This window comes from Lygodium microphyllum, chromosome 12, assembly GCF_053477565.2.
Source record: "Lygodium microphyllum isolate KBCC chromosome 12, Lygodium_microphyllum_v1.1.10, whole genome shotgun sequence".
NCBI classification, from domain to species: Eukaryota; Viridiplantae; Streptophyta; class Polypodiopsida; order Schizaeales; family Lygodiaceae; genus Lygodium; species Lygodium microphyllum.
In genome coordinates, this window is record NC_141146.1 from 83,168,235 (window position 1) to 83,312,413 (window position 144,179).

Genomic DNA, 144,179 nt, shown 5'->3' on the forward strand with positions numbered 1-144,179 from the left:
ATATCAATTCAAAGTGGCTAGAATTTGAACAAGAGCTACGACACATTAAGATGGGTGTTGGATTGGATGGTGTGAATCCTTTCTCCATACGTTCAAGTAACTTGTCCACTTGGCTAGTAGTTCTTGTAAACTACACCTTGCCACCAGCTATTTCTTTTAAGAAACAATACCTAATTTTGTCCCTCGTAATTCCAGGAGAACGTCAAGTCAAAGACCTTAACATTTATTTCGCTCCTCTTATTGATGATCTCCTAGAGTTATGGAGAGGCAAAGACGTGCTTGACATGTCAAAACAAGACGACAAAAGAAGGTTTCAAGTCCGTGGAATTCTAATATGGACTAAACACAACTTTCTTGGCTATGGATTTTATTCAGGTATTCGATTGTGATTAAAGTAGCACAGGCAGGAGTATTTTCATTTCAATTTAATCTTTCTTGCTTATGCTAAATGTTTTACTATGGATGCAGCATGTGCCAAAGTTTTATGGATCTGCATTGTCAGAAGAAGTGTCCTCTGCCATGTCAATGTCTTCATCTTCTACCTCTTTTCCCATATTCTCATGTTCATGCTCAGCAAACTCTTGAATGTCTTCATACATTTGTAAAGTGTTAAAATAAATAACCTTTTTTTTTGCCCTGTTTTCAGCATTAAATTCTGTAGAAATTTCAACCACTATATCAACATCAACCAGCCTTGAAAATATCCCTGAAATACCTTCATTTGTATCCATCAAACCATATGTCTTTAGCTCTTTTGAGCCCATCCTACATCTTTCTTTTGAGCCCTACACATGGCTGAAATATTCTTAAACCTGCCAAGACTGCATGCTCTCCATTCCTGCAATCCAAACACAAACACAGTTTCCTCCTTTCTTAGAGGCATAATTATCGTCCTAGAGGAACTACCATAGCCTCCACTTATAGCAGTGCTATCTAAAAACCCTTAAACTCTCATGCATTAGGTGACATAGGATTATCCTGTAGTTTATCTCAATTGCGGGGATGAATCATGGTGAGAGGGCACATTGTTTTGATGTGAAGCAAGCACATACCTCTTCTAAACTTGTTATTTCAATATATGTTATTAGCTTCGTGTGGAGCTATCAAGAAATAGCTTTGGATATTGACCATTCTTTATCAGGCAGTCTTGAATTACCAGAGTTTCCATGATGGCAAGGAACAAGAAGAAGGAGCAGGTATTGGAGCACATTAATGAGTGTTTAGAAGATTACCATGCTATTGGAGCCACAAATCAAGGACAAGAATTTATGGGCAATAGTACAACAAATGAAGAGGCCCATTGGCCAAGGGTTCCCTATGATAATGAGCCTAGAACTGAAAGCAAATATTACCCATGATTCCAATGACTTCCTACAGTTATCAAAGAAAATTGGTAACATGAATGAAAGTTTAATCCAACTCACACATTCAATGGATGACAAATTGGGTAAGATGATCACACATATGGAACAACAAAACAATAGGATGGATGCCAAATTTGAACAGCTAGTCACAATATTCAGCAACTTGGGTAACAAATTGCAAAGACATTCACCTTCCCATGCTGAAGATGTACCTATTGTTCATGGCAATGTGAGGTTCACAACAGCCCATCAGCATATACCATCCACTTTTGAATATGGAGGACCTTCAAAGGTGAATCAAACAATTCAACCTCATACCAATTCTTGGAATAGGAATAGACCCAACTTTACTAGTTCAAGAAATAAAGGACAACAAGATTAATCCCTGCATGATGACATATATGAGTTTGTACATGGATGTCATACCTTTTACAAAGAGTTTGGTTCTCAACATGCTCAAGTTCATCATGCAAGAGATGATCAAGGGCAGTATGCACATGATAAAGCAAGGAAAGGAGACAGTTTCCAACATGTTGAAGATCGTAAAGATAAGTTGCCACATGGAATATCTGCTCATAACAAACATTCGCATGGAAACTCATTGTTTGGTTGTCAATCTTTTGGAAATAATAGAAATGGGCAGCATTCATCTACCCCTAATCATGGACAGCAAGCAAAGTGATCATTTTAATAGGCAACAATCTTTTGGATATACCAACCATAATGGGTAGCACTATCATTATGATAACGAATACAAGGACAAGATCAATATATCCAATTTCAAAGGAAATAACACTTCACCGATCGAACTGAAAGAATGGCTCAAAAAGTTGAAAATGTATTTCACTCTCTAGCCACGCAATGATCAAGCAAAGATTTGTTATGCATCCCTACACTAGAGGGTTATGCGCATACGTGGTGGAGATATATGAGCAAGATTGGAGAGAATTTTCAGTCTTAGGAGGACTTCAAATCAGCCATGACTCAAGTGTTCATGTCACCAAAGGTGAAGGAAAGGCTTGAAAGGAAATGGTATGATCTTAGGCAAAGGGGTTCTACCATGAGGGAGTATTCCAGCCAATTCTTAAACCTTTCCATGTATGTGCAAGGCATTTTCGATTTCGCAAAATTGAACAAATATATTTTTGGTCTTGATCCAAACCTTTCAGCTGAAGTAGGGGCAACTAAGCCTACAAATGTTCATGCAGCCATTCAATATGCTGAGAGGTACAACCAAAAGTATAGAAAATATTTGACTTCATTTCAGCCCATCGTAAATCCTCCCTTACATTAACCGAATCATGAGCTCCTATCAAGTGATCCCATAATGTAGATACAACATTTTTGAATATGTGCATGGGGTCCAACAGGTGATTAATCTTGAGTTCAGTCCAGTACGGAAGACAAAAAAATATAGAGAATCTAACAAACAAACAATATATTATGTAAACAATTCATCATGCTAAATACTTTAAAGTCAATCGAGAGAAATGCACTTCTTACCGACTCATGCCGAGTGGAGGGTGGCTGTCGGCATTAATCCATCTCTCCTTCCAATCTCGAATGGTTAGAGATTGTGGAGTCATTCCATTAGTAGGGAGAACATATTTGGGATGGTCAATAGGAAGAAATCAGTGATGATTGTCATAGATAACCTTCTTTAAACGTGCCAGCCTAGAGGAAACTAAAGAGGGATCGCAAATAGGACATGCATGATATCCTTATGTGGTTAAACGTGAAAAAACAAGTGAATTAATAAAATGCAATTGATTCAAGTCTTGAATTTCAAATATAGAGTTATATACATGTGCTTGAACACTCTTCGTATCCTGGAAAGTCATGCATGGTCCACAACAACATGGCCTTCAATGTGAAATCTCTAGAGGATGCAGATGCACTTGTATCTTACACCTCAATACCTTCCCATAACATTTCTAACTCTTCAATCAAAGGCTCTAAGTAAATGTCCATGTTTTTTACCTTGTTCTTTCCAGGAATCAGAAGGGACACCATTACATGTCCCTTTTTAATTGCCATGGATGGAGGAATATTATAGTTCACCAATACCACTGGCCATACACTGTATGATGTGCTTTTGATGCCAAATGGATTAATTCCATCCATACCTAAACCAAATCTCAAATTTATTGGCTCTTCTTTAAAAATGGGCCACAAATTATCTATATGTTGCCATGCCGGTGTGTCTGCAGAGGATCCTCCATTTTCCATCACTTGAATGATGACTAGCATGCCATGACATGAGCTTTCCAATAGACTTACACTTGAACATAAGTTTTATACGTGGAACAATCGAAAAATGTCGCAAAACCTTTCGAGGCATATCCATTGACTTCATCTCCACTTCGTATCTTGATTCGCCACAAACATGACACTCTCGTGCGAACTCATGAATCCCACGAAATAAGACACAATCATTGACACATGCATGGATCTTGACATAATCGAGGCCTCCCAGAGATGTCAAGTAATGTCTTGCTTGCTCTCTCTTAGTTGGCAATTTGTTTTCTTTTGGAAGCATTTGTGATAATAACCTACATATATTTTTAAAAGTGAGTTAAAAAACCACCAACATATATTTGTGTTTGATTTCAAAATAGAACAATTAATATTATGATTCATAAGCCAAACTAAATTGATACCTACTTCAATAACGCATCCAAATTGACATTACTCCATCCATAAATTTTTTGCAAGTTAAGTATCTCGAGGGACGCACGAAGAACGGAGTAAGTACAACCTTCATACAACGGAGTAGATGATGCTACATATAGTGGATCATCTGGCTTCGTAGAGTGACCTTCTCCCTGAACCGGTTTCGAAAATAGATGGTGTACCATGTTGTCCAAAATCTCATCCTGTGTGACTTGATGGGGCATTTCATGAGGGCTACTATCATGGTCGTTAGTCTCTACTCTTCTTGAAGACTCTGCCTCCTCGCATTGATGTTTTGCAGCCTCTCAACGCCCGGAAGGGAGCATCTGAGGATGTGGCACCGCATCCTACTCAACCACAAAAGGGAGTTTCATGTACGTTGATATATAATTCCTGTAACATAGACTAGCAATCTTAGTGGTAAAAAAAAACAATCAATACCGGTGATTTTTCTCGGTCCCATTCTCCATACAAGCTGAGGTGTGACATTGAAATTCAACGTGCTCAAAAAATACACCCTCGACAATAACGATCACACATGCATTTAATTTTTCGTTATAGCCATGCATCTCGATTATGAAGACACAATGTTTCATCCTCACTTGAGGATGTGCTCATTGACTCATCAGCATGCACTGCACTAGGTGATGACGATGACATGATTAAACCTAATTCATGATAACATCAAAATATTTGTAATTCATATATTTACATAAAAACCTAAAGCTAGCGTATTAATTATTCTAAGATCGCAATTTTAAATACACAAAAATAATCATACATACATTAAAACTTATGATAAGAATTCACTATCAAAACTTATCTTAAAAACAAAAAATTATGATAAAGCCTAAATGCGTGTCTATATCCGCATTTACGTACGCGTCTATATTAGCGTCTATTTCCGCGTCTATGTTCGTGTCTATACTCTCGTCTACCTGAACAATAGACGCGCATATACATGCAAAAATAGACGCACATGTCAAAATTCAAACCATACTTAAATCATTTATTTTCAAATTGTGTCTTTCCTTTCCTGCGTTTTCTGCGGTTTTGAAGCTTGATTTTAGTCGACATGCAGTCTCTTCATGCCTCACCTAGTCTCTTCATGCCTCACCTCCTCATGACTCACCTCTTCTTTCATTTCAAACACACAAGAAGGGAAAAAGGAAAGCCAAGGAGAGGAAGAAAGAGAGAACAAGAGAGAGGAGAACAAAAAGAGAAAGGAAGCAAGTAAGCAAGCATCAAGGGAGGGTAACTTACCAAGGAGAGGAAGAAGGAGAAGGAAGAAGCGCCACCACCCACCACATCAAACACCCAAGGTGAGTCTCTCTCTCTCTCTCTCTCTCTCTCTCTCTCTCTCTCTCTCTCTCTCTCTCTCTCTATTTGTTTCTCTCTTTCTCTCTCTGCTCTGTCTATGTATTTAGGATTTCTGATTCCATTATATATTGCATTTTGTAAATCATCAATGGCGGTCGTTGGGCTAAAATTAGCCGACCGAGCGCGTCTGATAGCGCGTCTACATTTCAATGTAGACGTAGGTATAGACGCGAAAAAATATTTCCACTCATTGTGTCTGAGGGCACGTCTTAGAGCGCGTGTGCTGGCGCGTGTGTAGGTCAATCTACACGTGATGATACACTCAAGCGCAGATTGACCTGGAATTTGCATTTGACAGCGCATATGTACTGCATCTTAGATGCGAATATAGACGCGCTGAACAGAAGGTTGACTTTAGGATCGCGCCTGAGGGCGTGTCTAACCTGCAATTTAGATGTGGTTATACACGCGCCAACTCTCCCAGCTCTGATAAAAAAAATATATTTTTGCAATGATGAATGTGACCAATCCCATGTTTGTGTTTATTAGTTTTCTTGTTTATGAGAAGCATTAGCACTTAAGTTTTATGCTCAATGTCTAAAGAAAGCTATTTGAAAATGTAGGTAATATATGATTTTCTGTATGCAAACAAATTTATCTTTTTCCTGTGTTTTTTTTTGTAGATGTCGTATCCTTGTTCATCTAGCAATGACCCGGATTTGGATCGCATGAATGATACATTGGCCTCGTTTGGCAGGGGATCAATGAATTTTTTGGAGGTTTTCCTAGTAGGGAAGACTTTATGGGAGAGATGACCAGACACCTTGGCCGCTCTCCCACAGCAGACGAGGTGTTCAGTGTCATGTCTGGAATGCCTCTAACGTCTTTGCCTAGGACTACTTCCCAAACTCCAATTGTAGGTACTCCACATGCAGGTACTCCATATGCAGGTACTCCACGTGCAGCAACTGTACATGCATCAGTTGAAGCACAAGCATTTGCAGAAGCACGTGCATCTGCAGAAGCCCGTGCATCCAGCGAGGCAGAGGGTAGTCAACAGAGAGGGAGGCGGGAGAGTCGAGGGAGAGGACGAGGCTTGTGTGGGGGTTGCCTAGGAGGTGGCGAGCAATCACCCTCACTAGTCGATCACGTAGAGGAGGTTGTTTTCCAGTACTATAGAGTTACAGATGCTGGTGGCATCTTCCATGATGATGAAGGAAGGGATGTAATGGCATACATGAGGAGCATTGTCGTATTGCTGCGCATTCGAGGTGTGAAAACCACCCAAAAATTGTGTGTGTGATTTGATACTTTGTATATACTCTGCTGTTGTGTTTACATTTATTTTCTGCGTATGAGTGAACATGATGAGATGCTTTCAGCCTATGTTGATACATGTTGCTGCAAAAAGGTTTGGAATCATTGCTTGCCAAAATCCATCAGCACTATTGCTCGTAGACTCAGCAAAGGGGAGCCATTGACTGTAGGACGGATTCACGGTTTGAGCTTAATGACTGAGGCTGCTTCATCATGTGGTTTTGGGTTTTCTACAGAGCGAAAGAGGATGGCCCTGTCCTTCTGGGTTTGTGGCATCCATGGGAGCACGGTGGCCATGGCCATGGGCACACACAGGTGCATGCACATGTGACTACACACGCATAGGAGGAGAAGGAAGAAGCTAAGGCTTATCATTGAATTTGAAGAACAGATGAGATGCGGACCATTGAAGGTGAAGAACTGATGAGTTGTGGTTTAATGCTGATCCTTGAATGTGAAGAATAGGTGATTTTCAAACTACAATTGTTGGAGATATGCAGTATAGTCAAGAGCTTTTGTATAAGCTAAAACTTCTACAAGCTCTAGAATAGATAATTTGAATTTGAACCAAAAATAATGACATGTGAGCTATCGTGGGCAAAGGAGGGATTTTTTTAGAAGAGCTAAAGAGGGAGGGAAAAAGAAATAAGCGGATGTGACAGAAAAAGAGGGGGGAGCTACGAGAAGGGGAGAGAGAGGATTGGAGAAAAAACAGTTTTTGGAGGGAGAAACGGGCATTCGAAAGGCAATGACTCTGCAGCTGATGGAAAGACAGAGAGGATACTCTGTAATTAATGGGAGGAACAAGATGAAGAGGCAGACGAGGAAAAAAAAAACTCTGAAACGAGAAGATGAAGGATATGAAGAGACGACAGACTAGGAGAGGCAAACTGGGAAGACAAAGGCTAAGGACAAAATGATGCAGGAAGGGTGGTGGACGAAGTTGTAGTGGCGAAGATGATGAATACAAGGACGCACTACAAGACACATATGATGACGAGCTCAGACAATGTCAACGGTTAAAACAAAAACGATGTGTGGAGACAGGTCATGAGATGCCAGCTGCTGACAAACTCTGGTACAGCAGCAGCAAGAAAAGCCGCCGTGCCCTATTCGATTTGTGCCTCCGCCAGTGAAAGCCTCCTCTTAATGTGTTCGAGAAGAGTCCTACTTTCAAGGACAAGGTAATATGCAAACTGACTGGAGATCTATTGAACAAGTCAGAAGAGGCTCTGTGGAAGCATATGAATGGCAAGAAGTTTCAACGGAAGCTTGCTCAGAAAGAAGTAGAGAAAGTGGAGACTCAGCAGAGAGCAGAATGTGCCATGGATGTTACTCTCCAAGTTGATGACAGGCCAGAGCAGCGACCTGTGCAATGGGGGGGGAAAATGGCATGTCGAAAGAAGACGAAGGCGAGACAGTTGTTCTGACATCTAGCGAAAGGTGAAGGAATCAGTAGTATCGTCACACTTTGATGGCAGATTGAATTGTAGCTATGACGAAGAAGGAGATCATGATTGAATGCTGGAGAGAGAAGTCACAGGCAAAAATCGAGCAAGTGTTGAAGCAGAATAATTTTCAAGAGTAGAGAACGACATTGTAAATGGACTCTCAGAGCAGGGTTTGTTATACACTTGTGATGAAGATGACGATGACATAGCCGCTCCTGAGTATGGTGAGTGTGAATCACTAACAGAGCAGAGGATGGTGCAGAGCAGTGATAAAGACACTCCTTTCAGCACAGAAATTTCGACCATATAAAGAGTGTGCCTTCTTCCATTACAACTAAAGACATAAGAAAAGCTTTTGCAGATTGTGGGGAAATCGAAGAGACTCAGCCTAGGCTCAACCACAGCGACAGCCTGTCGCAACCACTGCTGCCTTAACAACATCAAACTCAGCCCCCCCCCTCAATACCTTCATATCGTGGCCTTTCCAACTCCAATAAATCTAACGACTTTTAGGACGGCGTGCCCATCATGAGCGTGTGACAGATGCTTCTGCCAATGGTTCAGCTAATGGTTTAAACTTGAGCTCCTTCCTAAATAGTAAAACTCCTGGCTGTGGAAAATTCTTCCACCTTCAGTTGTCACAGAAATTTTGATCATTCACAATGGCAGAAGACATCTTTGTCTGTGGAAAGTGAAAGAAAGTTATTTAAAGCCCAAAACAAAACAGTCGCTGTACTGTATAACTTCTGATTCTTCAGAATTCATAGCTTAGGAAAAGCTACAAACCAGAGACACTTGTTGCAGATTTTCAAACATTCATGTTGATGAAGTATACACAGTATTCGATGATTCTGATGAACAGTATGTGACAGAGAAGAAAATATTAAAGAAACCAACATTACTGAATGCCTTTGAACTTATTTCACTAAATTGAGGTCTCACTGGCTACCTACCTTTCAACAATAATAATCTGTTAAACCTGTATAAGAAGATATACAAAGATGACTGCTGCCACAACTTGGATAATAGATGCAGTGTTGGTTTGAGAGTGTTACAGTCATTGATAACCATCAACTTCTTTTCCCTGCTGTGTGCATTTCTTCCTCGTTTATGGAGATTTGCTGGTTCATTCAATACAAAAGGTTGTGCATGACCATGAATACTATTGATCTTTCCAACTGATCAACATCACAGGAGGCAATTGCAGTCATATCAGGCCCGGAACTGAAATTAAGTGTTGCTAGGCATGATTGATAAAAATATTCTTTTGCTCAATGCACATTATGTCAGAGTTGCTGTTGCAGATTTGTATTCACTCACTTGATTGATCTTCCATCTTGAAATTAATTAAGGTCCTCTGTGGATGTGACATTGCTTTTACAAACCCTTCGACATCTTTGGTGAACCTGACGTGAAAGCGTCGCAGAAATTTCAGGATGGGAGACACTTCAGCCTCTATTTCAGCTTCCTCTACAACTCCAGCTACCTCTACTTCAGCTCCATCAATGACTGCTGCGTCAAGTACTTCAACAGAGGATCTAAAATAGATTTTGCAGAATATATGCATGTATATGCAGCTCCAAAATCAGCAAACACAAATGTATATGCAGCAGCAACAACAATTGCATCAACAGCAGTTATGTCAGCAAAGGCAACTCTATTCGGAGCAGGAGAATGCAAACAGCGCGACTAAGGCTATTGAAGCAGTTGAGAGTGAGAAGAAGCTATTTGACGGGCGTAATGTTTCAGCATATTTGAAGACATATGAGATCAAGATGGGGTTTTTTGGAGTTCCTGATGGACTTATGAGTAAGTACCTCCTTCGTCTTGTCACACCTGCTTTGAGGACAAAGGTGACTGATCTTTTTATTCAAAATACACATTGGCAAGATTTTAAGAAGGCTCTAAAAGAAGAATATTTCCTTGAGGACTTTGGTATGGCTACTTGGCGGTCATTCCGAGAGTGGGTCTACATGCCAAACAAAGATCTTGCTGCTTCGGAGTTGATTCGAGAATTTGAAGAGAGGTATAGTCAGCTTGATGCCATTGAACAAAGAGCATTGGATGTTGAAAAAGTTGAGCTTTTCTTGCAAGCTGCAGATCCTGCTCTTCAAGAAGAATTGGGTGAGCTTCTTGAAGATCGCACGAAGCCTATGGGTCTTAAAACTGATTGGCAGGATGCTCAGGATGCAGTCTCGACTTTGACCAAGAGGAGGATATGGAAGACTCGCCTACAGAATGGTTCATGACACCTACACCATCATCTGCTCCTATGCCTACATCTATCCCTGTTATTTCTTCTCCTCCTCAGCTAGTTTCTTGGCCTATGCCAGTGCCTAATGTTTCTACTCCACCTATTCCTCCTGTTCCACGACCGATGCCTACACCTTCTGCTCCAAAACCATCCGCTCCATCGGTGCCTACTTCTCTTGATGACATAATCAAAGGTATCACAGATTTGACACTTGAGTCATTCAAAGCGGAGTTGGTGGGTAAGTTGAAGGAGCAGTTTACTTCGACTGTGCCTACTACTTCTTCTAGTGCTCCTACTGCACCTAGGAGTGCTCCTAGTGCTCCTAGGAGAGATCGGAGATGTATTTGGTGTGATAGTACGGAGCATCAACATTGTAGGGATTGTGACTCTTTCCAAGATGCAAGGAGGCAAAATTTGGTATATTGGGGGCAAGATGGTAAGATTTGGTTGACTGAGACAGGAGCTCCACTTGCTACCAACTTTGGTAAAGGTGGAATGAAGAAGTTAGTGGAGGACATGGCTGCGCGTACTTCTTATGTGATGGCTAGAGGTGATGCTTCTGCATGTGGAGTACAGATTGACAAGGGATCAGAGACTCAGTCCGCACTATGGACTTATGCTATGGAGACTGCAAACAAGGGGAAAATTCAGCAAACTGTTTTGACTAGCGCAGGCTCTAGCATCAGATCAGACACAGGTTGGGACTCGCCTGTTGACAGGTATTCTATTTATGCTTATTTGGCTAAATCTCATGGTGCAGATGTATTTGTTGAGGAGAAGCGTAAGAGGGATGAAGAAAATCCAAGTGCAGCTAAGAAGACTAGAGGGGGTGAGTTTGTTACTCCACCTACTGCAGGACCGTCTTCAAGGCCAGGGCCAGATCGACAGATGGAGGATGCTCAAAAGAGAGAAAAGAGGCAAGAGCCTAGAGAGAGAAAGCAGCCAGGATTCAGATTGATGTCCGATATTGAGACATCTACAGACATGAAGAAAATCTTTAATGATAAGATACTTGGCAGTGAGGTGACTTTTACTATTTCTGAGATATTGGGCATCTCAAAAAGAGAGTTTCAGGATCAGTTTCAGGAGGTCCTGAAGAGGAAAAGACATGCATTGGCTACCACTGATACACAGGGAGTTTTGATTGGAGAGTTGGATGATGATGATGATGAGGTTATGGTTGATAATGCTTCTGTTTTGCCGCAGGTAGAGAAGAGGGTTCAGCCTATGCATTATGCTGAAATTGATGAGCCTATTTTGATACCGCGTAGTCACTTTTCGCGGAGCCATTGGGCTAGGGCAACTACAGAGACGATGGTAAAGATTGGAGAGAAACAGGTGCCTTATGTTGCATTGGTTGATCATGGTTCAGAGATTAATCTCATTGTTCGTGGAGTTTATGAGAGTAATAGATGGCCTATGGATGTAGAGCATGGGTGGCGTATGAGAGCCGCCAATAATACTGCAGGTGATTTATATGCTGCTTGCCCTAGTGTCAGGGTTTCTATTGGTGATGTAGAGGAGGATTTTCATTTCTTTGTGCACGATTCATGCTCTTATCCTATAATTCTTGGACAACCATTCATTACAGAGATGCGCATGGAGACAAAGGTCATGGATGATGGATCTGCTTATGCACGGATTCGCAGTAAAGATGGTATGAGAGCAGTTCAGTTTATGACTGTATGTGTGAACCATGTTAGAAATAGAGATACTCTGAGAGATGCACCCTTGCCCACTGTGAGGGATTCGGGTTTTCATTAGGTACCGCCGTTTCACGAGACGACGGTGGTACAGAGGAGAGGAAATTGGAGTTCTCGCCTCCTGGAAGCAGCAGTGTTTTCTCCTCCGGTTATGTTGGGATTTTAGCAAACAGTTCAATGAGTTATCAGAAGACTTCTAGGTTGCCTAGAGCTGCCAGGCAGTATATATGCAGGAAGGAGAAAATTTTGAAAAATGCAGGAATTTTGGAGGATGATGAGCACATAGATGGTATGTATGACAGTGTGATTTGTGCAGATACGATGACAGAGATGGGAGATATGCTGAAAACTGATATGCTGAATTGTCATGGTAATGTATTAGTGCAATCCCTGGACATGTTTCATGAAATTGCAGATTTTATGTCACAGATTGAGTCAGAGGCTGAGGTAACTCAGCAAAGAGTGTTGAGTGCTGAAGAAAATCAGCAAAAAGAGTTTCCAGCTGGTTATGATCAGCTTTCAGAGAGACAGAGGGCTGAAAATTTTCAGCCAACAGAGTTTACTGCTGAAATATTTCAGCATTCAGAGTTTGGGGCTATTTTTATGCAGTCCATAGAGCAGAGGGCTGAGAATATTCAGCCATTGGAGTGCAGAATTGCTGATTTACAGCAAGGTTTATGTAATGCAGAAGAGCATAATGAACCCAGGGTTGACACGAAATATAAAACTGTGGATAAGAAGGTGAAGCCGGTTGCTGTACCGCTTCCACATGACAGTGATCAGCAAATAGAGAGGGCTGCTAAACAGCAAATTTTGAGGAATCCGGAGCATATTGGTCATAAATTTTCAGCAGAGACACTTGCTGAATTGAAAATTGGAAATTGTGATTTCTTGTTATCCATGGAGAAGCAATGCTTTCAGGAGATGCTTGAGCGTCATGGAAGGGGATTTGCTTTTGTCCCACATGAGATTGGATGTGTGAATCCTGATATTGTTGCTCCTATGGTTATTTTTACTATTCCTCATATTCCATGGAATCTCCGACCTATTCCAGTGCCTAAAGCACACTTGCCAAAGCTGATTGATTTATTGAATGAGAAAATCAGGATGGGAATCCTTGAGCCTTCATCTGCACCATACTCAAACAGGTGGTTTACAGTTCCAAAGAAGAATGGTACTCTTCGATTTATTCAGGACATGCAGCCAGTGAATAGAGTTACTATCAGGAATGTTGGTATAGGTCCAGTTGTGGATGAGTTTGCAGAGGCATTTGCTGGACGTGCCATCTATTCTTTGGGTGATTTGTATTCAGGTTATGATCAGTTTCAGCTGGCTTTGGAAAGCAGGGACATAACCACCATGAGAACTCCTATTGGGCTTGTCAGGATGTGTACCTTGCCTCAAGGTGCCACTAATTCTGTTGCGCATATGATGAATGCCATGCATAAGGTCCTTCGTGATTACATACCTCAGCTTACTATGCCTTTCTTGGATGATGTGCCCATTAAGGGGTGTGCAGAAGAAGAGAAGAATGAGAGCCTAAATGAGCAGGGATGCAGATACTTTGTGGCTGATCATATTTCAGCATATGAGAAGATTTTGGCCAGGTTAGAAGAAGTGAACTTGACACTTTCAGGGCAAAAATCTGTTTTTGGAGTGAATGAGGTTGTCATTGTTGGGCATATGTGTGGATATTATGGCAGGAAACCCTCACCTGATAAGGTGAATGCTATAGGCAAGATTGCAGAGTATTGTTCTACCACTTCTGAGGTACGGAGATTCATTGGTGCTTGTGTGTTTTATATGATTTGGATACCTCATTTTGCACACATTGCAGATTGTTTGTATCAGCTGCTTCGAAAGGGGCAGAAATTTTATTGGGATGAGAGTCACACTGGAGCCATGCGGAAATTGAAGAAGTTATTGCAGAATGCTCCTACTCTCAGGAAAGTGGATTATAATTGTGATAGGCCTATTGTATTGACAGTTGACACTAGTCCAATTGGCATAGGTTGGGCTGTGGGTCAAGATGATGCAGATGGAAATAGGTATGCTATTCGGTTTGGGGCGAAAGTCCTTAACGAGAGACAGAGGAGATATCCGCAAATCAAGAGGGAGTTATTGGGGATTGTCACGGCCCTCAAATGTGACAAGAAGTACTTTATTGGAGCTTCAGTTGTGGTAGAGACAAATTGCTTGCCATTGATTGGTATGATTACGAGTTGCTCTACTCCGGATATAGCTATGTTGAGATGGATTGCATACATCAAGTCATTAAATCCGGAATTTAAACACATAGCAGGGAAGGATAATCCAGTGGCAGATATGTTATCTAGAGCCAGGTATGATGATGAGAAGACTCTACTTGCAGAAGAGGATGATGCAGAAATTTCAGCCACTATGGTTGATCATGTTTGTCATGTCTATGATATTGTGGCTTTCACAGAAGAGCTCTATGTTGGAGATTGGTTGCAGATTGGCAGGTACCTTAGTACACTAAGCAAAAGAGATGAATGGACAGATGAAGAGTTCAAGAAGATCAGAAGGAAAGCCTATGGTTATTTTCTCAAGGACAGATTTCTTTGGAAGCATCTGAAGAAAAGAGGCGGATTACCTTTGCGGGTTGTTTGCGATAGAGAGACACAGATACAGGTGATGAGGGAGTTTCATGAGAGTCCTTGGGCTGGTCATAGAGGAGTATGGGCTACTTATGAGAAAATTAAGGAGAAATATTGGTGGAAAGGCATGTATAGAATTGTTTCTCACTTTGTTGAGACTTGCAGAGACTGCCAGATGTATTCAGTAGTGCGTCATAGAGATGATCTTCATCCGACCTATCCGCTATGCATTCATTATAAGTGGGTAGTTGATTTGGTTACCATGCCTATGGGTCTATGGCAGATGAGATATATTGTTTTGGCTAGAGAGGATCTTACTAATCATGTTGAGGGCAGATCTTTGAGAACGAAGACCACTAGTGCAGTGTGTAAGTTCTTATTGGAGGAAATTTTTTGCAGGTATGGTTGTGTGGGTAAAATCACTGCGGATCGTGGTGAATTGGATGCAGATGAAGCTAGGGAGTTTTTCTCTCAGCTAGGAATCAAATTGGCTCTAACCACAGCATACAATCCAGAGGGAAATGGAAAGAGTGAAAGAGGGCATCCGCCAATAGTGAAAGCATTAGCCAAAGCATGCAGAGGACGGATTGGAGAATGGCCAAGACTTCTACCATTTGCTTTATGGGCTGATCGTACGACTCATAGTGTTACCACAGGATATATGCCTGCAGAGTTGATGTATGGTCAGAAACCTGTTATGCCGATTGAGACTTGTGCTTTGACTTGGTCAGTTTTACCTTGGCAAGAGGATTTGACGAGAGAGGAGCTCTTAGCTCTTCGGATTCGACAGTTGGAGAGGAGACCTGAGGATATTCAGCTAGCTATTGACAGGTTGAAAGTTTCTAGACTAAGGAACAAGGACAGGTTTGATAGCAGGCATCGCTTGCGGCCTAGAGCAATAGAAGAGGGAGATTGGGTATTGGTCTTTGATAGCAGCCTTGAAAATCAGCATACTGCACTTCGGAAGATGGTGAAAAGATGGTTTGGGCCATACATAGTCAGACATGTCTTTGATAATGCAACATATGAGCTGACAGAATTGGATGGAACAGTGCTTAGAGTGCCTATTGCTGGAAAAAGAATCAAGATTTTCAAGAAAAGAGATGATGAGGATTATGCATTGGAAGAATTTTCAAGAGAAGAGCAACGACAAGAAACTCCAATGGAAGAGACAGATGATATGGCTGATAATCTTGTTGATCTACCGGAAATGCATAACGAAGAGATTGATTTGTTTGTGGATCTTGATGATAATGATCATGGGTAGTTGGCCCATTCGGAGGATGCGCAGGATTAGAGGGGGTGGATGTCGTATTGCTGCGCATTCGAGGTGTGAAAACCACCCAAAAATTGTGTGTGTGATTTGATACTTTATATATACTCAGTTGTTGTGTTTACATTTATTTTCTGCGTATGAGTGAACATGATGAGATGCTTTCAGCCTATGTTGATACATGTTGCTGCAAAAAGGTTTGGAATCATTGCTTGCCAAAATCCATCAGCACTATTGCTCGTAGACTCAGCAAAGGGGAGCCATTGACTGTAGGACGGATTCACGGTTTGAGCTTAATGACTGAGGCTGCTTCATCATGTGGTTTTGGGTTTTCTACAGAGCGAAAGAGGATGGCCCTGTCCTTCTGGGTTTGTGGCATCCATGGGAGCACGGTGGCCATGGCCATGGGCACACACAGGTGCATGCACATGTGACTACACACGCATCGGAGGAGAAGGAAGAAGCTAAGGCTTATCATTGAATTTGAAGAACAGATGGGATGCGGACCATTGAAGGTGAAGAACTGATGAGTTGTGGTTTAATGCTGATCCTTGAATGTGAAGAATAGGTGATTTTCAAACTACAATTGTTGGAGATATGCAGTATAGTCAAGAGCTTTTGTATAAGCTAAAACTTCTACAAGCTCTAGAATAGATAATTTGAATTTGAACCAAAAATAATGACATGTGAGCTATCGTGGGCAAAGGAGGGATTTTTTTAGAAGAGCAAAAGAGGGAGGGAAAAAGAAATAAGCGGATGTGACAGAAAAAGAGGGGGGAGCTACGAGAAGGGGAGAGAGAGGATTGGAGAAAAAGCAGTTTTTGGAGGGAGAAACGGGCATTCGAAAGGCAATGACTCTGCAGCTGATGGAAAGACAGAGAGGATACTTTGTAATAAATGGGAGGAACAAGATGAAGAGGCAGACGAGGAAAAAAAAAAACTCTGAAACGAGAAGATGAAGGATATGAAGAGACGACGGACTAGGAGAGGCAAACTGGGAAGACAAAGGCTAAGGACAAAATGATGCAGGAAGGGTGGTGGACGAAGTTGTAGTGGCGAAGATGATGAATACAAGGACGCACTACAAGACACATATGATGACGAGCTCAGACAACGTCGACGGTTAAAACAAAAACGATGTGTGGAGACAGGTCATGAGATGCCAGCTGCTGACAAACTCTGGTACAGCAGCAGCAAGAAAAGCCGCCGTGCCCTATTCGATTTGTGCCTCCGCCAGTGAAAGCCTCCTCTTAATGTGTTCGAGAAGAGTCCTACTTTCAAGGACAAGGTAATATGCAAACTGACTGGAGATCTATTGAACAAGTCAGAAGAGGCTCTGTGGAAGCATATGAATGGCAAGAAGTTTCAACGGAAGCTTGCTCAGAAAGAAGTAGAGAAAGTGGAGACTCAGTAGAGAGCAGAATGTGCCATGGATGTTACTCTCCAAGTTGATGACAGGCCAGAGCAGCGACCTGTGCAATGGGGGGGGAAAATGGCATGTCGAAAGAAGACGAAGGCGAGACAGTTGTTCTGACATCTAGCGAAAGGTGAAGGAATCAGTAGTATCGTCACACTTTGATGGCAGATTGAATTGTAGCTATGACGAAGAAGGAGATCATGATTGAATGCTGGAGAGAGAAGTCACAGGCAAAAATCGAGCAAGTGTTGAAGCAGAATAATTTTCAAGAGTAGAGAACGACATTGTAAATGGACTCTCAGAGCAGGGTTTGTTATACACTTGTGATGAAGATGACGATGACATAGCCGCTCCTGAGTATGGTGAGTGTGAATCACTAACAGAGCAGAGGATGGTGCAGAGCAGTGATAAAGACACTCCTTTCAGCACAGAAATTTCGACCATATAAAGAGTGTGCCTTCTTCCATTACAACTAAAGACATAAGAAAAGCTTTTGCAGATTGTGGGGAAATCGAAGAGACTCAGCCTAGGCTCAACCACAGCGACAGCCTGTCGCAACCACTGCTGCCTTAACAACATCAAACTCAGCCCCCCCCCTCAATACCTTCATATCGTGGCCTTTCCAACTCCAATAAATCTAACGACTTTTAGGACGGCGTGCCCATCATGAGCGTGTGACAGATGCTTCTGCCAATGGTTCAGCTAATGGTTTAAACTTGAGCTCCTTCCTAAATAGTAAAACTCCTGGCTGTGGAAAATTCTTCCACCTTCAGTTGTCACAGAAATTTTGATCATTCACAATGGCAGAAGACATCTTTGTCTGTGGAAAGTGAAAGAAAGTTATTTAAAGCCCAAAACAAAACAGTCGCTGTACTGTATAACTTCTGATTCTTCAGAATTCATAGCTTAGGAAAAGCTACAAACCAGAGACACTTGTTGCAGATTTTCAAACATTCATGTTGATGAAGTATACACAGTATTCGATGATTCTGATGAACAGTATGTGACAGAGAAGAAAATATTAAAGAAACCAACATTACTGAATGCCTTTGAACTTATTTCACTAAATTGAGGTCTCACTGGCTACCTACCTTTCAACAATAATAATCTGTTAAACCTGTATAAGAAGATATACAAAGATGACTGCTGCCACAACTTGGATAATAGATGCAGTGTTGGTTTGAGAGTGTTACAGTCATTGATAACCATCAACTTCTTTTCCCTGCTGTGTGCATTTCTTCCTCGTTTATGGAGATTTGCTGGTTCATTCAATACAAAAGGTTGTGCATGACCATGAATACTATTGATCTTTCCAACTAATCAACATCACAGGAGGCAATTGCAGTCATATTAGGCCTGGAACTGAAATTAAGTGTTGCTAGGCATGATTGATAAAAATATTCTTTTGCTCAATGCACATTATGTCAGAGTTGCTGTTGCAGATTTGTATTCACTCACTTGATTGATCTTCCATCTTGAAATTAATTAAGGTCCTCTGTGGATGTGACATTGCTTTTACAAACCCTTCGACAACGTCGTGCATGCGACGTATAAAGATTGTTTCATTGCCTTCAAAAATCAGAAAAGTGGCTTGTGGCAGGAGGTGTTGAGGGCAGTCCATAGGAGGTACCCAAATCCTGAGATTCAACGATTTTCGGATGATTGGGGATGCACAAAAGTGAGGGATATGCTTCACAACAAAAGATCCCACCTCATGATACGTGCCAGGGACTCACTACGGAGGCATAAGGAGGGGCGTGGAGCCTATAGCCAACCACCTATGTGCCACCGCATAGAGTGGAAGAAAGCCAAGAAGAAAGCAGCAAAGAAAGTGAAGAGTCACTAGCACGCAGAGGCGCGACGGATCCAAATGGAAACAATGGGATCGTCGCATTACGGATCAGGCGGCAGAGAGTCGTGGGAGGCAAAGTTTATAAGTATATTTTGATTTTTAATTTTTTAAAATTTATATTTTTTAAAAATTCTTTATATAATTTATTCTAATATATTGTGTCTTATAATTGTTTGTATATATCAAAATTGTTTTGTAGACTACTATCGTTGGTAGGATACCTACTCCTAGAGAGGTAGGTTGCCATCGAGGCCATAACCGCGTAGCCACATGGCTTCACTTCTATGAGGAGGGTCTCATCATTGAGGACCAATAGAACCGGGCTATGAGGATTCGACAGCCAGAGGAGGTATGTTTTTCTTACTTTCCTATTAAAAATATAGCTAATTATAACTTTTTCTCCACCATGTCTATGTAAGCAACCTTGATCTTTTGTGCGTGTAGGCGAACTTAGATGTGGAGCATAGCGAGGAGGGGGATAGCGACGCTTGTAGCCATGGTGGTACTAGCGAAGATGTTTCTTCTTTAGATTCGTAGAGGAGCACCATACCTTCTCATGAGGCCTTGTTTTCTTATATATGTATGATCCATCTTTGAGCCTACTGCTTGCGGCCATGCTTTAGGTCGCAAGCACTTAAACTTCCCATGTAAATGCTTTTGATCTATAATGAATACATGGACTTTTATTTCTCGTGCCCGTAAGATACATTGTCTTTTTTCCAATTGTTTTTTTTTCCAGTTCTATTTTGCACGTCTATCCGTGCGTCTAAATTACAGAAAATGTGTGTTTATATGCGCGTCTACACTGCAAAGTACACCCGCTTATACATACGCTAGATAATTCAAATTTAAAAAATAAATTAAATATATTTTTTAAAAATAGAGATTTTTTATTTTCCATTCGTGTCTACCGGTGCTTGTAAAAGCGCGTCTATTGCTATGTCTGTCCAAGAGGATCCAATATCGTATATGGAAACTATCAATTCATCTCAAAGGGATCAATGGCATGAAGCTATGCAAGCTGAGTACGATTCTTTAATCTCCAAAGGTACATGGATTCTTACTAAACTCCCCCCAAATCATATTCCTATCAAATGTAAATGGGTTTATAAAACCAAGACCAAAGCTGATGGCTCGTTTGATAAGTTCAAAGCACGACTTGTTGCAAAAGGTTACTCACAGATTGCAGGAGTACATTATCAAGAAACATTTTCTCCCATTGTGCGCTCCACAACTGTTCGTATGATTTTGGCTTTTGCAACACTATTTGATCTAGAAATTCACCAAATGGATGTTAAAACGGCTTTTCTCAATGGAGATCTTGAAGAAGAAATCTATATGGAGCAACCTGAAGGTTTTATGATTGCAGGAAAGGAGCATCTTGTATGCCAGCTTCATCGTACATTATATGGATTGAAGCAAGCCTCTCGTGCTTGGTATATTAAGATTGATCAGTTCCTCTCATCTAGAGGTTTTGTTGCATGTTTTGCTGACCCAAATCTTTACATCAAAAGGGAGGACAAATATTTTATTATTCTTGCTCTATATGTTGATGATACTATTCTTGTGTCAAATAATATTGCTTTCTTGGATGCCATGAAGAAGCTTTTATCAACTGCATTTGAAATGGTGGATCTTGGTGAGATACATTCTTGTTTGGGTATTCAAGTTCAACGACACCGACAACAAGGCATTCTTCTTCTTCGCCAGACAAAGTTTATTAATGATATTTTTAAGAAGTTTGGGTTGACAAATGCGCACTCTGCCAACACTCCCATTCTTTCAAGCTCTACCAAGGATATTTTATTTGCAGCTAACTTTTTGGGACAGTATCTTTCTTCCCCTTCCACTATTCATTGGAGTGCTGCAAAACGTATTCTTAAGTACCTCAAGGGTACTAAGGAATTTGGTCTTTTATCATCGTCGAGAGGATTCTTCTTTATCTTCTTCAACTTCTCTTGACCTTATTGGATATACAGATGCTGATTGGGCAAGTTCACACTTATCCATGCGATCTACAAGTGGGAATTGTTTCTTTGTAAATGGATGTTTGGTTTCTTGGTCCAGCAAGAAACAACGATGTGTTGCGGTTTCTACAACTAAAGCCGAATATGTTGCTGCATCATTAGCAGCTCGCGAGCTAGTTTGGCTTCGACAACTACTTGCAGATTTGGGACATCCTTCATCATCTAGTACACCTCTTCGATGCGATAACCAAAGTGCTATTAGTCTTACCAAAGACTATATACAGCATAGTAAATCAAAGCATATTGCTATTCATTATCATTATGTTTGACATGAAGTCAAGAAAGGTTCCATTATGGTGGAGCATTGTCCCAGTGATCAAATGGTTGCAGATATCTTCACAAAAGCTCTTAGTGAAGCTCGCTTTAGCTCATTAAGACATGCACTTGGTATTGTTCCAAGTTCTTGTCTCACTGATTGAGGCCTGTATCATTGTATTCAAGAAAACTTTATAGTAAATCATTTTTTGTATCATAGGTATGTGTAGGGGCTCGGGTTTTACCCTTGTTCTCCCCAAGGGTTTTTTCACTCGCAGCAAGAGACCTTTGTTTGAGTGGGGATGTTACAACTATATATATCATCTCTCACTTGACTTGGGTCTCACCTATATATACTAACTCTACATCAATATGATTCATTCTTTGGGAGCATGTCTTATGTATCTCTCTCGTACTCTCTCTCTCTCTCAACATTTGGTACCTCCTATGGCACTACAACAAAAAGGCCTCTTAGATGCACTTTTAGACGCGATTTTTGATTTAGAAGAAAATCTTACGGACACGTTTATAAGCCCTTATATTCATGCATCTACCATTTTTCGTCTATAGTCGCATATATAAGAAAATCCACAGACACCAATAGACGCACTCTAGACGCGCATATACACGCATTGATACATGCATCTAGGAAAATCAAAATTGTTATTTATTTAATTTCTTTTGTGCGTCTACAAGCGCGTCTACATGGAAAACTAGACAGGCACATAGACACATGCATAGACGTGTGTTTACATGCGCTAGTAGACACGCGTTTTATTAATTTGAATTATATAGCACACGTATGAGCACATGTACTTTGCATTTTAGACGCACTTGTAGACACGCGTTTTCCGCAATTTAGACGCGCAAATAGATACAAAGCACATAATTGGAAAAAAAAGACCAAAGAGCAGCTCTCTAGTTTTTTTCCCCTCCCATGAATCAAATTGTGCATTTGGAAAAAACACAATGGATCTGAAAGCACGAGAATTGAAAACAAAAATCCATGTATTCATTATATATAAAACAGATTTACATGTGGAGTTTAGGTGCTTGCGACCTAAAGCGTGGCCACAAGCAGTAGGCCATAGAGAAGGTATGGTGCTCCTCTAGGAATCTGAAGAAGAAACATTTTTGCGAGCACCACCATTGCTACTGGCGTCACTATCCCCCTCCTCGCTATACTCCACATAGGGGTTCGCCTACACACACAAAAGATCAAGGTTCCTTACGTACAATTGCAAAGAAAAAGTTATAATTAATAGGAAAGTAAGAATAACATACCTCCTCTAGCTGTCGAATCCTCATAGCCCAATTGTATTGCAGCTCCTCAGTGATGAGACCCTCCTCATAGAAGTGGAGCCATGTGGCTGTGCGGTTATGGCCTCGATGGTAACCTACCTCTCTAGGAGTAGATATCCTATCAACAATAGTAGTCTGCAAAACAATTATGATATACAAACAATTATGAGACACAATGTATTAGAACAAATTATATAAAGAATTTTAAAAAATATAAAATTTAGAAAAATAGAAATAAAAATATTCTTACAAACTCTGCCTCCCATGACTCTTTGCCGCCCGATCCGTAATGCGACGATCCCATAGTTTCCATTTGGGTGCGTCGCGTCTCTGCATGTTGGCGACTCTTAACTTTCTCTATTGCTTTCTTCTTTGCTTTCTTCCACTCTATGATGTGGCACATAGGTGATTGGCTATAGGCTCCACACCCCTCCTCTTGTCTCCGCAGTGACTCCCTGGCGCACATCATGAAGTGGGATCTTTTGTTGTGAAGCAAATCCCTCACTTTTGTGCATCCCCAATCATCCGAGAACTCGCTGACCCTCAATATTTGGGTACCTCCTATGGCACTACAACAAAAAGGCCTCTTAGACGCACTTTTGGACGAGATTTTTGAATTGAGAGAAAATCTTACGGGCACATCAATAAGCCTGTCTATTGATGCGTCTATCATTTCGCGTCTATAGTCGCATATATAAGGAAATCCACACGCACCAATAGTCGCACTCTAGACGCGCATATACATGCATCTACGAAAACCAAAATTGTTATTTATTTAATTTCTTTTGTGCATCTACAAGCGCATCTACAACGAAAACTAGACGGGCACATAGAGACGTGCATAGACGTGCGTCTACATGCGCCAGTAGACACGAATGCAAAAAGAAAAATCTCATTTTTTAAAAAAGACATGTAATTTATTTTTATTAATTTGAATTATATAGCGCATGTATGAGCGCGTGTACTTTGCATTTTAGATGCGATTGTACATGCACGTTTTCTGCAATTTAGATGCGGAAATAGATGCGAAGCACTAAATTGGAAAAAAAAACCAGAGAGCAGCTCTCTGGTTTTTTTTTCCTCCCTCCCATACATCAAATTGTACATTTGGGAAAAACACAATGGATCTGAAGGCACGAGAATTGAAAACAAAAATCCATGTATTCATTATATATAAAACGCATTTACATGGGGAGTTTAGGTACTTGCGACCTAAAGCGTGGCCGCAAGCAGTAGGCCATAGAGGAGGTATGGTGCTCCTCTACGAATCTGAAGAAGAAACATTTTTGCTAGCACCACCATCGCTACTGGCGTCACTATCCCCCTCCTCGCTGTGCTCCAGATCGGGGTTCGCCTACACACACAAAAGATCAAGGTTGCTTACGTACAATTGCAAAGAAAAAGTTATAATTAATAGAAAAGTAAGAAAAATATACCTCCTCTGACTGTCGAATCCTCATAGCTCAGTTGTATTGCAGCTTCTCAATGATGACACCCTCCTCATAGAAGTGAAGCCATGTGGCTGTGTGCCTATCAACGATAGTAGTCTCCAAAACAATTATGATATACAATCAATTATGAGACACAATGTATTAGAATAATTTATATAAAGAATTTCAAAAAACATAAATTTTAGAAAACTAGAAATAAAAATATACTTACAAACTCTGCCTCCCACGACTCTCTGCTGCTCGATCCGTAATGCGAGGATCTCATAGTTTCCATTTGGATGCGTCGCGCCTCTGCGTGTTGGCGACTCTTCACTTTCTTTGTTGCTTTCTTCTTGGCTTTCTTCCACTCTATGCAATGGCACATAGGTGGTTGGCTATAGGCTCCACGTCCTCCTCTTGTCTCCACAGTGACTCCTTGACGTACGTCATGAGGCTGGATCTTTTGTTGTGAAGTAAATCCCTCACTTCTGTGCATCCCCAATCATCGGAGAATCGCAGACCCTCAGGATTTGGATACCTCCTATGGCACTACAACAAAAAGGCCTCTTAAACGCACTTTTGGACGCGATTTCTAAATTGAGAGAAAATCTTACGGGCGCTTCTATAAGCCCCTCTATTTATGCATCTACCATTTCATGTCTATAGTCGCATATATAAGGAAATCCACACGCACCAATAGAAGCGCTCTAGATGCGCATATACACACATTGATACATGCATCTACTAAAATCACAATTGTTATTTATTTGATTTCTTTTGTGCGTCTACAAGCGCATCTACAAGGAAAACTAGATGGGCACATAGACAGGTGCATAGACGTGCATTTACATGCGCCAGTAGACGCGAACACAAAACCAAATATCTCATTCTAAAAAAAAAGATTATTAATTTATTTTTATTAATTTGAACTATATAGTGCATGTATGAGCGCGTGTACTTTGCATTTTAGATGCAATTGTAGACGCACGGTTTCTGCAATTTTGATGCCAAGAGGCATATTTCACTGTGGATTCCGTGCCACGGTGGATTCCATGAGGTTTTACGGTGGATTCCGTAAACTTTGATGACCAGGGCTCATACACAAAGTGGATTATTTGTGCGAGAAGTTGATGGGGACGCCTGTCCTTTTTGAGCGTTTCATTAATTTAGTGTGTACATGGGTGATTCCATAGCGGGTGATTCTGCAAAACGCATATTAAATTAATAAACGTTTATGAGATTTGAGTGCACACTCGTAATAAATTAAGGTTAGTATTTATTTCTAACCAGTTGATTTATTTATGTAGCTGAAGACTGCTAGGTATTCACTTTTGTCGGTTTAATTGTATTATTTTACTAACGATTGTGAATGGTTCAGTTGATGTGTAGAGATAGCAGCAGTGGCGAAGGAAAGCATTGGAGGATAGCAAGTATTCGATTTATGGATTATATTTTGATTGGCGCCACGCCTATATTTTGTCATGCCTATTTATTGAGGCATCGATTATTTTTTATTATTTTGTATGCGCATGGGCGCACGGTTATGTTATTTCTATTTGGACATTGTATTGGGCATGCCAGACTCTTTGGGCACCGTCCATTAGCTTTATTCCTATTTTTGTGTAAAAGAAAACTCAAAAGCTAAAAGCTTGCTATTTTGTAATTTGGGCTATTATTTGAGCATGAAGATGAATAATACATAAAATACATGCTTTGTGGAGCACTCACACAATACATGGGGGGAGATTGCACCCAATTGGTCTCTTGCTCTTGTCGTTCATACTTTTTTACCTTGTAATTTGTGCAAAAAGTAGAGTTCATTATTCTTGGGGACCTTCCGGCATTCACTATGCAAGCATACAGTATCCGATCTGCGCACCAGTGGTATCATAGCAAAGCTGATATCAAGAGCTTCCAATCGCTACCCATCTCGTGCGAAGGCGGAGCTCCTGGAACGATCGGGCTCTACGGTCAATCTTGTCATGAACCGTCGATACAGACAGACTTCTGGTGATCAAGAACCCCTGTTTCCGTCATTGGATCGCGAAGGACCGGTCTACAGAGGCGGAGGACCACTCCTACATCTCCCTTTCAACCAGTTATGAGATTTTTCACAAAAAAGAAAGTTGGACGAAATCGCATGTGTCATGATCGTCGTAAACAGGCTGCATACTGCAGTTTGAACTAGAAGAAGAAGGAGTGATCTGGGAGATCCGTGACTAGGTGTTTTTTCCTAGAGTTTTACCCCCCTTTTAAAGCCAACGGAGCCATCAGATTTGGGTTCCGAGTAGCCGAGCAAGAGCTGTTATTTCTAATCCATGTTTTTATTCTATGAAGAAGCTCCAAGAGATCTAATGCTTGGAGAGTGCTTATGAGTAGTGCCACACAAAGGATTTCAGATTTTGTCAATACATATTGATTTGATTCATTGTGTTATTGTGTTTACCTATTGTGTATTTTTTTTCTTCTCTTCCATATTTTATCTCTACTTCCTTCTACCTCTGATCCCTGGGGGATTTGACCTTTCGACAAAAACCACTACGACACCATTGATGTATCTATTGGAAAGAAATTTATCCTAACCAAAGTCTATTTATTCCCAAATAATTGTACTTGAAGCTTATGCTTCTTTATCTAAATAAGAATTTTGTGTTTATTTGATTTGTCGCACAGTCGTAATGAAAAATAATTTGCACATTGATTCAAGATATATAGAGATATGTAAATGTTATCTTAACACAAAGGTTTTAATCCGAAACCAGATACAACCCCAAGTGCAAAACTAGAGTCTTTTTTTGCACTAAGCCTAGTGGAGGCACAAGAGAAGAAGTTTCTTCTCAAACAAATTAAACCACCAGAATTCGACGAAAAAGGGAAGGCTATTGAAGCTTATGCCAAAGTATGGATTGAATTGATGGAGGATCACTTCAGTGCAGCGGGAACAACACTTGTAAACCAGGATATGATTGCCAAGCTCAAGCTTATCGGTTCGGCTAGACTTTGGTGGAAGCAATGGTGTAAAGACCAAGCAATCACGGAGAGCACAATAACTTGGGATAAGCTAAAGGAAGCCGTGCAAGGAAGGTACATGCCACTTGCATACAGAACTCAAAAGATGAATGAGTTCTTCAAATTGAAATAGTTGGGCCTGTCTCTGGAGGCGTATTACTCAAGATTTTCCTCCTTGTTAAATACGCTCCAACCATGAGCATTTCCCAACAAGTTTCAAAGTTCTGTGATGGGTTGAACCCACCAATGAACACTCGGTTGGAATCAATGCGTCCTTTGGATTTTCAAGATGCAATGATAAGATCAGGACCTATTGTCCAAGAAGTCCAATTGAAGCCAAGAAATAATAGAACTTGGTCTCACAAAGAGCAGAATCCAGGAATATTGAAAGCTCAATTCAAAAGGGCACAAGGATAAAATCAAGGTCAACAAAAGAAGCCGAGGGCAAATGCAATCAATGACTTTGTCCCTACTCAATGAAGTGATCAAAGAATGCATTGTTTCCACTGTAATGAACCTAGACACTTCAAAAGGGAATGTCCCAAACTTTGCGGAGAGCATCGCCAAGGAAATTTGAGTGGCCAAGCCAGAGCTACTTGTGGCCGCGGATGTGCAGCAATAGGAAAGGCAAAAACTTCCAATATCTCCTCTAAGGGAATCAACGAAGAAAAAAACCCATCCATGGAAGCTAAGATTGAGAGGGCATATGTTCATGCTCTTCTTCAAAAAAAGGGGCCAAACCATCAATTCGCGGTGATCCAAATACCATCGCATTACCAAGGTAAGAAATTCAAAACCCTGATTGATTGTGACAATACTCATTCTTTCATTTCACCAGCTTGTGCAAGAAGGTTAGGGATAGCCACTGTAGCTACACCTGCATTACTTGTCGAACTAGCAGATGGGTGAGAAATCACTTGCATTAGACAAACTGCTAAGATGGAATTCCTACTCAAAAACGAGCCCACATCTGTTAAGTTCAGGGTAATGAGTCTAGGAGTCCATGAGTTCCTACTTGGGATGGATTGGCTAATCCCCAATGATGCTCACATTCATTGTGGGAAAGGACAAGTATCCTTTCGTAATCCTAAAGCTAATCAGGTAGTAACAACATAAGAAGAAGCAAGTAAACCAAATATCCAATTAGCTAAAGCAACGCGAATAGCTCAACGGATAAGAAAAGCATTACCTATCTATCTGATCAAGCTAAACAAGTTGGATTAGGTAGAGGACTCCATTGAGGAACCATCATGATTAAAAGAGTATGCAAATGTGTTCTGAGAAGAACTGATTGAATTACCACCACCTAGGGAAGTGGATCATGAGATCAAGCTAATACCAGGAGCTACATCAGTCGCAAAAAGGTCGTAGAAGATGTCCATTTGTGAAGCTATTGAGTTAAAGAAAAAACTCAAATAGCTATTGGACCAAGGGTACATACGCCCCAGCAGTTCTCCTTGGGGGGCTCCAGTCTTGTTCCAAAAGAAGAAGGATGTTACACTTCACCTTTGCATCGATTATAGAGGCCTAAACCAAGTAACTATCAAGAATAAATATCCTATCCCAAGGATAGACGAGTTACTTGACCGATTGCAGGGAGGAGCAAAGATCTTCTCCAAGATTGACTTAAGATCAGGATACTACCACATCCACATTAATGAAGAGGACATTCCCAAGATGGTGTTCAATACCAGATATGGTCATTTTGAATTCACAGTGATATCCTTTGGATTGACTAACGGCCCTGCCATCTTTAATAGGTTAATGCAATACATTTTTAGACCATATCTTGATGATTTCATTGTTGTCTTCTTTGATGATACCTTGGTTTATTCCAAGGAAGAGGAGGATCATGAATCCCAAGTTCATATTATCCTTGAGACCATGAGAACTCATAAGTTCTATGCTAAGAAGAAAAAGTGTGCCTTCCTCAAGAGGTAGATTGAATACCTTGGATTTATTGTATCAAATGAAGGAATCTCTATAGATCCTACAAAGGTCAAGGATGTCCAAGAGTGGCCTCCACCAACTACTCCTAAAGATGTACATAGCTTTCTTGGATTAATAGGCTGGTATAGGATCTTCATTAAGGATTATGCCTTAATCGCAACACCCCTCACCAATTTGCTGAAAAAAGCAGATTGCCATAGTATGGATGCCCATTGAACAATCAAGTTTTGATCAACTCAAGCATAGCTTAGTGACAATGCAAATTCTAAAACTCTCTGACTTGAGTAAGGAATTTGAAGTTGTCATGGATGCTAGTTCACTTGTATTAGGCTGTGTACTAATGCAAGAAGGTCATCCTATAGCATATTCTTCGAGGAAGCTAAAAGCCCATGAAAGGAATTATGCTACCCATGACACCTGGGGCTATTAGTAGTTATTCATGCTCTCAAACTTTGGCGACACTATTTTCTTGGTAACAAGTTCTCTTTGGTCACAAACCATAAGAGCCTGAAATGGGTATTCACCCAGACGGACCTCAATATGAGGCAACGTCGTTGGATTGAGGTTCTGCAAGAATATGACTTTGAGAAGTATCGGCCTGGCAAAGAGAATGTAGTCACCGATGCCTTAAGGTGCAAAGCATTCCCCAACTCTCTTATTATGTAGGAACCCTCGATGGCAGAATCATTGGCAACCATGGTGTCAATGCCTAGCAACCCTATCCTTGAATTAGTAAAGGAAGAAGTTAGCCATGACCCAGAATACTTGAAGATGATGAAGGGGATTCTAGAAAAGGACCAAGACCATAAACTCAAAGTCAAGTATCAAGAATTTTTTGTGAATGAGGGACTTGTTTATTTTAGGACAAGATTTTGCATACCCTCAAGTAAGAAACTTAGGTAGAGATTACTCTAGGGAGCACATGACTCCCCCTTTTCAGGCCACCCCAAATATGTCAAGACCCTCAACACGGTCAGGAAGAGCTACCATTGGGAAAGGCTTAAGGGAGACGTGCTCAAATATGTCATGGAATGTTTGTCTTGCCAGCGCATTAAGGCGGAACATGTCAAGATGCCTCGGAAGCTGCAATCTCTTGACATCCCACAAATGAAGTGGGAATTTATCTGCATGGACTTTGTTGTTGGATTACCTTTTGTTCAAGGAGGGTACAATTCAATTATGGTTATAGTAGACATGCTCACCAAAGTAGCACACCTCACTCCAGCCAAGACAAACTATAGAGCTTCAGATATTGCCAGGTTGTTCATCAAGGAGTTATTCAGACTCCATGAGTTGCCTAGAAGGATCGTTAGTGACCACAATTCCCTCTTCACATCTCATTTTTGGCAACGCATATTCGAGGCCATTGGGACTCAACTCAGTTTCAATATAGCCTATCACCCTCAAACTGATGGCCAAACAGAGAGAGTCAACCAAGTCATTGAAGAAATTCTTAGGGCATATTGTTGTCGCGAACCCAAGAAATGGATCCAATATCTACCATTGGTAGAGTTCACCTATAATGCTTCCTACCAGCAAAGCATTCAAATGACACCCTTTCAAGAATTGTATGGGCATCATTGCCATACTCCACTGAACTTTTCAGATCCTACCATGAGGGTAGAAGCTTCCATGAAAATGCTTGAGGAGATGGATGAGCAGGTCAAGTTCATCAAAGAAGACACTAGGGCCACCAAGGTCAGGCAGAAAGCCTATGCAGATCTAAATAGACAAGAGCGACTCTTCAAAGAAGGAGATATGGTTTTTATTCGTGTATGACCCAAGAAGAGTTCCTTATCACTGGGAGAATTGAAGAAACTGAGTCCAAGGTATTGTGGATCCTACAAGATCCTCAAATGCCTAGGGCCTAGTGCCTACAAACTCCAACTCCCTAAAAACGTAAAGGTTCACAATGTATTCCATGTTAGCCTACTAAAGAAATATGTATCCAATCCTAACCATGTACTCAATGATCAACAAGTTGTAATGCCAAGCCAAGGAGTCCTTGAGCTCTGGCCCCAGATAGAATCCTAGACAACCAGGAAAAGAGATTGACGAGTAGAACCCTCAAAGAGTATCTCATCTCGTGGAAGGACAATCCAGAAGAGGATGCCACATGGATTGACGAGAGTACTCTCAACCAAAAATACCCCCAATTCCTTTCGAGATGAAAACATCTCGATTCCTTAAGGGGGGAAGGATGTAATATTCCACCGTCATCCGCCATCGTCCACTGTCGCCAAAGATTCCCCCCTCCTTTTTTTAACCTTTTTTTTAAATAAATTTTTTTAATTATTATATCCCCCCTACCAACGTCATCGGTTGGCAAAGGGAGGGGAGTTGAACTGCACGTCGATGAGGGAGGGGTAGCTAAACTTGCAGTAGACAAGGGTGCGGGAGGAGACGTCTATGAGATGACAGAGAGCTAGAGATAGCGGTAGAAATGATGAAGACAACAGAAAAAAAATGAACGATCACAGACGATAATGACAATGGGGAAGGAGGGGGCCCCGTCTCAATACCACCCCCCCATAATACCCTTCTTTCCTTCCCCTATAAACACCCCTCCTCCTTAGGAAGGGAGAATAATCCTCTTTTTCTCTTTCCCCTTAATCATCACCATCTTTCCTTATAAATCATTCCCCCCCCTTCCTTTCAAGAGACCTGTTATTCTCCCCCCCCCCCCCCCCCCCCTTGTTGTTGCCAAAATTGTGAGAAAGAGAAGGAGAGGGAGAGGTAGTGAAGGAGAGGAAGAGAGAGAGAGGAGAGGGAAGGGAAATATAGAATAAGAGAGGAGAGAGAGAGAGAGAGAGAGAGAGAGGGAGGCCCAAGGGCAATTCCTTCCTTGGGCGAAGGCTCGAGTATTGTCTCTCCCCATCGACACTTCTCGAGACCTCTCCATTGACTACCTCAAATTGACAAGGAGACCGTGAAAGTCAAGACAAGGTGTAGGGAAATCCAGCACACCTAGGAGTCCTTTGAGAGACGTGAAGGTCACTTTCCAGTTCGGAAATGGCCCCAAAAGCATAAACTCTCCCAAGTAACTAGAAAAGGTGCGAGTACGGGCAAGGTATCGGGCAAAGACGTCCCCATCAACACGAACAGGTTATCAGGCACGAACACTAACTTGACACTCCAAAACGAGGTACCGCTACCGTGTCTAGAAATTGAAATCAAATATTAAGCATGAGTATCATTAGGAAGAAGTCATACCTCGTATCTAGTAACTTGCATATTTTGAAAGGTGGTTGAAAATGGCTTAATAATCATGAGTTGTCGAGAATAGATTAAGCATCTATGGATTATTGCAGAAATTAAGTCAAGTATTAGGTTCGAACTTTTGTAGATGCATCATAGATTTTCGGGGTACATAAATATTTCATATAGGTTAATTGCATCCCATAGACCATCGTAGTGAATTAACTCACATTTACAATGAATGCACATACACTCGCATTTGAACAATTAGGTCATGCCTTTTGAGTGGCATAAATGGAATAGAAGGGATTTTTATGAATAGGGATCTCTCATCGCATTGACAACTCAGGGAAGGCGTGCATCTAGATTTGCAGGGCATCATGAATAGCCTCAATTGCAGCACGTCAACATGCTCTTTGGTCCCTACCCCAATAGCCAACAATGATGGACCCAAAACACTCTTGGGTATATGATTTTCAAAATGTGATACATCTTGAAGTGTAACATGTCCACTAGTATCATCCAGGACACGTCTTTAGCAGCCCATCGGAAAGGGTATCTAGAAAGCTCCGCCCGGCACTCCCATGGAATGCTATGGGGTTTGCGACCTAGGGATTTCCGCGTCTGCCACATAGCGGAAGTATTCCGGCCATTCCCACTTAGGATCGACCTGAACTAGGGTTTTTCCTGATTGGTCATTTCCCAATAGCCACTAGCGTCGGATCCAAGCGAACTACTTTACGTAGAAACGCTAGGTCCGAAGCGGATTCACGCTGCACTTAGTTCAAGGAGAATGGGAAACGAGAGGGATGCAAAGCTCAACCTCTCTGCCATAAGGCATAGTCCCATTCCATTCCCCTAAAACAACGTAAATCGGGTTAAATCATAACTCTAGGTCAACGCCTTTGTTGTTCGTGTCCTTTGATGATCATCCTGCTGTTCCTCGTGATTTGAGAAAAGTTCTCGGCCAACCGGGACCACCCATCCATAGGACGGACCTATGGCCCATCCTCTGCACTTTTCTTGGGTTGTTTTAGTTATTTACTTATCTAACACATGAGTTGGACAAGTAACAACCAACTTCTTTAATTAACCCGTTAGGCACTGGTTCCTTCACGTAATCTTATCACTTGACATAGAAAAACAATATCAAACAAGTTTTTTATTAACAGGTCATTATATTTATCCTTGAAATACAAAGAGTCCCGCCCGTAGGCTTATCCAACAATCCACAGGGATTACTATTCCAAGTTTCCGCCCATAGATTAGTATGCGGGCCTCGGGATCCAATCCCGAGTCACGTTAGCCTCTTGTGCAGGTCCCACAAGGTGAGGGATTTACGGCCAGAACCCCCCCAGCACCCAAGCGTCCTCCTGCTCCAAGTAACGCTCAACGGAGAGACCTCTCGCGGCAGGTTCGGTCCATGTTCCCGGCGCGGTCAACAACCCCTTTGGTTAGGATCAGGCAGATAGTCGGGGGTAACTGAAGCTGCCTCTCCCTTCAGGACTTCAACCTGAAGTATAGATATCCATTTATCTTTTAATTTATTGATCAAATAAAGCCAAACAGTGCTCTAAAATCTATAGCAAGCACAAACATTTCCATTGATTGTTTTTGTTGTTAGCAAACTGCTAAGGAATGAATCCTTCCTTTCGAATGCATCCAGCACTCGATCCCGGATGACTTGCAACTTGGCAAGATTCCCTGTATCCTAGGTTAGGGCGTACCCTATTAACCTAACTTGGTCAAAACTTAAGTTCTTCAGTTTCTGGTCTTTAATTTCAAATTAATCCTCATTACTCAAGAAGGATACCAAAGTATTCATCCTCTTGCAAGATAACTTGCATAAGGATCCGCCATCCTCGTTGCGAGAATTTTTCCTTTTTCTTGTGATCCAATCACAAGACCGTATGACTCCGTACTTACTGTGCAAGTGTTGCATCGTACTATGCGACAATGGAGTCACGAAACAATCTGTTTCAGGTTCTTTAGACTGACGTTGTTAGACCTAGGGTTTCCAAGTTTCATATTTGTAAGATTCCTAGGGACTAATGCTAGTTCATTTTATGATTACAATTCTTTGTCCCTACATTCAGGGAATGTGGGCAAGTATTTAAGGTTTAGGCGTTTCTTGGAATTTAAATTATTCCCAATGAATATTTTGCACCATAAGTATTTTTAAGTTTACATCAATTTGGTTAACTCTAGAAGATAATTTCGAGATTACTTCCACATGATTTGTTATCTATGTGTAAATTGATTTTTCAATCCTAAACTTTATTGATTTGAGGTTAGGTTAATTCCAAATAATCTTCCTACACTTTTGCGAACAACATTCATGCTAAACATGCAACCTTTTTCTTGATAATCTATGCTGTTGATAAATGATATTTTCCTAGAGTTTATGCATCGTAATAATCATTTCATGCTTGCACCTTCCATGATGATTCATTGCAAAGAGGATATGGATTAATAATACGAGATGCAGTTTATACTTCTAGGTTTAATCGAAGTATGCTATTTCAATGGGTAATAATCTAGCTTATAATTCATTTCAATGCATAAAGCTATTTGCTAGGAATGTGTTTATACTTTCTTTAATTGGCATGTTCCATTAAAAGTATTCATGACTAAGTTTCTTCGACGTGAAAAACTAGGACGAAAAATATATCCTATTTCTAACATTTAACCTTGCAAGATTGAATTACAACAATATTGAATAATAATTTAGAAAGGAAAAACTGGGTTTGGGGTGAGATATCCACATGGATACCGGGAGATGACCCTCCCGCAGCTGTGCCTTGGACTTTCTTAGGAGGCATCGCAATTGTAGTCCTTCGAACGTAGAAGCAACTTTACACTCCTTTTCAGAATTCCACCGTTGCTCCCTTGCACCTCAATACTTTTCTTCTCTTTTTCGAGTAGGGGAAAAATTCAAAGTCCCAAGGGTATTTTGAAAAGGGTAAGGAATGGCTAAGGGTTTTAACCACGGGAGAAATGGGGAGTAATCCCTAAGTCCAAGAGAAAGGCTTAAGGAATTTTATAAAGCACGTTGTTTTTAAAACCCACGGGAAACATGGGAAGGCTAAGGAAAAAAAAAGAAACCTTATGAGCTTTAAACATGAGGGGGTCTTCAATATGTCACAAGGAAAGGGAGATAAGGGATTTTACACACGAGGGTTTTCAATATGCCACCGGAAGGGTTTAAAGGTTAAGTCACGGGAGGTATGGAAGGGTTTTTTTGAAAAGGCATGAGAAGGGGGGGTGAAAGGGCGCTCAAGGGGGAAAATTTTAGGATAGGGGGTGGTTTAAAAAAAAGGTTTCATAAAGGCCAAGGGGAATGGGGGCTAAGATGGCCCCCCTTTTTGGAAGCTTCCAAGCTTCAGGGGAAGGACACGTGGGGGAGAAATAACTCCCCAGTCGTGATGTGACGGCCAGGTGGTGGCCGCGACTGATTTCAGTAGTAGATCAAGGTGGCCACTGGCATGTCTGTTGGCAGCAGGGCTAGCTCCTCCCTCTCCACGACCACCCTCTCCCTATAGCTTGGTGCAACAGGGTGACAGCACCCCTCTCCTTTCGGACCACTGCAGTCTCAGGATTCCCTCTCCCTCTTGTTTAGTGGCAGCGACGCCTCCGCACTATACCCTTAGCCTGCCCTTTTTCTTATGGCAGCAGCCCCTTTCCTATCGTCTCATTGTCCCCTTCTTAAATAGTTGGGGGGGGAAATCCTCCCTCTCGACGTGGCGAGAGGCATGGCCTCCTACACCAGTGAGCTCCCCAGCGAGGAGCTTCCACTTCCTTGCTATTCCCCTCCCCTTCCAGCACATCAGTCAACTTTGGAGGGGAATATAAAAAAATTTATATTATCCTTTTAAAAAAATGTGTTTACGCGAACGTTAGATGAAGTTAACACAAGAAAGCTCGAATGTCATACGCACACAAAGAATGACTATTCACCAAAGTTACATTCGATGCTCGCAACTATTTGGAATGGTAAATAGACTTAGTTTTCCCTTGACTTGCAAGAGGAGTAAACATAAGTTCATGCTATCTTGAGGGAAGTAAACCATAGGGTAAACTTAAAACCCCGATAAAATTCTAAGATGGGAAAATGGTTACCAACAAACCCATTAAAATCCTTGACTAGGATCTTAAGATGAAAACCAAAGGTTAGTAACTTAGGAAAGCTGTCATCCGAAACTATAGTGAAATTGTTTACCCCTATTACATAGGAGAGAGGTCCAAAAGAGGGTATTCTCTATCCCTTAGAAGATAATGAAAAATGACGCCAAGGTAAGAAAGACCTAAGAAGGGCAATGCTAAGCATTCAAATATGAGGACTCCACCTTAGCAAATGTCCTGAGCACTCACCTTCATTGTTGTTTGTGCTTGTAAATCTAGATTCAATGTCTATGAAAGGAATGTATGACCCAATCTCACAAAAGAAATTTGAATAATGAATCAGGTTGAATTCATGGAGGGCGCACCAAGCTACCCCCAGCCAGCAGCCAATCTTAGCCAAGGGGATTCCAAATAACTGTGATGGGAGTGTGGACCAAACCCACTACAAGAGGTCTATCCAATGGTTAGTTTGAATGTAGGAGGACATTTGGATGCTAGGGGGAGCTCTAGCTTTAAATTCCCTGCCTCCCGGTCCTACTCAAACGATCTACGTGACTTGAGATATATTCTTAAGGTCCTGCTACTAGTACAAGGGGGGAAACTTAGAAGGAATAAGATGCATCCTCATGGGTTGCAGAATCCATCATTTTTTTACTAGACTTGTATTTCAGTTAAGATACTAATATAAAGTTTACTTCCAAGGAACTTGTCTAAACTCTTTTTGTGTCAGTTCCATAAGTTACGCAACTGGACCATGTTCCCTAAAAGGCTTACTTAAGAAAGCTGATTTTAAATGTTACACATAAATGTGATAAGACCTAATTAGATAACTAAAGAACTTCCATTGAGGGAAGCAGGTGGGCGAAATCCCTGATGGGGCTACACCCATTTTCATATTTCCTCTTTCTTCTAGCAATGGTAGTATCGGCACTTTCTCTCTTTCTAGAGGTGCTTCTGTATTATCTATCTCCTACACCTCGGGTCCTGCCTCTGCAACTGTCTCTGTAGCTCTCTATGGCTCTGTAGTGTTCTGTACTCCACTGTTTTGTCCTGTACTGCTGTGTCCCTCTATTGGTGGTAGGTTGAACTTCACAGTCTTGGCAGGGAAGTTGTTCTCTTTCTGGACAACTTCTTCCTTCTTGGTGTGCATGATAGCAGTAATTTCCAACTCTACCAAATTGGAGGCAAGCTCTTGTGCCTTCTGCTGGCTATCATTGGCATTGGCTGGACTTGGACACTCCTCTGTAGTATAGCCTTCTCCTTTGCATCGGCTACATAAGGGCTTGTAATCCACAGATCTTCCACGGTTTGGACAAGTCGGTGAGATATGATCCTTTTCTCCACATCTGTAACATTCCACCTCGGATCTCTGACCACCGCCAGACTGTTGTCCTCTATAGCTTTGAGAGGGAAACCTCCTTGGATGAAAATTAGGACCTAACTCCCTAGGCTTTGGTCCAATGTCATGTGTTGTTATTTTGGATTCTAGCAAGTTGAATCTTGTGTTTTCATCTTTTTGTCTTCATTCATGCATCTCTTTCCGAGAGCAGATATTCTTTGTATGGTTCTTTCTCAAACAGTAGAAACAAAAGGCTCCAAGAATGGTTGGTTTTTGGGTACATTCAGTGGATAAATGTCCCGATGATGGCACTTTCTACACCATGTATTAGAACACATCGCATCTCTCCCACCTCCCGCAAGAGTGGATACATTGGCGGTATTGATGCCAGAGGAATATTCGATGGTGGATTCCGTGAGTTTATTTATTTTCCACGGTGGATTCCGTGAGATTTTGCAGTGGATTCTGTAAAACTATATTTATTGTTGAGGCTCGTATACAAGGTGGATTCCTAGTGCAAGAAGTTGATAGGGACGCCTATCCTTTTCGGGCATCATGTTAATTTAATGTGCATGTGGGTGATTTTGCAAAATACATATTTAAATTAATAGATGTTTATGAGTTAGAGTACGCACTCGTATGTAATAAAGGTTAGGACAGAGTTCCAACCTATTTATTTATTTTGTAGTTGAAGATTGCTAGGTATTCACTTTTGTCGGTTTAATTTTATTATTTTCTAATAATTTTGAATGCTTCAGTTTATGTGTAGAGCAGGTAGCGGTGGCGTTGGGAAACACTTGGGCAGTTGCGTGTATTCAAATTACTTAGAAGAAAATATCATTTTTTATGGATGCGCGTCTTATCATTAAAGACATGGCGCTAGTATTTATTTAGGTGTGCTTATTTATTGAAGCGCTCGATAAATATTTATTATTTTGTATGCACATGGACGCATCATTTAGTTATTTCATTATTGGACATTGTATTTGGGCACAACCTGACTCTTGGGCCGCCCAACCACTTTATTCTTTATTTGGACAAAAGCTCAGCACAAAAGCTAAAGCATGCTTATTGTAAAATTAGGCTATTTTTGAGCTTGGAGATTAATAGATTTATAAATACATACCTTGTGGAGCGCTCACACAAGGCATGGGGGGAGATTGTACCCAATTGATCTCTTTTCTTCATGTCATGCAAATCTTCTCTCTTGTTTTTTGTGCAAAAGTAGAGTTCTTTTATTCTTGGGGATCGTTCGGCGCTCGCTATGTACGCATACAACATTCGATCTGTGCACGAGTGGTATCAGAGCGAAGCTAATCGAGGGCTTCCAATCGCTTACCATCTCGCGCAAAGGCGAATCTTCTAGAATGATCGAGCTCTACAGTCAGTCTCGTGATAATCAAACAATACCAGTGCATTCCTGGCGGTGAAGAACCCCCTGCTACGCAGTCAGATTGCAAGGGACCACTCTCAGGAAGCGGAGGACCACCCAAGAAGCTCCTTCATCAAGACGTTTTTCTCAGACAAGCAGATAAGTCGTTTTCTTTTTGTTTGGAAATTATAAATCTTAATAAGCTTTATAAGAAGCTTAAGCCCCAAAGTTGAATCGTCTGCGGCAAAAGGACATTCTGAACAGCGGCAAATTAGTCAACGACATTCTCTTGTACTGCGCAATGCCAATGATTCCTTAAAATTATTAATTACTAATGCCTAAAGCTTCCAAGCTTTATACAAAGGATTTAATTCAATTTTCAACCTTCCCATAGTGGTTGTTCATACTGAACCAACTCCGAACCCACTTTGTAACCTCCCTGCAAGCCCATGTTCGCACCTGTGCTCTGACAGAGCCAAATTTCAGCAAACAAATTGTTATACGCAATCTACACGGATGAAGTTATATATGCTTGGAAGAAGGCCGACATCAATTTTCGTAGTCGTGAAGAAGAAAGATCATAAAAAGCCACTTCTAACAAAAAAACAAGCCTTGTAAACCCAACTTTGAGCTATGCTCATCTGGCTAACAAGATTTCGAGTGTGTGAGGTTGTTTGAAATTTTTCAGGATGACCGATCAAAATATGGAAGATTTTATGGCTGAAGGTGATTTACCAGAACCAACGATGGAACAAAAACTAGACCTAATTATGATGCAGCTTCAAAAGGAACGAAGATCAAGATGGACCGTAACCCAAAGATTTTATACGATGCATGATCGATGCGACACTTGAAGCACAATTTATTCCGAAAGAAGCAAAGATAAGTAAAATAAACTTTAAATTCTATACTTTTAATGGGTTACGCGATGGAAAGATTGTTCTCACTTTTATCAGCCAATTTGATGATTATTTCCATGAAGAACAGTATGCCAAAAAAGACAAACTCAAGTGTGTCACTAATCATTTAGTGGATAGAGCATCACTATGGTGGATTGTTGCCGAAAAAATTATTGATTATCCTACTACTTGGAAGGATTTCCAAAAGAAAATTTTGCAGAATTTTCTTCCACCTCAATTCCACAAAAAAGCAATCAAACAGTGGGATCTTCTGCAACAAAGAGATGGCGAGCCTATTTCACAATATATCGAGCATTTTTGAAATGCTTTATTGCAACTTTGAATGCTCGAAGATGTACTTGAGGCAACCCACAAGCGCAAGTTTATGTCTGGTTTGCTTGGTCACTTTTATGCAAAGGTGAACATGTTCAAGCCAATGACTCTCGAGGGTGTGATTTCCTTGGTCCATGATCCTGAAGACAAAATTCAAGGATGAGAGAAGCGATTAAAACAATTCTCAAATAACAGTAACTTCAGAATAAAGCAATTTAATTCTAATTTTAAGAGATTCAATCAAAACTGCCTTGTTCCATCTTCATTCTGTAAATCTTAGACACGACCCCCTGCTTTACCATCAAACAAAAATCTAAATCCTAAGACATCTTTCCATCCAAATCCCAACATTCCTAAACTTTCCACTATTACCAATAATGTTTCTAAAGTCAAACCCATAGTCTGTTACAAGTGCCATAAACCTAGACATCTAACCGTAAATTGTCAATCCAAAAATCCAACTGTTCACATCAACTACTTGGGATCAACTGAAGATGAAGACCATGAAGAAATGCCAGATTTCATAGAAGATGATGACGATATTGATACTACTTTAGATACTTTACCAGGTAGGCCAAATCCCCATTCTTTATTAACGATGAAATGTCTTGTGCATGGTAGAGAAAAGATTCTTTTATATGATGGGGAGCACACACAATTTTATTTATGTAAACTTGGTCAAAGAATTGAATTTACATACTGTTTCTACTCATTATCACATCAAGGTTGCATTCTTAGGCACTAAGTACAATGGAACACAAGAAGTTCATGACTTAGAAATTAAAATTGGCATTTTGAACATAGAAATTTCTTAGTTGTGCCTTTGCAATCTAGTGACATTATCTTAGGAATGCCTTGGTGTTATCAATATAATCCCGATATAGATTATTCCACACATTTAATGAAGATTCATTCTAATGGGAAACAAATCACATTGCATGGTATGCACACTTTTGATAATTTTCCATTGCTTAGTCATACACAGGCTAAACGTGCATTAAGAAAAGGTAGCAAATCTTACTTAATATGGGTGAATGAAATTGAAGTTAAAGAAAATCAGATACATCCTAGGCACGCACAATATCTTTCACAATTTAAAGATTGTTTTGCTCCTGACTTACCACCTTGATTACCACCTACACGTCCTGAAGATCACAAAATAGACTTAATTACTGGATCATAACCACCATGTAAAGCACCTTATAGACATAACCAAATTGAACAAAAAGAAATTCAAGCCCAAGTTGAAGAATTGTTAACTCGAGGACTTATTAGGCCTAGTAGTTGACCTTTTGGTGCACTTGTCCTATTAGTAAAGAAGAAAAATAATACCTATAGGATGTACATTGATTGTATGACCTAAATAAGATAATTGTCAAGAATAGATATCCGATCCCTAGGGTAGACAATCTCATGGATAAACTACAAGGGGCTACAATATTTAGCAAGATAGATCTTAAATCTGGATACCATCAAGTACGACTGGGCACATTTGACATTTTTAAAACTACATTTAGAACTCAATTTGGACACTATGAATTCCTTGTTATGCCATTTGGTTTATCTAATGTACTAGCCACATTGAGTCATATGATGAATCACATATTTTTGAAGCATCAACATTATGTCATTGTTTTCTTTTGATGACATATTGGTTTTTAGTAAAAATGAGAACAAGCATTATATCAATTATGTGCTAATCTTGAAAAGAGCAATTTTTTTCAAACCCACATTGAATACTTAGGACATATTGTTTCATCTGAAGGTATTAAAGTTTACCCTAAAAAGATAGAAGCAATTTTGAATTGGCCGATACCTAAAAATGTGCATGAATTACGTTCTTTCTTAGGTCTTGCTAGCTTTTACAGAAAATTTGTGAGAAATTTTTTATTGCTTGCATTACCTTTGAAATTTTTATTAAAGAAAGATATTGTGTATCATTGGTCTAAAAATCAACAAAAGTCTTTTGATTTACTAAAACATGCCTTAACACATGCTCCTGTATTAGAACTCCCTGACTTTAATAGACCATTTTTCCTAGTAGTCACTAATGTTAGTGGATCTGGAATAGGAGCTATCATTATATAAGATTCACATCCCATAGCCTACTCTAGCTGTAAGCTTAAACCATCTGAACTCAAGTATTCTACCTATGACAAGGAATTGCTAGCTTTAGTACAAGCTTTACATCAATGGAAACACTGTTTAATGGGATCTCAATTCATGATCAAAACTAACCAACAAAGTATCAAACATCTCCTTAGTCAACCACAAATCTCTTACCAACATATTAAATGGACAACTTTTATTCAAATTTTCCACCGACTTATCCATTATCAACCCGGAAAAGAAAATGTTGTTACCCATGCCTTAAGTAGAAGACCGACTATCCATGATATCTCTATTATATCTTTTGATTTCCTTATCTCTATGGAAGATACCTATGATCAAGACCCTAGTTTTCAAGCTAATTGGAAAAAATTAATTGCAAATAACTTGATTCCAATAAATTCTTTGTCTTATTCTGATGGATTTATATTTTATGAGAAAAGGTTATGTGTAACTATTCCATTTCAATCATTTGTGTTGCACGAAATTCATTGTCCCCCATATCAAGGCCATAGAGATATTATTTCCACTTTACGTGCTTTGCTTGAAGATTTTTACTAGCCACAGATGGAATTTGATGTTTCTAACTTTGTATCTGAGTGTTTAATTTGTCAAAGAGTTAAGCGACACCATGGTAAGCAACATGGTTTGTTAATGCCTTTACCAATTCCATAACAACCATGGAAACATATTTCAATGGATTTTATTACTGGTTTGCCTAGCACTCAAGCTAATCATGATATGATTTGGACTATTGTAGATAGGTTTAGCAAACAAGCATATTTCATTCCATGCAAGAAAACATTAACTGCATCTCAAGTTGCTCAATTATTTTTGAAAACTGTTTTTACTAACCATGGTTTACCAAAAGTTATTATTTCTGACCGTGATTCTAGATTTTGCAATAATTTTTAGACTAATTTGTTTGCTAAATTAGGAACAAAGATTGATTTTTCATCTACATTTCATCCTAAAACAAATGGACAAATAGAAGCTACAAACAATATAATCTTGGATCTTTTACGTGCATACAGAATTTCAAAACCACATTTACTTCAGTTTGCATACAATAATACACCACATACAACTACACAGAAAGCACCTTTTGAAATCATTTATGGACATAGATTACCTACACCTGTTACATCATTGTCAAACAAAGTTCAAGTTGTTGATGATATTGTTAACATGCATGCTACTATTTTTTATGAAGTCAAAGATATGATTGTGAAAGCCCAGTAACCATACACAAAACAAGCTAACAAGAAAAGAAAAGCTATGAGTTTCAAAGTTGATGATTATGTTTGGTTACGCATTGAAAATAGAAGATTGCAAAGTGTTGAGAAACCCCTTGTTGTAACGTTAGCTCCTAGATTTTATGGAACTTTTAAGATCATTCACAAAATCAATGACAATGCATTTAAATTAGAATTACTCCAACACTAGAAAATCCACAACACTTTTCATATTAGTTTGTTACAACCTTTTAGAGTCCAATTACCTGTTCACCCTGTCTATGAAAACCCTTCTTTGTTAAAAGAAGAAACCAAAATCCTTGAACCTGAAACTATTCTAGACACTGACTTTATTACCACTAGAACTGGTCATAGATACTCTAGATATTTGGTTAAGTTTAAAAACCATCCTGTTGAAGAGGCCCCATGGATGCACGCTCGCGACCTAGGGTTTTTACCCCTCACTGTTGGCTCCACATTGAGCTAATAGCAATTGAGGACAATTGCTATCCCACCCCGGGGGTATGATGCCAGGAGACATATTTCACAGTGGATTCCGTGAGACTACGGTGGATTCCGTAAAACTATACTTATTGCCGGGGCTCGTATACAAGGTAGATTCCTTGTGCTAGAAGTTGACGGCGACACCTATTCTTTTCGGGTGTCATGTTAATTTAATGTGCACGTGGGTGATTCCTCAAAATACATATTTAAATTAATGAAAGTTTATGAGTTAGAGTGCACACTCGTATTAAATAAAGGTTAGGATAGAGTTCCAACCTATTTATTTATTTTGTAGCTGAAGACTGCTAGGTATTCACTTTTGTCGATTTAATTTTATTATTTTCTAACATTTGTGAATGCTTCAGTTGATGTGTAGAGTAGGTAGTGGTGGCGTTGGGAAGCACTGGGCGGTTGCGTGTATTCAAATTACTTAGAAGAAATTATCATTTTTTATGGACGCGCGTCTTATTATTAAAGGCATGGCGCTAGTATTTATTTAGACATGCTTATTTATTGAAGTGCTCGATAGATATTTCTTATTTTGTATGCGCATGGGCATACGGTTTAGTTATTTCATTATTGGACATTGTATTTGGGCACATCCCGACTCTTGGGCCACCCAATCGCTTTATTCTTTATTTGGACAAAAGCTAGCACAAAAGATAAAGCATAGTTATTGTAAAATCGGGCTATTTTTAAGCTTGGAGATTAATAGATTTATAAATACATGCCTTGTGGAGCGCTCACAAAAGGCATGGGGGGAGATTGTACCCAATTGGTCTCTTTTCTTCATGTCATGCAAATCTTCTCTCTTGTTTTTTGTAGAGTTCTTTTGTTCTTGGGGATCTTCCAGCACTCGCTACGTATGCATACAACATTCGATATGTGTACTAGGTATTCACCTTCAGCGTCTGTAGTTGCTCTATAATCACATCCATAAGCTCTTTCTTGATACTTGCGACTGAGTTAGATAAGTAGTTCTTCAAATTTTCACTTCCTAGAGTATTTGTAGTAGGGTTTTGGGAAGGTTCTGTTATTTTTGCATATACTAGTTGGGTTGATCGAGAGGGTCTTCTGTTCTAGTTCTGATTCAGAGCTCCTATTGAGACTTGGGGTTGTTGATTCCAGTGGGTAGGGTTCCACTATTGTTGAGTCACCATTGGAGGAACTGTTTGAGACCACTATTGTTGTGGTTGAACCATCGTTTGAGGCATTGTTGTTTGTGGCCACTGTGGATTAGGTGCATTATACTATGGTACTATTTGCATCTAGGGGTAGGGGTAGGGAACTATCCCTGGGACTGCATTTGGTGGGTATACCATTTCTAGCATGGGAGGAGGTAAGATTCCTCTTCCTGGAGTCATTGAAAACCTTGCTTCAACTTTGTCATACAGTCTTGCACCTTCCACTGGAGCTTGTAGATTGACTGGCCTTCTCAATTTCACAAACTTGCGAACTTCTAGTTGTAGGCCTTTCAGGAACACTCCTTTCTGGATACCTTCATCCAAATGATGGTTAGTCCATCTCTTCAGGATGGATTCCATTCACGAGACATAAGCTTCTACTCTTTCTCCAGAGGATTGACTTAGGTTCATGAACTCCTCTCGCATCCGCTCTTCAAAACCTTCACGCCTGAATTTAGTGATGAGGAAGGCCAACTTCAAGTCGTCCCATGTACCAAAAGTTCATGCTGCCTGTCTCTCATACCATTGAAATGCCGCGCCCTTGAAAGTGGCGGGGAATATTGCTAACCAATGCTCAGGGGTTCTAGCATTGTTAGCCATACATGCTACCATAAATTCTGCTATATGAAGATCGGGGTCTTCATTGTACTCTCCCTTAAAAATTGGCAATGGGACTACATTTGTTGGCCTCTCATCAATATTACCAGGAGGAATCCGACTAGGAAGGGGACCTTGAGTCGCCATGGGGACTTCTGTAAAGAGAGTGCTTTTTAGGGCGTCAAAGGAGGCTTTTGATGCAAGCTTGTTCTCAGTCTTAATTCTTGCATTCTCTCTTCTCATGTACTTCTGGACTCGTTCTAGCGCTTGCCTCTTGATTGTGTCATTCATTAGAAGGTTGGCTCCAGTCAATTGGTCTATGCTCAATAGAATAGAATGAGAGGGGCTTCAGTCTCTAGAAGACTCTCTAGCCAACATCTCTTCTACTTCCTTCTTTTCAAGATCTCTAAATTCAACTTTCAAACCACTACAGAGGAGGAGATATTCCATTCTGAAAGTATCATAACTCATTCTTCTTAGGATCATTGTTGTGCCATCGTTATAATAATGCCAGCTTTTGAGGGTTTCAATAGTGTATGTTGTGAAAAACACTCTGTCTACCAACTTCCAGTGGGTTGCTAATTGGACAAACAGAAGAATGTTAGAACACTAAGCATCCCACGTATCTTACTGTTGAGCATCCACAAACAAATTCCAACTCTAATCTTTCTTGTTTTCCTGAACCTCCACTAAGTTCGACTCCTAAAACTTCTTCACGATCTCCTAGTTGATGATGTTTGAAAACTTCTCAATGAATGTCAAATCTTCCATGGATGGTCATTCTTACTGTTTCTGCTCTTCAGTTTGTTTCCAAACAATTTGCCACCAAGATGCATGTCTCTACTGCTTCAATACGAAGAGGAAATAGTTCACCACATAGAGCTTGCATCATGATGGTAATATGTTTCTGCCATTGTGGGATAAAATTCTTGTAGAAAGTGGCTTTGGAAATAAGAATCTCCAACTCTTCAATGTAAGAACTTTGCAACATCCATTGAAATTTTCTCTTCTTAGCAATGCCATTTCCTTCATTTTTAGCCTCTTTCGATGCTTGTTGATGGCAAATTTCCCTCGCTGCGCACCAAAAACATGGAGCCTCAAGAGAGACACCAAGGAAAAGGGGATTCTACTACAAGAAAATCTATCTTGTAACATCAACAAGCTTTTATTTCATTCTTTTGATTATCAAAACAAGGAAAACAACAAATCTTCACGTAAAAACATAGTAGATATATCCCACGGATTTGATAGAATCAATCATAATCTTCAACATCTTCATAGAATCCATCAATAAAACAAGGAACATAAAAGAATAGAACATTTTTGAATGGAAACCAATCACATAGTATTCATCTTCATTGTCTTCATAGTTCTCTCTCTATCTCTCATAGTAGATACATTGTTTTGATAGAATTGGCTATATTTCACTCAATCTCTCTCTCTCTCTCTCTCTCTCTCTCTCTCTCTCTCTCTCTCAATAGTACATCATCTCCTAACTACAATGCTCAATAATGGCTCTCAATAATCCTTCTTAGGTCGTGGATGCACCTTGCAAGAGGTATGGGAGGTATGAAAGGGCACCAAAGCCACTACATTGTCTCTTCATAGCTCACTATTGTCATCGTCCCTTGAGTCTTCTCTTCAGTCTTCAGTAGCTGCTTCTTTCATTTGTTTTAGCTCTTTTGAACTTAGATTCATCCTTTCCAAAAGTTAGAAAACTTTCCCAAAGTCACACATAGATTCTACAGAACACTTATAGAAGATCTACAAAATAGAACAAAACAGGAATAGAGTAGAGAGAGAGGCTCTAGAGAAGAAGAAGGTCTACAGAGGGTTATAGAAGGTCATCAGAGAACAAAAGATCCTCATAACTCATACTAAAACCATTCCAAACTATCAAAAACTATTCAATAAGTGTTCAAAAGATTTCAACCTTCATTAATCATCAAGCCATGCTGTATACAGAAGAAAATTAGAACAAAATAGAAGCTAAACAGAAGGTATCAGAACCAATCGGAACCTCAACAGAACCTATCAAAACATCATAGAACCTCATATTTCCACTAAGAATCATCATGATCTTCCAAAACATAATAAATATCATCCAAAACACTCTCAAACACATTAAAAAACAATCAAAAATCACTCAAAATCCATCAAAATCAACCATTCAAACCTCAAAAACAACAAAAATTAGTCAAAATTTCAATATTTTTCCACGCTCAACACCCTTATACCTGGTACCTACATATAAAAAATTTTCATCTTTAGAGGTGCTTGGTTCTTCTTTGGATTTTACCTTTTTTTCTTCTTCTAGAAGGGAGGCCTTAATGTCAACCATTTTGGGGTAGCAGTCTGATCTTTTGGAGCAACCGAATAGAAGTAGTGAGAGTAGAGACGGACACCTAGAAGACAATGCCAGTCGACCTAAATTCCATCTCCGTTATGCTGAAGGGTGATGCTCAAGCTAGAAAGTCTTACGGGTTGCTAACAAAATATATCCCTAGCCCTGAGGGTGAGTGAGATTGGATGCATGTGCTAGCCACTATCGATCTGTCATTCTCGGACAATAACGATGAATACGAGCAAGCTATCAAGATAGTTGGTGAGCCCATGAAGGAGGCCTCAATACCATTATGCATGATGTCCAGAAGCTCTTGTAGAGATGACCTACTCATACCATGTCCCATGTCTCTTACAACAAGCTAGAGCTCGACGAGATCTTGGAGAACTTGATGAACAAGCTAGCTAGCAACCCAACTAGCCTTAGACCCCTCAAAGATCTCATGACCTAAGTGAAAGTGAACCAACGTGCATGATATGAACTTGACGTGCAATTGTGCCTTAGTCACCAGACTAGAAAGAAGGCATGGAAACCTAGGAGATGACAAGTAGTTCAAAGGAGGAAAATTTGGATGATGAGTATGAAAACTGATGCTCCCTCAGTGAAGAGAGTGAGAAGGAGAGATTAACATAATAGAGTATGACACTCATGAATACATGATACAAGCACATTCCAACCTGTAAAAAGGAGATATCTTTAAATTTGAGAGAGGAATCATGCAAACAGAAAGCGATCGCATGTGGTTGGAACACTTAGGGGAAATCGATTATGAATGAGCAGGGCTCACCCAACCAAGTGCCACATTGATTTTTAGAACGGAATTGCCTTCAGAGCTATGACCACCAAGAGAAACTCCCTCTTCTAGCAAAGATGGAGAGTTCAATTCCAAGTCGAAAGTAAGCTCAGATAGTGATCCTGAAATACTCCAACCACTTGAGACCAAACACACCAAGGGGGACCTACCAATCCACCTAGGGCACAGAAGGCTCAGGGAGGAGAGAAAGAGACAACCTAGGGGGTCAAAAGATGAGGAGTAGAAAAAACCACAAGATCTACCAAAGCAATTCACGAAGTTCAAGAAGAGTGATAGGGTAGTGATCTTGTTGGGTGCCAAGAGGCAAGGACAAGAAAACAAACCCATAGAAGGGTATGCTAATGTCAAGCAGGTAGACTTGGCTAGGGAAGGGGAGAAGCCTTGACCTATCTTCATAGCTGATGACTTGACTGAGCAGGAAGAAGTAAATCTCATTGCACTCCTACGATAGTACATAGACATATTCACTTGGTCCCTCGACGAGTTGCAGGGAGTAGATTCCAGCGTGGTGACTCGTAATATTCCCATGACACTAAATGCAACATCGGTTAAGTAGCAGCCCTATCCAATGAGTCCCAAGCATGCTTATGTAGTCAAGGAGGAGATAGATAAGTTGGTAAGAGCTGGATTCATCTATGAAATTGAGCACACGGATTGAAGAAGAATAACGAAAAAATCAGAGTGTGCATCAATTATAAGAAAGTCAATAGTGCTACGAAGAGAGACAACTATCCACTACCGTATACGTAGCATATGCTCGACAGAGTGGGTGGCAAAGAGGCCTACAATTTCTTGGGGGGATGGCTTCTGAGGTTACAATCAGGTACAAGTGCATCTAGATGATAGGTATAAAACTGCATTTGCTACTAAGTGGGGCATCTTTGCCTACATAGTCATGCCCTTCGGATTGATGAATGCAGCCACTATGCTCCAACTGCTCATGTGTGCTATCTTCAAGGACATGCTTAGGCACGAGCTAAAAGTGTTTGTTGACAATCTGTGTGTTCACTCAAGTTGGAGGGAGCACTTAGAAAAACTCCACACAGTCTTTGACCAATGCAGATTGTATCGTCTCTCATTGAACGTGATTAAGTGCTAGTTCTAGGTAAAACATGGATGCATCCTAGGACATGTGGTATCCGAGAATGGCAGTGCTACCGACTTCTCAAAAGTGAAGGTTATTGTTGACCTTCCACCACCAACCAACTATAGGGGAGCTCAGTGCTTCCTAGAACATACATGGTAATATATCAGCGATTTGTGTTGAACTATCATGCACTAATCGCTAGACCACTCACAAATTGCTGATAGTATTCGAATGGACCAAGGAATGCCAATGCGTATATGAAGAGCTGAAGAAGGCTATGACAACTGTGCCAACCCTCAAAGCCCCAGACTAGACCATAAACTTCCACGTACATATTAACGCCTTGAAGTTTGCCATGGGAGCTCTTTTGTGCCAGCTTGGTAAACACAATCTAGATTATCCAATGAGCTTCACTAGTAAACAACTCATGGACACTTAGATGAACTATTCCACCAATGACAGGGAAGTTATGGCCATGGTGTTTACTATGAAGAAATTCCCACATTATATTTTAGCTATGCCTTTCACTTTCTCCATAGGCCATCAGGCTCGGTTGTATCTTGTAAACAAACCTTTCGCTACTAGACACATAGCTATGTGGCTGCTACTTCTATTAGAATTGGACTTCTCTGTGGTTGTACGTAAAGGGAAGCAACACTACATGGCCGATCACATATCCCACATACCATGGGAGAAGCTGTTGGATAGGGTATTGCATACAATTTGTTGCCAAATGCCTTGGGTAAGTTAGTCATGAATATATGTGTGCATCACGTGGGTTCAAAATAAGGTATTTTTAAAATACCATTTTTATAAAAATTTTACATATAGAAGGGTGTAATATAAAGGGGTTATTTATAGATTGAATAGAAATTGGCTATGTTTTATTTAGAAAAAAATCACAAATAATGATATTTATAAATAGGCCTTGAATGCACCTAATGTAGACGATATACATATAGTAACTTGCCTGTGCCAGATGCACTATCATTTTAACTTTTCTAGCAAGAAGGAATTCATTTAGAGCCGACTTGATGCCATACTAGTGGGGGTAGACGACATAGCCCAGGTGTTAGAGCATGGACTACTTGGAAGACCTATCGAGAAGGCCCAACTTAGGTGACTTATCCTCAAAATACAAACTTACCAATTAATAGCTGGTTAGCTCTATAGATTATGATAAGACAGCTTACTAGGACAATGCAATGCATGACATACTTGTGGAGACACATGGCACAATTGCTAGAGGACACTTCAGCAAAGACACGACAATGCATAAGGTACTGCACTCTCAACTATGGTGGCCCATGCTTTTCCGTGATGTAGCATGATTTCTGAAGCATTGTGATGAGTGCCAACAGACCAAGGTCACCATTTGCAAGGACAAGATGGAGCTAACCCCAATCATCACTAGGCAACCATTCAAAAAATGGGGGATTGACTTCAATGGGCCTATTAGTCCTTCAGCACAATATTCCTAGGCCAAGTATATCATAGTCGCCACCACAGACTACCTCAAAAAGTGGACAGAAGCACGAGCCACTAGGAAAAATGACACTAGGACCACGGCCAAGTTCTTTTGGAAGTAGGTGATCTCATAATTCGGCTACCCCATTGAACTAGTTAGTGACCAAGGCACGCACTTCATCAATGAAGTGATTGCCCACCTCTTGTCTACCTTTTTGATCATCCATAGAAAATCTTCACCCTACTACCCTCAAGCAAAGGACAAGCCGAATCCACAAATAAGATCTTAGTGAATGTCCTAATCAAGGTAGTCTCTACTTCGTGCAGTGACTAGGAAAATAAGCTAATGGCAGCCTTATGGGCCTATTGAACAACCTATAAAATGGCTATGGGGCAGAACTCCTTTAAGTTGACCTACGGCACTTAAGCCATTCTACCAGTGAAATTCTTTGTCCCTAACTTGAGGGTAGCCATCCAAGAGATATAGAATGGGAAGGAGGCATGGAAAGAATGCCTAGTTGAGATAGAACACCCATTAAAGACTCGACTTCTAGCTACCCATGCACTAATCTAGTGCAAAAATACACGATGCAAGAGGAGCTAGTTTGACAAGCATGTCAAGCAGCGGGACTTTAGCCAGGGTGACCTAGTATTGTTGTACTAAGTGAAAGGCCATAAACAAAAGATGAAGTTTACGGGATTAGGACCTTTTAGGATCGGCACGATCAGCCAAACCAACAACGTAGAGCTCGAAACCCTAGACGGAGGGGGCATAGGCTTCTTCAACGGTAGCTACATAAAGAAGTACTATTCTCCCACAGATCCACTACACAAGCTTCCAATGCTAGAGTCCCCTGTGAATGTATGAGTTGCCACAATTATCGCTTACCTATGCATAACAATCACCACCCAACAATCACATACTTTCAATGTGTTCTTTGATGAGGAGGCCAACTTTAATATATTGACTTGCAATCATTGGACTCTTGCTGATCCATCACAACTACAACCCATGAATGCTAAACTTAGCTCATTTGGGGGTCAATCGTACGCACTTTTGGAAAAGTGCAAAGTTGCAGTCTCTTGAGTCTAAGAGCATACCCATGGTCTTTTATGTGTCACCAAACACAAAGGATGCAGGTAAGGAAGCTCTATTAAGATGCACATTTAAGAAGTAGACACATTGCAACGTCAATTATGAGTCACAACACATTCGCCTTACCCTCTTCAACGTATGCATCCTGATAGCTTTCAGCAAGGGCAACACGGCTCCATTAGAGCCTGATAAGCCAACGATAGAGGGACCAATAACTCGGTCTAAGGAGGGGACTCATGATGCAGCGTCACGACTATATAAGCCTCAACGCCAAACAACCCGTCGAGAGTGCATTCAAGGAAAATGAACCCAAATTCAAGTGGATGCCTAAGCACCAAGGACTACCACATAGAGATATGTAGACACAACCTCGCGCTGCTAGAAACTCATACTAAAGGCATAGGTGGTAAGGACGACATTATACGCAAAGACGAACAGTAAGCCATGATGGGTCCCTAAAACCCTATTACAAGCACAAGGATAAAATGAGGGCAATACCTGGATATGGGTATTGAAAGCCACGATGGCTAAGGGCACCGCTCAAGCACCACTCTCAAACTTACCTACACAAGGTCGCGCAACAATTAAGGAACCAAAACCACAGGAGACTCAGGCTACAAAGCCTATAGAGGCCAAAACCACTAAGCTTGTAGAGGCTCAACATGTCTACCAATAGAAACCGCAGCTTACTGCTTTCAACTCGCCTCAACCTACCGCTCCTAGTGTCCACCATGTCCAGAATTGAGTGGTGGGGGGACTTACTTGAGCTGTTGTACCAAGCACACACTGTCTACACAAGAGAAAGCTCACTCAATAACATAAGAAGAAAGATGGAGGCCAAAACTGTTGGGATAAAGGGCAGTGCCCAATGCAGTGCCCGTGCCTACCCTAAGGGATGGGCTTGTACATGACTTATATACCTATCTGAAAAATTTATTGGGTACTCTTGAGGACCACAAAACTACTATCATTCTCTCTCTCTCTCTCTTACTTGCATCTACAGCTTCACCCATTTGATCTCTACATTCAACAAAGTGGTATCAGAGATCAGGGATCCGTCTTGCCACTCAGTAACTTGATACCCTTTGCTCCACTAGATCACTCAACCTTGGTGGTAATGTTTCTCAAGATATGGATTCTCCAGATAGGGAATGATGTGTCCCATCCACTAATCTTGGTATCTACTGCACGTTAAAGCTTAAACTTGAAGGACTTGCAAATGCACCAAGCCCAATTTTGTGCTTTATTATCTACGTCATGGACATATAATGTGAGAATTTGGGATACAAGAAGCTCCTTTCTATGCACAAAAGTACCTCTACAATGACATAAAGAATGATTTCTTAAATTCCATGTGGTGCAATTTTTTCTTTCTCTTGTGTGGCGCCCCTTGATCCAATAGATTCTTTCTAGCTTCTATAAATTCCAATCTTGATCCATAAAGTTGACTATCATGAATATCAAGTTAAAGATATGGTTTTAACTTCTAGCCTATCATGGATCAAAGCCTAAAACCTTTCTATCCTATGCCACCCTAAGGGTTTTTCTAGTTTCACTTTTCAACATATCCCTCATCATAGACAATTAAGGAGTGCACACTTGAGCTCTTGGATGCTGGGTATTGTCCTGGCATTGACATGTTGGTCCAGACATCAGCTTGGAGTACCTACCTTCACATTTGGGATTGTGGTTTACACACTTTATGAGCTGGAAACAGGGAAGCACATATCTTTGTGTGTCTTGTGCATCTAGATCATGCTCATTTGATGGCGGATGTCAGTGGATGTTGGATGTCTTAGGGATCATGTGGCATTGTCTTGAGGTCATTTGGAGCTAATCTTGGCAATCATTTTGCTCAGTTTACAGACTTTCTTGGGGCTAGATACACAGTCCACGGCCTACAATTTATAGGCAACTCTCTATCCTTTAATGACATTGGTCCTTGGATATGCATGTTGATGCATATACATGCTCAAGTGATGTCAAGACACTGAGGAATGATATGCCTATGTATTAAAGTGCATTTGGGCTGATTTTGACTAAGATTTCACTCAGTTTTGACAGGGATTTGTTGGATAGAACATATAGGGATGAATGCTATTTTGACAGTACATGTCTCATGCATTGCTTCGAGGATTGATCTCAGGGGTTCAGAATGATGTATTGATGCTTGACTTTGATGCCATGTATGTGGAAACGATCTTGGGAAGATCTTATGCTGTTTTGGAGGATTGAACTCTGCATGTGACATTGCAGGTATTGGCAATATGCAGCTGTGATTTCAGCGTGGATCTGTCTTCACTGTTTAGCATGTCAGGCATGTACCTTAGCTCAAGAAGAGCTTGATTAGTATTGGTAAGCTAGATGATGATGGTTTTCATAGCACCTTTGGTGATGGGAAATGGAAGATCTGTAAGGGATCTAGGGTTATTGCGAGAGGTCTCATTCTCGCACCCACTTGCTGCTTGGCCTCATCCAATTGGCTCTTGCAATTGACTTGACTACTCTCCAAGCCTTTGTGGTGTTGCACTTGACACATTCTTGGAGGGTTTGTGGTGTTGTTTTTGATCATTTCGAGTGTTGTTGCTCTCACACTAATAACAAAGATGAGAGCTCATCCATGGATACACATCTATGTGGTTTTGGCTACCTTGCATGTTGCTTCTATGTGCATGTTGTGAGCAGGGCTCTCCATTGCCCATTGCGAGCTGCACATGCGCTATTCGAAGTCTATTGGAGACCTACTATTGATGAGCTAGAATGCCTTGCCTTGGGTCGACTATGCATACTTTCTAAAAATTGAGTTTTGATTCTCAAAGTCCTCTTTCCTGTTCTCCCAAACAAAGAGTTCCAACATAGTATCCTTCACATAGCATTGTGGGGTACACATTACGATGGACATAACAGATAAAGGGTCTTTCTTATTCCTATGCTGAGATTGCTTGGTTTTACAACATTTGCACAGCCTCAATAGCATTAGGTTGCACTAGAATAACTCGCGTAGCTCGAACATGCAAAAGAGATTAGCGTACTTGGGCATTGAACCTAATGTACACATACACCGATACACCGTTTAGCTCTGGAGCGGCGGGTTTCGTGTTTAGGGTTTCGGTCCGGTAATAAGGGTTAATACTCGATCGATAACGAGGCGTGCATTTGAGGATTTGTGAGATGTTCAATGGGTCTGGATGGTCTAACGCCAAGGGATTGGGTAGCCTTCGGATACATGCAATTAGGCATGCAATGCAATTAACTTGATTCCTACTCGTGCATACGTAGATAGCTGGTGAGATTACTTTTTTTAAATCTTTTAGTTCGAAATTACTGACGCCACGCGCAGCCATGCTCACTAGCTGCTAATGCTTTTGCATCGAACTTGCGGACATACGTACCGACAAGTTGTGTGGGTTAGCTCATTGCCGTCGCCCCTCCCCCACACCCCACAAAAGCGTGGCAAGAACGACAAAGCACAGCACATTAATCCTCATGTCCGCAGGCACTACGGTTTCGTTCGCGGTAGACCAACGGACAAATGAAACATGGACGGGGCATAATGGGCGGTTGCAAGCTAAGAGTCGACACCTTGTGTAACCATGTGAAGCGCGGTTAGCATTAGACCACTGCATTAGCTGTTGTGTAGATTTTTTATAGAGGGGCCGGCGAAATCCTCATGGGATGTTGCCAGCCAGAATACACTTAAGGAAATTATCATGGGATGTTGTCAGGGCATAAATGTTTAAGGCGAAACTATACGTCATGGGGACCTTGCCGGCCAGAATACACTGAAGGTTAAATTATCATGGGATGTTGTCATGGCAAAAATGTTTAAGGAGAAACTATACGTCATGGGGACCTTGCCGGCCAGCAGTTTGATCTGCAGCTAGGAGCAACGCACGTATATATGCATATGGTGAGCCCATTGGGGTGTGAGAAACTAACTGTAAGGGTTTGGAAACATGAGGACCATCAAACGTTTCGTTTTAAGCACCAGCACGTTATTGTGCGGCCTGCTGGCGATGTTCCATTGCACATCCGCCCAGCAAGTGAGTGCCACGATTGTCAATACCATGGTGACTTACGAGTGTGATGTGTCCATTCTCGACAGGGGAGCCGGGACGGCCCACAAAGTCCTGGGGACTGACGGAGACTCCATATCCCAAGTGTTGGGAAACACCCCACAGGAGGTTTATCAGAGCCATGACTCGAGAGCTACAATTCAACGAGACTACAACGACCACAGAGCCCAACCCGCTTCGAAATTTGCTCACCACAACACAAAACACATTAGTTGCCTATCATCTATATACCAGGCGTGATGCAATAAGTGCTACCACCACATCGACACATAATAAGTTACTATCATGTGGCAAATAGATAAAGAAAATCCACAAAAATAAATAACCACCATTTTTTGTAACAAAAATTACAAGACGAAGGGTTAATGAGGGAATCAAGGAGAGAAATTGAGACAAAAAGAGTACATGTCATAATCATTGGATACAATCCCCCCCCATGCATGCATTTATGGATTTATATTAAGCTTTCTCTGCCCAAAAGTCATTAAAAGCATTCACTACAAGGGAATGGGGTGATAGTGATAGTCGGTTCTGACGAAAAATATCGCCATCGCTAATAGCAATACTACGCTAATAGTGACTTCGCTCTGAGAAAAATAGAGTGTTCAAAATCCGAGTGCGGCATTTTTTGAAAGCATTTGCAAAAGAGAATGAAAGAGAGAGAGAGAGAGTTCAAAGCTTTGAGAGAGAGAGGGAGAGAGGGAGAGTGCATCACCATTGTTACCGCTACATCCATTTCCGAATACGAAGAAGAATGAGGAGGGTGAAAAGGAGAAGGTAGGGAAGCCGTGAAAGGGAGGAACAAAGGGTTTCATCTTCGAGCCTTTGAGGTAGGTACACTGTCTCTTCTTGCTTTGTTTTTTTTGTTTTCTTATATGCTTTCTTTTTTTTTGTGAAGAGATGCATTGAGAGAGAGGGAGAGAGGGAGGAGAAGAAGGGGAGGAGAGGATGAGAGAAAGAGGGAGAGAAAGAAAACAAAGAAGGAGAGGGAGAGAGAAATAGAGAGATGAAGGGAGAGAGAGAGAGGGTGAGTAGGAGAAACAATGAGGGAGAGAGGGGAGGGGGAAGGGAGAAGTAAAGAGAGGAAACAAAAAAAGAAAAGAGAGAGAGAAAGAGGATGAGGAAAGAAGTAGAGAGGGAGGAGAGAAAAATAGAGAGGGGGAGAGAAAAGAAAGGGAGGTACAAAAGAAGGGCAAGGTAAAGAGAGGGAGGAGAGTGAAAAGAAGAGAGAGAGAGAGAGAGAGAGAGAGACAAATAAAGACATGGAGGGAAAGAAAAAAATAGAGAGGGAGAAAGAGAGATAGAGAAAAAAATGAAAATAGAGAGCGAGAGAAATGAAGAGAGAAATAGAGAAACAATCACTACAAGATATAGGCCTTATACCGATGTTAAAAACGACGAAAATATTCATAAAGAAATTTGTCCTCTTCATCGCAAAAAACGTCGTTATTGGCGATGCCATAGAATAGTTGGTATTAGTGTCATTATCATTGTCCCTATTTACATTGGTATCAACATCGCAAATAATGATGCAAATAGCAACGTTGATAACGACACTTTGCGACACATTTTGCAATGCTAATAGCGAGACGTGCAATAATAGCGACAGTAACATGGAAAAAAAATTATTTGTAGCAGGGCAGCCACATATAGCTCTACGTGCTTTATTTGGGCCATACAAAATAGTTTCAGTAATGTGTACAATGCTCGTGTAAATAAAGACAAAGTATACTTAAATCATAATGCTGATACATGAAATAAATACATGATTGCGTAATGAAAGTGACCGGTATAATCATGGCAAGATACTACTACTACATGGAAAATGTCTACACAGATCACATGACAAAAAATAAAGAGTATGTGAGCTCCAAGGATCCAAGGGCAAGCTATAGATCCTTGCCATCCGAAACCTTGTCCCACTGCAAAGGAGCATCGAACGAACTTTGCAAAAAAAAAACAACTACACATTAGTCCACCATACAATAATGCATTTTAATTAAACTTAGTAACTATGGACAAGAAAGATGAGTGACTTACAAGGCCGCCGCTTCCATACAATCGTTCGATCAATGCAGTGAGATCATGCCTCTGCATATCGAGTCTCAAGGCCGGTGGGACCACAATTTGTAATGGAGTTCTATAAAGAAAACAAAATACAACTGTTAGAAATACGATTGTTAGTACAAAGGATATTGCAAAAAAAAAAGCAAGAAGAACAAAATAAAAACTTACAAAGTCCTCCAAATATGTCCTCTGGCCGCCACTCCCAAGATGATGGACCACTCCTGCCTCAAGTCGTACCCTCGCCGCCTTGTGCTGCTGTCTCCAATGTCATGGAGAATCTGTAGTGTTCTCCCTGAGATGGCACCAGTCGTTTGTGTCTAGCCACTCGGGATTTGAAGCCCCACTCTTGCCTTGCATGCGTTCGATCGTCTGTGTGACATGTATACATGCATACACTCCATTATCCAACCCGTAGAAAACCTATCTGCTATAGCTGGTACCAGAAACTCCTCATGCAAGGATGCTACTATGTAGTCCTTGCTCCCCTCCAGTATGTTCTTCCAATGATCCAAGACATTGTGCCGAAAAACTTGTTCGCACAACTCTCTCATACGAGACATCACCCTCCTCCCCTCATCATTCATGATGATGGCTCTTGTTCTATCATCTACAAGGTAGGCATACCCCTCTAAGATATGCCTAAGATAGGTTCTCTCCCACCTGCAACCACGCTTTTGGGCATATCTAGGAGACCCCTGTACATCTGGTGGTGTACCTATGGGGATAGTATCTCTTGGAGTAGCACCCATAGGGGTGCCATCTGCAGACGACTAAGCAAAAGCTGGAGTGACTGGAGTAGAAGTTCCCACAAGTGTTACAAATCCCATAGGTGACACAACTCTAGCAGAATGATGAGATGGAGACATTGCATCGGTACCTCCACAACAACCACGTAAGCCACCCTCTCTTGAACGTGCACGAGAGCGAGGAGTAGCACCTGTATATCTCAAGATGACCGCGGGCTCACTGCATCCATGTCTCTGCAATATCCCCTAAAACCACTCTCTCCATCTGGCCCAAGTCTGGAGCGTTAACCTTATTTGGTGGAAACTGAAGCATCAGAGCGCGCCGAAGTAGATCTAATAGAATGGCCTAATGGTGTCCGAGACAGCTCCTGGTCCGCCATATATCTGAATCTTACTATCTGATCTAGAGACATACGCGTGAAGACCTCCTATAGCTCCTCGTTGCCTATCCCTCGACTCATCGTGATGATCTAAATATCCACAAAGGTCACCTGCACAGATGAAAATTGATGTTAGTATAATCAATATAAATCATACAAAGCACGATAATATAAATCTTGAAAAAATGATCTTACTTAAAATGCATATCTTATGTACCCTTATAAGTGATTCATCAATGAATTAAGTAGGTGGATGCTCTAAGTATGAAGTACCCTATGGTCCCATGTCAATCTCCTGACACAACTCTGCATGCACTGGAAGGTCGATAGATATGTCACCACAAAAGGATGAGTCCACCTCGTTCTCAAAGAATTCTTGGACTCTTGTATTTCCATGATTATTACCCAATGATGGCTGCTCTACATGCTTCAAGCTTTCAGTGGCCTCCACCCCTTGCAATATCGACCCCTCTATTTACATACTGTCCTCATCTATGCTCGAAACATCGCTTTGATCGTGTACTCTTACACTTTGGGGAGCTGAATGTATAACATACCACCATCGACATTGTCGGGGGTTTGGATAGAAAATTACCTATTTACAATCACGTACAAGAGAGATTTAACTATTGTGACATGTACCATGTCGTAATACAATCAAAAAACACATGAGTTTATGCATATGCTCACAATGGGCCAGCAACACAAATGTGTCGTGCAAATCCGTTCACTTTTTTTCGAAATCTATTTCGAGAAATCCAGATGGACCTCGTCGAACTGTTGGTCTAGCTCCTTCAAGTACCACTTTGAACCACTGCACATCGAATAGGATCATGGAGAAGCTACAGTATTAATCCACCATGACAATACTTTGCAAGTTTCCAAAATATTCCATCTCATCTATAACTGTGTTTGGATCCGTTGCTCATTGTCGGCTCTCTTGCTCAAACCTTGCCATGATACCACAATCTGTTGTGGAGCACATTTTGTCAATACGCTCCATGCGGAATTGCCGTCCGCAAGACCACACCACACTATATGTTTGTATTGTATATTGAAACACTCAATTAGTTGTTGCATATAAAATATAGATATGACAAACCCTAAACACGTCATCACCTTTGGACTACATCCTTTCGAGAATTCCCACTCCTTAGTTGAGATCTCCTCCCCTTCGTGAGACACTGCGGTCAAAGCTCCATGCAACCATCGCGTTGATATAAACCGTGCATCTCCTCCATGCCCTTGGGATATCGAATCAGTCGATGACGCGCACTATGTCGAAATTCAGATCGCGCTGTCGTATTGCTGCGCATTCGAAGTGTTTAAACCACCCAAAAGTTGTGCATGGAATTTGGTACTTTGTACATACTTAGTTGTTGTGATAACATTTATTTTATGCGTATAAGTATAGTGGGGAGGAGTTGGAGACAATGTGCTGTTTACATGGGCGCCAAAGATATGGAACAACAGGCTTCTGTCTTTAATCCAGTGCTGGATATGGATCCGAGGCTAGTTGTTGGTCTCTTTGACCTTCTGAGAGACGTAGATATTAGTATATTTGTTCTCCGTTTTTGCGGGGAGTATGAACTCGTAAGGTTGACTGACAAGAATGCCTTAGCTGTATTGCTCCGAGTTTTCAGATATTGTAAGAGCCGCAACTGCAATGCGACGAGTGGATCATGCTTCTGCATACAGTGGTGCTGTATGAGTATTTCTGTCCACCTCGGGATCAACCGCCCATGGATGGGGTTCAGCTGAAACTTGGGTAACCATAAAAGGCTCGGCACGTAGGAGACTTGATTCGAGCTGGTGTGAAGATGCTACTAGGGGAAGTTCTAAGGAAAGAGAAAAAGAAAACTAAGAAAAGAGGGAGAGGGATATTTTTGAAAAAGGGAAGAATGGCGGGCTGTGTGGCGAAAGGAGGGGGAATAATGCGAAAGGGGAGGAGGAGAGCTCTAAATGAGGAAACGAGGCTGGAAGGATGAGGGGAATATCTTCGAATGCATCAGGATAGAAAGGAGGAGCCTTATCTTCATCAATGAGGGGGGCCATGAAGATCTCTCTCCCCGGGACGATTGCCTCTTGCCTTTCGACTCAAAGACGATTCGGGTACACCATAGTCGCTGCTTCAACGGTCGTAAAAGTTCCCCAGATCTATCTAATCCTGAAGAATCGCAGCGTGAAGGGCCTCGTTTAATTCCACAGCAGAATATCTCTTCTTATATCCAGAAGTTTCAATAACCTCAAAGGATGAAGCTTTCCTGTCGCAAAAGGATAAATCGCACGCTGTCGCTCAGCAAGAGCCTCATGAAAGTAAATCAGCTGAATTACGGCACTATTGCAGACGGTGAATCCGGAAACAAGTGAACAATCTTGTCAAGGAAACAGAACTGGTAAAGGCACGAAACGAAGGACCTTCTACTTTACCAGAGGATGCGAGACTCAGGGCAATCTGGAAAGTTTGCCAGAAAGCAAGGGATGTGTCTCAAGAATGGTAGAGAAAGTTGAAACCCCGTCAATAATTTCAACTCCTTCATCGATAGCAGAATCTGATCTTGAACCGCCATGTATAGAGCTAAAACGCATTGAACACTTGTCTGAGGCAGCGGCTGCAGCCGGAGTAGAGTACAACATCAACAGGAGCAGGAGCAGAAATCGACAGGTCTGGGTCGGAGAAATGCTGCGAGCAGGACAAGCATGGAATAGGCATAGAGTACGAGCAGCAGGGTAGGTAGAGAACAAGAAGGCAAGGTGATTGAGTCCTCCGTATGAGCGTAAAGGGATGAACGAATGGTCTAACGACCTTAAAAGGGCAGGGAACCACGCTTGGATTTTTATGTCACATGACAAGATATGGAGCTTGCTATCAGTGCAACTTCAATTTTCAGTAGGTTTTAGAAGCGAGGACCTTATCGGCACTCTGATTCGGAACTTCCCGGATAGGGAAAGCCCTTGCATGGTGATGCCGTCGAAGTTCTGAGAACAGACACAATTTGTGTGCAGCTTCTGTAAGGCATCTGGGGCAGTTCAATCTCAAATTAGATGCAAAGGACTCTGAAACTATAAATAAGGAAGACGAGTCTTCAGAAGTGGGTAGTGTACTCCTTAAACTCACAAAAAGTAAATTTACTCTAGAGCAGATACAAGAACTATAACAGTTACAAGGAAGTCAAAACAAAAATTATCTGAGGAATTCCAGATACGATCAGCTCCTTATTGTGGGGTGCTCACGTTGTCGTCATCATCTTCACTGAATTTCTGTTGATCTAGCTGTAAAAGCTTTACAAATTGCAGTGAATGCTCTATCTTGAAAGAGCGTCAGACGTTGACTTATTTTGATTGGTTTTGAGGAGTTTTCAAACATGGCAGTGACTTTGCATTTACAGTTCATAAAGCATGTGTCATTACATGAGCATGTGGTAATAACAGAATTGTTGCTAAGGATTATAGGTATCACTTTCAGCATTTCAAGGTCACGCAAAAGATATCAGAGTTGGCTGATTCTTCCATTAGTCGATCTAGTTGGATTTATAAACTTTGCTGAAATCTGAATGCTGAAAATAAACTTGAACTGATGCTGAATGTTGGGATGATTTATGGGTTGATTGCTCAATGATTAAAGCGAGAAAAAGTTCAGTTTTGCTGCCCAGCAGAACTCTTCGAATCTCCTCAAGCCTATGTATTAAAGACAAAACTGTCTTCAAAAACCTGAATGTAAACAGTTTATGAGGAACTTCTGATTTTTCTGAACATAAACTTCATGTAACTCACTTGTCAAGGAATATAGTGATCTTTAGCCTCTTCTCTTGCTGTACCTTGAACCCCGTGTTCTGCAGCTCTTGCACGATCTCTTTGACATTTCTGGTGAACCCGACGTGAAAGTGCTGCGTCATCAGCAAGATGGGAGACTCGCAAGAAGAGATGACAGATGATAATGTCATGAAGAACCTATTTCAGTCATTTACCATGTATATGCAGCAGCAAGTTCATGCAAAACGAGACAGTGATGCTATGGATGCTTTGAAAGCTGTCCAACAGGAGATGAAGCAGTTTAATGGCCAGCAAGTGTCAACTTACCTGCATTTGTATGAAGAAAAGATGAAGTTTTTTGGGGTTTCTCAAGATGTTTGGAGCCGCTACTTCTTGCGGATCGTGGTGCGCGCTCTTGAAGGGCGAATTGCAGAAATTCAAGAGGCACATGCAGGTTGGGCTGAATTTAAAAAGGCATTAAAAGATGAATATTTCCTGGAGGATACAGGTCTTATGAATCGCAGGAATTTTTTAGCATGGGTTTCTATGCCCAACAAGGGACTTTCTGTTACCGCTCTTCTGCGAGAGTTTGAAAGCCGATATGATCAGTTGGATGGGACTGAACAGCAAGCTTTGGAGATGCAGAAAGTGGAGTTATTTTTGCAAGCTGCAGATGCTGATTTACAGGAAAAGTTGGATGATCTTTTGGAAGATCAAGCTACTGATTCAGGTTTAAAAACTGAGTGGAGACATGTCATTGATGCTGTGAATGCTCTTGTCAAGAAGCAGCGCAGGAGAGTCAGATTGCATCGAAATACAGGATCAGTTCCTGAAAAATCCTTGGAGACTTCTTCTTCTACCCCTGCTACTTCTTTGCCTAAGCCTACTCTTCCTGTTGTGAATCCACCAGTTCCTGCTGCTCCAGTGCCCTTATCTGTAGATGATGTTATAAAAGGCTTGGCGGATTTGACGATTGAAGCAGTCAAAGCTGAAGTTGGTAAGTTAAAGGAACAACTTATGTCAGTACCTGCTGTAGCACCTGCTCCAGTGACTGCTTTTCCAGTTGGTCAAAGGAAAGGGCGACGATGTATTTGGTGTGATAGTACAGAGCACCAACACTGCAGAGATTGTGATGCTTTTCAGGAAGCACGTAGGAAGAATGTAGTGTTCTGGGGACAAGATGGGAAGATATGGCTGACAGAGACTGGCGCTCCTCTTGACACGAACTTTGGTAAGGGAGGTATGAAGAAGCTTATTGATGATATGGCTGCGCGATCAGCTTATGTGAGTGTTAGAGGAGATGCTTCAGCTTTTGGAGTCCAGCTTGAGCAGAAATCTGATGGAGATTCTGCTTTATGGTCTTCTGCCTTGGAGATAGCAAGAAGAGGGAAGGTTCAAACTTCTACTATGACTTGTGTGGGCTCTAGCATCCGAGGAGAAACAGGATGGGATTCTCCTGTTGACAGGTATTCTATTTTTGCTTATATTGCTAAAACGCAGGGATTAGATGCCATGGTTGAGGAAAAGAGAAGAAGAGATGAGGAGGGTCCTAGCTCCTCCAAAAAGACTAGAGGGGGTGACTTTGTTTCACCACCTATTTCAGCCCCACCTATGTCAAATTCCCCAACCCAAACAGGTTCCGATCAGCCAATGGAAGACAAGCAGAAGGAAAAGAGGCAACCAAGAAAAGAGCCAGGATTCAAGCTCTTGTCAGACCTTGATATGCAAACGGATATGAGTAAGATTTTTCATGAAAGAATTTTGAATAGTGAAGTCACTTTTACTGTTGGAGAGGCTCTTGGGATTGCTAGAAGAGAAATACAGGATCAGATGCAGGATCTTTTGCGGAGGAAACGACATGCGATGGAAGGACCTGCTTTACAGGGATTGTGGCATGGAGCTCTTGAGAAAGAGCATGATGATGATGCAGTGATGGTTGAGAATGCTTCTGTTAATCCGCAATTGGAGAAAATAGTGCAGCCTATGCAGTATGAAGATGATGAGAACCCTATTCTCATTCCTCGCAGCCATTTTTTACGAAGTCATTGGGCTAGAGCAACCACTGAGACAGTGGTAAGGATTGGAGAGAAACAAATTCCCTTGATCGCTTTAGTTGATCATGGTTCTGAAATTAATCTTATTTCTCGAGGTGTTTATGAGAGTGGCAAGTGGCCTATGGATGCAGAGCATGGCTGGCGCATGAGAGCCGCCAATAATACTTCTGGTGATATGTATGCTGCTTGTCCGAGTATCAGAATTTCTATTGGTAATGTTGAAGAGGATTATCATTGCTTTGTTCAGGATTCATGCTCCTATCCGATTATTCTTGGACAACCTTTCATTACAGAAGCAAGAATGGAAACAAAAGTGATGGATGACGGATCAGCTTATGCGCGGATACGCAGTAAAGATGGTATGCGAGCTGTTCAGTTTATGACTGTTGGGGTAAATCATCCGAGAAACAGGGACTCCTTGCGTGAGGCACCACTACCTGCGAAGGAGTTGGATTTTCATTAGGTACCGCTGTCTTGCGAGACGCCAGTGGTATGGAGCGGAGAAAAGAGGAGATCTCGCCTCCTGGCAGTCAGTCTTTCTCCAATAACTTTGTTGGATTTACTTCAGATAGTTCGGTAAGTTATCAGAAAATTTCAGATTTGCCTAGAGCTGCCAGGCAGTACATTGGTCGTAAGGAGAAAGAGTTGAAGAATGCAGGTATTTTGCAAGCAGAAGAGCATGTGGATGGATTGTATGAAGGGATGTCTTATGCAGATACATTGTTTGAGATGAGTGCAATGCTGAAAACTGATGTATGTAAGGGTTCAAAGATTATACCTGTGCAAACCTTGGATATGTTTCAGGAAATTTCTGGTTTTATGCTGCAAACAGAGTTAGAGGCTGAGAAAACTCAGCAAACTGAATTTATGGCTGATCTTGATCAGCTAACAGAATTGCAGAAGGCTGAAATTTTTCAGCCAACAGAGTTGAATGCAGAAAAATTTCTGCATACAGAGTTTCAGGCTGCACCCATGCAGTCCATAGAGCTAAAGGCTGAAATTTTTCAGCCAACAGAGTTGAATGCAGAAAAATTTCTGCATACAGAGTTTCAGACTGCACCCATGCATTCCATAGAGCTAAGGCTGAAATTTTTCAGCCAACAGAGTTGAAAGATGCTGAAAATTTGCAGAAATTGCAGCAAAGGAAAGAATGCTTGAATGATGCCAAGGTTGACACGAAGTATAAAACAGTTGATAAGAAGGTTAAACCGGTTGCAGGCCCGCTTCCTTCTGATAGTGATGAGCGGATTGAAAAAGCTATGAAGCAGCCTATGTTGAGGGATCCTGCAAATATTGGACATAAGTTTACAGCTGAAACACTTGCAGAATTGAAGATTGGAAATGAGGATTTTTTGCTTCCAGTGGAAAAAGAATGTTTTAGAGAGATGCTTGGACGTCATGGTAAGACATTTGCTTTCTTTCCACATGAAATTGGCTGCATTAGTCCCGAATTGGTTGCACCTATGGTCATCTTCACTGTTCCTCATGTACCATGGAATATTCGTCCTATACCTGTGCCTAAAGCACACTTGCCAAAGCTGATAGAGTTGCTGAATGAGAAGATTAAAATGGGGATTTTGGAGCCCTCTTCTGCACCCTATTCTAACAGGTGGTTTACTGTACCAAAGAAGAATGGTACTTTGAGATTTATTCAGGATATGCAGCCCGTGAACAAAGTGACAATCAGGAATGTGGGAACAGGTCCAGTTGTGGATGAATTTGCTGAGGCTTTTGCAGGACGAGCCATCTATTCACTAGGTGACTTGTATTCAGGTTATGATCAGTTTCAGCTTGCCTTGGAAAGCAGGGATATTACTACTATGCGGACACCTATTGGTCTTGTGAGGATGTGTACCTTGCCACAAGGTGCTACAAACTCAGTTGCTCATATGATGAATGCTATGCATATTGTTCTTCGAGACTATATTCCGCAGTATACCATGCCTTTTCTTGATGATGTGCCTATTAAGGGTTGTGCAGAAGAAGAAAAGAATGAAAGTCTTGATTTGCGTGGATGTAGACAGTTTGTGGCTGATCACTTGAATGCTTGTGAGCAAATTTTGACACGATTAGAGGAGGTGAATTTGACACTTTCAGGGCTGAAATCTGTCTTTGCTGTTAATGAAGTCATCATAGTTGGGCATATGGTTGGATATTATGGCAGAAAGCCTTCTCCTGCAAAGGTGGATGCCATAAACAGGATTGCAGAGTATTGCTCAACTACTTCAGAGGTGCGAAGATTTGTGGGAGCTTGTGTATTTTACATGATTTGGATTCCTCATTTTGCTCATATTGCAGATGTTCTCTATCAGCTGCTTCGAAAGGGGCAGAAATTTCATTGGGATGAGAAGCATTCAAAAGCCATGCGTAAGCTCAAGAAGCTGTTGCAATCAGCACCTACTCTTCGCAAGGCGGATTATCAGTGTGGACGGCCGATCATGTTGACAGTTGATACTAGCCCTATTGGCATAGGTTGGGCTGTGGGACAGGATGATGCTAATGGAAATAGGTATGCTATCCGCTTTGGAGCTAGAGTTCTTAATGAGCGACAAAGGAGATATCCGCAGATCAAAAGAGAGTTGTGGGGAGTAGTCACTGCATTGAAGTGTGATAAAGGGTATTTCATTGGAGCTTCAGTTATTGTGGAAACAGATTGCTTACCTTTGCTTGGGATGATTACTAGTTGCTCGACTCCAGATATAGCAATGCTTCGATGGATTGCTTATATCAAATCATTGAATCCAGAATTTCGACACATAGCAGGGAAAGATAATCCAGTTGCTGACATGCTTTCTAGAGCGAGATATGAGGATGAGGAGTCAATGCTTGCAGAAGATGATGAGACAGAGTTTGCTACTTCTGTCCTTACTCATGATTGTCATGTATCTACTGTTGAAGCTTTTATTGAAGAACTTTATGTTGATGAGTGGCTGCAAATTGGACAATATCTAAGTTCATTGACTCGAAGAGCTGATTGGACAGATGATGAGTTCAAGAAAATCAGAAGAAAGGCTTATGGGTATTTCTTGAAAGATGGTTTTCTTTGGAAGCATCCAAGGAAAAGAGGAGGATTGCCCTTGAGAGTAGTTTGTGATGAAGCCATGCAAATACAGATTATGCGAGAGTTTCATGAGAGCTCATGGGCAGGACATAGAGGTGTGTGGGCTACCTATGAGAAAATCAAAGAAAGGTACTGGTGGAAAGGGATGTATAAAGATGTTTCTCACTTTGTGGAGACTTGCAAGGATTGCCAGCTTTACTCTTTAGTGCGACATCGTGATGAGTTGCATCCGACTTATCCACTATGTATGCATTACAAGTGGGTGGTAGACTTGGTTACTTTGCCAGTGGGACTTTGGCAGATGAGATATCTTGTCTTGGCTAGGGAGGATCTTACAAACTATGTTGAAGGGAGACCATTGCGGACGAAGACCACCACTACAGTATGTAAATTCTTGTTGGAAGAAATATTTTGCAGGTATGGATGTATAGGCAAGATTACAGCTGATCGTGGAGAGCTAGATGCTGATGAAGCTAGAGAATTCTTCTCACGGCTTGGGATTAAATTGGCTCTTACTACTGCCTATAATCCAGAGGGAAATGGCAAAAGTGAAAGAGGACATCCGCCTATAGTTAAAGCATTGGCAAAATCTTGTAGAGGTCGGATTGGAGATTGGCCAAGATTGCTACCTTTTGCATTGTGGGCTGATCGCTCTACACATAGTGTGACTACTGGATACATGCCTGCGGAGTTGATGTATGGGCAAAAACCTGTCATGCCTACTGAAATTTGTGCTCTCACTTGGAGTGTTCTTCCTTGGCATGAGAATTTATCAAGGGAAGAGTTGTTAGCCCTTCGGATTCGTCAACTAGAGAGAAGGACGGAAGATGTGCAGCTAGCTGTTGACCGTTTGAAGGCAGCCCGTCTCAGAAATAAGGACAGGTTTGATTTAAGGCATCGCTTGAGGCCTAGAGCCATAAAAGAAGGGGATTGGGTTCTAGTCTACGACAGTAGTCTAGAAAATCAGCATAGTAGCATGAGAAAAATGGTTCAAAGATGGTTTGGACCGTATGAAGTGAAAAAGGTTTTTGATAATGGTACCTATGAGCTGGCTGAATTAGATGGAACATTATTGAGGGTGCCTATTGCTGGAAAACGAGTCAAGATTTTCAAGAGAAGAGAGGATGAAGAATATGCACTTGAAGCATTGACAGAAGAAGAGCAGGTAGGAGAAAGACATGCTGAAGAAACAGAAGACATAGAAGATGGAGCCAATGGAGAAACAGGTCCGCTAGAATCAGAAGATGAACTTGACCTGTTTGTGGACTTGAATGATCCTGGATAGATGGCACATCCGGAGGATGCGCAGGTTTAGAGGGGGTGGATGTCGTATTGCTGCTCTTTCGAAGTGTTTAAACCACCCAAAAGTTGTGCATGGAATTTGGTACTTTGTACATACTTAGTTGTTGTGATAACATTTATTTTATGCGTATAAGTATAGTGGGGAGGAGTTGGAGACAATGTGCTGTTTACATGGGCGCCAAAGATATGGAACAACAGGCTTCTGTCTTTAATCCAGTGCTGGATATGGATCCGAGGCTAGTTGTTGGTCTCTTTGACCTTCTGAGAGACGTAGATATTAGTATATTTGTTCTCCGTTTTTGCGGGGAGTATGAACTCGTAAGGTTGACTGACAAGAATGCCTTAGCTGTATTGCTCCGAGTTTTCAGATATTGTAAGAGCCGCAACTGCAATGCGACGAGTGGATCATGCTTCTGCATACAGTGGTGCTGTATGAGTATTTCTGTCCACCTCGGGATCAACCGCCCATGGATGGGGTTCAGCTGAAACTTGGGTAACCATAAAAGGCTCGGCACGTAGGAGACTTGATTCGAGCTGGTGTGAAGATGCTACTAGGGGAAGTTCTAAGGAAAGAGAAAAAGAAAACTAAGAAAAGAGGGAGAGGGATATTTTTGAAAAAGGGAAGAATGGTGGGCTGTGTGGCGAAAGGAGGGGGAATAATGCGAAAGGGGAGGAGGAGAGCTCTAAATGAGGAAACGAGGCTGGAAGGATGAGGGGAATATCTTCGAATGCATCAGGGTAGAAAGGAGGAGCCTTATCTTCATCAATGAGGGGGGCCATGAAGATCTCTCTCCCCGGGACGATTGCCTCTTGCCTTTCGACTCAAAGACGATTCGCGTACACCATAGTCGCTGCTTCAACGGTCGTAAAAGTTCCCCAGATCTATCTAATCCTGAAGAATCGCAGCGTGAAGGGCCTCGTTTAATTCCACAGCAGAATATCTCTTCTTATATCCAGAAGTTTCAATAACCTCAAAGGATGAAGCTTTCCTGTCGCAAAAGGATAAATCGCACGCTGTCGCTCAGCAAGAGCCTCATGAAAGTAAATCAGCTGAATTACGGCACTATTGCAGACGGTGAATCCGGAAACAAGTGAACAATCTTGTCAAGGAAACAGAACTGGTAAAGGCACGAAACGAAGGACCTTCTACTTTACCAGAGGATGCGAGACTCAGGGCAATCTGGAAAGTTTGCCAGAAAGCAAGGGATGTGTCTCAAGAATGGTAGAGAAAGTTGAAACCCCGTCAATAATTTCAACTCCTTCATCGATAGCAGAATCTGATCTTGAACCGCCATGTATAGAGCTAAAACGCATTGAACACTTGTCTGAGGCAGCGGCTGCAGCCGGGGTAGAGTACAACATCAACAGGAGCAGGAGCAGAAATCGACAGGTCTGGGTCGGAGAAATGCTGCGAGCAGGACAAGCATGGAATAGGCATAGAGTACGAGCAGTAGGGTAGGTAGAGAACAAGAAGGCAAGGTGATTGAGTCCTCCGTATGAGCGTAAAGGGATGAACGAATGGTCTAACGACCTTAAAAGGGCAGGGAACCACGCTTGGATTTTTATGTCACATGACAAGATATGGAGCTTGCTATCAGTGCAACTTCAATTTTCAGTAGGTTTTAGAAGCGAGGACCTTATCGGCACTCTGATTCGGAACTTCCCGGATAGGGAAAGCCCTTGCATGGTGATGCCGTCGAAGTTCTGAGAACAGACACAATTTGTGTGCAGCTTCTGTAAGGCATCTGGGGCAGTTCAATCTCAAATTAGATGCAAAGGACTCTGAAACTATAAATAAGGAAGTCGAGTCTTCAGAAGTGGGTAGTGTACTCCTTAAACTCACAAAAAGTAAATTTACTCTAGAGCAGATACAAGAACTATAACAGTTACAAGGAAGTCAAAACAAAAATTGTCTGAGGAATTCCAGATACGATCAGCTCCTTATTGCGGGGTGCTCACGTTGTCGTCATCATCTTCACTGAATTTCTGTTGATCTACCTGTAAAAGCTTTACAAATTGCAGTGAATGCTCTATCTTGAAAGAGCGTCAGACGTTGACTTATTTTGATTGGTTTTGAGGAGTTTTCAAACACGGCAGTGACTTTGCATTTACAGTTCATAAAGCATGTGTCATTACATGAGCATGTGGTAATAACAAAATTGTTGCTAAGGATTATAGGTATCACTTTCAGCATTTCAAGGTCACGCAAAAGATATCAGAGTTGGCTGATTCTTCCATTAGTCGATCTAGTTGGATTTATAAACTTTGCTGAAATCTGAATGCTGAAAATAAACTTGAACTGATGCTGAATGTTGGGATGATTTATGGGTTGATTGCTCAATGATTAAAGCGAGAAAAAGTTCAGTTTTGCTGCCCAGCAGAACTCTTCGAATCTCCTCAAGTCTATGTATTAAAGACAAAACTGTCTTCAAAAACCTGAATGTAAACAGTTTATGAGGAACTTCTGATTTTTCTGAACATAAACTTCATGTAACTCACTTGTCAAGGAATATAGTGATCTTTAGCCTCTTCTCTTGCTGTACCTTGAACCCCGTGTTCTGCAGCTCTTGCACGATCTCTTTGACAGCGCTTCATGTCAATCTTTTCTAGCTTGTTGGTACCTAGCGAGCCACGTCTCCATAGAGGCATGGTGCAACATACAAAAGCGATTCACTTTCTCCTCCATTGCAGCATCCATTCTTTTTTCTACCCCATTCCAACCACCACATCTCTGGTCACTCTATCATCATCCTTTAGCGACCATAGCATACTGTTGTCTAAATCCACCGTTGGTAGCCATTGTGAAATATGCACTAACGCCTCAAATACCAACCAACCTTCAGCCATGCTACCTTCTGGCCGAGCTCGTTGTCACACAAAGCCTTTCAAGGTTTTCATGAAACATTGCAAGAAGAACATCCATCGCGTATGGACAAGCCCAGCAATCTCCACTTCATGTACAAGATGCACAAGAAGGTGGATTTATATCGTGAGCATGCTGGTAGGCAGGTATTTCTCAAAGAGACAGACCGTCTCCATTGCTCCACGCCTTGTGGATTCAATAGAGGAGGTATTAATCTCCTTTTGTGAGATCCGTTCACTACAACAAAAAGGCCTCTTAAACGCGCTCTTAGACGCAATTTTTGAATTAAGAAAAAATCTTACGGGCACATCTTTCAGCCCGTCTAAATGCGCATGTACCATTTCGCATCTATAGTCGCGTGTATAAGAAAATCCACACGCGCCAATAGACACACTTTAGACGGGCATATACACGCATAAATAAACGTGCATAAGAAAATCAGAATTATTATTTATTTAATTTCTTTTGTGCATCTACAAGCGTGTCTACTTGGAAGATTACACGAGCACATAGGCATGTGCATAGACACGCTTTTACGTGCGCCAGTAGACGCGATCGCAAAACCAAAAATCTCTTCTTCTTTTTTAGATATTTATTTATTTTTTACTAATTTGCATTATATAACGCATCTATGGACACGTGTAGTCTGCATTTTAGACGCGAGTCTATACACACATTTTTTGCAATTTAGATGCACAAATAGATGCGAAGCACACAATTGAAAAAAAAAACCAGAGAGATGTGGTTGCTGATACCAAGTGTCAAGGTCCGGCCCCCAGAGACCCGCGCGAGACCCCTTTCGGACCCCTCTAGGCCCCGAAGTAGCTCTAGACTGATCCCTAAACTCTGCCATCTTGACTCCTCAACACATCACAGGGCACCCCAACACGTCACGGAATGCAACACAGAACATAACACGGCATGAGATTTACCTAAGGGCCCATCTTGAGGACATCACGTCATATTCATAGATAGAAAGCATTTATAAGATCGCCGGAGCTCAGCAAGAGACTATGTCACGGTGGATGGGTGGAGCTATCAACGCGCTACAACAGGATGCCAACACCGTGGGAGAGGGAGCTAGCATGCTCTTTGGTTTCTTTTCCCCCTCCCATACATCAAATTGTGCATTTGGGAAAAACACAATGGATCTGAAGGCACGAGAATTGAAAACAAAAATCCATGTACTCATTATATATAAAGCGCATTTACATGGGGAGTTTAACTGCTTGTGACCTAAAGCGTGGCCGTAAGCAGTGGGCTATAGAGGAGGTATGGTGCTCCTCTACGAATCTCAAGAAGAAATATTTTTCCTAGCACCACCAAAGCTACTGACGTCACTATCCCCCTCCTCGCTATGCTCCACATCAGGGTTCGTCTACACACACAAAAGATCAAGGTTGCTTATGTACAATTGCAAAGAAAAAGTTAAAATTATTAGGAAAGTAAGAAAAACATACCTCCTCTCGCTGTGGAATCCTCATAGCCCAGTTGTATTACTCCTCAGTGATGAGCCCCTCCTCATAGAAGTGAAGCCATGTGGCTACGTGGTTATGGCCTCAATGGTAACCTATCTCTCTAGAAGTAGGTATCCCACCAACGATAGTAGTCTCCAAAACAATTATGATATACAAACAATTATGAGACACAATGTATTAGAACAAATTATATAAAGAATTTTATAAAATTTAAAATTTAAAAAACTAATAATCAAAGTATACTTACAAACTCTGCCTCCCACGACTCTTTGCCGCCCGATCCGTAATGCGACGATCCCATAGTTTCCATTTGGATGCGTCGCGCCTTTGCCTGTTGGGGACTCTTCACTCTCTATGTTGCTTTCTTCTTTGCTTTCTTCCACTCTATGCGGTGGCACATAGGTGCTTGGCTATAGGCTCCATACCCATCCTCTTATCTCCGTAGTGACTCCCTGGCGCACGTCATGAGATGGGATCTTTTGTTGTGAAGCAAATCCCTCACTTTTGTGCGTCCCCAATCATCCGAGAATCGTTGACCCTCAGGATTTGGGTACCTCCTATGGCACTACAACAAAAAGGCCTCTTAGATGCAATTTTTGAATTGAGAGAAAATCTTACGGGCGCGTCTATAAGCCCTCTATTTGTGCTTCTACCATTTCGTGTCTATAGTCGCATATATAAGGAAATCCACACGCACCAATGGGCATGCTCTAGACGCGCATATACATGCATGGATACATGCATCTACGAAAACCAAAATTATTATTTATTTAATTTCTTTTGTGAGTCTACAAGCACATCTACATGGAAAAGTAGACTGACACATAGACACGTGCAGAGACGTGCGTTTACATGTGCCAATAGATACGAACGCAAAAATAAAAATCTCATTTTTTTAAAAATATATTTAATTTATTTTTATTAATTTGAATTATATAGCGCATGTATGAGCATGTGTGCTTTGCATTTTAGATGTGATTGTAGACGCGCATTTTCTGCAACTTAGATGCGCAAATAGATGCGAAGCACTGAATTGGAAAAACCCTTCTATACATCAAATTGTGCATTTGGGAAAAACACAATGGATCTGAAGGCACGAGAATTGAAAACAAAAATCCATGTATTCATTATATATAAAACACATTTACATGGGGAGTTTAAGTACTTGCGACCTAAAGCGTGGCTGTAAGCAGTAGGCCATAGAGGAGGTATGGTGCTCCTCTACGAATCTGAAGAAGAAACATTTTTGCTAGCACCACCATCGCTACTGGCATCACTATCCCCCTCCTCGCTATGCTCCACATCGGGGTTCGCCTACACACACAAAGATCAAGGTTGCTTACGTACAATTGCAAAGAAAAAGTTATAATTAATAGAAAAGTAAGAAAAACATACCTCCTCTGACTGTCAAATCCTCATAGCCCAATTGTATTGCAACTCCTCAGTGATGAGATCCTCCTCATAGAAGTAAAGCCTTGTCATTGTGCGGTTATGGCCGCGATGGTAACCTACCTCTCTAGGAGTAGGTATCCTACCAACGATAGTAGTCTCCAAAACAATTATGATATACAAACAATTATGAGACACAATGTATTAGAACAAATTATATAAAGAATTTTAAAAAATTAGAAATTTAAAAAGCTAGAAATCAAAATATACTTACAAACTTTGCCTCCCAGGACTCTCTGCTGCACGATCCGTAATGCGATGATCCCATAGTTTCCATTTGAATGCGTCGCGCCTCTGCGTGCTAGTGACTCTTCAGTTTCTATGTCGCTTTCTTCTTGGCTTTCTTCCACTCTATGCGTGGGCACATAGGTGGCTGGCTATAGGCTCCACGTCCCTCCTCTTGTCTCCGTAGTGACTCCCTGGCGCACGTCATGAGGTGGGATATTTTGTTATGAAGCAAATCCCTCACTTTTGTGCGTCCACAATCATCCTAGAATTGCTGACCCTGAAGATTTGGGTACCTCCTATGGCACTACAACAAAAAGGCCTCTTAGATGCACTATTAGACGCGGTTTTTGAATTGAGAGAAAATCTTACGAGCGCGTCTATAAGCACATTTATTTTTGCGTCTACCACTTCGCGTCTATAGTCGCATATATAAGGAAATCCACATGCACCAATAGACGCGCTCTAGACGCACATATACACGCATTGATATATGCATCTTCGAAAACCAAATTTGTTATTTATTTAATTTCTTTTGTGCGTCTACTAGATGGGCATATAGACACATGCATAGACGTACGTTTACATGCACGAGTAAACACGAACGCAAAAAATAAAAATCTCATTTTTTAAAAAAGATATTTAATTTATTTGTATTAATTTGAATTATATAGCGCACGTATGAGCGCGTGTACTTTGCATTTTAGACGCGATTATAGACGCGCGTTTTCTGCAATTTAGACGCGCAAATAGATACGAAGCACTGAATTGGAAAAAAAAACCAAAGAGCAGCTCTCTGGTTTTTTTTCCCCCTTCCCATACATCAAATTGTGCATTTGGGAAAAACACAATGGATTTGAAGGCACGATAATTGAAAACAAAAATCCATGTATTCATTATATAGAAAACGCATTTACATGGGGAGTTTAAGTGCTTGCGACCTAAAGCGTGGCCGTAAGCAGTAGGCCATAGAGGAGGTATGGTGCTCCTCTACGAATCTGAAGAAGAAACATTTTTTCTAGCACCACCATCGCTACTGGCATCACTATCCCCCTCCTAGCTATGCTCTACATCGGGGTTCGACTACACACACAAAAGATCAAGGTTCCTTACGTACAATTGCAAATAAAAAGTTATAAATAATAGGAAAGTAAGAATAACATACCTCCTCTCGATGTCGAATCCTTATAGTTCAATTGTATTGCAGCTCCTCAATGATGAGATCCTCCTCATAGAAGTGAAGCCATGTGGTTATGCGGTTATGGTCTCGATGGTAACCTACCTCTCTAGGAGTAGGTATCCTACCAACGATAATAGTCTCCCAAACATTTATGATATATACACAATTATGAGACACAATGTATTAGAACAAATTATATAAATAGTTTTAAAAATATAAAATTTTAAAAACTAGAAATCAAAATATACTTACAAACTCTGCCTCCCATGACTCTCTGCCACCCAATCCGTAATGCAACGATCCCATAGTTTCCATTTAGATGTGTCGCGCCTCTGCGTGCTGACGACTCTTCACTTTCTCTGTTGCTTTCTTTTTGTCTTTCTTCCACTCTATGCGGTGGCACATAGGTGGTTGGCTATAGGCTCCACGCCCCTCCTCTTCTCTCCGCAGTGACTCCCTGGCGCACGTCATGAGGTGGGATATTTTGTTGTGAAGCAAATCCCTCACTTTTGTGCGTCCCCAATCACTCAAGATTTGGGTACCTCCTATGGCACTACAACAAAATGGCCTCTTAGATGCACTTTTAGACGCGATTTTTGATTTAGGAGAAAATCTTACGGGCACGTTTATAAGCCCTTATATTCATGCATCTACCATTTCGCGTCTATAGTCGCATATATAAGAAAATCCACAGGTACCAATAGACGCACTCTAGACGCGCATATACACGCATTGATACATGCATCTAGGAAAATCAAAATTGTTATTTATTTAATTTCTTTTCTGCGTCTACAAGCGCGTCTACATGGAAAACTAGACAGGCACATAGACACATGCATAGACGTGTGTTTACATGCGCTAGTAGACGCGAACGCAAAAACTAAAATCTCATTTTTTAAAATATATATTTAATTTATTTTTATTAATTTTAATTATATAGCACACGTATGAGCACATGTACTTTGCATTTTAGACGTGCTTGTAGACGCGCGTTTTCCGCAATTTAGACGTGCAAATAGATATGAAGCACATAATTGAAAAAAAAAGACCAAATAGCAACTCTTTAGTTTTTTTTCCCCTCCCATGAATCAAATTGTGCATTTGGAAAAAACACAATGGATCTGAAGGCACGAGAATTGAAAACAAAAATCCATGTATTCATTATATATAAAACAGATTTACATGCGAAGTTTAGGTGCTTGCGACCTAAAGTGTGGCCACAAGCAGTAGGCCATAGAGAAGGTATGGTGCTCCTCTACGAATCTGAAGAAGAAACATTTTTGCTAGCACCACCATTGCTACTGGCGTCACTATCCCCCTCCTCGCTATACTCCACATAGGGGTTCGCCTACACACACAAAAGATCAAGGTTCCTTACATACAATTGCAAAGAAAAAGTTATAATTAATAGAAAAGTAAGAAAAACATACCTCCTCTAGCTGTCGAATCCTCATAGCCCAGTTGTATTGCAGCTCCTCAGTTATGAGACCCTCCTCATAGAAGTGAAGCCATGTGGCTGTGCGGTTATGGCCTCGAAGGTAACCTACCTCTCTAGGAGTAGATATCCTATCAACAATAGTAGTCTGCAAAACAATTATGATATACAAACAATTATGAGACAAAATGTATTAGAACAAATTATATAAAGAATTTTAAAAAATATAAAATTTAGAAAACTAGAAATAAAAATATTCTTACAAACTCTGCCTCCCACGACTCTTTGCCGCCCGATCCGTAATGCGACGATTCCATAGTTTCCATTTGGGTGCGTCGCGTCTCTGCATATTGGCGACTCTTAGCTTTCTCTATTGCTTTCTTCTTTGCTTTCTTCCACTCTATGATGTGGCATATAGGTGATTGGCTATAGGCTCCACACCCCTCCTCTTATCTCCGCAGTGACTCCCTGGCACACATCATGAAGTGGGATCTTTTGTTGTGAAGCAAATCCCTCACTTTTGTGCATCCCCAATCATCCGAAATTTGCTAACCCTCAAGATTTGGGTACCAAATATGGCACTACAACAAAAAGGCCTCTTAGACGCACTTTTAGACGAGATTTTTGAATTGAGAGAAAATCTTACGGGCGCATCAATAAGCCCGTCTATTGATGCGTCTATCATTTCGCGTCTATAGTCGCATATATAAGGAAATCCACACGCACCAATAGACGCGCTCTAGACGCGCATATACATGCATCTACGAAATCCAAAATTGTTATTTATTTAATTTCTTTTGTGCATCTACAAGCGCATCTACAACGAAAACTAGACAGGCACATAGACATGTGCATAGACATGCGTCTACATGCGCAAGTAGACACGAATGCAAAAAGAAAAATCTCATTTTTTAAAAAAGATATGTAATTTATTTTTATTAATTTGAATTATATAGCGCATGTATGAGCGCGTGTACTTTGCATTTTAGATGCGATTGTACATGCGCATTTTCTGCAATTTAGATGTGCAAATAGATGGGAAGCACTGAATTGGAAAAAAAAACTAGAGAGCAGCTCTCTAGTTTTTTTTTTCTCCCTCCCATACATCAAATTGTACATTTGGGAAAAACAAAATGGATCTGAAGGCACGAGAATTAAAAACAAAAATCCATGTACTCATTATATATAAAACGCATTTACATGGGGAGTTTAGGTACTTGCGACCTAAAGCGTGGCCGCAAGTAGTAGGCCATAGAGGAGGTATGGTTCTCCTCTACGAATCTGAAGAAGAAACATTTTTGCTAGCACCACCATTGCTACTGGCGTCACTATCCCCCTCCTCGCTGTGCTCCAGATCGGGGTTCGCCTACACACACAAAAGATCAAGGTTGCTTACGTACAATTGCAAAGAAAAAGTTACAATTAATAGGAAAGTAAGAAAAACATACCTCCTCTCACTGTGGAATCCTCATAGCCCAGTTGTATTACTCCTCAGTGATGAGCCCCTCCTCATAGAAGTGAAGGCATGTGGCTGTGCGCCTATCAATGATAGTAGTCTCCAAAACAATTATGATATACAATCAATTATGAGACACAATGTATTAGAATAATTTATATAAAGAATTTCAAAAAATATAAAATTTAGAAAACTAGAAATAAAAATATACTTACAAACTCTGCCTCCCACGACTCTCTGCTGCTCGATCCATAATGCGAGGATCTCATAGTTTCCATTTGGATGCGTCGCGCCTCTACGTGTTGGCGACTCTTCACTTTCCTTGTTGCTTTCTTCTTGGCTTTCTTCCACTCTATGCGATGGCATATACGTGGTTGGCTATAGACTCCACGTCCTCCTCTTGTCTCCACAGTGACTCCCTGACGTACGTCATGAGGTTGGATCTTTTGTTGTGAAGTAAATCCCTCACTTCTATGCATCCCCAATCATCGGAGAATCGCAGACCCTCAGGATTTGGATACCTCCTATGGCACTACAACAAAAAGGCCTCTTAAACGCACTTTTGGACGCGATTTCTAAATTGAGAGAAAATCTTACGGGTGCGTCTATAAGCCCCTCTATTTGTGCATCTACCATTTCGTGTCTATAGTCGCATATATAAGGAAATCCACACGCACCAATAGACGCGCTCTAGACGTGCATATACACGCATTGATACATGCATCTACTAAAACCACAATTGTTATTTATTTGATTTCTTTTGTGCGTCTACAAGTGCGTCTACATGGAAAACTAGACGGCCACATAGACACATGCATAGACGTGCGTTTACATGCGCCAGTAGACGCGAACACAAAACCAAAAATCTCATTATTAAAAAAAGATATTTAATTTATTTTTATTAATTTGAATTATATAGCGCATGTATGAGCGCATGTACTTTGCATTTTAGACGCAATTGTAGATGCAAGTTTTCTGCAATTTTGATGCCAAGAGGCATATTTCACGGTGGATTCCGTGCCACGGTGGATTCCGTGAGGTTTTACGGTGGATTCTATAAACTTTGATGACCAGGGCTCATACACAAAGTGGATTCTTTGTGCGAGAAGTTGATGGGGATGCCTGTCCTTTTCGGGCGTTTCATTAATTTAGTGTGTATATGGGTGATTCCATAGCGGGTGATTTGGCAAAATTCATATTAAATTAATAAACGTTTATGAGTTTTGAGTGTGCACTCGTAATAAATTAAGGTTAGGATTTATTTCTAACCAATTGATTTATTTATGTAGCTGAAGACTGCTAGGTATTCACTTTTGTCGGTTTAATTATATTATTCTACTAACGATTGTGAATGCTTCAGTTGATGTATAGAGATAGTAGCAGTAGCGGAGGAAAGCATTGGAGGATAGAGAGTATTCGATTTATGGATTATATTTTGATAGGCGCCACGCCTATATTTTGTCATGCCTATTTATTGAGGCATCGATTATTTATTATTATTTTGTATGCGCATGGGCGCACGGTTATGTTATTTCTATTTAGACATTGTATTGGGCATGCCAAACTCTTTGGGCACCGTCCATTAGCTTTATTCATATTTTTGTGTAAAAGAAAACTCAAAAGCTAAAAGCTTGCTATTTTGTAATTTGGGCTATTATTTGAGCATGAAGATGAATAATACATAAAATACATGCTTTGTGGAGCGCTCACACAATGCATGGGGGGAGATTGCACCCAATTGGTCTCTTGCTCTTGTCGTTCATGCTTTTTACCTTGTAATTTGTGCAAAAAGTAGAGTTCATTGTTCTTGGGGACCTTCCGGCATTCACTATGCGAGCATACAACGTCCGATCTGCGCACCAATGGTATTAGAGCAAAGCTGAGATCAAGAGCTTCCAATCGCTACCCATCTCGTGCGAAGGCGGAGCTCCTGGAACGATCGGGCTCTGTGGTCAATCTCATCGCGAACCGTCGATACAGGCAGACTTCTGGCGATCAAGAACCCCTGTTTCCGTCATTGGATCGCGAAGGACCGGTCTACAAAGGCGGAGGACCACTCCTACATCTCCCTCTCCAAAACGTTTTTTTTTCTTCCACAGACAGTAAGCTCCATAGCTCATAAACTTCAAAGCTTAAGTTTCAAAGTTATTAAGCTTAGCTAGAAGCTTGTTAAAGCTTCCTTTCAAAATTCATCACGTCGGGACAAGAGGAGACCTCCGAAAATCACGCGGCGTCAGAAAAACGGCTCCCCCCCTCCACGATTTGCGCCGTTTACTGCCATGAAGCTTCAAGCTTAATAAATTAAGCTAAAGTCACACAAGCTCTTCAATCTAGCAAGTCACAACTAACTCCAGGTCACACCCAATTAGTCAAGTTCAGCAAATATCTTCAAGTCAAGTTCTGAAAGTTCTGTAAAGCGACTAAGTTCTGCAAATCTTCATACTCTACAAGTCACATAAGTCTGCAAGTCAGACAAGTCAACTGGAGTCAGAACTGACTTGTGCTCAAAACTCCTAGAAGGGCTGTTCCTACGCAAAAACTCTGAACTGCAAAGTAGTTCATTGGAAGGTACTCTACCCATATGTAGGTTTGCTAAAGCATTTTTAGCATACGAAGAAGGATAAAACACATATTTTTCGAAGATTGTGAAAGCTATACCGAAAAACACATAAGCCTTGTATTCCCGAACTTGAGCTACGCTCATCCCGCTAACTTGATTTTGAGTGAGAAAGGTCTTTTGAGTTTTGCAGGATGACGGAACCACATATGGATGATCTTATGGCTGAAGGCGACTTACCTGAACCTACGATGGAGCAAAAGCTGAACTTAATCATAATGCAATTGGAAGAAGAATGAAGGGCTAGGCAAGCATTGCAAGTTCAACTGGCAAATTTACAAAGAGCGTCTACCGACAAAGAAGAACCTCGAGCTGAATATTTTATTTGACATACCATCGATGCAACTCTTGAAGCTCAAACCGTCCGCAAGGAATCAAAGATAAGTAAAAGAAGTTTCAAATTCCATACTTTCAATGGCATACGAGAAGGAAAAACTGTTCTAGCATTCATTAGTCAGTTTGACGACTATTTCCATGAAGAAACCTATGCTGAAAAAGATAAAATCAAGTGTGTCACTAATCATTTAGTAGATAGAGCATCTCTTTGGTGGACTGTAGTACGCAAGAGTATAGATTGTCCTGCTACTTGGGAGGATTTCAAGAAGAAGTTCATGCAGAATTTCCTTCCACCACAATTTTATGAGAAAGCTATTAAGCAATGGGATCTTATCCAGCAACGGGATCGTGAGCCTATTCCCCAGTATACAGAGCGTTTTTGGAATGCATTACTCCAGCTACGCATGCTTGAAGATGTACCTGAAACGACACACAAGCGTAAGTATATGTCTGGACTCCTTGGGCATTACTATGCTGAAGTTAACATGTTCAAGCCTGCTACTCTTGAAGATGCCATTTCACTAGCTCACGACACTGAAGATAAGCTACGAGGTAGAGACAGACATCCACAGCAATTCCAAGCCAATGGTAATTATGGATCTAAGAAATTCAATTCCAACTTTGGAAGATTTAATCCAGGTCGTTTCTCTTCATCATCTTTCCGCAAAAATTGGGCAAAACCACCCGCATTACCATCCAATGTCAATCAAAACCCTAAGCCTATTCCACAGTCAAATCCTAATGTCCCTAGACTTCCCGCCATTGCAAACAATGTAACCAAAGTCAAGCATCTAGCAGCAAATTGTCATTCAAAGAAGCCACCTGTCCATATCAACTACCTTGGAGCAATGGACGAAGACAAACATGAAGATATTCCTGATTTCACTGAAGATGAGGATGACATTATTACACCTTCGGATACTTTACCAGGTATGCCTACTCCACATTCTTTAATTATTGACTATGAAATGTTTGGTGCATGGAAAGGAAAAGATTATTTTGCATGATGACGGTAGCACTCATGATTTTATTTTAGCAAAATTAGTAAAGGAATTGAAGTTACAGACTGTACCTACACATTACTGCATCAAAGCTGCATTCTTTGGCACTAGGTATAATGGTACACAGGAAGTGCATGACTTAGAGATTCAAATGTCAATACACAGAAAGAAGAAATTTCCTAGTTGTTTCATTACAATCGAGTGACATTATTTTAGGTATGCCTTGGCGTCACCAGCATAACCCAGATATAGATTATTCCACACACTCAATCAATATTAATTTTCAAGGAAAATCTATTACATTATATGGTATGCATGCATCTAATGTTTTTCCACTGCTTTCGCATACTCAAGCTAAACGTACATTACGTAAGAGTAGTAAATCTTATCTCATTTGGGTGAATGAACTGCAAGTAAAAGATAATCATATGCACCCTAGGCATAAAGAATTTCTTGTACATTTTAAGGATTGTTTTGCAGAAGACCTACCACCTGGTTTACCTCCTTCATGTCCAGAAGGCCATAAGATAGATTTGATCCCTGGCACACAACCACCTTGCAAAGCACCATATAGGCATAACCAGATAGAGCAAAAAGAAATTCAGAGTCAAGTTGAGGAATTACTAAATAGAGGATTGATTTGACCTAGCAGTTCTCCATTCGGTGCACCTGTTCTGTTATTCAAGAAAAAGAATAATACCTATCGTATGTGCATTGACTATCGAGCTTTAAATAAGATCACTGTAAAGAATAGGTATCCCATTCCTAGAGTTGATGACCTTATGGACAAACTACAAGGATCTGCTATATTTAGTAAAATAGACCTTAAGTCTGGTTATCATCAGGTAAGACTAGATAAGTCAGACATATTCAAGACTGCATTTAGGACACAGTTTGGTCATTACGAATTTTTAGTGATGCCATTTGGATTGACTAATGTACCTGCTACGTTTAGTAGAATGATGAATCATATATTTCTGAAATATCAGTATTGTGTAATTGTCTTCTTTGATGATATTTTGGTGTTTAGTCAAAATGAGAAAGAACATTATGAGCATTTGTCATTGGTTTTTCAGTTATTGAAAGAAAATCAACTGTATGCAAATCCTGAAAAGAGTGAATTCTTTAAAATAGAAATTGAGTATTTAGGTCATATTGTATCATTTGATGGAATTAAAGTTGATCCTAAGAAAATCGATGCAATATTGAATTGGCATGTACCTAAAAACATGCATGAGTTACGCTCATTCCTTGGTCTTGCTAGTTTCTATAGGAAGTTTGTACGTAATTTTTCATTACTTGCTTTACCACTAACCAAACTTCTGAAGAAAGGTATTGTGTATCATTGGTCCGAAAATCAACAGAAATCCTTTGACTTATTGAAACATACATTAACCCATGCCCTTGTTCTACAGTTGCCTGATTTTAATAGACCATTCTTTCTAGCAGTGACCGATGCTAGTGGATCAAGAATAGGAGCTGTACTTATGCAAGACAATCATCCTATAGCCTATTCTAGTTGTAAGCTGAAACCTTCTGAACTAAAATATTCCACATATGACAAAGAACTATTAGCGGTTGTACAAGCATTAAGACAGTGGAAACACTACTTAATGGGTTCAGAATTTATGATTAAGACCAATCAGCAAAGTATTAGACATTTACTTAGCCAACCTCAAATATCTGACTGACATATCAAATGGGCATCCTTTATTCAGAGTTTTCATCCTATCATTCAATACCAACCCAGAAAAGAAAATGTAGTGGGCTGATGCATTGAGTAGAAGACCTGCCATTCATAATATTTCTACTATATCTTTTGATTCTTTGATTGCTATGAAAAATACTTATCATCAAGATATTACTTTTCATGCTGATTGGAATAAATTAGTTCAAAATAATTTGATTCCTATTGATTCATTGTCATATAATGATGGATTTATGTTTTATGAAAAGAGATTGTGTGTTACAATTCCATTCTGATCTTTTGTTTTGAATGAGATTCATTGTCCCCCATATCAAGGTCATAGAGGTATCATATCTACTTTACGTACGTTAACTGAAGATTTTTATTGGCCGCATATGGACACTGATGTATCTAACTTTGTTTCTGAATGTTTGATTTGTCAAAGAGTTAAGAAACATCATGGTAAACAGTAGGGATTACTTATGCCTTTGTCTACTCCATCTAAACCTTGGGAACAAATTTCTATGGATTTCATTACTGGTTTACCTAATACTAAATCTAACCATGATATGATTTGGACAGTAGTAGATAGATTTAGTAAACAAGCATATCTCATTCCATGTAAGAAAACTTTAACAGCATCACAAGCAGCACAATTGTTTTTGAAAACTGTTTTCACTAACCATGGATTGCCAAAAGTTATTATTTCAGATCGTGATTCTAGATTTTGTAACAACTTTTGGATTATCCTGTTTGCTAACCTAGGCACAAGGATTGATTTCTCATCTGCATTTCATTCTGAAACTAATGGACAAACAGAAGCCACTAACATCACAATTCTAGATCTTTTACGTGCATATACTATTTCTAAACCACAGACATGGGACACACATTTGCATTTATTACAGTTTGCATATAACAATACACCACACACATCTACAAAGAAAGCACCGTTTGAAGTGATTTATGGATATAGATTATCTACACCTGTTGTATCTTTGTCAAATAGAATTCAGAGTGCTGATGATATTGCTAGTATGCATAATATTATTTTTGATGAGGTTAAAGATATGATTGCTAAAGCCCAGCAATCATATACCAAACAAGCCAACAAGAAAACACAAGTAATGAATTTCAAAGTTGATGACTATGTTTGGTTGAGAATAGAAAAACGTAGACTACAAAGTGTAGATAGACACCCAGTTGTGAAATTAGCCCCTAGATTCTATGGACCATTTAGGATCATTCATAAAATTAGTGACAATGCATTCAAGTTAGAATTACCACCTCATTGGAAAATTCACAACACATTTCACATTAGTTTATTGAGACCATTTAGAGGCCAATTACTTGTACACCCTATTTATGAAAACCCACCTTTATTTCAGGAAGAGACTGAAATACTTGAACCAGAAGCTATCATAGATACTGACTTTATGACCACTAGAACTGGACAAAGATATTCTAGATATTTAGTTAAATTTAAGAACCATCCTGTAGAGGAAGCACAATGGATGCACAGTAGAGACTTAAATGTTTTCCCCACTCTGTTAGCTCCACATTGAGCTAATAGCAATTGAGGTCAATTGCTATCCCACCCCGGGGGTATGATGCCAGGAGGCATATTTCACGGTGGATTCCGTGCCACGGTGGATTCCGTGAGGTTTTACGGTGGATTCTATAAACTTTGATGACCAGGGCTCATACACAAAGTGGATTCTTTGTGCGAGAAGTTGATGGGGACGCCTGTCCTTTTCGGGCGTTTCATTAATTTAGTGTGTATATGGGTGATTCCATAGCGGGTGATTTGGCAAAATTCATATTAAATTAATAAACGTTTATGAGTTTTGAGTGTGCACTCGTAATAAATTAAGGTTAGGATTTATTTCTAACCAATTGATTTATTTATGTAGCTGAAGACTGCTAGGTATTCACTTTTGTCGGTTTAATTATATTATTCTACTAACGATTGTGAATGCTTCAGTTGATGTATAGAGATAGTAGCAGTAGCGGAGGAAAGCATTGGAGGATAGAGAGTATTCGATTTATGGATTATATTTTGATAGGCGCCACGCCTATATTTTGTCATGCCTATTTATTGAGGCATCGATTATTTATTATTATTTTGTATACCCATGGGCGCACGGTTATGTTATTTCTATTTGGACATTGTATTGGACATGCCAGACTCTTTGGGAACCGTCCATTAGCTTTATTCCTATTTTTGTGTAAAAGCAAACTCAAAAGCTAAAAGCTTGCTATTTTGTAATTTGGGCTATTATTTGAGCATGAAGATGAATAATACATAAAATACATGCTTTGTGGAGCGTTCACACAATGCATGGGGGGAGATTGCACCCAATTGGTCTCTTGCTCTTGTTGTTCATGCTTTTTACCTTGTAATTTGTGCAAAAAGTAGAGTTCATTGTTCTTGGGGACCTTCCGGCATTCACTACGCAAGCAACAGCGTCCGATCTGCGCACCAAATTTAGACGTGCAAATAGATGCGAAGCACAAAATTGGGAAAAAAAATCAGAGCGCAGCTCTCTGATTGTTCTTTCCCCTCCCATACATCAAATTGTGCATTTGGAAAAAACACAATGGATCTAAAGGCTCGAGAATTGAAAACAAAAATTGATATATTCATTATATATAAAACCCATTTACACAGGGAGTTTAAGTACTTGCGACCTAAAGCGTGGCCGCAAGCAGTATGCCATAGAGGAGGTATGGTGCTCCTCTACAAATCTAAAGAAGAAACATTTTTTGTAGCACCACCATAGCTACTGGCGTCATTATCCCCCTCCTCGCTATGCTCCACATCGGGATTCACTTACATACACACAAGATCCAGGTTGCTTATGTACAATTGCAAAGAAAAAGTTATAATTAATAGGAACGTAAGAAAAACATACCTTCTCTGGCTGTCGAATCCTCATAGCCCAGTTGTATTGCAACTCCTCAGTGATGAGATCCTCCTCATAGAAGTGAAGCCATGTGGTTGTGTAGTTATTGCCTCGATGGTAACCTACCTCTGTACGAGTAGGTATCCTACCAACGATAGTAGTCTCCAAAACAATTATGATATATAAATAATTATGAGACGCAATGTATTAGAACAAATTATATAAAGAAATTTTAAAAAATTAAAATTTAAAAAATAGAAAATCAAAATATACTTACAAACTCTGCCTTCCACGACTCTCTACCACCCGATCCGTAATGCGACGATCCCATAGTTTCCATTTGGATGCGTCGCGCCTCTGCGTTCTCGTGACTCTTCACTTTCTATATTGCTTTCTTCTTGGCTTTCTTCCACTCTACGTGGTGGCACATAGGTGGTTGGCTATAAGCTCCACGTCCCTCCTCTTGTCTCCGTAGTGACTCCCTGGCGCATGTCATGAGGTGGGATATTTTGTTGTGAAGCAAATCCCTCACTTTTGTGCGTCCCCAATCATCCGAGATTCGCTGAACCTCAAGATTTGGGATACCTCCTATGGCACTACAACAACAAGGCCAGTTAGATGCACTTTTAGACGTGATTTTTGAATTGAGAGAATCTTACGGGCGCGTCTATAAGTGCGTCTATTTATGCGTCTACCATTTCACATCTATAGTCGCATATATAAGAACATCCACACGCATCAATAGACCTGCTCTAGAAGCGCATATACACTCATTGATAGATTCATCTACGAAAACCAAAATTGTTATTTATTTAATTTCTTTTGTGAGTCTACAAGTGTGTCTACATGAAAAACTAGACAGGCATATAGACACATGCATAGACGTGCATTTACATGCACAAGTAAACGCGAACGCAAAAACAAAAATCTCATTTAAAAAAAAATAATTTATTTTTATTAATTTAAATTATATAGCGCACGTATGAGCACGTGTACTTTGCATTTTAGACACGATTGTACGTGCGTTTTCTGCAATTTAAATGCGTAAATAGATGCCAAGCACTGAATTGGAAAAAAAAAACTAGAGAGCAGCTCTCTGGTTTTTTTAATTTCCCTCCTATACATCAAATTGTGTATCTGGAAAAAACACAATGGATTTGAAGGCATGAGAATTGAAAACAAAAATCCATGTATTTATTATATATAAAATGCATTTACATGGGGAGTTTAAGTGCTTGCGACCTAAAGCGTGGCCGCAAGTAGTAGGCCATTGTCAGAGAGAGAACTAGGGAGAGAGAAAGAGGAGAGAGAAAGACTGCAGAGGAGAGAGAAAGACTACAGGAAGAGAGAAAATTAGGGTGACGAGGAGAGAGAAAGACTAGAATTGGAGAGAGAAAGACAAGAAAGATGTAGAAGCCATGGAAGCTTGGAGCAAGAAGGGAGAGAAGGATTGTAAGTGTATTGATTTGTCAAAAAGATGTGAAAAATTACAACTTCTCTCCTTATATACCAGTGCCTATGTGACATGGCATATTATTAGCATTCTAACTATTCCCAGCTTCTTACAATCCATCGCTTCCCAAAAGTTTTTGTCCTCAAAAACAAACCTAGAAAGAACTAAAGAAGAGATGGATAGAACAGAGTACTACTCTGTTTTATAGCTTTACAAATGGGAAATGAATGAAAGATTATCATTACAAGGGCTGAATTTGAAGAACGGAAAGAGGACCCCATTATATATATGATTTGAAGAACTTCAGAAGCAATTGGAGCCATAGAATCTTCAACAAATAGTTCCAGAAGAAAGTAGACAGCTTGCTGAAATAACAGTCTTTGCTGGACCAAATCTGCCATAACTTTTGATAGAAGTGTCCAAATGAGATGTACCACATATAAAAACGAAGCTCTTGAAGAGTACTTTAAGCTCATGTAGATAGCTCAATTCTGAAAATGAGGTACGGCAAAAAATGTTCTAAAATAGCGTGATGTCCTGAACCAGTCTGCATCAATACTAGCTCCAAAAGCAATAGGCTTCAGCCACCAATGTATCCCTCAAGTATGGATACTCATCCAATATTGAATCAGGTCTCCAAGAAGCCTCTTCAGAGGGTAAACCTCTCCATTTAATCAAATATTCCACAATAGAACGTGATCGAAGCTTCTTTTCGCGCTGACCTATAACAGCCTCTGGGATGTACTGAACAAGACCATCTTCATCAATAGGTGGCAGCTCAGCAACTAAATCCACTGGATCACCATAATAGGGCTTGAGCTGACTAACATGAAAGACGTTACGAATCTTTGTAGAAGAGGGAAGCTCTAGTATGTATGCCAAATCTCCAATCCGCTTAAGGATCCTGTAAGGGCCATAGAATCTGTGGGCAAGCTTATTACTGGATCCATCTTTCAATGTAGAGTACTTGGATTTGGGCACCTTCAACAAAACCAGCTCTCCTTCATGGAACTATAAAGGCCTCCTCTTCTCATCAGCATACATCTTCATCTGATCTTGAGCCTTCCTTAGATTCATCTTGCATTGCTGAAGAAGGGTCTGCATTCTTTCCAACTCTTCCTTCCCATGAGGGTTGATCTTTTCGTTAAAAATGACTGTGGGAAGGGGCACCTTGTAACCATACAAAGCCTCAAAGGGTGAAACTCCTATGCTTGCATGAGTGGAATTATTATAAGCAAACTCAGCCAGGTGTAACCAAGAATCCCATGAGGTTTGGACATCATAACAAAAATGGCGAAGATAAGTCTCCAACCATTTATTAACTCTCTCTGTCTGTCCATCAGTTTGGGGATGATAAGCCGTAGATGGAGCCAACTTAGTACCCATAGATGTAAATACCGCTTGCCAAAAGTTACTCATAAACTTTGAGTCCCTATCATGGACAATCACCTGCGGTAATCCATGTAATCTGAAAATATGCTCCATAAACTGGTTGGCCACTTGAGAAGCAGTAAACTGAATTTTTGTTGGGATAAAATGAGCTTCTTTGGTGAGTCTGTCAACCACCACATAAATACTATTCCACCCCTTCTTGGTAGTAGGTAAGCCAGTGATAAAGTCCATAGTAATACGAGTCCATTTACCCGTAGGAATAGGCAATGGCTGTAACAAACCTCCTGGCTTATGGGTGCTATCCTTATTTTGCTGACAAGGCATACACTTCATAACGAAGTCCTTGACATCTTTCCACAGTCCTTTCCAATAAAAGCTCTTGCTGATCCTGTCATAAGTCTTGAAAACTCCCAAATGTCCAGCTAAAGGCGAAGAATGCAACTCCTCCATAATTTTTTGCTTGAAAGAAGAAGTAGAGGGAATAACAATCTTGCCTTTCCACCAAATAAGACCATTTTTAAGCTGGTAATGTGAGTTTTCTTCCATAAGACCTTGCTGTAATTTCTGAAAGATTTGGCTGAATTCCTCATCTAAGAGATATGCCTCTTGTAGCTCTTCAATCCAATCACTATGTAATTCTGTCATGGCTGATACTTTGCAGGCCCACATACGAGAGAGAGAATCAGCCACTATGTTATCTTTGCCCCTTGTATGAGTGATGTCAAAGTCATAATTTTGTAATGTTGCTACCCATCGTCTTTGCTTTGGAGTGAGATTTGATTGAGTAAGGAAATACTTGAGTACGCGATGATCATTATGTACTCTGAATCGGCTGCCATATAAGTAACGGTGCCATTTCTTGATTGCATGCAGAATAGCCAACATTTCCTGATCATAAACATTCATGGCCATCTCCTTATTAGTAAGCTTACGACTTTCAAATGCAATTACTCCATGCTCCTGAAGCAAAACAGCCCTAATGCCACGACCACTAGCATCACACTGTATAGTAAACTCTTTAGAGAAATCCGGGCATACAAGAATAGGAGCAGTGGTAAGTAATTCCTTTAACTGGTTGAAGCTGCTATCTGCAAGAGCATCCCAAAAGAAAGCCTCTTTCTTCAACCTGTCAGTTAAAGGGGCTGCAATTGCCGCATAATTCTTTATAAATCTGCGATAGAATGAAGATAGACCAAGAAATCCTCTAAGAGAGGTAGTAGTAGTAGGCGTTGGCCAATCTTTTACACATTGCACCTTCTTGGGATCAGCGTGTATTCCTTTTTCACTGACTATATGTCCCAAGTATTCCACTTCAATCTGCATGAAAAAACACTTCTTCTCCTTAGCAAAAAGCCTATGATGTCTCAACACATCAAAAACCTTCCTCATATGCGACAAATGATCCTGTAAAGTCTTGCTATAGATCAAAATGTCGTCAAAGAGCACCAAGACAAACTGAAAGAGGAAAGGTTGCAGAATCTTATTCATCAGGCTTTGAAAGGTAGCTGGAGCGTTTGTAAGGCCGAATGGCATCACCAAGAAATGGTAGAGCCCACGATCAGTCCTAAAAGCAGTCTTGACCTCATCACCCTCTCTCATGCGAATCTGATGATACCCTATTCTCAAATCAATCTTCGTGAAGAATCGAGCCCCCTTAAGCTCATCAAGCAAATCATCTATCGTGGGTATAGAATACCTGTTCTTCACTGTTATCTTATTGAGATCCCTGTAATCAATGCACATTCTGAAAGATCCATCTTTCTTTTTGACTAACAGGACTGGGGATGCATAAGGTGAAGAACTGGGTTCAATAAATCCCATTTCAAGAAGCTCTTTGATTTGCTTGGCTACTTCCTCTCGTTCACATTTTGATAGTCTGTAAGGTGGCTTATTGATTGTCTTTGAGTTGGGTTCCAAATCAATGGGGTGATCCACTGCTCTCTTAGGAGGCAATGAAGTAGGTACTTCAAATAAATCTCTATACTCCTCAAGAAGAGCTGTCAAGGTTGGATGGTTTGCTGAATTATTGGGTTGATCCTGTGTTTCTTTGTTCAAATGCAATACAAATATCTGTGAGCGCTTTTTGTACTCTTTCTTGAGTTGTTGAATGGTGATAAGCTAAAAATCAGATCTACTAGGGATCCCCTGTAAACGAATAAGCTGTCCATTGGAGAAAAACTCCATATATAACTGTGAGAAATCCATACTAATCCTGCCTAAGGTCATCAACCAATCACAACCAAGTACAATATCTATGGGCCCCATTTCCAAAGTGATCAGGTTTACTTTGACTTCAAAATTTTCAGCCATCTGCAAAGAAACCTGTGGACAAATTTGCGTGCTGGTTTCCTCTTCACCATTAGCCACTTGTACTCGAATGGGCTACTCTAAGTCGGTGGGAACACAATTCAACTTGTACATAATAGATTTATTGACAAAACTGTGAGTACTACCACTATCTATCAAGATGAACACTGGCTTTCCACATATGCTTCCCTTCATACGGAGTGTATTAGGGCTCTTAGATCCCGTCCAAGCATCCATAGAGATAGAACAATTAGTGGCAGCAGGTAACTCATTACAAAATCCACCAGGATCAAATGGGATATCACCGCCTGGATCAAAAGGAAAAGAATCAGATGGATCATAGAAGTACTCTTGTCCGCCATCATCCTCGAAATCTTCATTTTCAGCATTGATTGGGACTGTATTAACTTCATCTATGTCATTTTCAAGGTCCTCAAGAACTAGCATACTCTGAATTTTTGGCTTGGCATTTTTGTATACACACTTTGAAGCATGGTCAGGAGTATACTTTTCTCCGCACTTGAAGCATAAGCCTTTGTCCTTTCTTTCCTTGTAAAGATCCATGGGAATATTTCTGGAATTTGTATTGGCTGAAGTAGACTTAGGCTTATTGTCACCTTGCTTAAATTCAATCTTTGGACTGTTTGCTGTCCTGAAATTGCTTTGAAGCCTAGAAGCATTAAATGGAGGATAAGTTGGTATCCGTAAGCTCCCACTAGGCATATGATTGCTGCCATAATTGTTACCAACTTTTCCTTGCTTTAAAACAGTCCTTGGCTGTCCATAACTTGGCTGAAATGAAGACTCTTTCTTATACTTCCTTCCATAGCGCTCTGCAAGCTCAATAGCCTTGAAAAGTAAAGTAGGATTCTGCGCCATAACATCAGCTGACAAGGATGGTTCTAAACCATACATGAACTTGTGTAACTTGGCCTCATCACTGATGTTTTCCACATACATAGTCAAGTTGAGGAATTGGTTTGTATATTCTCTTATACTTAGGCCCCTTTGTTCCAAACCATACCATCTTCGTTCTAACTTCTCTTTTTCAAGAGGTGAAACAAAGACTTCAGCCATAAGTGCCTTGAAAGCTTCCCAATTCTCAATAAGTACATTCTCTTTCTTGATATACCTCCACCAAGTGTGGGCAAATCCTTCTAAGTGCAAGGAGGCAAAGTGTATCTTCATAACATCAGTTTTAGGAAATATGTCAAAATAAGACTCCATCTTAGAGGTCCATTCCTCTAATTCTGATGGTGAAGATGACTGGCCATTGAATTTGGATAAGACAATTTTGTCCTTGAATTCTCTATCATGGAAGGGTTGCTGTCCCAAAACTGGCTGATCAGAATTTCCAAGTACAGAACCTCCGAATTGAGACTGATATCTTCCAACAGGTGGCTAAGAATTATCATGTAATCTTCCTGTTGGTAAAGCACCCATAGAATGCTGAGTATGCAATCCAAAAGCTTGAGTATTGGCTCCGTTCAAGCTGCCCAAATAGTCATCATGCCTTTGTGAAGCTTCTCCCACTTCATATTGACTATTTGGAATACCTCTTCTTCCAATGATTCCATCTCCATGACCATTTTGGTTGGATGGCTGAAGTGGGACTGAAGGGTCAGTATTTGAACATGCCTTCTCATTAGCTTCTTTTGATGCCACTTGTAATTGTAAAAGTTTAGAGATTTGTGTCATGAGTAGGTCGTTGGACATTACCAATCTATCAATAGAAGCCTTGGTCTGATCAATAGATTGAACCATCTGATCCGTTCTTGACAGCATGGCCTCATGTCGCTCTCTATGCCTTAGTTCATGGGCACACAAAGTATCATTGAGTATACTAATTTCTCCTTGTTGAGGCTCTTCAGGGTTCTCTTGAAGTGTGCTTTCCATCATGGAATCCCTGATTTGTTGTGGATAATCCTCCTGGACCTTATTTTTGCCTTTATGTCCTGCCATACTAGTGCAGTCCTGCAGTACCCCCCGTCAGTAAAACGGCTATAACTTTGGCTAGAAAACTCCAATTGCAAAACTTTTTTGTGCGAATCGAAGCTAACAATGCCCTCTTCGAGATGAGCTATAGCACGTTATAACAGGTTTAGGATAGAAAAATCTGTAACTGAATTTCAGAGTCTGAATTGTCCAGTCCTGCACCCTGTTTAGACCTGTAAGTGCCCTGTTTTGACCCTGTAATGCAAGGGAGTAACCTCAAATGGCTACCAAACCCTGCAAAGGGGTATATAGGACCTGTGGGTACCCTGTAGTACCTGCATCTATGCTTCAGTATCAAAGGGTGTACCTGTATCCACCTGTAAATACCCTGTGGGTAACCTGAAAATGCCCTGTTTTACCCTGTTTTAATCCAGTAGGTACTTGAGTCGTTGGAAAGTCTTCAATCTTCAATTCTCCACTCGATGTACCTATGTGAGGGATAAAACGGCAGGACAGGCTCCCTACACGGGCTCCGAATCACCGGGAGGTGGGCAAAGTTCCCCCCGGGTCGGTTGGTTGCACCCCTTCGGGATCTTCGATAGTGAGGGAGGGTCACCTCTCTTTTGTCCCACTATCTCCCCCGGCATCCACCTTTTTCCTCTGTGGGAATTTCAATATGGCAGAGGCTAGTGTGCTAAGCAATCAGCATGATATGCAATTCCAAAAAAATATTCATTCAGCCTTTCATGAGATGCAATTGATTGAGATAAGAGAACTTGAGATGGGAGAAGGGTTTTACCTATGCAATTCAATGACTCACTGATTGCTAGTACTTACCCTTTTACAATATTTCAGCTTGGGTGAGAAAAATTTCAACAAAACAGATCAAGGTTATGCATCAAGCTGATCAAATGTTACCTAAGATGAGTAATGGTTTTGAATCAAAAGGAATTCAATGAAATAGGCTGAGATTGAAGAAAATTAATACTATTCTTTGATCTATTGATCATTCCAGTGAATTAATTGATCAATAACCTCTCATCAACAAGTGGAAAAGCCATTAGCAATAGGATTATTGAGATATCTCAGAGATTAGCAAAAGAAAATACCTCCATTAAGCTTGAAAATGATGATGGATATTAGCTTTTACCGGGTTGATGCAAGAGTTCTTCATAATCCACCATAAATCCAACATAAAGCTTAAAATCTCCATGAAATCAGTCTATACATGCTTCAATATGATGAAATCCTTGAAAGATCAATACTCCAGTCTTGCTTGAACACTTGAACCTCAAAGATTCAAGCTCCTTGATGAAAAGCCCCAAAATAATCCTTCCATTTGAGCTTCTTGACATGCACGGGCTGAAATCTCTTCAATGTCTTCAATCTTGAAGTCTATCCAGCTTGTATTCAGCTTTAGAGAAGCCTTGAAGGTCAGGAAAGTCCAAAATTTTGAGAAATTTGAGCTTCCATGTCTGTGGCTATGGCTGCCCTGCTATGTATTAGGGTTTTGAACAGAGAAATGGCTGATGAGAGTTCCCCTGGAGCTGAAAGTTGATGTACCCAAGTGTTTGATGAAGCCTTAACAATCTTTGATCAATGAGCTAAGAATTTGGAGCAGCTGAGCAGTGAGAAGGGGCAGGAGGATCAGCGCAATTTTCGGCGCAAATTTCAGGTAGTTTCCTGGCTAAAAATCAGCAGCAAGCATCAAGTATGGTGCTCCTCTTGCAGCTTAGGCAACAAAGAACCTTTGCCCCATGGTTTGGCCGTGAGATATTTAGCACAGAGAGAGATATTTTGTGAAGATTCTTGACATCCACCATGAAAGCTTCAGCCAAAAGCTTCAAGGAGAGAGAAGAGAAGCTCTCTTTTGAAAAGTAACTGTACTTTAGTCTGTAACTAAGCCCGGTTAACCATTCTTTACCCTAGTTACCTCCATTTTTGCATGAAATTTGATAACATCCAGCCATTTAAGCCTTTACCCGCCATCTCTGACCTTGGATATCTCCAGATGTAGTCATTGCTATCTGTAGTTGTCCTGCAGCACTCCACTAGTCACTGTCTTGTACCATTTTTGTCTGAAATTGATTTTGAAATAGGAAAATAGGAGTGAAAATGGAAGAGAATAATGGATCAAAGACTGAAGCTTTGATACCACTTGTCAGAGAGAGAACTAGGGAGAGAGAAAAACTGCAGAGGAGAGAGAAAGACTACAGGAAGAGAGAAAAATAGGGTGACGAGGAGAGAGAAAGACTAGAATTGGAGAGAGAAAGACAGAAAAGATGTAGAAGCCATGGAAGCTTGGAGCAAGAAGGGAGAGAAAGATTGTAAGTGTATTGATTTTTCAAAAAGATGTGAAAAATTACAACTTCTCTCCTTATATACCAGTGTCTATGTGACATGGCATATTATTAGCATTCTAACTATTCCCAGCTTCTTACAGCCATAGAGGAGGTATGGTACTCCTCTACGAATCTGAAGAAGAAACATTTTGCTAGCACCACCATCGCTACTGGCGTCACTATCCCCCTCCTCGCTATGCTCCACATCGGGGTTCGCGTACACACACAAAAGATCAAGGTTGCTTACGTAGAATTGCAAAGAAAAAATTCTAATTAATAGGAAAGTAAGAATAATATATCTCCTCTGGATGTCGAATCCTCATAGCCCAATTGTATTGCACCTCCTCAATGATGAGATCCTCATCATAGAACTGAAGCCATGTGGTTGTGCGGTTATGGCCTCGATGGTAACCTACCTCTCTAGGAGTAGGTATCCTACCAATGATCGTAGTCTCCAAAACAATTATGATATACAAACAATTATGAGACACAATGTATTGGAACAAATTATATAAATAGTTCTAAAAATATAAAATCTAAAAAACTAGAAATCAAAATATACTTACAAACTCTGCGACGATCCCATAGTTTCCATTTGGATGCGTCACGCCTCTGCGTGTTGGCGACTCTTCACTTTCTCTGTTGCTTTCTTTTTGTTTTTCTTCCACTCTATGCGGTGGCATATAGGTGGTTGACTATAGGCTCCGCTCCCCTCCTATTCTCTCCGCAGTGACTCCCTGGCGCACGTCTTGAGGTGGGATATTTTGTTGTGAAGCAAATCCCTCACTTTTGTGCGTCCCCAATCATCCGAGAATCGCTGACCCTCAAGATTTGGGTACCTCCTATGGCACTACAACAAAAAGGTCTCTTAGACGCACTTTTGGACGAGATTTTTGAATTGAGAGAAAATCTTACGAGCGCGTCTATAAGCCCATCTATTGATGCGTCTACCATTTCGCGTCTATAGTTGCATATATAAGGAAATCCACACGCACCAATAGACGCGCTCTAGACGCGCATATACACGCATTAATACATGCATCTACAAAAACCAAAATTGTTATTTATTTAATTTCTTTTGTGCGTCTACAAGCGCATCTACATGGAAAACTATACAGGCACATAGACACATGCATAGACGTGCGTTTATATGCACCGCTAGACGCGAACGCAAAAATAAAAATCTCATTTTTAAAAAAAATTAATTTATTTTTATTAATTTGAATTACATAGCGCACGTATGAGCACATGTACTTTGCATTTTAGACGCGATTATAGAGGCGCGTTTTCTACAATTTAGACGCGTAAATAGATACGAAGCACATAATCAGAAAAAAAAGTCCAAAGAGCAGCTCTCTAGTTTTTTTCCCCTCCCATACATCAAATTGTGCATTTGGAAAAAACACAATGGATCTGAAGGCACGAGAATTGAAAACAAAAATCCATGTATTGATTACATATAAAACACATTTACATGCAGAGTTTAAGTGCTTGTGACCTAAAGCGTGGCCGCAAGCAGTAGGCCATAGAGAAGGTATGGTGCTTCTCTACAAATCTGAAGAAGAAACATTTTTGCTAGCACCACCATCGCTACTGGCGTCACTATCCCCCTCGTCGTTATACTCCACATAGGGGTTTTGCCTACACACACAAAAGATCAAGGTTCCTCACGTACAATTGCAAAGAAAAAGTTATAATTAATAGGAAAGTAAGAAAAATATACCTCCTCTAGCTGTCGAATCTTCATAGCTCGGTTGTATTGCAGCTCCTCAGTGATGAGACCCTCCTCATAGAAGTGAAGCCATGTGGCTGTGCGGTTATGGCCTTGATGGTAACCTACCTCTCTAGGAGTAGATATCCGATCAACGATAGTAGCCTAAAAAATAATTATCATATACAAATAATTATGAGACACAATGTATTAGAACAAATTATATAAATAATTTTAAAAAATATAAAATTTATAAAACTAGAAATAAAAATATTCTTACAAACTCTGCCTCCCACAACTCTCTGCCGCCCGATCCGTATGCGACGATCCCATAGTGTCCATTTGGATGCGTCGCACCTCTGCGTGTTGGCGACTCTTAACTTTCTCTGTTGCTTTCTTCTTGGCTTTCTTCCACTCTATGATGTGGCACATAGGTGGTTGGCTATAGGCTCCATGCCCCTCCTCTTGTCTCTACAGTGACTCCCTGGCGCACATCATGAAGTGGTTTGTGAAGCAAATCCCTCACTTTTGTGCATCCCCAATCATCCGAGAATCGCTGACCCTCAAGATTTGGGTACCTCCTATGGCAAAGGCCTCTTAGACGCAGTTTTCGACGAGAGTTTTGAATTGAGAGAAAATCTTACGAGCGCATCTATAAGCCCGTCTATGGATGCGTCTACCATTTTGCGTCTATAGTCGCATATATAAGGAAGTCCACACGCACCAATAGACGCGCATATACATGCATGTACGAAAACTAAAATTGTTATTTATTTAATTTCTTTTGTGCATCTACAAGCGCATCTACATGGAAAACTAGACGGGCACATAGACACGTGCATAGACGTGCGTTTACATGCGCCAGTAGACACGAATGCAAAAAGAAAAATCTCATTTTTTAAAAAAGATATTTAATTTATTTTTATTAATTTTAATTATATAGCGCATGTATAAGCGCGTGTACTTTACATTTTAGATGCAATTGTAAACGTGCATTTTTTGCAATTTAGACGCGCGAATAGATGCGAAGCACTAAATTGGAAAAAAAAGACCAGAGAGCAGCTCTCTAATTTTCTTCCCCTCCCATACATCAAATTGTGCATTTGGAAAAAACACAATGGATCTGAAGGCATGAGAATTGAAAACAAAAATCCATGTATTCATTATATATAAAACGCATTTACATGGGGAGTTTAGGTACTTGTGACCTAAAGTGTGGCCGCAAGTAGTAGGCCATAGAGGAGGTACGGTGCTCCTCTACGAATCTGAAGAAGAAACATTTTTGCTAGCACCACCATTGTTACTGGCGTCACTATCCCCCTCCTCACTATGCTCCAGATCGGGGTTCGCCTATACACACAAAAGATCAAGGTTGCTTACTTACAATTGCAAAGAAAAAGTTAGAATTAATAGAAAAGTAAGAAAAACATACCTCCTCTAGCTGTCGAATCCTCATAGCTCGGTTGTATTGCAGCTCCTCAGTGATGACACGCTCCTCATAGAAGTGACGCCATGTGGCTATGCAGTTATGGCCTCGATGGTAACCTACCTCTCTTGGAGTAGGTATCCTATTAACGATAGTAGTCTCCAAAACAATTATGATATACAAACAATTATGAGACACAATGTATTAGAATAAATAATATAAATAATTTTTAAAAACATAAAATTTAGATAACTAGAAATAAAAATATACTTACAAACTCTACCTCCCATTACTCTCTGCTGCTCGATCCGTAATGCGAGGATCCCATAGTTTCCATTTGGATGTGTCGCGCCTCTGCGTGTTGGCGACTCTTCACTTTCTCTGTTGCTTTCTTCTTGGCTTTCTTCCACTCTATGCGATGGCACATAGGTGCTTGGCTATAGGCTCCATGCCCTCCTCTTGTCTCCGTAGTTACTCCCTGACGTACGTCATGAGGTGGGATCTTTTGTTGTGAAGCAAATCCCTCACTTCTATGCATCCCCAATCATCCGAGAATCATAGACCCTCAGGATTTGGGTACCTCCTATGGTTCTACAACAAAAAGGCCTCTTAGACGCACTTTTGGACGCGATTTTTGAATTCAGAGAAAATCTTACGGGCACGTCTATAAGCCTGTCGATTTATGCATCTACCATTTCGCGTCTATAGTCACATATATAAGGAAATCCACACGCACCAATAGACGCGCTCTAGACGCGCATATACACGCATTGATACATGCATCTACTAAAATGAAAATTGTTATTTATTTGATTTCTTTTGTGCATCTACAAGCGCGTCTACATTGAAAACTAGACGGGCACATATACACGTGCATAGACGTATGTTTACATGTGCCAGTAGACGCGAACGCAAAACCAAAAATCTCATTGTAAAAAAAAAGGATATTTAATTTATTTTTATTAATTTGAATTATATAGCACATGTATGAGCACGTGTACTTTGCATTTTAGATGAGATTGTAGACGCAGGTTTTCTACAATTTAGACGCGCAAATACATGCGAAGCACAGAATTGGAAAAAAAAACCAGAGAGCAGCTCTTTGGTTTTTTTTTTTCCCCTCCCATACATAAAATTGTGCATTTGGAAAAAACACAATGGATTTGAAAGCACGATAATTGAAAACAAAAAACATGTATTCATTATATATAAAATGCATTTACATGGGGAGTTTAAGTACTTGCGACCAAAAGCATGGCCGCAAGCAGTACGCCATAGAGGAGGTATGGTGCTCCTCTACAAATCTAAAGAATAAAAATTTTTGGTAGCACCACCATAGCTACTAACGTCATTATCCCCCTCCTCACTATACTCCACATCAGGATTCACTTACATACACAAAAGATCCAAGTTGCTTACATACAATTGCAAAGAAAAAGTTAAAATTAATAGGAACGTAAGAAAAACATACCTTCTCTGGCTGTCGAATCCTCATAGCCCGGTTGTATTGCAACTCCTCAGTGATGAGATCCTCCTCATAGAAGTGAAGCCATGTGGTTGTGCGGTTATTGCCTCGATGGTAACCTACCTCTGTAAGAGTAGGTATCCTACCAACGATAGTAGTCTCCAAAACAATTATGATATACAAAGAATTATGAGATACAATGTATTATAACAAATTATATAAAGAATTTTAAAATTTTAAAAATTTAAAAAACAGGAAATCAAAATATACTTACAAACTCTACCTCCCACGACTCTCTGCCGCCCGATTTGTAATGTGACAATCCCATAGTTTCCATTTGGATGTGTTGCGCCTCTGCATTCTCGTGACTCTTCACTTTCTATGTTGCTTTCTTCTTGGCTTTCTTCACTACAAGGGAATGGGGCAATAGCGACGGCCATTTGCGACACAAAAAGGCGGTGTCGCTAAAAGCTTCGCTATTTGCGTCTCTATTTTCGTCGCTATATGCGTCGCTAATATTAGCGATGCATATAGCGACGTAAATAGCGACGCCGATCTGGGGAAAATTTTTCAAAAACCCGAGCGTAACATTCGTCGAGAGAACATTTGCGAGAAAGAATGAAAGAGAGAGCGAGAGAGCTTAAAGCTTTGCGAGAGAGAGAGAGAGAGAGAGAGAGAGAGAGAGAGAGAGAGAGAGAGAGAGAGAGAGAGAGAGAGAGAGAGAGAGAGAGACAGAGGGAGCTCATCACCATGCCGCCGCCGCTATATATGAAGAAGAAAGAGAAGTGTGCAATGGAGAAGGGAGGGAAGGTGCAAAGAGAAGGTATAAAGGGTTTCATCTTCAAGCCTTTGAGGTAGGTACATTGCCTCTTCTTGCTTTATTTTTGTGTTATCTTGTTTTCTTTTTTTGTTTTTCTTTGCAAAGAGATACATGGAAAGAGAGGAAGGGAGGAAAGAAGGGAGAAGAATGAAGGGAGAGAAAGAGAGAAAAAGGTAGAGAAAGGAAATAAAAAGAAAGAGAAAGAGAGAAATGAGAGATGAAGGGAGGGATAGAGGATGAGTGAGAGAAACAACGAGAGAGAGAGGGGGGAAAAACAAAGAGAGAGGAAACAAAGAAAGGGAAATAGAGAGAGGGGGAGAGAAATAGAGAGAGAGAGAGGGAAGGGGGAGAGAAATAGAGAGAGGGAGAGGGAAGGAAGAGAGGAGGAGGACGTAGAAAAGAAGGGTGAGGTAAAGAGAGGAAGGAGAGTGAAAAGAAGAGAGAGAGAGAGGGAGAAAGAGAGAGAGAGAGAAAAAATAGAGAGCGAGAGAGAGGGAGAGAGAAATAGGAAAACAATGAGAGAATGAGAGAGAAGGTTAATAAAGAAAAGTAAAGGGAGAGGGGGGAGAGAGAGATAAAGAGAGGTGGGGTGACATTTCTTTCAATATCTTTGTTTCTTAAGCTTTTTATTTTCTATCTTTGATTGTCTTTGCAATGAGATGAGTTGAGTGAGAGTGGGGAGGGAAGGAGGGAGAGAAATAGAGAGAAGAAGGGAGGGGAAGGAAGAGAGAGATGGAGAGAAATTAAAAACAGGAGAGAGAGGGGCTTCATAAAAATTTGTCAAAACCCGAGCATGGCATTTTACAGGTTTGTAAACAAGCAAGAGAGAGAGAGAGAGAGGCCGTTCCCACTGCCACCATCCATGAAGACGGAGAAGACAAGTGTAAAGGAGAAGGAGAACTCCCGAATGAGAAAAAAATGAGAGAAGTACGAAGGGATTCTTCTTCAAGGTTTGAGGTAAGCGCATTATCTATTCTCTCTTTGTTTTTCTCTTTTCTTTACTTCTCTCTTTCTTTTTGTTGATGAGTGTATTGAGAGAAGAAGTGAGAGAAATCAACATGTACAAGGGAGATTGAGAGAGAGAGAGAGAGAGAGAGAGAGAGAGAGAGAGAGAGAGAGAGAGAGAGAGAGAGAGAGGTCGCTGCCATCGCCAATCCACCACAAAAAGAGAGGGGACAACTGCAAAGAAGAAGGAGGGAGCCCATGAAGGAGAAGAAGAAGAAGGAGAGAAGCGCGAAGGGATTCTTCTTCAAGCTTTGAGGTAAGTGCATTATATATTCTCTCTTTGTTTTTCTCTTTGAGATAAGTGCATTATCTATTCTCTCTTTGTTTTTCTCTTTGTTCTTCAAGCTTTCAGGTAAGTACATTATCTCTTCTCTCTTTGTTTTTCTCTTTTCTTTACTTCTCTCTTTCTTTTTGTTGATAAAGAGTGTATAGAGAGAAGAAGTGAGAGAGATCAATATGCGCAAGGGAGATTGAGAGAGAGAGAGAGAGGTCGCTGCCACCACCAATCCACCACAAAAAGAGAGGGGACAACTGCAAAGAAGAAGGAGGGAACCCATGAAGGAGAAGAAGAAGAAGGAGAGTAGTGCGAAGGGATTCTTCTTCAAGCTTTGAGGTAAGTGCATTATCTATTCTCTCTTTGTTTTTCCCTTTTCTTTACTTCTCTCTTTCTTTTTGTTGATGAAGAGTGTATAGAGAGAAAAAGTGAGAGAGATCAACGTGCGCAAGGGAGATTGAGAGAGAGAGAGAGAGAGAGAGAGGTCACTGCCACCGCCAATCCACCACAAAAATAGAGGGGACAACTGCAAAGAAGAATGAGGGAACCCGTGAAGAAGAAGAAGAAGAAGGAGAGAAGCGCGAAAGGATTATTCTTCAAGCTTTGAGGTAAATGTATTGTATCTTCTCTCTTTGTTTTTCTCTTTTATTTACTTCTCTTTTTATTTTTGTTGATGAAGAGATGTATAGAGAGAAGAAGGGAGACAAATCAACACAAGGGAGATTGAGAGAGAGGGAGAGAGAGAGAGAAGCTACCATTGCCACTACCATTGCCACCACATCCACTAAAAGAGAGGGGACAACTACAAAGGAGAAGCCAACCTCTGTCTCTTCTCCATCTTGCCCTCCTCGAGCTTGCATGGCAGGCACCAAGCAAGCATATCCCCGTTTCTCGGCCATGGAGAGGCCTCATGCCAAAGCCCGTCACCAGGAGTACAAGGTGGAGACTCCTCTAGTGCAGCAACAGGTACTCCCCATAGAGCACAATGGCCACTAGAGAAGAAGAGGAGATGGAAACCAGGCACGAGTGTGAGACAGCCCACTAGTAGGAAGGTAGACTGCTACAGCTATGACGATAGAAAGAAGAGCCTACATGATATACTACGTGTACCTTCTATTACCAAGAATCTATTCTCGATTGGACAGATGGCAAAATGAAATTTGCAAGAATCTAGTGTCGGTTGGATAGATGATTTCAACTGATACACATGGCCGTACATTCGGAAGTACAAGGATGAGGTACTCGATGTCCTTAAGCAAATGGGTTTATAAAGAGAAATGCAAGTCAGATGGTTCGTTGGAAATGTATAAAGCCCGGCTCATTACAAACGGATATGCACATCAATACAACCTAGATTATGAGGAGACTTTCAGCTCAGTTGCTAAGATGGAAATGGTGAGAATAGTCATTGCATCGGTGGCTTCTAGTGGTGAAAGTTATGAAAAGTGGATGTCAAAAATGCATTCATGAATGGTGACTTGCTTGAAGAGGTATGTATGGAGTAGCATGAGGGTTATGTATACAACCTGAGGTGTATATGGATACTAACTAGCAACCCCGTCTATCATGCTAGATCCAAACACATAGAGATTCATTACGATTTCATCAGAGAAATGGTACTTGTAGGACAGATTGATCTACTTCATGTGAAGACACAAGACCAGGTAGCCGATATCTTTACCAAATCACTTGGTAAAGAGAAATTTGTTTGTTTCATGGATCTACTTGGAGTACAGTAACTAATCTGAGTTCAAGAAATGGATTTTGAGAAGGGGAAGAATAAGCTGGAGTAAGCAGAAGATCAATGGGAGTTATTCATACCTCAGGGTTCTGACTATAATGAAAGCTTGAAGTGAAGCTCTTCTTCTTGGGCCTAACAAGTGATAAAAAAGCTCCTTGATTAATACTTTTTTGAATTGATTATATCTAGCTTTTGTAATCACAATCTCTTTTTCTTCTCGAGCCTAAGCAAGTGATAAAAAAGCTCCTTGCGAAATACATTTTCGAATTAATTATATATTGCTTTTGCAATCAAAGGATTCAGTTTTTTTTAAATAATCTGATACACAATTTTTAGACATTAGACGTAGTTGACATTGGCAAATGAATTATGCAAGAATATTTAGTACATATAGCTAGAAGGGTGGCAGGGTTGTATGCCCTGCCACCTATTTTTTTCCCCCTCTGTAACCGTTGCTATTTGCGTCGCAAATTTACTCTGCAACCGTCGCTACTTGCGTCGCTATTTGCATTGCTATTTGCGTTGCTATTTGCGTCTCTATTTGCATCGCTAATTGGGTTTGCGACGCAAATAGCGACGCATATAGCGACGCAAATAGCGATGAATCGATCGTGTCGCTAATAGCGACACGAATAGCGATGACGGGGATAATTTTTTCCATGAATAATTCCATCACTTTAAATGTTGCTATTGGGTCTATATGTTGTAGTGCTTCCACTCTATGCGGTGGCACATAGGTGGTTGGCTATAGGCTCCACGCCCCTCCTCTTGTTTCCGTAGTAAATCCCTGGCGAACATCATGAGGTGAGATATTTTGTACCTCACTTTTGTGCATCCCCAATCATCTGAGAATCGCTGACCCTCAAGATTTGGGTACCTCCTATGGTACTACAACAAAAAGGCCAGTTAGATGCACTTTTAGACGCGATTTTTGAATTGAGAGAAAATGTTACGGGCGTGTCTATCTATGCGTCTAGCATTTCGCGTCTATAGTCGCATATATAAGAAAATCCACATGCATCAATAGACGCGCTCTAGAAGCGCATATACACGCATTGATACATGCATCTACAAAAACCAAAATTGTTACTTATTTAATTTCTTCTGTGAGTCTACAAGCACGTCTACATGGAAAACTAGACGGGCACATAGACACATGCATAGACGTGCATTTACATGCGCCAGTAAAAGCGAACGCAAAAATAAAAATCTCATTTTTTAAAAAAGATATTTAATTTATTTTCATTAATTTAAATTCTACAGCGCACGTATGAGCACATGTACTTTGCTTTTTGGACCCGATTCTAGACGCACGTTTTCTGCAATTTAGACGCGCAAATAGATGCGAAGCACAGAATTGGAAAAAAAAAACCATAGAGCAACTCTCTGGTTTTTTTTTTCCCCTTCCATACATCAAATTGTTCATTTGGGAAAAACACAATGGATTTGAAGGCACGATAATTGAAAACAAAAATCCATGTATTTATTATATATAAAACGCATTGGATTTTAAGGCACGATAATTGAAAACAAAAATCCATGTATTCATTATATATAAAACACAATGGATTTGAAGGCACGATAATTGAAAATAAAAATCCATGTATTCATTATATATAAAATCCTTCTCATACAAGTGAAGCCATGTGGTTGTGTGGTTATGGCCTTGATGGTAACCTACCTCTCTAGGAGTAGGTATCCTACCAACGATAGTAGTCTCCAAAACAATTATGATATACAAAAAATTATGAGACACAATGTATTAGAACAAATTATATAAATAGTTTTAAAAATATAAAATCTAAAACACTAAAAATCAAAATATACTTATAAACTCTGCCTCCCACGAATCTCTATCACCCAATCCATAATCCGACGATCCCATTGTTTCCATTTGGATGCGTCGCGCCTCTGCGTGCTGACGACTCTTCACTTTCTCTGTTGCTTTCTTTTTGTCTTTCTTCCACTCTATGCGGTGGCACATAGGTGGTTGGCTATAGGCTCCATGCCCCTTCTCTTCTCTCCTAGTGACTCCCTCGCGCACGTCATGAGGTGGGATATTTTGTTGTGAAGCAAATCCCTCACTTTTGTGCGTCCCTAATCATCCGAGAATCGCTGACCCTCAAGATTTGGGTACTTTCTATGGCACTACAACAAAAAGGCCTCTTAGATGCACTTTTAGACGCGATTTTTGATTTAGGAGAAAATCTTACGGGTGCATTTGTAAGCCCGACTATTTATGCATCTACCATTTTGCGTATATAGATGCATATATAAGAAAATCCACACACACCAATAGATGCACTCTAGACGTGCATATACACGCATTGATACATGCATCTACAAAAACCAAAATTGTTATTTATTTAAATTTTTTTGTGCACCTACAAGCACGTCTATATGGAAAACTAGATGGGCACATAGACACATGCATAGATGTGCGTTTACATGCACCAGTAAACAAGAACAAAAAAACAAAAATCTCATTTTAAAAAAATATATTTAATTTATTTTTATGAATTTGAATTATATAGCGCACGTATGAGCACATGTACTTTGCATTTTAGACATGATTGTAGACGCACGTTTTCTACAATTTAGACGCGCAAATAGACGCAAAGCACAGAATTGAACAAAAAAGACCAGAGAGCAGCTCTCTAGTTTTTTTTCCCTCCCATACATCAAATTGTGTATTTGGAAAAAAAACAATAGATCTGAAGGCATGAGAATTGAAAACAAAAATCCATGTATTCATTATATATAAAACACATTTACATGCGGAGTTTAAGTGCTTGCGACCTAAAGCATGGCCACAAGCCAATAAGCCATAGAGGAGGTATGGTGCTCCTCTAAGAATCTAAAGAAGAAACATTTTTGCTAGCACCACCATCGCTACTGGCGTCACTATCCTCCTCCTCGCTATACTACACATAGGGGTTCGCCTACACACACAAAAGATCAAGGTTCCTTACGTACAATTGCAAAGAAAAAGTTATAATTAATAGGAAAGTAAGAAAACATACGTCCTTTGGCTATGGAATCTTCATAGCCCGGTTGTATTGCAGCTCCTCAGTGATGAGACCCTCCTTATAGAAGTGAAGCCATGTGGCTGTGCGCTTACGGCCTCCATGGTAACCTACCTCTCTAGGAGCAGATATCCTATCAACGATAGTAGTCTGCAAAACAATTATGATATACAAATAATTATGAGACACAATGTATTAGAAAAAATTATATAAATAATTTTAAAAAATATAAAATTTAGAAATCTAGAAATAAAAATATTCTTACAAACTCTGCCTCCCACGACTCTCTGCCGCCCGATCCGTAATGCGACGGTCCCATAGTTTCCATTTGGATGCCTCGCGCCTCTGCGTATTGGCGACTCTTCACTTTCTCTGTTGCTTTCTTCTTGGCTTTCTTCCACTCTATGTTGTGGCACAAAGGTGGTTGGCTATAGGCTCCACGCCCGTCCTCTTGTCTCCGCAGTGACTCCTTGGCACACATCATGAGGTGGGATCTTTTATTGTGAAGCAAATGCCTCACTTTTGTGCATCCCCAATCATTCGAGAATCGCTGACCCTCAGGATTTGGGTACCTCCTATGGCACTACAACAAAAAGGCCTCTTAGGTGCACTTTTGGACGAGATTTTTAAATTGAGAGAAAATCTTACGAGCGCGTCTGTAAGCCCGTCTATTGATGCGTCTACAATTTCGCATCTATAGTCGCATATATAAGGAAATCCACACGCGCCAATAGACGCGCTCTAGACGTGCATATACATGCATCTACAAAAAATAAAATTGTTATTTATTTAAATTCTTTTATGCATCTACAAGCGCATCTACATGGAAAACTAGACGGCGACATAAACATGTGCATAGACGTGCGTTTACATGCGGTAGTAGACACGCACGCAAAAACAAAAATCTCTTTTTTTTAAAAAGATATTTAATTTATTCTTATTAATTTAAATTATATAGCACATGTATGAGCGCGTGTAGTTTGCATTTTAGATGTGATTGTAGACACGTTTTCTGCAATTTAGACGCGCAAATAGATGCAAAGCACTTAATTGGAGATAAAAAACCAGAGAGCAGCTCTTTGGTTTTTTTTTCCACCTTCCATACATCAGATTATACATTTGAGAAAAACACAATGGATCTGAAGGTACGAGAATGGAAAACAAAAATCCATGTATTCATTATATATGAAACGCATTTACATGGGGAGTTTAGGTACTTGCGACCTAAAGCGTGGCCGCAAGCAGTAGGCCATAGAGGAGGTATGGTGCTCCTCTACGAATCTGAAGAAGAAACATTTTTGCTAGCACCACCATCACTACTGGTCACTAGCCCCCTCCTCGCTATGCTCCAGATCGTGGTTCGCCTACACAGACAAAAGATCAAGGTTGCTTACGTACAATTGCAAAGAAAAAGTTATAATTAATAGAAAAGTAAGAAAAACATACCTCCCTTGACTGTCAAATCTTGATAGCTCAGTTGTATTGCAGCTCCTTAGTGATGACACCCTCCTCATAGAAGTGAAGCCATGTGGCTGTGCTGTTATCGCCTCGATGGTAACCTACCTCTCTAGGAGTAGGTATCCTATCAACAATAGTAGTCTCCAAAACAATTATGATATACAAACAATTATGAGACACAATGTATTAGAATAAATTATATAAAGAATTTTAAAAAATATAAAATTTAGAAAACTGAAAATAAAAATATACTTACAAACTCTGCCTCCCACGACTCTCTGCTGCTCGATCTGTCATGCGAGGATCCCATAGTTTCCATTTTGATGCGCGGCGCGTCTATTGTGTTGGCGACTCTTCACTTTCTCTGTTGCTTTCTTCTTGGCTTTCTTCCACTCTATGCGATGGCACATAGGTGGTTGGATATAGGCTCCACGCCCCTCGTCTTCTCTCTGCAGCGACTCCTTGACGCACGTCATGAGGTGGAATCTTTTGTTGTGAAGCAAATCCCTCACTTCTGTGCATCCCCAATCATCCGAGAATCGCTAACCCTCAAGATTTGGGTACCTCCTACGGCACTACAACAAAAAGGCCTCTTAGACGCACTTTTGGACGAGATTTTTGAATTGAGAGAAAATCTTACGGGCGCGTCTATAAGCCCGTCTATTGATGCATCTACAATTTCGCGTCTATAGTCGCATATATAAGGAAATCCACACGCACCAATAGACGCGCTCTAGATGTGCATATACATGCATCTACGAAAAACAAAATTGTTATTTATTTAATTTCTTTTATGCATTTACAAGTGCATCTAGATGGAAAACTAGACGAGCAGATAGACATGTGCATAGACGTGCGTTTACATGTGCTAGTAGACACGAACGCAAAAATAAAAATCTCATTTTTAAAAAAAGATATTTAATTTATTCTTATTAATTTAAATTATATAGCACATGTATGAGCGCATGTACTTTGCATTTTAGATGCGATTGTAGACGCACGTTTTTTACAATTTAGACGCGCAAATAGATGCGAAGCACTGAATTGGAGATAAAAAACCAAAGAGTAGCTCTTTGGTTTTTTTTCCCCCCTCCCATACATCAAATTGTACATTTGGGAAAAACACAATGGATCTGAAAGCACGAGAATAGAAAATAAAAATCCATGTATTCATTATATATGAAACGCATTTACATGGGCAGTTTAGGTACTTGCCACCTAAAGCGTGGTCGCAAGCAGTAGGCCATAGAGGAGGTATGGTGCTCCTCTACGAATCTGAAGAAGAAACATTTTTTGCTAGCACCACCATCGCTACTGGTCACTATCCCCCTCCTCGCTATCCTCCAGATCGGGGTTCGCCTACACACACAAAAGATCAAGGTTGCTTACGTACAATTGCAAAGAAAAAGTTATAATTAATAGAAAAGTAAGAAAAACATACCTCCTCAGGCTGTCGAATCTTGATAGCTCAGTTGTATTGCAGCTCCTTAGTGATGACACCCTCCTCATAGAAGTGAAGCCATGTGGCTGTGCTGTTATCGCCTCGATGGTAACCTATCTCTCTAAGAGTAGGTATCCTATCATCGATAGTAGTCTGCAAAACAATTATGATATACAAATAATTATGAGACACAATGTATTAGAATAAATTATATAAAGAATTTTAAAAAACATAAAATTTAGAAAACTGAAAATAAAAATATACTTACAAACTCTGCCTCCCAGGACTCTCTGCTGCTCGATCTGTCATGCGAGGATCCCATAGTTTCGATTTGGATGCGTGGCGCCTCTGCATGTTGGCGACTCTTCACTTTCTCTGTTGCTTTCTTCTTGGCTTTCTTCCACTCTATGTGATGGCACATAGGTGGTTGGCTATAGGCTCCACGCCCCTCCTCTTCTCTCCGCAGTGACTCCTTGACGCACGCCATGAGGTGGAATCTTTTGTTGTGAAGCAAATCCCTCACTTCTGTGCATCCCCAATCATTCGAGAATCGCTAACCCTCAGGATTTGGGTACCTCCTATGGCACTACAACAAAAAGGCCTCTTAGACGCACTTTTGGATGAGATTTTTGAATTGAGAGAAAATCTTACGGGCGCGTCTATAAGTCCGTCTATTGATGCGTCTACAATTTCGTGTCTGTAGTCGCATATATAAGGAAATCCACACGCACCAATAGACGCGCTCTAGACGTGCATATACATGCATCTACGAAAAACAAAATTGTTATTTATTTAATTTCTTTTATGCATCTACAAGCGCATCTACATGGAAAACTAGACAGGCAGATAGACATGTGCATAGACGTGCGTTTACATGTGCTAGTAGACACGAACGCAAAAACAGAAATCTCATTTTTTAAAAAAGATATTTAATTTATTCTTATTAATTTAAATTATATAGCACATGTATGAGCGCGTGTACTTTGCATTTTAGATGCGATTGTAGACACACGTTTTTTACAATTTAGACGCGCAAATAGATGCGAAGCAATGAATTGGAGATAAAAAACCAGAGAGCAGCTCTTTGGTTTTTTTTTCCCCCTCCCATACATCAAATTTTACATTTGGGAAAAACACAATGGATCTGAAGGCACGAGAATGAAAAATAAAAATCCATGTATTCATTATATATGAAACGCCTTTACATGGGGAGTTTAGGTACTTGCGACCTAAAGCGTGGCCGCAAGCAGTAGGCCATAGAGGAGGTATGGTCCTCCTCTACGAATCTGAAGAAGAAACATTTTTGCTAGCACCACCATCGCTACTGGTGTCACTATCCCCCTCCTCGCTATGCTCCAGATCGGGGTTCGCCTACACACACAAAAGATCAAGGTTGCTTACGTACAATTGCAAAGAAAAAGTTATAATTAATAGAAAAGTAAGAAAAACATACCTCCTCAGGCTGTCGAATCTTGATAGCTCAGTTGTATTGCAGCTCCTTAGTGATGACACCCTCCTCATAGAAGTGAAGCCATGTGGCTGTGCTGTTATCGCCTCGAGGGTAACCTACCTCTCTAGGAGTAGGTATCCTATCATCGATAGTAGTCTGCAAAACAATTATGATATACAAACAATTATGAGACACAATGTATTAGAATAAATTATATAAAGAATTTTAAAAAACATAAAATTTCAAAAACTGAAAATAAAAATATACTTACAAACTCTGTCTCCCACGACTCTCTGCTGCTCAATCCATAATGCGAGGATCCCATAGTTTCCATTTGGATGCGTGGCGCCTCTGCGTGTTGGCGACTCTTCACTTTCTCTGTTGCTTTCTTCTTGGCTTTTTTCCACCCTATGCAGTGGCACATAGACGGTGGGCTATAGGCTCCATGCCTCTCCTCTTGTCTCCGCAGTGACTCCCTGACGCACGTTATGAGGTGGGATCTTTTGTTGTGAAGCAAATCCCTCACTTTTGTGCATCCCCAATCACCCGAGAATCGCTGACCCTCAGGATTTGGGTACCTCCTATGGCACTACAAAAAAAAGGTCTCTTAGACGCACTTTTGGACGTGATTTTTGAATTGAGAGAAAATCTTACGGGCACGTCTATAAGCCCGTCTATTTATGCGTCTACCATTTCGCATCTATAGTCGCATATATAAGCAAATCCACACGCACCGATAGACGCGCTCTAGACGCGCATATACACGCATTGATACATGCATATATGAAAACAAAAATTATTATTTATTTAATTTATTTTATGCATCTACAACCGTGTCTACATGGAAAACTAGATGGGCACATAGACACGTGGATAGACATGCGTTTACATGCGTTAGTAGATACGAATGTAAAACCAAAAATCTCATTTTAAAAATAAGATATTTATTTATTTTCTAATTAATTTGAATTATATAGCGCATGTATGACCGCGTGTACTTTGGATTTTAGACGCGATTGTAGACGTGCGTTTTCTGCAATTTAGATGCGCAAATAGATGCAAAGCAGAGAATTGGAAAAAAAAAACCATAGAGCAGCTGTCTTGTTTCTTTTTTCCCCTCCCATACATCAAACTATGCATTTGTGAAAAGCACAATGGATCTGAAGGCAAGAGAATTGAATACAAAAATCCATGTATTCATTATATATAAAACACATTTACATGGGGAGTTTAAGTGCTTGCGACCTAAAGTGTGGGCGCAAGTAGTAGGCCATAGAGGAGGTATGGTGCTCCTCTACGAATCTAAAGAAGAAACATTTTCGCTAGCACCACCATTGCTACTGGCGTCACTATCCCCCTCCTCCCTATACTGCACATTGGGGTTCACCTACACACAAAAAAGATCAAGGTTGCTTACGTACAATTGCAAAGAAAAAGTTATAATTAATAGAAAAGTAAGAAAAATATACCTCTTCTAGTTGTCGAATCCTCATAGCCTGGTTGTATTGCAGCTCCTCAGTGATGAGACCCTCCTCATAGAAGTGAAGCCATGTGGCTATGCAGTTAGGGCCTCGATGGTAACCTACCTCTCTAGGAGTAGGTATCCTATCATCGATAGTAGTCTGCAAAACAATTATGATATATAAACAATTATAAGACACAATGTATTAGAATAAATTATATAAATAATTTTAAAAAACATAAATTTATAAAACTAGAGATCAAAATATACTTATAAACTCTGCCTCCCACGACTCTGTGCCGCCCGATCCCATAGTTTCCATTTGGATGTGTCGCGCCTTTGCGTATTGGCGACTCTTCACTTTCTGTGTTGCTTTCTTCTTGGCTTTTTTCCACTCTATGCGGTGGCACATAGGTGGTGGGCTATAGGCTCCACGCCCCTCCTCTTGTCTCCGCAGTGATTCCCTGATGCACGTCATGAGGTGGGATCTTTTGTTGTGAAATAAATCCCTCTCTTTTGTGCATCCCCAATCATCCGAGAAGTGCTAACCCTCAGGATTTGGGTACCTCCTATGGCACTACAACAAAAAGGTCTCTTAGACGCACTTTTGGACGCGATTTTTGAATTGAGAGAAAATCTTATGGGCGCGTCTATAAGCCCGTCTATTTATGTGTCTACCATTTCGCATCTATAATCACATATATAAGGAAATCCACACGAATCAATGGACGCGCTCTAGACGCGTATATACACGCATTGATACATGCATCTATGAAAATCAAAATTGTTATTTATTTAATTTATTTTGTGCATCTACAAGCGCGTCTACATAGAAAACTAGACGGGCACATAGACACGTGCATAGACATGCGTTTACATGCGTTAGTAGATACGAATGTAAAACCAAAAATCTCATTTTAAAAATAAGATATTTATTTATTTTTTAATTAATTTAAATTATATAGCGCATGTATGACCACGTGTACTTTGCATTTTAGACGCGATTGTAGACATGCGTTTTCTGCAATTTAGATGCGCAAATAGATGCGAAGCAGAGAATTGGAAAAAAAAAACCATAGAGCAGCTCTCTTGTTTTTTTTCTTCCCTTCCCATACATCAAACTATGCATTTGTGAAAAGCACAATGGATCTAAAGGCAAGAGAATTGAATACAAAAATTCATGTATTCATTATATAGAAAACACATTTACATGGGGAGTTTAAGTACTTGCGATCTAAAGCATGGGCGCAAGTAGTAGGCCATAGAGGAGGTATGGTGCTCCTCTACGAATCTGAAGAAGAAACATTTTCGCTAGCACCACCATTGCTACTGGCGTCACTATCCCCCTCCTCCCTATACTGCACATCGGGGTTTTCCTACACACACAAAAGATCAAGGTTGCTTACGTACAATTGCAAAGAAAAAGTTATAATTAATAGAAAAGTAAGAAAAATATACCTCCTCTAGCTGTTGAATCCTCATAGCCTGGTTGTATTGCAGCTCCTCGGTGATGAGACCCTCCTCATAGAAGTGAAGCCATGTGGCTGTGTGGTTAGGGCCTCGATGGTAACCTACCTCTCTAGCAGTAGGTATCCTATCATCGATAGTAGTCTGCAAAACAATTATGATATATAAACAATTATGAGACACAATGTATTAGAATAGATTATATAAATACTTTTAAAAAACATAAAATTTATAAAACTAGAGATCAAAATATACTAATAAACTCTACCTCGCACGACTCTCTGCCGCCTGATTCGTAATTCGACGATCCCATAATTTCCATTTGGATACGTCGCGCCTTTGCGTGTTGGCGACTCTTCACTTTATCTGTTGCTTTCTTCTTAGCTTTTTTCCACTCTATGCGGTGGCACATAGGTGGTGGGCTATAGGCTCCACGCCCCTCCTCTTGTCTCCGCAGTGCCTCCCTGACGCACGTCATGAGGTGGGATCTTTTGTTGTGAAGCAAATCCCTCACTTTTATGCATCCCCAATCATCCGAGAATCGCTGACCCTCAAGATTTGGGTACCTTCTATGGCACTACAACAAAAAGGTCTCTTAGACGCACTTTTGGACGCGATTTTTGAATTAAGAGAAAATCTTACGGGCACGTCTATAAGCCCGTCTATTTATGCGTCTACCATTTTGCATCTATAGTCCATATATAAGGAAATCCACACGCACCGATAGACGCGCTCTAGACGCGCATATACACGCATTGATACATGCATCTATGAAAACCTAAATTGTTATTTATTTAATTTATTTTGTGCATCTACAAGCGCGTCTACATAGAAAACTAGACAGGCACATAGACACGTGCATAGACATACGTTTACATGCGCTAGTAGATGCGAATGTAAAACCAAAAATCTCATTTTAAAAATAAAATATTTATTTTTTTAAAATTAATTTGAATTATATAGCGCATGTATGACTACGTGTACTTTGCATTTTAGATGAGATTGTAGACGTGTGTTTTCTATAATTTAGATGCGCAAATAGATGTGAAGCAGAGAATTGGAAAAAAAAAACAATAGAGCAGCTCTCTTGTTTTTTTTTTCCCCTCCCATATATCAAACTATGCATTTGTGAATGCACAATGGATCTGAAGGCACGAGAATTGAATACAAAGATCCATGTATTCATTATATATAAAACACATTTACATGGGGAGTTTAAGTGCTTGCGACCTAAAGCGTGGGCGCAAGTAGTAGGCCATAGAGGAGGTATGGTGCTCCTCTACGAATCTGAAGAAGAAACATTTTCGCTAGCACCACCATTGCTACTGGCGTCACTATCCCCCTCCTCCCTATACTGCACATTGGGGTTCGCCTACACACACAAAAGATCAAGGTTGCTTACGTACAATTGCGAAGAAAAAGTTATAATTAATAGAAAAGTAAGAAAAACATACCTCCTCTCGCTGTCGAATCCTCATAGCCTCGTTGTATTGCAGCTCCTCAGTGATGAGACCCTCCTCATAGAAGTGAAGCCATGTGGCTGTGCAGTTATGGCCTCGATGGTAACCTACCTCTTTAGGAGTAGGTATCCTATCATCGATAGTAGTCTGCAAAACAATTATGATATATAAACAATTATGAGACAAAATGTATTAGAATAAATTATATAAAGAATTTTAAAAAACATAACATTTATAAAACTAGAGATCAAAATATACTTATAAACTTTGCCTCCCACGACTCTCTGCCGCCCGATCCGTAATTCGACGATCCCATAGTTTCCATTTGGATGCGTCGCGCCTCTGCGTGTTGACGACTCTTCACTTTCTCTGTTGCTTTTTTCTTGGCTTTTTTCCACTCTATGCGGTGACACATAGGTGGTGGGCTATAGGCTCCACGCCCCTCCTCTTGTCTCTGCAGTGATTCCCTGACGCACGTCATGAGGTGGGATCTTTTGTTGTGAAGCAAATCCTTCACTTTTGTGCATCCCCGATCATCCGAGAATCGCTAACCCTCAGGATTTGGGTACCTCTTATGGCACTACAACAAAAAGGTCTCTTAGACGCACTTTTGGACGCGATTTTTGAATTGAGAGAAAATCCTACGGCCGCATCTATAGGCCCGTCTATTTACGCGTCTACCATTTTGCGTGTATAGTCACATATATAAGGAAATCCACACGCACCAATAGACGCGCTCTAGACGTGCATATACACGCATTGATACATGCATCTACTAAAGACAAAATTATTATTTATTTAATTTCTTTTGTGCGTCTACAAGCGCGTTTACATGGAAAACTAGACAGGCACATAGACACGTGCATAGACGTGCGTTTACATATGCCAGTAGATGCGAATGCAAAACCAAAAATCTCATTGTAAAAAAAAAGATATTTAATTTATTTTTATTAATTTGAATTATATAGCGCATATATGAGCGCGTGTACTTTGCATTTTAGATGCGATTGTAGACACGCGTTTTCTGTAATTTAGACGCGCAAATAGATGTGAAGTATAGAATTGGAAAAAAAAAACCAGAGACCAGCTCTCTGATTTTTTTTTCCCCTCCCATACATCAAATTGTGCATTTGAAAAAAACACAATGGATCTGAAGGCACGAGAATTGAAAACAAAAACCCATGTATTCATTATATATCAAACGCATTTACATGGGGAGTTTAAGTGTTTGTGACCTAAAGTGTGGCCGCAAGCAATAGGCCATAGAGGAGGTATGGTGCTCCTCTATAAATCTGAAGAAGAAACATTTTTTCTAGCACCACCATCCCTACTGGCATCATTATCCCCCTCCACGTTATGCTCCACATTGGGGTTTGCCTACACACACAAAGGATCAAGGTTGCTTACGTACAATTGCAAAGAAAAAGTTATAATTAATAGGAAAGTAAGAAAAACATACCTCCTCTGGCTGTTGAATCCTCATAGCCCGGTTGTATTGCAGCTCCTCAGTTATGAGACCCTCCTCATAGAAGTGAAGCCATGTGGCTATGCAGTTATGGCCTCGATGATAACCTATCTCTCTAGGAGTAGGTATCCTATCAACGATAGTAGTGTGCAAAACAATTATGATATACAAACACTACAATAAAAAGGACTCGATAGTAATCTACCTCTCTAGGAGTAGGTATCCTATCAATGATAGTAGTCTGCAAAACAATTATGCGATTATAGACGCGATTTTTGAATTTAGAGAAAATCTTACGGGCGTGTCTATCCGCCCGTCTATTTACGCGTCTACGGTGTCGCGTGTATAATCGTATGTATGAACGAATTTACACTAAAAAATAGACGTGCAATAGACGCACATATACATGCGTGAATACATGCACATAATAAACCAAAATTGCTATTTATTTAATTCATTTTGCATGTCTATTAGCGTGTCTATTTTGCAGTTAGACGGGCATATAGACACGCTTATAGACGTGCTTTTACAAGCACCGGTAGACGTGAATGGAAAATAAAAAATCTCTTTTTTTTATATATATATATATATATATATTTAAATTTGAATTATCTAGCGTGTGTATAAGCGCATGTACTTTGCAGTGTAGATACGCGTATAAACACACATTTTCTGTAATTTAGACGCACAGATAGACGTGCAAAACAGAACTGGAAAAAAAAAACAATTGGAAAAAAGACAATGTATCTTACGGGCACGAGAAATAAAAGTCCATGTATTCATTATAGATCAAAAGCATTTACATGGGAAGTTTAAGTGCTTGCGACCTAAAGCATGGCCACAAGCAGTAGGCTCAAAGATGGATCATACATATATAAGAAAACAAGGCCTCATGAGAAGGTATGGTGCTCCTCTACGAATCTAAAGAAGAAACATCTTCGCTAGTACCACCATGGCTACTAGCGTCGCTATCCCCCTCCTCGCTATGCTCCACATCTGAGTTCGCCTACACACACAAAAGATCAAGGTTGCTTACGTAGACATGGTGGAGAAAAAGTTATAATTAGCTATATTTTTAATATGAAAGTAAGAAAAACATACCTCCTCTGGCTGTCGAATCCTCATAGCCCGGTTCTATTGGTCCTCAGTGATGAGACCCTCCTCATAGAAGTGAAGCCATGTGCCTACGCGGTTATGGCCTTGATGGTAACCTACCTATCTAGGAGTAGGTATCCTACCAACGATAGTAGTCTGCAAAACAATTATGATATATACAAACAATTATCAGACACAATATATTAGAATAAATTATATAAAGAATTTAAAAAATATATAAATTTTAAAAAACTAGAAATCAAAATATACTTACAAACTTTGCCTCCCACGACTCTCTGCCGCCCGATCCGTAATGCGGCGATCCCATTGTTTCCATTTGGATCCGTTGCGCCTCTGCGTGCTAGCGACTCTTCAATTTCTTTGCTGCTTTCTTCTTGGCTTTCTTCCACTCTATGCGGTGGCATATAGGTGGTTGGCTATAGGCTCCACGCCCCTCCTCATGCCTTCGCAGTGAGTCCCTGGCACGTATCATGAGGTGGGATCTTTTGTTGTGAAGCATATCCCTCACTTTTGTGCATCCCCAATCATCTAAGAATCGCTGAACCTCAGGATTTGGGTACATCCTATGGACTACCCTCAACACCTCCTGCCACAAGCCGCTTTTCTGATTTTTGAAGGCAATGAAACAATCTTTATACGTTGCATGCACGATGCTCCTCATGTATGTCATTACATCCCTTCCTTCATCATCATGGAAGATGCCACCAGCATCTGTAACTCTATAGTACTGGCATACAACCTCCTCTACGTGATCTACTGGTGAGGGTGATTGCTCGCCACCTCCTAGGCAACCCCCATACAAGCCTCATCCTCCCCCTCGACTCTCCTGCCTCCCTCTCTGTCGACTACCCTCTGCCTCGCTGGATGCACGGGCTTCTGCAGATGCACGTGCTTCTGCAAATGCTTGTGCTTCAGCTGATGCACGTACAGGTGCTGCACGTGGAGTACCTGCATATGGAGTACCTACATGTGGAGTACCTACATGTGGAGTACCTACAATTGGAGTTTGGGAATAGTACCAGGCAAAGACGTTAGAGGCGTTCCAGACATGACACTAAACACCTCGTGCGCTGTGGGAGAGTGGCCAAGGTGTCTGGTCATCTCTCCCATGAAGTCTTCCCTACTAGGAAAACCTCCAAAAAATTCATTGATCCCCTGCCAAACGAGGCAATTGTTGTTACAACTATATATATCATCTCTCACTTGACTTGGGTCTCACCTATATATACTAACTCTACATCAATATAAATCATTCTTTGGGAGCATGTCTTGTGTATCTCTCTCATACTCTCTCTCTCTCTCTCAACATGGTATCAGAGCTATGGATGCGTAGCAACAACAAGGAAGATAAGTTGTTTCATTGTTCATACTTGATTGAATTCTTTACACAAGTGATGATTTGATATATGAACTTGTTCAAATTAGAAGTATTAGTTAATTTTGTCTTTAATTAGAAGTATTGGTCCAGTTGCATAGCTCTCGTCGTGCTCTCGAATCCTGTCAAAACCGCTTGTCAATCGGAGTTCTGGATCAGAAGTTATGACAATTCAGGATTCAAGACAGCAATTCTGCTCGAATCTGCGATTTTTTATTTAAAACTGTATTTCTAATTACAGTTCGTTAATCCCCAATTACAATTTATTAATCGCTCGTCTTTGTTAATGATGTTGATTACGACAAGCAAACATCTTGCTATTTTTAGCGATGTTTTATTATCGTTCACGTTCTTTGCTCGACCGAAATAGCACTTTTCTTATATGCGTCATCTCGTCTTGCACGTTATGCCTCTCTATTTCGGGCTTTCTTTTTAGTCACTCAATACTTTTCGTCATTCTTACGTGCATATCCCTATTTTGATTGTCATGCGTCTCAACTACGCTCGTCTTGTTCATGGTTTGCAGATTCTGCGATCTCATCTTATTTGTTTTCTCTCGACATACAGGCATGGCCAATTGCGTAATTGTTAATGGATATCCGTCTGGCCAATGTTCAGTTCCCTTCTTCCAAGGACAAGGCTTTCCTGGGTGGAAAGCAAAGATGATGTTAATTCTTGAAGGTGACGAATTATTTGATATTTTTTTGGGCGACCTGTCTTGCCCAGTTCAACCTATTGATGTGATGAATAACAATTCTATGATTATTGATGGTCCATTATTTGAAAAATGGAAAATTGATCATACTGATTGGATTCGTCGTGACAAAGCGACTTGTCGTTATATATTGTCTGCACTTCCTGACTCACTTATGTTGGATGTCTTTCATCTGGAAACCTCTCATGCTATTTGGGAGTATCTTATCTCAACGTTTGAGAAGAAATCGGTCACCGTAATTTTATATCTCCAAACTTGTTTGAAGAATCTTCAATATAAGGTTGGTACCTCTATGCACTCTCATATCGAGGCTTTTAAAGACATTATCAATCAGCTTGGTGCTGCTGGCGCTCCTGTTGCTAAAAATCAGATTGTCACTCAACTTCTTCATACCATCAAAGATCCTTTATATGACAATATCATCACTATTTTGTCTAACAAGGATGATATCCACTTTGACAAAGCATATATATCTCTTATTGAATATTCTCAACGTCATGAGCATCATTTGGAAAAATTTGATGTTGTTTTGGTCACTCGGGAACAAAGGGATTTTGATATTGCTTTTGTTGCTCGCAAGCGTCCTGCTTCACGTTTTTAGCAGGGTGGACGCCCTAATCCAGGTAGTAAATCTTCTCGTCTTGCTTATCCTAACAAACATTGTTCTTATTGTGATAAGAAAGGTCATGTGGCTTCTGATTGCTGGGCACGTCAATATGATGAGGAGCATGGAGTTACTACAAAGCAACCTCGCTCATCCAAAATTTTTCCTCCTTGTGATTATTGTGCACATACAGATCATCCATCTCGTCATTGTTATAAACGCAGATATGATGAAGAACGTTCTCGAGCTTATATTGTTCAATAAACTACAATTGATGATGATCATACTCATCAGGAGCTCAATTTCATCCATTATGATATCTCTCCAGAAAAGGTACTTCATGTTCATGATGGTTCTCTATTCATCGTTGATTCAGGTGCCACTGGAAACATGACATACCAATCGCAGTGGCTTCACAATTATCATTCTCTTCCTGTCAAGAAGTTTGTTTACCTTGCGGATGATACGACTTGTCAAGTCAAAGGAGTGGGTGATTTATATCTGAGGACTGTTTCATCCACTAGAATATTAAGAGGAGTTCTTCATGTTCCAGATTTGCAAAGAAATCTTCTTTCTGTTGCTCGTCTAGTTAATCTTGGTTTGTTTGTTGGCTTTGATCATAATCAATGTCGTATAGAGAAAGATGGGCATAATGGAGCAGTGGCTCCTCGACATGGTAATCTATTTGAGCTATCATTGAATGATACAGTTGCAAATGTTGCTACTGCCCCTGGAGATGCAGATTGCAAATTATGGCATCAACGATTTGCACACTCCGATTTTGCCAAAATTCTTGATCTTCATCGTCATGGTCTTGTGCAAGGTATGGATCTTAAATCTCATCCACATATGAGAATATGTGAGTACTGTGCACTTGGAAAACACCATCGTTCGCCTTTCCACACTTCTACTTCATCACATTCCTGTGCTCTCTTGGATTTGGTTCATACCGATATTTGCGGTCCTTTTCCTGCCTCAAAGTCTCAATATTGATATTTTATAACTTTCATTGATGATTTCTCACGGTACACACATGTTTATCTTCTTCGACATAAGTCTGAGGCTTTATCTATATTTAAACAATACAAGATAAGTGTGGAGCTTCAAACTGGATTCTCTATAAAGACGCTTCACAGTGACAATGGCGGTGAATATGTATCCAATCTATTTGATGACTTCTGTAAGGATCAAGGTATTCATCATGCGTTTACAGTTCCTTATTCTCCTCAGCAAAATGGTGTTGCTGAGCGCAAAAATCGCACGATTCTTAATGCTATACATTGCATGCTTATACACTCTGGTTTGTCTCAAAAGTTTTGGACTGAAGCACTTCTAACAGCTGTTTTTATTCAAAATCATCTTCCAACTACTGCACCTGCTGGTAAAATTCCTATAACAATTTGGACAGGGAAGACACCTTCAGTCTCTCACTTTCGCACATTTGGCTGCATTGCTTATATTCATGTGCCCAAGGACACTCGACATAAGTTGGATCCTCCAGGTTTGAAGGTTATTTTTCTTGGTTATTCAGATCATTCCAAAGGTTACAAATTTTATGATCCTTCTTCTCAAAAGGTTATCATTAGTCGTGATGCTATATTGATGAGAAGACTATGGGTGGCACATGGTCGTCAGATGTTTCAGATGATACACAATCTTTGCTTAGTGCATTTCCTTACTTGCTTTGTGATTCTACTAATTCTGATGATCATAAACCTCCTCCACCTCCAAAGAAGATTGTTGAAAATTTGGAGATCTATGTTGATCTTCCTATTGAGATAGAGCATGGATTCTATTCTATTGAATATGATGTCTTTGATGATGCTATGTCTGTCCAAGAGGATCCAATATCGTATATGGAAGCTATCAATTCGTCTCAAAGGGATCAATGGCAAGAAGCTATGCGAGCTGAGTATGATTCTTTAATTTCCAAAGGTACATGGATTCTTACTGAACTCCCCCCGAATCGTGTTCCTATCAAATGTAAATGGGTTTATAAAACCAAGACCAAAGCTGATGGATCGTTTGATAAGTTCAAAGCACGACTTGTTGCAAAAGGTTACTCACAGATTGCAGGAGTAGATTATCAAGAAACATTTTCTCTCGTTGTGCGCTTCACAACTGTTCGTATGATTTTGGCTTTTGCAACACTATTTGATCTAGAAATTCACCAAATGGATGTTAAAACGGCTTTTCTCAATGGAGATCTTGAAGAAGAAATCTATATGGAGCAACCTGAAGGTTTTATGATTGCAGGAAAGGAGCATCTTGTATGTCAGCTTCATCGTGCATTATATGGATTGAAGCAAGCCTCTCGTGCTTGGTATATTAAGATTCATCAGTTCCTCACATCTAAAGGTTTTGTTGCATGTTTTGCTGACCCAAATCTTTAAATCAAAAGGGAGGATAAATATTTTATTATTCTTGCTCTATATGTTGATGATACTATTCTTGTGTCAAATAATATTGCTTTCTTGGATGCTATGAAGAAGCTTTTATCGACTGCATTTGAAATGGTGGATCTTGGTGAGATACATTCTTGTTTGGGTATTCAAGTTCAACGACACCGACAACAAGGCATTCTTCTTCTTTGCCAAACAAAGTTTATTAATGATATTGTTAAGAAGTTTGGGTTGACAAATGCGCACTCTGCTAACACTCCCATTCTTTCAAGCTCTACCAAGGGTACATCTACAACACGCAATGAAGAATCAGCCATTCATCAACCTTTTGCTAATCTTGTTGGTTGTCTTCAATTTATTGGTTTAAACACAAGACCAAATATTTTATTTGCAGCTAACTTTTTGGGATAGTATCTTTCTTCCCCTTCCACTATTCATTGGAGTGCTGCAAAACGTATTCTTAAGTACCTCAAGGGTACTAAGGAATTTGGTCTTATTTATCGTCGTCGAGAGGATTCTTCTTTATCTTCTTCAACTTCTCTTGACCTTATTGGATATATAGACGCTGATTGGGTAAGTTCACACTTATCCATGCGATCTACAAGTGGAAATTGTTTCTTTCTAAATGGATGTTTGGTTTCTTGGTCCAGCAAGAAACAACGATGTGTTGCGGTTTCTACAACTGAAGCCGAATATGTTGCTGCATCATTAGCAACTCGCGAGCTAGTTTGGCTTCGACAACTACTTGCAGATTTGGGACATCCTTCATCATCTAGTACACCTCTTTGATGCGATAATCAAAGTGCTATTAGTCTTACCAAAGACTATATACAACATAGTAAATCAAAGCATATTGCTATTCATTATCATTATGTTCGACATGAAGTCAAGAAAGGTTCCATTATGGTGGAGCATTGTCCCAGTGATCAAGTGGTTGCAGACATCTTCACAAAAGCTCTTAGTGAAGCTCGCTTTAGCTCATTAAGACATGAACTTGGTATTGTTCCAAGTTCTTGTCTCATTGATTGAGGCATGTATCATTGTATTCAAGAAAACTTTATAGTAAATCATTTTTGTATCGTAGGTATGTGTAGGGGCTCGGGTTTTTCCCTTGTTCTCCCCAAGGGTTTTTTCACTCGCAGCCAGAGACCTTTGTTTGAGTGGGGATGTTACAACTATATATATCATCTCTCACTTGACTTGGGTCTCACCTATATATACTAACTCTACATCAATATGAATCATTCTTTGGGAGCATGTCTTGTGTATCTCTCTCGTACTCTCTCTCTCTCTCAACAAATGTATCATTCATGTGATCCAAATCCGGGTCATTGCTAGATGAACAAGGATATGACATCTGCAAAAAAAACACAGGAAAAAGATAAATTTATTTGCATACAAAAATCATATATTACCTACATTTTCAAAGAGCTTTCTTTAGACATTGAGCATAAAACTTAAGTGCTAATGCTTCTCATAAATAAGAAAACTGATAAACACAAACATGGGATTGGTCACATTCATCATTGCAAAAATATATATTTTTTATCAGAGCTAGGAGAGTTGGCGCATGTATAACCGCATCTAAATTGCAGGTTAGACGTGCCCTCAGGCGTGATCCTAAAGTCAACCTTCTGTTCAGTGCGTCTATATTCGCATCTAAGATGCAGTACATACGCGCTGTCAGATGCAAATTCCAGGTCAATCTGTGCATGAGTGTATCATCGCATGTAGATTGACCTACACACGCGCCAGCACACACGCTCTAAGACGCGCCCTCAAACACAATGAGAGGAAACATTTTTTCGCGTCTATACCTACGTCTACATTGAAATGTAGACGCGCTATCAGACGCGCTCGGTCAGCTGATTTTAGCCCAACGACCGCCATTGATGATTTACAAAATGCAATACATAATGAAATCAGAAATCCTAAATACATAGACAGAGTAGAGAGAGAAAGAGAGAAACAAATAGAGAGAGAGAGAGAGAGAGAGAGAGAGAGAGAGAGAGAGAGAGAGAGAGAGTCACCTTGGGTGTTTGATGTGGCGGGGGGTGGCGCTTCTTGCTTCTCCTTATTCCTCTCCTTGGTAAGTTACCCTCCCTTGATGCTTGCTTGCTTGCTTGCTTGCTTGCTTCTTCTTTTTATTCTCCTCTCTCTTGTTCTCTCTTTCTCCCTCTCCTTGGCTTTCCTTTTTCCCTTCTTGTGTGTTTGAAATGAAAGAAGAGGTGAGTCATGAGGAGGTGAGGCATGAAGAGACTAGGTGAGGCATGAAGAGACTGCATGTCGGCTAAAATCAAGCTTCAAAACCGCACAAAATGCAAGAAAGGAAAGGCGCAATTTGAAAATAAATGATTTAAGTATGGTTTGAATTTTGACGTGTGCGTCTATTTTTGTGTGTATATGCGCATCTATTGTTCAGGTAGACGAGAGTATAGACGCGGAAATAGACGTTAATATAGATGCGTACGTAAATGCAGATATAGACGCGCATTTAGGCTTTATCATAATTTTTTGTTTTTAAGATAAGTTTTGATAGTGAATTCTTATCATAAGTTTTAATGTATTTATGATGATTTTTGTGTATTTAAAATTGCGATCTTAGAATAATTAATACGCTAGCTTTAGGTTTTTATGTAAATATATGAATGACAAATATTTTGATGTTATCATGAATTAGGTTTAATCATGTCATCGTCATCACCTAGTGCGGTGCATGCTGATGAGTCAATGAGCACATCCTCAAGTGAGGATGAAACATTGCGTCTTCATAATCGAGATACATGGCTATAACGAAAAATTAAATGCATGTGTGATCGTTGTTGTCGAGGGTGTATTTTTCGAGCACGTTGAATTTCAATGTCACACCTCATCTTGTATGGAGAATGGGACCGAGAAAAATCACCGGTATTGATTGTTTTTTTTTACCACTAAGATTGCTAGTCTATGTTACGGGAATTATATATCAACGTACATGAAACTCCCTTTTGTGGTTGAGTAGGATGCGGTGCCACATCCTTAGATGCTCCCTTCCGGGCATTGAGAGGTTGCAAAACGTCAACGCGAGGAGGCAGAGTCTTCAAGAAGAGTGCAGACTAACGATCATGATAGAAGTCCTCATGAAATGCCCCATCAAGTCGTACAGGATGAGATTTTGGACAACATGGTACACCATCTATTTTCGAAACCGGTTCAGGGAGAAGGTCACTCTACGAAGCCAGATGATCCACTGTATGTAGCATCATCTACTCCGTTGTATGAAGGTTGTACTTACTCCGTTCTTCGTGCGTCCCTCGAGATACTTGCGAAAAATTTATGGATGGAGTAATGTCAGTTTGGATGCGTTATTGAAGTAGGTATCAATTCAGTTTGGCTTATGAATCATAATATTAATTGTTCTATTTTGAAATCAAACACAAATATATGTTGGTGGTTTTTTAACTCATTTTTAAAAATATATGTAGGTTATTATCGCAAATGTTTCCAAAATGAAACAAATTGCCAACTAAGAGAGAGCAAGCAAGACATTACTTGACATCTCTGGGAGGCCTCGATTATGTCAAGATCCATGCATGTGTCAATGATTGTGTCTTATTTCGTGGGATTCATGAGTTCGCACGAGAGTGTCATGTTTGTGGCGAATCAAGATACGAAGTGGAAATGAAGTCAATGGATATGCCTCGAAAGGTTTTGCGACATTTTCCGATTGTTCCACGTATAAAACTTATGTTCAAGTGTAAGTCTATTGGAAAGCTCATGTCATGGCATGCTAGTCATCATTGAAGTGATGGAAAATGGAGGATCCTCTGCAGACACACCGGCATGGTAACATATAGATAATTTGTGGCCCGTTTTTAAAGAAGAGCCAATAAATTTGAGATTTGGTTTAGGTATGGATGGAATCAATCCATTTGGCATCAAAAGCACATCATACAGTGTATGGCCAGTGGTATTGGTGAACTATAATATTCCTCCATCCATGGCAATTAAAAAGGGACATGTAATGTTGTCCCTTCTGATTTCTAGAAAGAACAAGGTAAAAAACATGGACATTTACTTAGAGCCTTTGATTGAAGAGTTAGAAATGTTATGGGAAGGTATTGAGGTGCAAGATACAAGTGCATCTACATCCTCTAGAGATTTCACATTGAAGGCCATGTTGTTGTGGACCATGCATGACTTTCTAGGATACGAAGAGTGTTCAGGTGCATGTATATAACTCTATATTTGAAATTCAAGACTTGAATCAATTGCATTTTATTAATTCACTTGTTTTTTCAGGTTTAACCACATAAGGATATCATGCATGTCCTATTTGCGATCCCTCTCTAGTTTGCTCTAGGCTGGCACGTTTAAAGAAGGTTATCTATGACAATCATCATCAATTTCTTCCTATTGACCATCCCAAATATGTTCTCCCTAATAATGGAATGACTCCACAATCTCTAACCATTCGAGATTGGAAGGAGAGATGGATTAATGCCGACAGCCACCCTCCACTCGACATGAGTCGGTAAGAAGTGCATTTCTCTCGATTGACTTTAAAGTATTTAGCATGATGAATTGTTTACATAATATATTGTTTGTTTGTTAGATTCTCTATATTTTTTCGTCTTTCGTACTAGATTGAACTCAAGATTAATCACCTGTTGGACCCCATGCACATATTCAAAAATGTTGTATCTACATTATGGGATCACTTGATAGGAGCTCGTGATTCAGTTAATGTAAGGGAGGACTTACGTAACCTTGGTCGCATGAGACGAGCCTGGCCACGCATTGGACCCAGAGGAAAGATTGAGCTACCCCATGCACCTTGGATGTTGTCAAAGAATGAGGAAAAAATAGTGAAGGAACAAATATATAGCTTTCGAACACCCACAGGATGTATGAGATGTCTCAAGGGAGCCTTCATAAAGAAAAAGAAAAGAGGTGTGGAGCAACTATCTAGTTTGAAGTCCCACGATTGACACAAAATGATTCAAGTAAGGGTATCTCTAACCATGAATATAGTAATTAGTGGAGTAACTATGTGTAAACTTTGGGGTATGATGACTTTTTCCTCAACTAATCATTTGATCTATGAATATTTTTTACATTCAGTTCGTACTTCCTACTAGCATATCTTATTGTGTATCCAAAGATGTACATGATATCATTTACAAGATGGGAGAGCTTGTGAGGTGTGTATACATTGTATTTTTTCATTATATATCTTTGAATTTCTATGCAAAAATAAACAATTCTCAAATACATCATGACAGATACGTGAGCACGAAGGAAATTGATCCAAACACATTGCAAGATGCTCAAGTATTATCTATTGAGGTGGTTTGTTTGGTGGAGAAAATTTTTTCTCGATCCATTTTGACTACTAAATTACATTTACTCGTACATTTGATTGATGAGATCGCACTTTGTGGGGCAGTTCATGTAAGGTCGATGTTTTTTCTTGAGCGCTTCATGAAAACCTTGAAAGATTTTGTGAGGCAAAAAGTAAGGCCTGAGGGAAGCATGGCTGAGGGTTGGTTAGTGCAATCATCCCTTGTTTATATCTCTGAATATCTTGCTGAAGTGGATCCCTCTCAACCACAACTATGGAAAGATGATGAAGACTTGAGGATGACCTCTATAGTACCTCAAGGAAAAGGAATGAGTAAAGTGCTAACAAAAGAAGAACTTCCTAAGTTAAATAGTTTTTGTGTGCTCAATAGTAATGTAATGAGCAAATGGGTGACACTATATAATGAAGCAAGGGCAAGAAGAAAAAGCAAAAGACAAGAATTTCACACTAGATATGGACGTAATGTCTCATTTCCAGATCTTCTAAATGTGCCCCACATCATATTGATATAGATTGGTTACATGAGGAAATGGAGATAATGGAAAAAGACGAGGAAATTAATATATCTCAAGAAGAGTGAGAATACGCACAAGGTTGCTTATCAAAGGTGAGACATACTATCAATTCATTTATTTCTATAAGTTTTATTTTATGTAAATAATTGACAGGTTTGATCTTTTATCTTTTACTACTAGTGCACATTATTGAATGCACTTTGGTGTGAGGGTAAACATCTTCGAACTCAACGTATAGATGAAAAGAGAAATACCGAAGATTGTGGTGTCCTTGCTCACTTTGAGGATGCCAATGGTGCCATGGAAGGTTATTGTGGCTTGATCCAAGATATTCTGAAGCTTGACTCCAGATGATTCTTTATATATGTATTGGATGTGAAGTGGTTTAAAGAAGTGGTAACAAATGGTGAGCATTGCACAATCAGACGTCATCCAAGTGGTTTTGTAATCATTGACTCTACAAAATTTCACCAAAACAAGAATGACACATTAGTACTACCTCAACAATGCGAGCAGGTATATATGCAAAGGCTAAACTTTTAATATGTATACATGTGATATATATACACAATATAATAAGTATTTAAGTTTCTTGCTTTTGTTTTTCAAATATAGATTGTGTATCATCCAATGATAAACAATAACCGATGGTGGTATGTCATCCCTATATCTAATCGTTCAAAACCAATATATGGTAATATTACCGATATGGAGATAGCATATGAGCATCCAACAATTAATGATGATGTGCATGATGACACCATAATGAATGATATGCATGATATAGTACAAGATGAACCTCGAGAGGATGTTCAAGGAAATGCAGAAGAAGATAATAATGTGATTGTCAATGATATTGATGAAGTTATTGAGCAATATAGCAACACATCTGATAGTGGGATAGACTTATTTGTTTCGTTACCTCTTGGTGACGTAGACCTAGAAGTAGATAGTTTAGCAAGAGCTGATCTCATTGAAGATGAGATGGATCATTCACTATAACATACTTAATTTGCTTAATGATTCAATGTGTATTCCTAATTCTATGGTTTTTATCATGTGCACACGTGCATACTCAAGAATCAGTAGTCAAGTTTAAAGCTAAATTGAATTTTCCATAATAAAAACGAAGTATTTTTTATCATCTTCAAGTAGAGAAATTACGAGATACATATTGCAATGCTTGCACTAATTGTAAGGTTTTTGTCACTTGTCGCTAATTACTTATATCAGGCTTTTCAACTGGAGGATCTGCCATTCATTAGAGAGCAATGAAAAAGTAATTATTAACTCTTTTTTTAATTCAATGATTCAATGTGTATTCTTAATTCTATGGTTTTTATCATGTGCATACGTGCATGCTCAAGAATAAATTTCATGTGGTTAAATAATTATTAACTTTGGTTTTTTAATTATGTGAATTCCAATTTTAGGTGGTTAAATAATTGTGCGTCTGTTGGCGCGTCTATATTGGCATCTATTTGTGCGGATATATAGATGCAAAATTCGTGTCTATTTGCATGCACTTTTACATGCACATATAGATGCAATGATAGACGCGCCCGACTTTGCGCATCTAACATGCGCGTCTATGCCTCGTTTCTGTTGTAGTGAAACAATTATGAGACACAATGTATTAGAATAAATTATATAAAGAATTTTAAAAAGTATAAAATTTAAAAAACTAGAAATCAAAATATACTTAAAAACTCTGCCTCCCATGACTCTCTGCTGCCCGATCCGTAATGCAACGAGCCCATAGTTTCCATTTGGATGCGTCGTGCCTCTGCGTGTTGGCGACTCTTCACTTTCTCTATTGCTTTATTCGTGGCTTTCTTCCACTCTATGTGATGGCACATAGGTGGTTGCCTATAGGCTCCACGCCCCTCCTCTTGTCTCCGCAGTGACTCCCTAGCGCACGTCATGAGGTGGGATATTTTGTTGTGAAGCAAATCCCTCACTTTTGTGCGTCCCCAATCATCTGAGAATCGTTGACCCTCAGAATTTGGGTACCTCCTATGGCACTATAACAAAAAGGCCTCTTAGATGCACTTTTGGACGGGATTTTTGAATTGAGAGAAAATCTTACGGGCGCGTCTATAAGCCCGTCTATTTATGCGTCTACCATTTCACGTCTATAGTCACATATATAAGAAAATCCACACGCACCAATAGACACGCTCTAGACGCGCATATACACGCATTGATACATGCCTCTATGAAAACAAAAATTGTTATTTATTTAATTTCTTTTGTGTGTCTACAAGCACGTCTACATGGAAAACTAGATGGGCACATAGACACGTGTATAGACGTGCGTTGACATGCGCCAGTAGACGCGAACGCAAAACGAAAATCACATTTTAAAAAAAAATATTTAATTTATTTTTATTAATTTGAATTATATAGCGCATGTATGAGCGTGTGTACTTTGCATTTTAGACGCGATTGTAGACGCGCGTTTTTTGCAATTTAAACGTGCAAATAGATCCGAAGCACAGAATTGGAAAAAAGAAACTAGAGAGCAACTCTCTGGTTTTTTTTCCCCCTCCCATACATCAAATTGTGCACTTGGAAAAAACACAGTGGATCTGAAGGCACGAGAATTGAAAACAAACACCCATGTATTCATTATATATAAAATGCATTTACATGGGAAGTTTAAGTGCTTGCGACCTAAAGCGTGGCCGCAAGCAGTAGGCCATAAAGGAGGTATGGTGCTCCTCTACAAATCTGAAGAAGAAATATTTTTACTAGCACCACCATCACTACTGGCGTCATTATCCCCCTCCTCGCTATGCTCCACATCGCGGTTCACCTACATACACAAAAGATCAAGGTTGCTTACATAGAATTGCAAAGCAAAAGTTATAATTAATAGAAAAGTAAGAAAAACATACCTCCTCTAGCTGTTGAATCCTCATAGCCCAGTTGTATTGCAGCTCCTTAGTGATGAGACCCTCCTCATAGAAGTAAAGCCATGTGGCTGTGCGGTTATGGCCTCGATGGTAACCTACCTCTCTAGGAGTAGGTATCCTATCAACGATAGTAGTTTGCAAAACAATTATGATATACAAAAAATTATGAGACACAATTTATTAGACAAATTATATAAAGAATGTTAAAAAATATAAAATTTAGAAAACTAGAAATCAAAATATACTTACAAACTTTCCCTCCCACAACTCTTTGTCGCCCGATCTGTAATGCGAGGATCCCATAGTTTCCATTTGGATGCATCGCGCCTCTGCGTGTTGGCGACTCTTCACTTTCTCTGTTGCTTTCTTCTTGGATTTCTTCTACTCTATGCGGTGGCACATAGGTGGTTGGCTATAGGCTCCACACCCCTCCTCTAGTCTTCGCAATGACTCCCTGGCGCACGTCATGAGGTTGGGATCTTTTGTTGTGAAGCAAATCCCTCACTTTTGTGCATCCCCAATCATCAGAGAATCGCTGACCCTCAGGATTTGGGTATCTCCTATGGCACTACAACAAAAAGGCCTCTTAGACGCAGTACTTTTGGACGTGATTTTTAAAACTAGAGAAAATCTTATGAGTGTGTTTATATGCCTGTCTATTTATGCATTTACCATTTCGCATCTATAGTCGCATATATAAGAAAATCCACACGCACCAATAGACGCGCTCTAGATGCGCATATACACGCATTCATACATGTGTCTATGAAAACCAAAATTATTTTTTATTTAATTTCTTTTGTGTGTCTAGAAGTGCATCTACATGGAAAACTAGACGGGCACATAGACACGTGCATAGATGTGCCTTTACATGTGCCATTAGACACAAACGCAAAACCAAAAATCTAATTGTTAAAAAATATATATTTAATTTATTTTTATTAATTTGAATTATATAGCGCATGTATGAGTGCGTGTACTTTGCATTTTAGACGTGATGGTAGATGCGTATTTTCTGCAATTTAGATGCGCAAATAGATGCGAAGCACAGAATTGAAAAAAAAAAACAGAGAGTAGCTCGTTGGTTTTTCTCTCGTTTTTTTTTTTTCCTCCCATACATCAAATTGTGCATTGGGAAAAAACACAATGGATTTGAAGGCACGAGAATTGAGAACAAAAATCCATGTATTCATTATATATAAAACGCATTTACATGGGGAGTTTAAGTGCTTGTGAACTAAAGCGTGGCCGCAAGCAGTAGGCCATAGAGGAGGTATGTTTCTTCTCTACAAATCTAAAGAAGAAACATTTTTGCTAGCACCAGCATTGGTTCTGGCATCACTATCCCCCTTCTCGCTATGCTCCACATCCGGGTTCGCCTACATACACAAAAGATCAAGGTTGCTTACGTACAATTGCAAGAAAAAAGTTATAATTAATAGGAAACTAAGAAAGACATACCTCCTCTGGCTATCCAATCCTCATAGCCTGGTTGTATTGCAACTCCTCAATGATGAGACCCTCCTCATAGAAGTGAAGCCATGTGGTTGTGCGGTTATGGCCTCGATGGTAACATACCTCTCTAGGAGCAGATATCCTATCAACAATAGTAGTTTGCAAAACAATTATGATATACAAACAATTATAAGACACAATGTATTAGAATAAATTATATAAAGAAATTTAAAAATCATAAATTTTAGAAAACTAGAAATCAAAATATACTTACAAACTCTGCCTCCCATGACTCTCTGCCTAATGCGATGATCCCATAGTTTCCATTTGGATGCATCACGCCTCTGCATGCTAGTGACTCTTCACTTTCTCTGTTGCTTTCTTCTTGGATTTTTTCCACTCTATGCAGTGGCACATAGGTGGTTAGCTATAGGCTCCACGCCACTCCTCTTGTCTCTGTAGTGAATCCGTGGCACACGTCATGAGGTGGGATCTTTTGTTGTGAAGCAAATCCCTCACTTTTGTACGTCCCCAATCATCCGAGAATCGCTGATCCTCGGGATTTGGGTACCTCCTATGGCACTACAACAAAAAGGCCTCTTAGACTCACTTTTAGACACGATTTTTGAATTGAGAGAAAATCTTAGGGGCGCGTATATAAGCCCGTCTATTTGTGCGTCTACCATTTCGGGTCTATAGTCGCATACATAAGGAGATCCACGCGCACCAATAGACGCGCTCTAGACGCACATATACATGCATTGATACATACGTCTATGAAAATCAAAATTGTTATTTATTTAATTTATTTTGTGTGTCTACAAGCGCATCTACATAGAAAACTAGACGGGCACATAGACACGTGCATAGACGTGCGTTTACATGCGCTAGTAGACGCGAATGCAAAATCGAAAATCTCATTTTTAAAAAAAAAATATTTAATTTCTTTTTATTAATTTGAATTATATAGCGCATGTATGAGCGCGTGTACTTTGCATTTTAGACGCGATTGTAGACGCGCATTTTCTGCAATTTAGATGCGCAAATAGATGCGAAGCACAGAATTGAAAAAAAAAACGAGAGAGAAGCTCTCTGGTTTTTTTTTCCCCCTCCCATACGTCGAATTGTTCATTTGGGAAAAACACAATGGATCTGAAGGCATGAGAATTGAAAACAAAAATCCATGTATTCATTATATATAAAACGCATTTACATGGGGAGTTTTAGTGCTTGCGACCTAAAGCGTGGCCACAAGTAGTAGGCTCAAAGATGGATAATAGATATACAAGGAAACAAGGCCATAGAGGAGGTATGGTGCTCCTCTACGAATCTAAAGAAGAAACATCTTTGCTAGCACCACCATCACTACTAGCGTTGCTATCCCCCTCCTCGCTATGCTCCACATCCGGGTTCGCCTACACACACAAAAGATCAAGGTTGCTTACGTACAATTGCAAAGAGAAAGTTATAATTAGCTATACTTTTAATAAAAAGTAAGAAAAACATACCTTCTCTGGCTTTCGAATCCTCATAGCCCGCTTGTATTGCTCCTCAGTGATGAGACCCTCTTCATAGAAGTGAAGCCATGTGGCTATGCGGTTATGGCTTGGATGGACTTTTCTGATTCTGGAAGTAAACGAAACAATCTTTATACATCGCATGCACGACGCTCCTCATGTACGCCATTACATCCCTTCCTTCATCATCATAGAAGTTGCCACCAATATCTGTAACTCTATAGTACTGGCGTACTGGCTCCTCTACATGATCTTCTGGTGAAGGTGATCGCTCGCCACCTCCTAGGCAACCCCCACATAAGCCTCGTCCTCCCCCTCGACTCTCCCTCCTCCCTCTCTGTTGACTACCCTCTGCCTTGTTGGATGCACGTGCTTCTACAAATGCACGTGCGTCGGCTGATGCTTGTGCTTCAGCCGATGCATGTACAGGTGCTGCACGTGGAGTACCTACAATTGGTGTTTGGACATTTGGTATTTGGGAAACAGTGCCAGACAAAGAAGTCAGAGGCGTTCCAGACATGACACTGAACACCTCGTCTGTTGTGGGAGAGCAGCCAAGGTGTCTAGTCACCTCCAAAAAATTCATTGGCCCCTCTACTGAACAAGCCCAATGTATCATTTATGTGGTCCGAATCTGGGTCATTACTAGATGAACCAGGATGTGACATCTGCAAACAAAACATAGGAATAAGACAATTTTGCTAAACTGCAATATTGTGTAAATTGTACTATTGTGTGACATATTCGTACAATTTCAGAAATAAAAATGTCTTTTTTTATCAGAGCTGGCGTGTGTATAATTGCGTCTGAGATGCAGAATACACGCGCTCTCAGACGCTCCCTGAAGTCAAAGGTTCTGAGTAGAGCGCGTGTATATTTGCATCCGAGATGCAGAATAGACGCACTCTCAAATGCTTCCCACAAGTCAAAGCTTCTGGGCAAGCGCGTGTATATTCGCGTCTGAGATGCAGAATAGATGGGCTCTCAAACTTGTCTCTGAAATCAAAGCTTCTGGATAGAGCGCATGTATTCTTGCATCTCAAAGATATAGAATACATGCGCTTGGAGACGCGACTACAGAAGCGATGATAGCAAACATAGCCGTGCATCTATGTCTGCATCTCTACTGGAATCTACACACACTGTCAAATGTGCTAAGTCGACTGCTCTCAATCTGACAACCACCATCCATGATTTATTTGTGATATAAGAACTTCAATCATAGATCCTAATACAGAAAGAGAAAGAGAGAGAGAGAGAAAGAGAGAGAGAGAGAGGGAGAGAGAGAGAGAGAGAGAGAGAGGACTCACCTTGGGTCTTTGGTGTGGACGGATGGTGGCGCTGCTTCCTTCCCCTTCTTCCTCTCCTTGGTGAGTTGTTCTCCCTTGATGCTTGCTGCTTGTTGTCTCCTCTCTTTGCCTCTTGTTCCTCTTGTTATCCTCTCTTTTGTTCTCTCTTTCTTTCTCTCCTTGGCTTTCTTCTTTCCCCTCTCGTCTCTTTGAAGTGAAAGAAGAGGTGAGTAATGAGGAGGTGAGTCATGAAGAGACTAGTGGAGATAGACTACATGTCGGCTGAACTCGAGCTTCAGAACGCGCAAAAAACGCAGGAAAGGCGTCGTTTGAAAAGAAATCGCTTGTATCTTTTGAATTTTGATGTTTGCGTCTATTTTTGCGTGTATATACACGTCTAAGTTTACGTAGACGCACTAATAGATGCGGATTTAGATGCGCAGATAGACGCAGGCGTAGATGCGCAGTTAGACGCAAGCATAGACACGCATTTAGCGCACTTGCGTTTTTATCATAAGTTTTTGTATTTAAGATAAGTTTTGATAGTAAGTTCTTATCATAAGTTTTTATGTATCTATGATAAGTTTTGTGTATTTAAAATTGAGATCTTAGAATAATTAATACGCCTTGAAATTTTTATATAAACATATTAATAACAAATTTTTTATTGTTATAAATTAGGTTTAATCATGTCGTCGTCATCACCTAGTGCGATGCATGTTGATGAGTCAACGAGCACATCCTCAAGTGAGGATGAAACATTACGTCTTCATAATCGAGATGCATGGCTACCACGAAAAATTAAATGCATGTTTGATTGTTGTCGAGGGTGTATTTTTCGAGCACGTCGAGTTGCAATGTCACACCTCAGCATGTATGGTGAATGGGACCGAGAAAAATCACCGGTATTCATTGTTTTTAACACTAAGATTGCTAGTCTATGTTACTCAATATATATCAACGTACATGTAACTTCCTTTTATGGTTGAGCAGGATGCAGTGCCACATCCTCAGATGCTCCCTCCCAAGCATCGAGAGGCTGCAAAATGTCGACGCGAGGAGGCAGAGTCTTCAAGAAAAGTGGATACTGACGACCATGAAAGTAGCCCTCATAAAATGCCCCATCAAGTTATAGAGAATGAGGTTTTAGACAACATGGTATATGATCTATTTTCGCAACTGGTTCGGGGAGAAGGTCACTCTACGAAGCCAGATGACCCACTATACGTAGCGTCATCTACTCCGTTGTATGAAGGTTGTACGTACTCCATTCTTCGTGCATCCCTCGAGATACTTAACTTGCAAACAATTTATGGATGGAGTAATGTCAGTTTGAATGCGTTATTGAAGTAGGTATCAATTCAGTTCGGCTTATGAATCATAATATTAATTGTTCTATTTTGAAATCAGACACAAATATATGTTGGTGGTTTTTTAACTCACTTTTAAAAATATATGTAGGTTATTATCACAAATGCTTTCAAAAAGGAACAAATTGCCAACTAAGAGAGAGCAAGAAAGACATTGCTTGACATCTCTGGGAGGCCTCAATTATGTCAAGATCCATGCATGTGTCAATGACTGTGTCTTATTTCTTGGGATTCATGAGTTTGCACGAGAGTGTCCTGTTTGTGGTGAATCAAGATATGAACACTACAATAGAAACGAGGCATAGACGCGCAAAGTCGGGTGCGTCTATAATTGCATCTATATGTGTGTGTAAAAGAGCGTGTAAATAGACGCGAATTTTGCGTCTATATATCCGCGTAAATAGACGCTAATATAGATGTGCCTTCAGACGCGTAATTATTTAACCACCTGAAATTAAACTTAATATAATAAAAAAACCAGAGTTAATAATTATTTTTGCATTGCTCTCTAATGAATGGCAGTTCCTCTAGTTGACAAGCCTTATATAAGTAATTAGCGGCAAGAGACAGAAACCTTATTATACAATTAATAATAAGCATTGCATGTATCTCGTAATTTCTCTACTTGAAGATGATAAAAAATACTTCTTTTTTATTATGGAAAATTCAATTTCGCTTTAAACTTGACTATTGATTCTTGAGTATGCACGTGTGCGCATGATAAAAACCATGGAATTAAGAATATACATTGAATCATTAAGCAAATTGAATATGTTACAGTGAATGATCCATCTCATCTTCAATGAGATGAGCCCTTGCTAAACTATCTACTTCTAGGTCTATGTTACCAAGAGGTAACGAAACAAATAAGTCTATCCCACTATCAAATGTATTGCTATATTGCTCAATAACTTCATTAATATCATCGACAATCACATTATTGTCTTCTTATGCATTTCCTTGAACATCCTCGCGAGGTTCATCTTGTACTATATCACGCATATAATCCATTATGGTGTCATCATGTACATCATCATTAATTGTTGGATTGTCATCTGCTATCTCTATGTCGGTAATATTACCATATATTGGTTTTGAACGATTAGATATAGAGATGACATACCACCATCGGTTATTGTTTACCATTGGATGATACATAACCTTTATTTGAAAAACAAAAGTAAGAAACTTAAATACTTATTATATTGTGTATATATATCACATGTATACATATAAAAAATTTAGCTTTTGCATATATATCTGCTCGCATTGTTGAGGTAGTACTAATGTGTCATTCTTGTTTTGGTGAAATTTTGTAGAGGCAATGATTACAAAACCACTTGGACACTACAAGGATTTTAGCTGGTAGCGATGGCGATTAGAGACGATGGATAGCGGCGTCGCTATTGGCGTTGCTATATGCATCACTATTTGCGTCGCTTTTGCAACGCAAATAGCGACGCTCCACATGGAAAAAAGTGGGCTGAAACCAAGCGCGGCTTTATTTCGCGTTTTCACATTTTGTGTTTTGAGAGCGAGAGCGAGGGAGAGAGCGACCATCGTGAGAGAAGGAGAGGAAGAAGACTTGCCGCCGCCGCCGCCGCCGCCGCCGCCGTTGTTCGCGAAGGAGAGGAGGAGCCTTCATCGCAAAGAGGAGCCGTCCCACACTCACCATATCTCATCGGTGAGTCTTTCTCTCTCTTTCTTTTGCTTGTTTAAGGTTTAAATCACTTTCTCTTTTGCTTGTTTAGGAGAGGAAATGAGAGAGAAAGAGAGGGAGAGGGAGAGAGAGGGAGAGAAAGAGAAAGAGAGGGAGAGGGAGAGGGAGAGGGAGAGGGAGAGGGAGGGAGAGTGCATTCTCTCTCTCCCTCTCCCTTTTGCTTGTTTAAGGTTTAAATCACTTTCTTTTTTGCTTGTTTAGGAGAGGAAATGAGAGAGAAAGAGATAAAGAGAGGGAGAGGGAGAGAAAGAGAAAGAGAAAGAGAGGGAGAGAGAGAGGGAGGAAATGAGAGAGGGAGAGAAAGAGAAAGAGAGGGAGAGGGAGAGGGAGGGAGAGTGGATTCTCTCTCTCCCTTTCCCTTTTGCTCGTTTAATGTTTAAATCACTTTCTTTTTTTCTTGTTTAGGAGAGGAAATGAGAGAGAAAGAGAGAAAGAGAGAAAGAGAGGGAGAGGGAGAGAAAGAGAAAGAGAGGGAGAGGGAGAGGGAGAGGGGAGAGTGCATTCTCTTTCTCCCTCTCCCTCTCCCTTTTACTTGTTTAATGTTTAAATCACTTTCTTTTTTGCTTGTTTAGGAGAGGAAATGAGAGAGAAAGAGAGAAAGAGAGGGAGAGGGAGAGAGAGAAAGAGAAAGAGAAAGAGAGAGAGAGGGAGAGGGAGGGAGGGAGAAAGAGAAAGATAACATATATTGGAACGATAGCATATCCATGATTATGATAATGGTATCCACTTTGCTTTTTTTATCCTTCATAATGTCCAAGTAGGGTATCTAATTGTGATATGCATAATTCATTGTTTTTGTATTAACTTTATAGGCATAACAAATTAGAAATCATGCCAACTAGTCAACGGAAGGACTAAAAGACAATGATACCCTAGCTAATGGTCATTACGATACTTCATCAAAATGAACCCAAAAGTATTGTTATAGAAGAAGAATCCCTTAAATTGAGCATAGGATATTTTCTTCAAATGTTATGACTATGAGTAGAATTGATTGAAACAAATTTTATTACTATAGTTGATAAATTTCATAGATGGCATTAATTTTAATAAATGGACCTAGGACAAAAAAACCACATTTCTATGATGCTTTTTGTTGAGATTGATTTATTATTAGACTAAGAGATCCTCAATGATGCTCATAAATGGAATACTTATACTCAAAGCCCTCTAGTGCAGTTGTATAAGTAATCCTAGTAGAGCCCCTCTAAGATACTCAAAGTACATAACTTAGAGACCGTAGCTAGGCATATAAGGTATAATGGTTGTACAAGAAGACACCTCAATAATTGACTTATCACCATTAAATCCCAAAGAAGCATCGTGTTCCATCCCCTTCAACTCTATATTCACCTCGTGAAGAACTTCATTAATCATAGCATCCTTGTCACCAATCTTTTTGTTGCAATGATGAAGTAACATATACATCACTTTTCCTTTTAGCATCTAAGCCATTATCCAATCTTTTAGTCAAGTCCAAACATTTAGTCTTCGAGTCATGAACCTTATGAACCAATGCCTTTTTTTTTTACAATAACGAATAATTATCTACCGGGACAAACAAATCCTTGAGCATGGTATATGGCCGAGATATAACATCAATAAATCTCTCAACTACTATGTACAATGCATTCTTTACATTAATCAGTAAAGAATTTCTTATATCTTGAAGTTTAGATTTCAACACAATGGATGCATCAATATCAACCGAGCGTATTTTACAAAATTTGCTTCTCAAGCTCTTGCAGAGGC